General features: G+C 39.5%; 6 protein-coding genes and 2 pseudogenes across 9 annotated transcripts; 2 read left to right on the forward strand and 6 right to left on the reverse strand.

Annotated features, from left to right (window-relative positions):
• Positions 1-1934: 1934 nt before the first annotated feature.
• On the reverse strand, positions 1935-16539 carry LOC137287260 (uncharacterized). 2 transcript variants are annotated; one of them, XM_067819491.1, is made up of 5 exons: positions 16253-16438; positions 12357-12403; positions 11572-11667; positions 6070-6129; positions 1935-5739 (listed from the first exon to the last, which is right to left on the reverse strand). In XM_067819491.1, the coding sequence occupies exons 2-5, from the start codon at positions 12391-12393 to the stop codon at positions 2645-2647; spliced, it is 3288 nt and encodes a 1095-aa protein (XP_067675592.1). In that variant the 5' UTR covers positions 12394-12403; positions 16253-16438; the 3' UTR covers positions 1935-2644. The 2 variants fall into 2 exon arrangements, with proteins under 2 accessions (XP_067675592.1, XP_067675594.1); XM_067819493.1 differs by lacking the exons at positions 1935-5739; positions 6070-6129 and adding exons at positions 8002-10628; positions 11395-11454 and having other exon boundaries at positions 16253-16539.
• Positions 16540-21218: 4679 nt separating this feature from the next.
• Positions 21219-34486, reverse strand: LOC137287946 (uncharacterized). Its single transcript, XM_067820317.1, has 10 exons — positions 34406-34486; positions 29355-29615; positions 28973-28987; positions 28329-28564; positions 27241-27400; positions 26131-26238; positions 24610-24745; positions 23358-23473; positions 22433-22685; positions 21219-21402 (listed from the first exon to the last, which is right to left on the reverse strand). The coding sequence occupies exons 1-10, from the start codon at positions 34452-34454 to the stop codon at positions 21219-21221; spliced, it is 1518 nt and encodes a 505-aa protein (XP_067676418.1). The 5' UTR covers positions 34455-34486.
• Positions 34487-38324: 3838 nt separating this feature from the next.
• Positions 38325-48558, reverse strand: LOC137286235 (sialate O-acetylesterase-like). The gene is made up of 9 exons (XM_067817964.1): positions 48380-48558; positions 47858-48189; positions 47285-47429; positions 46960-47122; positions 46707-46792; positions 45795-45925; positions 45149-45306; positions 38880-39072; positions 38325-38596 (listed from the first exon to the last, which is right to left on the reverse strand). Exons 1-9 carry the CDS (start codon positions 48414-48416, stop codon positions 38345-38347), a joined length of 1497 nt encoding a protein of 498 aa, XP_067674065.1. The 5' UTR covers positions 48417-48558; the 3' UTR covers positions 38325-38344.
• A 4049-nt stretch (positions 48559-52607) lies between these two features.
• Positions 52608-58415, reverse strand: LOC137287006 (sialate O-acetylesterase-like). Of its 2 annotated transcripts, none has more exons than XM_067819085.1 (9): positions 58309-58415; positions 57768-58099; positions 57230-57374; positions 56908-57070; positions 56267-56352; positions 55321-55451; positions 54757-54914; positions 53236-53428; positions 52608-52879 (listed from the first exon to the last, which is right to left on the reverse strand). In XM_067819085.1, exons 1-9 carry the CDS (start codon positions 58343-58345, stop codon positions 52628-52630), a joined length of 1497 nt encoding a protein of 498 aa, XP_067675186.1. In that variant the 5' UTR covers positions 58346-58415; the 3' UTR covers positions 52608-52627. The 2 variants fall into 2 exon arrangements, with proteins under 2 accessions (XP_067675186.1, XP_067675184.1); XM_067819083.1 differs by having other exon boundaries at positions 57768-58102; positions 58309-58369.
• A 4992-nt stretch (positions 58416-63407) lies between these two features.
• On the reverse strand, positions 63408-68623 carry LOC137286234 (sialate O-acetylesterase-like). Its single transcript, XM_067817963.1, has 9 exons — positions 68545-68623; positions 67991-68322; positions 67392-67536; positions 67082-67244; positions 66837-66922; positions 65828-65958; positions 65205-65362; positions 64062-64254; positions 63408-63790 (listed from the first exon to the last, which is right to left on the reverse strand). Exons 1-9 carry the CDS (start codon positions 68594-68596, stop codon positions 63539-63541), a joined length of 1512 nt encoding a protein of 503 aa, XP_067674064.1. The 5' UTR covers positions 68597-68623; the 3' UTR covers positions 63408-63538.
• A 2519-nt stretch (positions 68624-71142) lies between these two features.
• Positions 71143-77314, reverse strand: LOC137287947 (uncharacterized; annotated as a pseudogene).
• A 2297-nt stretch (positions 77315-79611) lies between these two features.
• LOC137287948 (uncharacterized) lies at positions 79612-86226 on the forward strand (annotated as a pseudogene).
• An 8531-nt stretch (positions 86227-94757) lies between these two features.
• On the forward strand, positions 94758-118542 carry LOC137287127 (uncharacterized). Of its 2 annotated transcripts, none has more exons than XM_067819271.1 (11): positions 94758-94776; positions 99288-99440; positions 102752-103012; positions 106015-106029; positions 106740-106975; positions 112862-113021; positions 113582-113689; positions 114096-114231; positions 115563-115687; positions 117516-117777; positions 118360-118542. In XM_067819271.1, the coding sequence occupies exons 2-11, from the start codon at positions 99329-99331 to the stop codon at positions 118526-118528; spliced, it is 1584 nt and encodes a 527-aa protein (XP_067675372.1). In that variant the 5' UTR covers positions 94758-94776; positions 99288-99328; the 3' UTR covers positions 118529-118542. The 2 variants fall into 2 exon arrangements, with proteins under 2 accessions (XP_067675372.1, XP_067675373.1); XM_067819272.1 differs by lacking the exon at positions 94758-94776 and adding an exon at positions 98974-99062.
• The last annotated feature ends 13645 nt before the right edge of the window (positions 118543-132187 follow it).

Genomic DNA, 132187 nt, shown 5'->3' on the forward strand with positions numbered 1-132187 from the left:
CCACAAGCTCTACATTTTTATTGATCTTGTGTTTGTTTTCTGCAAAAAGCTGCAACATTGCTGAAGTAAGCAAACTCATCTTTTGCTTGAAGCACCTCTATTTGTTTATTACAGATTTTTGTGTTGGTAAAGTGATCTGAATGAATGAATGAATGAATGAATGAACGAGTTTATTTTCATTAAGCCATCGGCCCAGGTACAATCTAAAGTTTCATTTAGACAAGGCAGTATACAAGGTTATACAGTATTTACACACAACTGATCTGACCAGGAGGGCTTACTTAATAAACTGCACAGTTTTATGAAGAATAATGGTATCGTTACACTGCATTAGTATTTTAAAAATGTAATGGTATTTGGACTTTGATCAAACTTTGTTTAAAACAATACTTCTTAACACTACATATGCGTCACAAAAAAAATTAATTCATCCTCTGGGATGTTAATGTTACACATTTTACACATTGCTGCGGCATTATTGTCGTCATCTTTATGCCTTTCATTACAAAGAAGCCTTAGGCACAGGTGATGAAGTCAAAGTAAACATGAATATCGTCTACATTCTGTAAAATGTACATTAGAAAAATAAACTCTACATCTAATAGTGATTTAATGTACTTGTAGTGAGCGGAATGCAATGATTCATAATTCTACTCAGTATGTTTTGCCTCCTTACATCAATAAGCCTCTGTTTAAACATGGATATAGAATGATAAGTAATACCAACCACACAAAATCAAACTCGTTGGTGCTAAACAAACGTTTTACATATGATGCCCATGTATATCTACCAGCTGAGTCGAGAGTTTTCATCAAAATATAACATTGTTTTGGATACCTATCTTCTAAACCGGCATCTGACCATTCCTGTAAGTTGTCAACATCGGTATAAAATCTCAGTCCCATTTGAGGAACACTTATACAATATCTACCACAACCTGCTAATATCGCATTGCTAGAAACATGTTTACCCACACCAAGAACATATTTACAGAAATTAGTATGAAATTTGTTAATTAACTGTCGTTCTTGATAAGCCCACACTTAAGCACCATAAAGTAAAATTGGTTTGTTGTATCAAAGAGCTTAAAAAGAATATTAACCAGAATATTTGGATACATGTAGATTAACTTATTAATAGAAAATAATGCCTTGTTTGCTTTGGCCGATAGTGTCTGTACATTGAGTCCATGACATACGTGTAAGAGTATACCAAGATAGTTGTATGTAGAAGTCTTTAACTGTATTCCTTGAAGAAATCATTGTTCAGAGTGACGTAATTTACCTCACTAATTACTAATAATGCTCGTATCATCATTAGACATATATCCTACGTATAGCATTTAGGAAAGTGTGGTATAATTCAAAACAGAAAATTACATAGGACATCATTTTTGTCACTGATGCATGAACTTTCAGTGTCTTCCATAAAACCCCTTGAAAGCTTTACTGAGGCCTTGAATTTTGCAAACTCGATAAAACAACTTCTGAACAAGAGTGTTATGACGCTCTTTGAAATCGTGATAAAACGATTGAAAAGTTGAAATCATCCCTTTTGTCATACAGCCTCATGGAGAATTTTTTGTCACTCTGAATCTATATGCATGGGTCTAAAATATAAAACAACTGAGGCGATCTCAAAGGCCCAGATCTCCAAACAGGCAAATAATTGTATATAATGCATAGTTTATGGTACAAATGCAGGCAAATAGTATATGATACATAGTGTATGGTACAAACAAAGGCAGATATGAACAAATACATAGCCTATGGTACAAATAGTATATGATACATAGTGTATGGTACAAATACAGGCGAATAGTATATGATACATAGTTTATGGTACAAATACAGGTAAATAGTATATAAAACATAGTTTATGGTACAAATACAGGTAAATAGTATACAATACATAGTTTATGGTACAAATACAGGTAAATAGTATACAATACATAGTTTATGGTACAAATACAGGTAAATAGTATACAATACATAGTTTATGGTACAAATACAGGGAAATGGTATGTAATACATAGTTCCTGGTACAAATGCAGGCAAATATTATATGATACATAGTGTATGGTACAAATACAGGCGAATAGTATATGATACATAGTGTATGGTACAAATACAGACAAATAGTATGTGATACATAATGTTTGGTACAAATACAGGCAAATAGTATATGGTACATAGTGTATGGTACAAATACAGGAAAACAGTATATGATACATAGTGTATGGTACAAATACAGGAAAATAGTATATGATACACAGTGTATCGTACAAATACAGGAAAATAGTATATGATGCATGCTAACCATACATAACCTGGACCGTCGCCGGTCGTTTAAGTTCAAACACCTCAGTGTTGTTTGTGATATAGATTTTCAAACAAGTTACAAACTGAACATATTTTTGTGGCCAAGTAGAACTGAAGGACATCAAAAACAAACATTTTAAACAAGATGACATACTAGTAAAATATGCAGAAGTACATTGTGTTGCGTCTTGTAATGCTAATATCCTCAGAACACAAACTCAAGTTAAAATGAATATGAAAGGTGCAATATGGAAATTGTATAGGCTTCAATATCAGTGTTCAGAACACCAAGGGCACCAGAAATTCCAGAATCATTTAGCGGCTATGCATGCTGAGAATACATACCGCCAAGGTTTCGTTCAAAATGACCATGAAGTGCTGGTATGTTGTTCTTATCAAAGATGTTTGCATCGGCTCCACTTTTAATCAAAGCATTTACGAGCTCTGCCCTCAAAGTGTAATATCGTTCCTTGTACTCTGCATGGTCACCCAAAAAGAACGCAAGCTCTGGTGGATCACATGCTATATGAAGAGGCGTGCGTCCTGAATTGTCTTGCATGTTTATGTTGGCGTCATGTTGAAGAAGATACATAACCTTATGCAGTTGAGCATTGTGAAACACCCTGAGAAATTTTTGTGAATCTGGTATTTCTGCGAAATGATAGCCACTTTTACAGGCATAATGCAGAGGAGTCTGTCCATTTTTGTCTTGGGTATTTACACAGGTCCCAGTCTGAATCAAGATGAGGGTAATATCTTGTTTTCTCTTTGGGACAATTGTGTTGTGAACAGGATAACATGCTTCGTGCAACGGAGTCTCATTGTTTCTGTCACACTGTACAGTTGCTTTTCTTGATATAAATAATCTAGCTAAATCAACGTGTCCACTTTCGCAAGCAAGGTGCAAAGGTGTTTTGTCATGACGATTTCTTACATTTACATCCATACCGTGATTCAGAAGGATTTCTGCGACATCTCTATGACCACCATGTGCATGCAATGCAACCCTGTGAAGAAGGGTATTTAGATCTGAATCTAAAACTTTCATATTTGCATTTCTGTCAGCGAGGAACTCAAGAAGGCTTAACCGCCTTCCTTCACAAGCAATGACCAAAGGCGTTTTGCCCCTGTCTTTGTCTTCTATGTCCACTCCCGCATCAATAAGTGTGCGCACGACATCCACATGTCCATTATAGCAAGCTAAATGAAAAGGTGATGTGTTATAATTCCTGTGGTGAATGTCGACACCAAACTCTATAAATATTTGTACAATATCCCCATGTCCGTTTTCACAAGCAACATGAAATGCTGTTTTCTGGTCTTTGTTCAAAATATTCATATTTGCACCTCTTTGTAGCAGAATGAACACAATATCCTTGTAGCCAGATTTTGAGGCAAGGTGGAGAGCGGTATATCCATGCACATCCTGTTTATCTATATCTGCCTTTTTGTTCAGGAGGACTTCAACTATATCAAAGCTTCCACTGTGACAAGCGCTCATCAATGGGCTTGTCTTTGTGTTGTCTTCTGAATGAGGATAAGCCCCTGCTTCGAGAAGGTACTTTACTGTCTCACCGTTAGCTGCCTTAGCAGCTTCATGCATTGGCGTGGCACCAATGCTATTTTTCAGGTTAATTTCAGCGTTCCCCTCTATAAGCATCTGCACACAGGCGAGGCTACGATCTGACCGATGCTTGGCTGCTTCATGCAGTGCTGTGTTTTCATTATGTCCACCCACTTTGTTGATGTCCTGGATCTTTGTGATTATCATTTCTACTCCCTTCAAATGTCCTGCGGCGCAGAGATAATGAAGAGGCGTCAAATTTCGTCGATTGACAACATTAGGATTGGCACCATGCTTCATCAGGAGGTCCAAGATGATGATGTTTCCTTTAACAGAGGACACAATGAAAGGTGTATCTCCCTCTGCATCCACGAGGTTGACATTAACATTTGGAAAGGTAGTAAAAATGAAAGAAACGCAACTCGTTGCATTGTTCTGGCATGCTCCAAATAACAGATTCTCAACTGCAAATTTGGGAAGAGGAAATGCTTTATGGATTAGGCTCAGCAGATGCTTGGATGTACTACTGGTGCAGAGGAACAGGAAGGATCTTTTGTCAATCAGTGTTTCAGAACCCCCTCCCAAACGTGCTCTTTGAAGAGACGTTGCTGGACGGTTCTCTTCAAGGTGTGATGGCAGGTCTTTTCCATGGTGAGAGAATAATAGTTCTTTCCAGTTGTGGCGGTCTTTGATGAACTGAAAAATACGTTCAACAAAGTCATTATCATTGAATACATCATGCCTTAGTGTTTTTCCCAAGTTGCCTCGCATCAGTTCCTTTGCAACACGTTGTGTGATCTCTGAAATGTATTCTCTTCCGATCTGTATCAGGTGTTGCTGGCTATCGACGACATTTGTACCACAAGCAGGCTTTAATCGTACATGATGAATCCAAAATGCCATGCTACAACGCTCTATGACAAAGAGGGGGTCAATAGTCCCTATGACAAAGGAAACAGTTTCAAATATCGAGGGATGCTTAAAGACAACACTCTCATATTCTTCTTCAATGAAACTTCCCTTTAGGTTATTCACTGCCCTCTTCCTCTCTTCATCTGTCAAAAGTGTTTTTGTTTGACGAATTGTGTTAAGGTCCAGCACTCCGTCCATTTGGATAATTTCCATAAATAACTTCTTGTATGAATCGTTTTCAGCGATGAGTACTCTTGTAGATCCCTTCAACGCCCCAATTGGACTTTTGAAAAAACGTGTCGGGTCACACGACTTTTGATTTATACTGAAAAACATTGAGCAGCAGTTTGGAAATCCATGCAAGGATGATAACTTACATACTGTGTCCCTTGTATCCTCATCAACTAGCTGCTGTGTGTTGTAAACATCAAAGATCTGTACCTTTTCGTCAAATGACAACTTGTGCGATGGGGAATTTAGATCAAAAAGACAATCTTCTGCACTCACTTGGGCCTCAAATTTATGTAAGTAAGCTTTTGCCTCTTGGAGTACATTGATTCTGCTAACAAGAAGAAGTTTTATATGCCATAGTGACTTATCAAACATGACATCTTCCAAAACAGGTCTCCACTTGTCATAACTGTCCTTCTGAAACACACACATCCCGAACACATCATTTATCATGATGTAGGTATCTTTGGGACTTTTAACAGAGGTGATGGTGTAATATTCCTTGACAGATTTTATTGCAAAGACGTCATGGTCACAATTTTGCTGAAGTTCTCTCAGTGTCATGTAGGCCAAAGTTGTCTTGCCATCACCCGGGGCTCCAGTAATAGTCACGCATTTCTGTTGTCCTTGGCATTTTCTGAGAACTTTAGTCAGAGACCGTGTCGTTACGCAATGGCGTGTTTTGTTGGATATTTCATACAGCGTGCGGGCTAAAACAAGATTTTGAACTAATTTCTAAGTTGTTGAGTATAAAAAAAACAAAACAAAAAAAACCTCGTTGCACTAATATCGTATTTCAAGTACCATTTACTGTTCGTAGATATTGACAAATGAACTATTTCCATATAACGAATATAAATAGTGAATAAGGTATTCAAAAATAAATATTCATTCCCGTACGAATTGGCTTTGACAAATCTAATAAAGCACATTGTTTTGACGCGATTTGTTGTCTGACATGAACAGGACAGTAATGTTCTACTTGTCTGTCTGCCGTACACGCGATTCTCCACATTTCTTGATTAATTCGTTGGTCTTACCTTGAAGTGATTCTTTATCGCAGTCGTTGTTGGGGGTTTTTATACACACGATTTCATTTACTGAAAACAACAATACAGAAGAATATAGCCTGTCTTATGCACGCTGGCTTTGACATTTATATAATTTGCGCAATAAATGTAAGCAAAACAAGTTGAATGAATAAGAATGAAGATTTTTATGGATATCAACTTCTTTATGTGAGAACACAACGTTTCGGAGTTAATGCTTACTCCTTCATCAGGTGATGATGAAGGAGTAAGCATTAACTCCGAAACGTTGTGTTCTCACATAAAGAAGTTGATATCCATAAAAATCTTCATTCTTATGTATCTTCACTTCTAAATGACATTCAAAGACTTGAAGTTGAATGAAGTATTAGATAGTTTTATCCTCGTGAAACTAAAAATGCTTTATGATTCAACTTCTTTATTATACAACCATAACGCATTTTTAGTTTGATTCCTCCAACTTCTAAATGCCTTTGAAACAATTTATCCTCGTGGCTTAAAATGTACAAGTCATTCCCCTTTTGTCAGTAAAACGTGTCCATTGCAAATTGGTATATACTAAGTTTACCCTGAGGCATTCAGCAGTTCTTTTCGAATAAATTCGAGTATCTGTACCATTTATTCGAATAACCCTGAACTCGCTAACACATTACGTCAGTTAGCTATCAAAACGGAAGTGCTCGTGTACTGTTCAAAACATCTGTTGTTACCAAATGTAAGTTGGAAATATGTCACAGATAAAGCAGTTCCTTTTGTGTCAATCGGGTGACTGAAGAGAGTCTGGGATCTTTTAAAATAGTTATGGTTCAGGCGGGGAAATATAAATATTGTCTGCTACAAAAATTACACTTTTGCAAGGAATTATTTCGTCGAAAAAATAGCATCCACGTTCTCGTTAATGAATTATGAAGTCTCCATACAAGATCTGAGTCTGAGATAACGTCACGACGTTGATACCTCATGACCTGAAAACTGGTGAATTAATAAATACTACCTTTAGCTTATGTAGATAGTTATTGTGCTCGGCCATATACCTGGAATGGCATCTTGTCAGCCAGTGAGAATACAGAACAACTTCCACGGCACACACTACTGACAAGTAGAGCCTTATGCATGCCCGCGTAATTCCACAAAAGGGAAACCAAAACGAGACAGGTGGTTTATGATGTACCGGTGTATTTACAGAGAACCGTTTCTTCGGGTCGACTGTAGTATTTGGGGCTCCAACCGCACGAAAGTTATAGCGAAACATTTTCAAGCACATGTGGAATCTCTTACTGATTTTAGTGACATATATTTCGTCATAATTGGGCTTGATTCAGTTTTTAAAGAATATATGGGACATTGGGAAATGACCATGAATTATATTTGTACCAAATCGTCTTCCTACGGTAACGGTTATGTCGATCCAGAACTGCCGCCAAAACTATTTACCTCGTCCCAGCGGCCAATTTCCATTATCCCATCTTACCAATTAAAAAACGACCAAAAAAGGAAAACTATAAAAAAGCATGGTCTTACATGTTATGGGCGACCTGAATCATCTATAACGTCATGAGTGTTTTAAAGGATGACGTGAGTTCGCTGACTTCTTAGATAATGGCGTCATTCGTTTATATCTGGATCACCAGTGACGTCATTTGCAAGGGACATAAGCCATGGTGAGATTATTTGGGACATCACAATCTCGGTAAAAGCGCAAAATATGAAATGACAAAATGCAAAATGTAAATAAAGTACTTAAGATGTCTGTACTGTTTTGGTTATGAGACTGCTTGACAAACACTTTTTGTGCAGAAAAAGTGCAAGACAGAAATGTTAAATTTCGTGTAAACTTGCCCTTAAACATTTTCGTGCGTGACTTTATCTTTAATTCATTCAGTTATTGCAACTTTTCATTATTCTCCTATAGAAGTAAAGGCATTAATCCATGACACAAGAACTTTGAGGAAATTCCCAAGAAATAAATCTTTATACTTCAATGTGGAAACTTTGTACAGGCATTGGTATCAAGAAACATCACATCTTCAAATTCACTGCGAAACGTATATTTTTGAGATAAGAAATAGCTTTGTGACCGATTGACTAATTAGACTTGCAACCAGTACACCTTTGCATACTGGTGCTCATATGGAGTCTATGGAGTAATGGAAGTTATACCATGGAGTAATGGAAGTTATACCATGGAGTAATGGAAGTTATACCATGGAGTAATGAAAGTTATACCATGGAGTAATGGAAGTTATACCATGGAGTAATGGAAGTTATACCATGGAGTAATGAAAGTTATACCATGGAGTAATGGAAGTTATACCATGGAGTAATGGAAGTTATACCATGGAGTAATGAAAGTTATACCATGGAGTAATGGAAGTTATACCATGGAGTAATGAAAGTTATACCATGGAGTAATGGAAGTTATACCATGGAGTAATGAAAGTTATACCATGGAGTAATGGAAGTTATACCATGGAGTAATGAAAGTTATACCATGGAGTAATGAAAGTTATACCATGGAGTAATGAAAGTTATACCATGGAGTAATGAAAGTTATACCATGGAGTAATGGAAGTTATACCATGGAGTAATGGAAGTTATACCATGGAGTAATGGAAGTTATACCATGGAGTAATGGAAGTTATACCATGGAGTAATGAAAGTTATACCATGGAGTAATGGAAGTTATACCATGGAGTAATGGAAGTTATACCATGGAGTAATGAAAGTTATACCATGGAGTAATGGAAGTTATACCATGGAGTAATGAAAGTTATACCATGGAGTAATGAAAGTTATACCATGGAGTAATGGAAGTTATACCATGGAGTAATGGAAGTTATACCATGGAGTAATGGAAGTTATACCATGGAGTAATGGAAGTTATACCATGGAGTAATGGAAGTTATACCATGTGATGAATGTGAATGCATCTTGGAACACATGATGTTTCAACATTTTATAATCTAAAGGAACAGGTTACAGTTTTCTGAAATATATTATACAAAAGGGATGCTTTTACTCGTATCATATATAACAGACCCATGATCACCCGATCCCATTAGTCGCCTCTTACAATACGCATAGTGTACGGAAGACCAAATCTAACCCGGATCTTTATGGGTGTTAACCATAATATATTGGGATATATATTGTTTATGATATATTGGGAAATAGCAGGTTTTCGGACAGGTCAAACTGACGGCTTCACACTGACTTCTCAAGAGCAGACTTAGCTGCGGAATATGCCTTTAAAGTTCCCAAATTACCAATGTGATTCAGTAGCCAACAAAAAGTGACGTCACTGCCAGGGACGGGTAAATCTAAATGGCACTGCAATAATTCTATGGAAAAGATATGATCAGTTTGGTGATTGTTAGTTGCCTGCACACAGGACAAACTATCTGAAAGTATTATAGGTCTGCTTCACTGGAGCGTTCAATAAGTTGTAGTGCTAAGGATATCCTTAGCTTCTGTCGTGCAAACTGGAGCTTCAACATCTGCTCTATTAACATCTGCTTTGGGGTGCCTAGTATATGTCTGTAGACACTTCCTGTGCGTATATCATTACCAAGTGAAGTGTAACGTTCAGTGCTTCTTGAGTTTGTCTCTCATTCTCATCGTATCCAGCAGAGTGGTAACATGGGCCCGTATAGCTGGGTACTTGAATACTACAATGTTACGGTGTTCCTCAATGACACTTCCTTTTAGTTCACGGATTGCCTCCCTCCTCACTTCGTCTGTCAAAAGTGGCTTCTTCTGACGGATTGTGCTTAGGTCCAGCTCTCCATCCATTTGGATTATTTCCTCAAATAGAAGCCTGTATGAAACTTTTTCAGCAATGAGTGCTTTTGTAGATCTCATCAAAAAGCTAACTGGATCAGTAAAAAACTCTGTCGCTTTCAAATTAGGTTTATTCATTATGTTGAAAAACATTTCGCAGCAGTTCGGGAAACCATGTGAAGTGGACAAAGAGCAGACCCTGTCCCTTGTTTCTTCATCAATCCGTTTTTTACTGTAAACTTCAAAGATCTGTACTTTTTCTTCAAATGACAGTTTGTAAGACGGAGAACTTAGATCAATGAGGCTATCTTCACAATTCACCAGGGTCTCAAATTTATCTAAGTAGTTTAGGGCCTCGTTCATCACATTTTTCCTGCAAACGAGAAGAAGTTTGATGCATCTAAAATCCAAATAGACTCTGTCTGTTGTTCGATCAGTGAAGACATCTTCCAGAACGTCTCTCCAGTACCTAAGCCTGTTCTTGTCAAATACGGATAATCCGAAAATATTATCTATCAGGATGTATATAACCTGCGAGATTCCTGCACTCGTAATGGAGAAATAGTCACTTTTGGAATGCACTGCAAATACTTTGGCTTGTCTTGTAAGTGCTCCCAATGCCATGTAGGCTAAAGTTGTCTTTCCATCCCCCGGGAGGCCAGTGATAGTCACACATTTTCCGTTTCCTTGACATTTTTCCACGACTTTAGAGAGAGCATGCGTCTTGATGCAGTGATGTGTTTTGTTGATGATTTCTCGTTCTGTGCGTCCTGAAACGGAGTACAACGCACTTAAAGCATTTAACCAGTTAAAGGGGATATATATTCTGACTATTCAAAGCGTATACACATTATAAATCCAAATTATATATTAACTGTGTTTATATCCTATACTAAGGATTGGTACTATTTGTCACTGAGCGGAAGAAAGTGGATACATGTTCGACAATACTATGTGAGCGGCCAAAGCGATGAATGATATCTCAGGTGCGCGGTTCTGAAGGTATGTGGATTACAGCAATACTATATTTATACTGTGCATTTTGTACCAGTGAAAGTTGTCAGAAAAAGTAAGACTGTACATTGAGATTCGGTGGACAGGCAAGTTGACTTTTATGCATGTCATTGTATTCTATTTTCGATGATCAAGATGTCGATCACCTGATCAGTTATTTACAGCCCGCTGATATCAGTGAAATATTGCTGGGTGCGGCGTAAAACTAAACTCACTCACTCGATCATCTCATCAGTTATTTACAGCCCGCTGCCATATCACTGAAATATTGCTGAGTGCGGCGTAAAACTAAACTCACTCCCTCACTCGATCACATGATCAATTATTTACAGACCGCTGCCATATCGCTGAAATATTGCTGGGTGCGGCGTAAAACTAAACTCACTCACTCACTCACTCGATCACCTGATCAGTTATTTAAAGACCGCTGCCATATCACTGAAATATTGATGGGTGCGGCGTTATTGAACAACATTCAAACCACACTGATATTCAAATCATAAGGTTTACTTGTGTCATTACCTTGAAGTGAGTCCACTTTGAGGTCGTTCGGGTTCACCGTTGCATTTTCAATGCGATTTACTGAAATCATAGCAATACTAATATTGTGTGGTTTACATTTAGTTTATTTTTAATGGATGTGAATATATGTCAGTGATATCTGACCTATATAAATAAAGCGAAACATTTTCAACTGACCAGTAACGTTTGATCCAAATGTGCATCCCGCGACAGTAGAATGTACAACGGAGCCACCTTGAACTCCATATACCTGCATACGGATGTTAGGTCCACCTTATTTACAAAACAAAACAAACATCTCGGTGAAAAACATAACTGAAAGTGAATATTATGATGAACATATGAGAGTGAGTGAGATTAGTTTTACGCCAGGGGCGGTGGGGTAGCCTAGTGGTTAAATTGTTAATTGCTCGTCACGCCGAAGACCCGGGTTCAGTTCCCCCACATTGGTACAATGTGTGAAGCCCTTTTTCTGGTGTCCCCACCGCCGTGATATTTGCTGGAATATTTCTAAAAGCGGCGTAAAACTGAACTCACTCACTAGTTTTAGGCCAGCTATATATTCGATATGTCGGTAAATAAGAGAACTGATGACGGAGCATCTTTAGGATCCCTAAATCATCACATGTACGAAAGTAACCTTCATGACAACATAAAAATAACCTGTTATGCAAGCAACACTGCAGTGAAACCTTATAAACTAATAACAATTAGTATGAGGTAAATATGACCTCGGTCGCCGTTGGAACAAACAGTCGAGGGAGCGGTTGTAATACATTTGCGCACCAATATTGCAACGTCACAGTTAAGCATAGGGGCATGTCGTGAATTGCAACAATATTCTGAAACATGAAGATAAAAACATGCTTGATTTCACGTGTGCTTATTTGGTGAGGGATTCTAAAGACAAGCCTATGGGGTCATGGAAAGGACACCAAGGTTGTTGATAAATGATTACTTACTTTCTCGTGGACGCTCGTCCTCCTTTGAAGACATCATGTTTATTGAACTGAAATTTAATTTGTAAATTAAATCGAATGCAACAGAAGTTTGTGATAAAGTAATTTCCCAGCTATATGAAAGGAGGCCGGGTCTGCCTCAATCTGCCAAGTCAGTCAAGTCTGTGAGTCTGACCACACAATCCCGTGAGTCACCTGTTACGACAATCAAAGGTTGCTGAAGGCCAATTCTAACCCGTATCACCCAGTCGTTAATGTATATAACATCTTGCTTCATTCATATTATGGACGTTCACTTTATTCTGTGGATATGCAGATCTAATAGCCTGGTGAATCAGACATAGATATGACGTTTGGAATAGAAATGAGATAAAAAGTCGGCCAAAATTAAAACTAGACAGACCATATCAGCCACACAGGCAGTGCTGGGTGGATTGGAGGAAGTAACAACAGGTGGATCCCCGAATGGGATGTATTCTTAATCCTCGAAGCTTTAAAGAGAGGCCCCACCCTGTTGCACAGACCCTGAAGCACATATATTCAAGAAAGCCCATGCAAGTCTAGAAAATGTGGCCAGTCTAGGTTTCCATAACTTCAGTAAAATATGAACTAGTTGTTAGTCTAGCAAGCCCCGTGACGGCAAGCCAATAGAGACGGCAGAGTTACAAGCCTTTCTCACGGCTTTGGCTCACAGCTTGTCGCCCCAGTGAGTAGCTGTCGACTTCCAAAGTTTACATTGACAGGACGACTTGGCAAGCTTAGAAACTCCGCCAAAGTTCAGGGCTAAGACTCAGAAACCATATGAGTATTTAGCTCCTGTTACAATCCCTTCTCTTTCCAACACCGTTGAGAAAGAGGATTCGAACTGCTTGCTTTGTCCGGAGCGCGCCCTTAAGTGGTATATGGACAGGAATAAACCCCTATGGACTTGGTGCTTGGTGGAGAAGGTGGTTTGTTTCCTACTCAAGGACAGGTAGAGAAACTGCGACAGCCTCTTTCTCTAAGTGGATTACGAGCACTGTCAGCGTAGCCTGTGATCAGGCCGGTAAATCCAACTTACTGACCACTAGTGGTGTGAAATCACACGAATTACTGGCTATCTCGGCCTCACTAGCATTCGCCTCCTCGGTATCTTTAGAAAGTAAAATGAGGGCGGCTCACTGGACACAACTTTCCACTTTTGTGAGGTTTTATATCAGAAACGTTGCTACTCAGGGAAATGGGTGTAAACGACTTCCCCTCGCAGTAGCACAGAATTTGTCTCTCTGTTAATGACAAGGTCTATATTTCTGTGGTGAGTTTTAACTACTCGTGTCATTCCGCTAAGCCGGATGGCGTCTTGTACCCCTCGCGGGTCCATGCTTACGACTGGGTCCTGTGTAAGTGCAAACGGGCTTGGAGATGAAAATATTAATTCTAGCAATATTGTCAAGGAAACATAACTAAACAATTTTCAAACATGGCCCTTAGAATATCCTATATGCCGTGGGCAAAACAGCAATACGGTCATTCCATTTGCAGATATATTTCAGTGTTGGAAGTTCTTCATCCTATGTTTTAATTGTATTATACATTGTATACATTAGCGAAGCTTCAATGTTCAACGGTTCCGCCATTTTCATGGTTTGAAATGTGTTTTACTACGTACGATTTGATGGTTTGCCACGATTCTTGGCAATGATGGCGTGTGAGATGGGTACGAGTCTTCATGTAGGTCTCGGAAAGAGACGAGTGGTTAAGAATGTGTTGAGAGTAGTCGAGTCAGTGTGCTTATAGTAATGTTATGTAGGCTGCTCTTATGGGTACCACTATCATTGTGCTCCTTGGTGCCAGTAATGTCATTTTCCCTTACTTCTGTATTCCCTTAACAGGGTAGACGTCCTAGTAACGGCCAGACCGGCCATCTTGACGATTTATGAGTCAAAGGTGAGCAGATTTTCTTACTCTATATAATGTGCACCTAAGTTTCCTATGGTCAGGGGAGGCAACTCCTACCAGGTCGGGCCGACACGCCTCCGCGTAGGTGGCAATGTCAAGCCCGGGTCGATCGGATCTAGGTCGGTATGACTCTTGGGATTATATACATATACTATAAAAATTATAAAAAAATATACTTTTATTTTTAAGCTTTGCTCCGCCTATTCTCTATTGTTGAAAATAATGCCTCAACACAAGAAAAAAAATAAATAAAAATGACCTTCAAATGTATCAAATTTCATTGATACACGAAAACGAAAAACGAACCTTCAGCCTGAAACAACTCTTGCATCTTTACTCCCTGTCATAAGACTTAAGATTGCCATCCGCTATTATTTACGATCCGACATGGCGGTCACAATATCGTGTATCACTGGTAGGGAACGTGGTTACAGTGAGAGTTGAGCGTGTGTGATATTTGCGACAGAAACTTTATGAGTTGTTGCAAAGTCTCTGTGATTACATGTAGCACCTGCTAAGGTACAAGAAATGACCTGTTGAGGACGTCAGCTATAACGCTTACCTCAGTGGTATGTTCCTTCAGGATTGATTATAGCCATATTCACAATCCCAAAAATGGAATAGTGGGGAATCGTATTTAGACGTTTCTATTAACATATCTGTGGTTCTAAAATGAGTATATGAATGTTGGAAGCCATAATGTGACGTGATTTAAACTGAATGTAAAATTTTCATATTTTGTCTCTCAACTGTCAGCCTAAGTTAGCTATCAAATCTTTGTTACCAATGTAGATCTACCTAGTTTATCGAGGTAATACACCGTGAAATCGCTTGTGGTATTTTGTGGTAGTCATATATCCAACGTTTGCTTAATATTTTATGGCAATGTACATGAATGATACATGCCTAGAATGTCTTCGTAGCTCCCCAAGTATACAATAATATATACTCCATGAATACTAATATGAATTACCAATATATTTGTTTTAGTACGTTATATATGTCACTTTTGTTATCACTGCCTGCCGTAGAAAGTGTCTATTGTCATTATCGAATCCCAAAGTGGTGACAACTATTGGTCCTCCCCTTTATGGATTACCCAATATGTGGAGACGCATTCCCACTTCACTGTTGGCACATTGGCCATAATGGCTCGAAAATGTTGGTAATCAAATCCATGTGGACAGACATGACATCGAAAGGTGGTACATGTATTTATATGAGTGAGATGAGGATGTGTGTGTGCGTGTGCGGGTGCGCGCATGTGTGACAGTGAGTGTGTGCGTGCTTGTGTACATTTATACATTCATTGCTGTTTATTAAGTTATCAAAATGAAATGGCACTAGTTTAGCATACATATATTTGTGTGTGAGACGTACCTACCGATTTAATGATCTAGTAGTGAAATCTATGTCAATATAAATATACCATTTCTCCTGAGCAGTTAATCGTGTCCCACAGTGTGCGCATGCATATTCTGCGGTGTTGATACTGCTTTGTATCATATGAAGCGAAATATATCAAACAGGACTGAGACCGAGTTCAGTAATAATGAGTGAGTGAGCGAGTTTAGTTTTACGTCGCACTCAGCAATATTCCAGCCATATGGCGGCAGTCTGTAAATAATCGAGTCCGGACCAGACAATACAGTAATCAACAACATGAGCATCGATCTGTGCAATTGGGAACCGATGACATTTGTCAACCAAGTCAGCGAGCCTGACCACTCGATCCCGTTAGTCGCCTTTTAAGACAAGCATAGTCGCCTTTTATGGCAAGCATGGGTTCCTGAAGGCCTATTCTACCCCGGGCCTTCACGGGTCAGTTCAGCAATAACTAGCATGTGGCAGCCTAGTGTATTCACACTCACTTCGTGTGTCAACAACAAAACCATTTCGGATTTCAATGTAAAATTGAAAACATCCCCACATACATCTGATACCAGTGTCAGTATACTCACACAGTCTACTAGATCTTTCCAGATCAAATTTCCTTTGTCCTGTGCCTTGTCGCTTGTAGTGTTCACTCATAGCAATCGCCTTCGTGGTTTCCCAAGTTTCAGTTCACCTTTCAGGGCGACAGGATATCAACCATGTGCAAAATACATTGCTGCACCACAAATTGTCCTTATGGTCGAAATGTTACCAACACAATCAGTAGTATACATCCACCGAGATACTAACAGCCAGAACGACCTGTGCATAAGTCAGATCACGACATGATCTAGGTCACAGCAACATGTTGCATGAATTCCTCGGGAATGCACCAACGCATATAAAAGAAAGCAAGAAGACGGATAGAATATCTGTTCACTGATCCATGCTTCTCGTAAGAGGTGACTGATGTTCACTAGTAAGTTTATTAATGGATAAATATTTGCACAGCTTGCGGACCAAGTGTTCTATTGCACCAATGCAATTCATGATTAGACCCTTCATAAATGTAACAACAATGCCCAACAAATGAATATCGACATAACGTACTTGCTACTTGACAAGATACAAGTTTGATTGTGAGTCACGCGGAGTGGAATGTGGCAGTGTATCTGAGCTAGCGAACACACTTGAGCCCTGATAGGGCTATATAAACTACGATGGTAGAATTGATCTAAATTTGTTACTGATCAAGATGTATTACACACTGATGTATTACACACTGATGTATTACACATTGATGTATTACACATTGATGTATTACACATTGATGTATTACACATTGATGTATTACACACTGATGTATTACACATTGATGTATTACACATTGATGTATTACACACTGATGTATTACACATTGATGTATTACACACTGATGTATTACACACTGGTGTATTACACATTGATGTATTACACACTGATGTATTACACACTGATGTATTACACATTGATGTATTACACATTGATGTATTACACACTGATGTATTACACACTGATGTATTACACATTGATGTATTACACACTGATGTATTACACACTGATGTATTACACATTGATGTATTACACATTGATGTATTACACACTGATGTATTACACACTGATGTATTACACATTGATGTATTACATCATGATGTAAGGGAGCTGTTCCCTGGGAACGGGATGTTGTTTGGTCATCCGTTTCTACATAGAATGATCTTCCTGGATCATCTCTCACCGTCTCGAAGTGACTGGGTGAGTTTGGTTTTACTCCGCCTTGCAACATGCCAGCTATATCACGACGGGAGACATCAGAAATGGATTTCATACCTGGTGCCCATGTGTGGAATCGAATACAGGTCTTCGGTGAGCCGAGCGAGGTAGGTATAATAGGGTAATCCAGTGGGTTTTTTTTTTTTTGTAAATCGTCTAATTTTCTTGTTTGAATTACACAGTTTGTGACGTTTTCAATGCATTAGAGTGAGTGAGTATAGTTTAACGCCGCTTTTAACAATATTCCACCCATATCACGGCGGGGGACACCAGAAATGAGCTTCACATACTGTACCCATGTGGGGAATCGAACCCAGATTTTCGGCGTGACGAGCGAGCGCTTTAAGTTAACCACTAGGCTATCCCACCACCCCTTCAATGCCTTAGGACAAAAGCAGCAACGGCAAAATTTGAATCCTGTTCACTTGTGGACAACATACAACAACAAGAGAATTTATCGAATAAGATCGAAATCAGTTCCCGTGTTTGGCACCATCGTCGAAACATATCAACAACACCATTATGATGTGGATAGTACGGGAATCTCAAGACATCTCATGAAAGAATATGACACTGAACATTCTTTATTACAATATGGACATGTGATTGAATCACATATCTTTTAAAAAATGCACATCCAGTGTCTCTCTGTCTGTTTAACTGTTGCCATATTTTCCAAGGGTTAGACTTAAGCTGACTGAGACATGGGGAATTTAAAACCTATCTCGGATGTGACTTAAATACTTATGGTCAATGGTTTATATAGCACCTTCGCATGGATGAAGATAACTTGTGTTAAATGTGAAACAGAAGGCTCCCTTTCGCGTCCCAAGATCAGTCACTTCCTACTTACAATCGCCAAAATGTGTTTCTAAAAGAAAATATAAATATCAATGTAAAATGTCGACTTTACAGTGAGTGAGTGAGTGTGTGAGTTAAGATTTGACGTCACATAGCCATATAGTGACGAGAACATAATTATTTGACATTGAAATGGAGTATGTGTATACCATAAGAACCTGTCGACAAAAGAAAGTAAAGTTAGAATAGAATCTAGAATATACAAATTAGAATTAAAACTAGCGTGGAAGTCCATGGGGACTTACAGTACTTTTGCTACCTGCATGGGTCCTAGCTAGATTTACACCATCCCTTCAGCTGCTGCGAGTGTGTTCAATTTATGCCAATATTAAAATAACTGATATACTACGATATATATAATAGAACTATATTGACTTTGAATTATAAGGACTTACGTACCCTCTCAGGAAGACAATTTTACAATACTTCAACCCCCTTGAGGGTACAGCCACTAACAATCTAAATTACTAATCTAAACTACCACGCATTAAAATACATGTATATATACATATATACAGTATATAATAATCAGAATTCATTAATGAAATCAATTTCTTTATAAATAACACAATGATGAAATTATAACTAACAGTGGTAAACTTTGCAATGAATTTACGAAAACTGTCTAACACTTTGTCAGTGGATAGCTTCCTTGGCACAAACAGCATATCATAAACGACATATTGACATGGCTCATCGCTTTCACTGTCGTGTTCACCATGCCTGCGCATGTAGAGGGCGTCATTGAAAATGATGATCTAAAACTTCTTTGGATATGGCCCGTATTTAGGCTCAGATGAATTCCAGCTAGCAAACATGATCTTGCCCCCTTTGATAAAGCCAGTGACCATATTTATATCATTGAATTTTCTGTCCCTATTGACAGCAATGTGATTGGCGAGAGTCAGGAACAACATGGTAAATATGCGGACCTCGCCTTTGAAATGTGTCGCCTACATTCCTAGTACACTATTACACTGTCTTCAGCCCAACAACCCCCCAACAAACCCCCCCCACCCCACCCCCTTCATATTCTCGTCAAAGTTCTTGCTGTGTTCGACTAGGCAGCGTTTCCCGGGAGAAGTCCCATTCGTTCTCTGGGTTGCTGATGATGAGCCTTACCAGCCCGACTGTGCCAGGATCTGTATCTGCGCACTCGTGCATTCTCAAATCCCTGATGTATTATTACCTCGTATACACGAAGTTGCCAGTGAGGTGCTAGAAAGTTAACAGTCGTGACATATCCCACCAGGTACCCATTCACGGCTAGGTGAACAGAGGCAATTCAGGAACACACTTGTCACGAGTGCATCGTTTTACGGCAGGACTCAAGTCCAAGAAACTCAAACTGCATATCCAAGGAACATCCGCGACCAACGTTGCTTAACTTCAACTGTTTTGTGACCTGAACTTATATGCATCGGGCCACGCACCACTACTCACTGGTCTCATGTTCTCGTAGTTCCGAGACCTGTGAAGGTCCCGGGGTAGAATAGACCTTCAGCAACCCATGCTTGCCATAAAAGGTGACTCAGCTTGTCGCAAGAGGCGACTAACGGGATCGGGTGGTCAGGCTCGCTGACTTGGTTGACACATGTCATCAGTTCCCAATTGCGCAGATCGATGCTCATGTTGTTGATCACTGGATTGTCTGGTCCAGGCTCGATTATTTACAGACTATATAGTTGTAATATTGCTTAGTGTGGCGTAAAACTAAACTCACTCACTCACTCGTAGTTCCGAATGGACATAACCTAGAGTGTCGGACAAACCTGCGTTATACAGTGTTATCAACTGTATTGATGTTACAGATGCGATGTATAATCCTCAAGTTCATGTCGTGACTAAGAAAATGCAAGATCGTGATACTCATCACGCTTCACTAGTATACATAAAGCCAGTATATGTTTCACTGAAGCCCTTGGCAACTGTGAATGAAATGTTAAGAACCAACATTATACATTATAAAGCCATGGTTATTGACTGTACTGGATAGATACTGTAGACTGTGGTACATCTTCCGGCTAACTTGTTCGTCATCTTGGTGGTACCTCATATGCTGAGTGTGATGACTTTGGAAATGATTTCATCTTGGTCATCCTCAACTATTCAGTGTGTATATGTCTCCATTCCACCTCATGAGCAAATAACTAGTGACCGAAAGTAGAAACAGATTCAAAACGTGACTGTCAAAGAAGGATTACTCACACCACTTGAATATCCTTAATATATGTTTCAGTTTGAAATTCCCATTTTTGTTTGTTTTAATTTTTGTCATCGTCAAACCATGAAGTTACAGATTTTGTCAGACTATTTCCTGAAAGTCTATGACCTGAAACACTACACATTAAGGTATGATTCCATGACGAGACGTTTTAACTGTCTCTTGCAAGGTGTTGTGATCACATCACTTCGACAATTGCAGCACTTCAGCCAGTTTGAATGACAACTATCCTTGAGCTATGAACGCCTTGTTTGCTTGTTGTTTAACACCACCCATCAGCAATGCTCCAGCAATATGGAAATAATCGAGTCTGGAGCAGAACATTCTAGTGATCAACATCATGAGCATGTATGGTTTGGGGTGCGATGACACGTGTCAAGTAAGTCAATTAGTTTGACCACTTGATCCCGTTAGTCGCCTTTTACGACAGGCCAGTTAGACCAGTTACATCCCGGATCATCACGGATTAGAAAGTTTTGTAGGATTGTGCACTTCTTGTCTAGGTCATTCTGAGCCAATTTTCCGGGAAGTCGATGAGTTCGGAGTTTGGTGGCAAAGATAAATAAGACGAGTATACGGTAAAAAAGTCGTTTATGAAATACAGACCTACAGAGTTACACATGTCTTCATAAACTCACTGGTATCGTGATATAATGATCTCACGCCGTGGGGCACTTTTCTGCGGTCTCAGCGCGTCCCCAACAGGCTTCTTCCATGGTGCTGATCTTGGTCACGGCGTACGCCATGTACTGCTGGTAGGTGTCGGGCATGACTCTGAGATGTCGCAGACCCACAAGGGTGAGGTTGTTGTCACGGATGAAGTCGGCAGCTCGAAAGCTGCACCTGTACGTAAATGTTTGTGAAAAGTGTGAGGTACCGTGGGGTTTAAGAATTTCTGATCTTACTGAGGTTGAAGATGGTTCTGGAGTCAAACTGTAACATCATCCTAAAGGATTCAAGGAAACAATGAGGTTTTGCAAAATAAAAAAAAATAATGTTACTTGTACTCTCATTATGACCACTGTACCACTGAAGATAATGAAGGGGTGGCTGTAATACTACTTATTTTGTTAATATATTCAAGCTACATAACAGGGACTCCATGAATGGGGCTTCGCACATTTGGGAATCGAACCCGGGACGAGCAGCTACGTAGACGGTAATGTCCGAGTAACTCTTCATTCCTTGCAAATAATGGAGCCATGGCACAGTATTTTAAAGGACTGCCGTTACGAGGATATTACCCTACTTAAATTACATTCAAAGTGTGGAGAATATTTCTGTTTTATAAATGTCAAAATGACAAAATGATATCTAAAATTTGAAAGTGGTACACACTGCTCCATTCCCGAAAAGTAATTGAACGAGCAAACAATGGAATGACGTCACCAATGCAATTTAATTTAAGTGCTGGTTTCCCCACCGCTCCTCAAATTGATAGATAGGCACAGGCTATGGTCAACGTTTATCGTTTAGGAACAGAAGCGTTGCACCTAAAGTCCGGATAAGATTTAAGGGATGATTAAGACCTTTGGTTCCTAAGTCTAAATCAAGGTTTTAAACTTATTTAACACCTCGGTCGCCATGACTTTCGTACTCTCAAGAGAAGTTATGACACTATTAACGGCAATAGATGCTATGATAATCATAGTGAAGAATGAGTGAGTATGGTTTTATGCCGCTTGTAGGAATAGTCCATTAATATCACGACTGGGGACACCAGAAATGGGCTTCAGCAGACGCTTCAGCCATTAGACTACCCCATCACCTCTCCTGATGAGAAGGTGAGGAAACGTAATTTTGCGCTGTGAGCAACAACATTCAAAGTAAATCACAAGACAGTACATTGTATGTATTTCGTATTTCATCATACCCGGATTTGCCCAAAGATGGACAGTTGGATTCGCCGTAAGTCCTCGCCGATGCGGTGCTGATAGGATTTTTCTGCTCGAACAAAGCAAACAGGTAGAGCTGGTTCAAACTTGATGCCCTGGGCATTTGCCAGCTGTACACCTCTTCACGGGTAACGCCTTGGATGTTGACGATCATCCAATGGATGATGGGGTTCTGTTTGGTCTTTCCCAGTTCAGGGCTCATGTCGAGCATCATCAAGGTGTACTGCTTGTCTACAAGCAAAACCGTATCCTTTATCAAAGAGAAACAGTACACTCTACACTCAAAACATATCCATACATAAAAAATATATCCTGAATGTGTTTATCATAGTCATTCTGAGCGCTTCGTTTACGACAACGTCAACACAACGTCAAGACATCTTCTGATATATTCATGGTAATCAGATAGTGTGCATAAAGGCCATACTTATCAATATTGCGCTGATAAACAACAAACAAACATTGAGACTATAACTTTTTATAACCAGAATTCAACCCTGGCTGCCTCGCAAACTTTCATTGTTCTCATGTACCTTGCTACATGAAATCAAGTACGTATTTTTTCTGGACTTCATGTTTAAACTTTTCACTTTGATAAAAAAAGCCAAACACTCATATATGATGGTTACGAATGAAGGAACAAACAAGAAATGGTCATTCAATATGATATATTTTATATGGATATCATGGTAGTGTTCCTGACCCTGGAGTTTCCTGCATTTCAGAAACTACCGTGTACTTATTACCAGTTTAATAACTAGTGGAATTTGTAAGGCAAAACTAACTGTTGTGTATGATTGTTTATTCTGAATTTTGTTCGATTTCTTCAGTCAATTTGTTTGTGAGTGGAAAACCTGTCGTGAAAATTCAGACCCAAATCTCACAACCCACAAGCTGACTCACCTCTGAAGGAGGTATCCTCAAATACTTGTGTGACCAAATTGATTTGTGGGGAAATCCGAACCTCCACGGAACGCAACAGATCCATGTTCCGATAATCAAGAGTGACGTTTACAGGGCTGGAACAGAGAAATTCTTCATCATCACCGCAAGGCCAAGGACCTTTAATCCATTAAGACCATTATCAGCATATCATGAAAGCATTCATTTCTGATACTGATGTGTTTTCCGCCGTGTACACATGACCTCCCAACGATGAGTCGCTGTCAAAATGAAGGCCATCTTCTTTCACACCCTATTCCATTCGTTATATAACATGGCGTGACAAATGAAGACTTCCTTCTTTCACGCTCTATTCCACATGCTACATGATACGGAGTGACACAATGAAAGCCGCCTTCTTCCACACCTTTCCAAATGATATATGATATGGAGTGACAAAATGAAAATGAAGGTCATCTTCTTTCACGCACTATTCAACATGACATATGTTAAGGAGTGACATAATGAAAACCAACTTCTTTCACGCTCTATTCCACATGATGCATGTTAATGAGTGGCACAATGAAAGTCAGCTTCTTCCACACTTGATAAACGTTAAGGAGTGACAAAATGAAGGCTATCTTCTTTCACACACTATTCCACATGATGTACATAATTATAAAGAAGTGACAAAATGAAAGCCAGCTTCTTTCAGACACAATTCCACATGATATATGATACGGAGCGACAAGATGAAAGCCAGCTTCTTCCACACACTATTCCACATGGTATTTGTCTAGAAGGAAATGTGTGTACGTTATGGCCTTTTGTGATACACACTTCCACACGATGAGTAAGTCATATAGGAAATTTCACAATGCACTGTTTGACTTGAACGGAAATGAAAGTATAAACCTTGGTGATGACCCACTTAACCAATTGATATGTACGTTAGCGATGTTTTCGATGCTTTTAGGCAATATTACAGCAAGAAATGGGTTTCACACTCTGTATCCCTGAAGGAAATCGAACCCGGGTGCTCGGCGTGACAAGCGAATACTTTAACCACTAAGTTACCTCACCGCCCGTCAGCGATATATACGTTGCAGAGACAAGAGAATATCCACCTTTCGTGGAAAAGTAATCCGTACCTTATGTGCGTTAAAGTCAGATTCTTTGTGATGTGCTATTTTGACGAGTAAGGTATAACGGGGTTATTAAAGAACTCCTTTGTCAATATATTGTGTTATATAAAGAATATGGGGGTACAAACCTTCTGTCATACACTATCCCGCACGATTTGTACGTTATGGCGGGGGCCGTGAAGGTGACTTCGATGGAAACACTGAGGTCAAGGGGCTCGGGAAGTGACGAAATTCCACCTCTTTCCTGGATGTAGCTGGTCAACCCTGGATGATAAGTAGATGGTTCTGGTTTCATCATTTTTTGAGTGAATATATAAAGAAGTGAGTACATTCTTTTTGCCATAAAATCAGTAATATCAGGAATATTTAATCTGCATTAGTCACTCTTCAAAGACTGATGCTGTCTGTCTAGAGAATTGTCCAGTGTATTTTGTTTCTTCGGTGGGACACATCATTGCGTACTAAGGGCAAATGCTTCCCTCCAAATAGATATGGATACAACAATTAATTGGTGACCAGGAAACCTTCAAGTGCCCCATAAACAGCTTGGCTTGGAATCTGAGATCACTATCTAAGTGCACAGTGATCCACTAATACCAATAATGAACCACTTAGTGACTCGAATCTGACGCGTTATAAAATAATATATTCTTTTCTGTACTTGATGCTGGGAATGTGGGTTCGATTTGAAAAGTTAAAATCAAACTTGTTTTGAACAATATTTCTCCCGGTCAGTCTGTGAATACATTCACATCTAGATATTGCACGTTTATCTTTAAACCTTTTCAGAACTTTGAAGCATGCAGTTTTAAGTAAATGTTCAATGGTACTGCCAGTGGCAAACGGAATGAAAATGTTACTATTCTCACAGTGACTGGGCACTTGTCATGAAATCTATCTTCATGGAATTTTGTTCAAACAACTCATATATTGACACATAAGCATGAAGGAATACATATTTAGCAACATGTGTTTTAGAGATTGTGTGAAAGTATGAACAAGATTATAGCTTTTGGAATTTCCCAGCTGACAACGAAATCATTAAATAAATTAATCATAATTTGTAAATATTGATCCATGTATCTAAATATCATCGTTCTCTGAAATATGGCAGTACGGCTGTCGAAGCGCTTCATCTCTTGAAGGTCCGGGTAAGAACTGATCCTCAAAAGCCCATGATTTTCGTCAGAGGCGACTTACGGGATAGGGTGGTCAGATTTGGTTGATACATGTCATTGTATCCGATTGATGCTTATGATGTCGATCACTGGATTTACAGACCAGATAGCTGATTGCAGATTTCAGACATGCCATACACTGAATCTGCTATTTATTTAAAATGAGGACACTGTAAATTATACATTTAGTGAGGTGTAGCTAGAGGTTTGTCGGACAGACAAAGCTTACCTACAACTACAAACGTCAAACTGTTTAATATTTTGTCAGGCAACCTTTAACTATTTGGAATCATATTTACCACATTTAAATCAGGAAGCAGTTTTTTACAGAGTTTTCAAAAACACTTTTTCATTTTTTCATCCTTGGCACATATTCATAACAGGTGCATGTTTATTTTTCTCAAACCCATTGTTAGGGACTGGCCACAGTGCGGACAGTTTCTGGATGTTTGTGAGTCCAGAATTACTTACACTGCCCATAGTACACGGGACATCTGTTCAGAAAATTTACTGATCGGATGAAGACAGCGGCCCACTCATCCGTTGACGTCATGACCACGCTGAGGCCGTATGACTGGGCTGTAACAATGAACACAAAGTATGCAGCAATGATAAAACATAGATTCTGCTAAGACTCAGTAACGAAGTGAGGCAGTGGTAGTTTTGGTGTAAAGACTGACCTGGGCTTCCAGAATATCAAAATATTTCAATGCAGACTATAGACTATAGTTAGAGATTGTTCTGGAAGTTTTTCTTCAGATATTGATGCAGGATGCTCATGTGAGTGGGCGGGTGGGTATGGTTTTATGCCGTAGTTAGCAATATTCCAGCAATATCATGGCGTGGGACACAGAAATGGGCTTCACACATTGTACCCATGTGAATCCAAACCGACTCTTCAGCGTGAAGAGCTGACGCTTTACCCGTTAGGCTACTCCATCGTCCCTCTGAATATCAGACCCGTGAAGGTCCCGGGGTAGAATAGGCCTTCAGTAACCCATGCTTGCCATATAAGGCGACTATGCTTGTCGTAAGAGGTGACTAACGGGATCGGGTGGTCAGGCTCGCTGACCTGGTTGACACATGTCATCGGTTCACATCTGCGCAGATCGATGCTCGTGTTAGTGTCACTGGATTGTCTGGTCCAGACTCGATTATTTACAGACCGCCCCCATATAGCTGGAATATTGTGCGGCGTAAAAGTAAACTCAGCCACTCACTCTGAATATCAGACATGAACACGGGCTTGAATAATGTTAAAAATATTAGAAAATGTCTGAAATATTGAAGATGTTTTCAGGTAACATGTGCAAAATTCACATTTCGACTGCTGCTGATTTTGTTCGGAAAACAAGCAAAATAACAAATATGTTGTACTGAGGGAAAAAAATAAGAGATCACATGGTAGGACAAGCCTTCCTGTATTTCTTCGGGTTTCTTCACAGGCAGTGCGATACATTTGGGAAGAAACCGTGGAAAAAGGTAAAGGAACTTTCACGTGATCCTTTTATTTCTTCAGTATATATTTACCGCTTGGGTACTTAAAATGCTTCGTATATATACATAAATATTAGTTCCTACTTAAGAGTCCCAGCTGCCTTACGAGGTCTTCCACATAGACTGGGATTCGGTTGTTGGGCACCAATGACGGGTCTAATGATCTTGTTTGCCTAAACACAAGCCAAACGTACGGGTTGTTGCGGTCCACGGGGTTTCGAGGCCCAAAATAAGGAAGTATAGTCTGAAACGAAGGACATACAGTATAAATGTTATACCATTAAAGGTAGTCCATGGAGTTACTGGGCCCAGTGTAAACAAGTATAGTCAGGCACGAAGGACATGAAGTATAAAGGTTATATTATTGAAGGTAGTCCATGGGGTTTCAAGAACCAAAGTATGGTAGTATAATCTAGAACGAACGACATGCAGTATAAAGGTTATATTATTGAAGGTAGTCCACGGGGTTTCTAAGATCAAAGTAAGGAAGCATAGCCTAGAACGAAGGATATGCAGCATGAAGTTTGTACTATCGGTGCATTCCACGGGGTTTCTAGGACCACTGCAAAGACGTATAGTCTGAAACGAAGGACAAGCAGTATAAAGACTATACTATTGAATGTAGTCCACGGGCTTTCTAGACCCACGGTTCTTGTGTACATGCAGCTAGGCTTTATACAACACAAACGCGTGGTCGAAAGCACAGCTATTGGAACCAGCATGTGCTCGATCTTTAAACATTTTTATTAGTTCTTCTTTAATGCGTAGATGAGCATCAATTTGGCATCACACCAAAGCAAGGAGAGTTTCAAGTGAAATATCCAAGCAGGCTGTCATAACCAAACATATTGACATGCACAATAGATTTTTAGCATTCACCTTAGTTTGGCCAAAAGGCCATTTGTTGGCAGTGTATTGATGCGGGAATCATAGTTGTGTTTTCGACCTTACGTTTTCATTGCCTTTAATTGTTTATAACATTTGCAATTTCCATATCAATTTCAATATCGCCCTGTTCGGTTTTCAGGTGAAATCGTCGTATTCTGTCGCTTGCAGTGTATTTATTCGTCACCACTCGCCCTTTTCCGTAACCTCCACACTCGACTTTACCGGAATAACATGAGTGGACCACGAATGGATGAGGCACTGATGTAGAAAGGAAAGACACCCACGTCTCCATCCTTTAGTCTGCCACCAGGGACGTTGACGTATAACGCATGCATGTAGAAGGGGGCGGGGTCAAACATCATGACGGTGTAGAGGGCGCTCTCCTCCGCTGGCCACGTTACTTCCGGTTCCTCGCTCAGGTCATACGGGGTATAAATGGAATTGCCGAGAGGATCCACACCAAACTTTTGTGATCTGTCCAGTGGCACTTCCGCTATCCTCCCGCAGCCGTTGAACGTGCCTGGTATAATTAACAAAGACACGTTCGTTCTTATGAATGTCTAACACTAGCATGCACAAAACGTAAGTTTTGGTGGATAAAGGTCAAAGTGTAACATCATCCAATCTCACCAAGCCTTGTGACATTTATGAAAGGTTTATCTCATATTACCATAATCTAGCAGATGATGAAATTTAGGATAGCATAAAAAGATTTAGTGGCTTCACGCATCGAATATATTTACTTATAACAGACATTTGGTACATTATTTTGAAAATTTCTTTCACGTAAAATTTATTAAAACACATTCATAGTTATTGCGAAATGATTCACATTACAATTTAATACTCCTTGATATCATGTATCAAATTTGTCATACTTATATAGAGAGTTGTGAGGGGAGAGGGTTGTGAAGGAGTGTGTACTCACGGACAGATCCATCAGCTGAAATTATGACAAATCACAAACATGTAAAATGTGAAAGGCAACACGTTAAACTCACACTATCTAACCAAAGTTTAGAATTGAGATCCCTGTATCCCCCATGGCCATATCACTACTAAAACACACACTGTCCTACCCCACCTCATATACTTGATTGTTTATCTCTTTACAACAGTCATACAGTAGTTATTTCCCTTTAACAAAGGTCAAGCAAAATCAGAATCGGAGTCCATCTTGAATACCGTTAACTGAACCACTATCCAGAAACTTATCACTTCAGGTAAAACACACCATTTTCTCAAAATCGAATCTATTTCATTTGTGAAATGAAAGGAGAAAACATCGTCATAGTGAAGGTTGTCCTCACCTGGAAGAGTAATATGGTACGTGACGTTGGGGACGAATCCTAGACCGCTGGTGTCGGTGGCATTCTCACCCATAATTCGAGAGAGGAGGGATTTCCGGGATGGTGTGGTGTTTCTACACAAGGGGCTCACTTTGCCTGGTGGGCAGTCAGTCTGGTACCTCGTCCCAAACCAGAAGGCTGAGGAACTGGCGTAGAGCGATCTCATTTCAATGAGACACGCTCCGTCAAAGCTGTTGCTGCAGGCATTCTGGCAGTTAACATCTGCAGGCGTTTGAATGCAAAGGAAAATATGAGAAATGACATTTCATATATGCAAATCAGGTAGTAAATAGAGGATACTGCACGACCTTCCGTGTAATGCCAGTTTATTAAACAAGTCAACTATTTGAATCAAATCTTTCACCAGTTCATAAAAATGGTATTTCGCAGAAGCAACTTTAGTATTCTGTTTATACTCTCCAACATGAACTGACACAAACTGCCTACAGTGTGATGGCTCTCAGCTTTCTGGGAGGCATGAAATGTGTAAAGCGGCCAACACAAGGCAAAGTAAAGTTTGACAACACCAGTTGAACTCTCGTTTCCACACGTCAAACACGTTGTCTAATTCTCACTTGAGCGCCATGCGTCTATCGGTGTGGTTACGTGAAAATTTCATTGATTGCGACTCGTTTCTGAACAACATGAGTTTGACAACAGGAAGTTTGGTGGTTTGATGGAAAGGTTGGTGAGAGTAGAGGCCGATCCTATTTGTCCACAATAACGTGACAACTCTGAAACTGATTTTGGTGGCGACGTGTTGGAACGTTCACACTCTCAAATCTCAAACTCTTCTTTGACAATATGTCTTGGCAAACTCTCTCTCAAAACAAGATTTCAATGGGTACTGATTGAAAAAAAAAGCATGAAAATATTTGCACACTCTCTTTAAACGTTTTCGTTGAATGTGTGAATGTATTGTAAAGGTTTTACACACGTGCGTATTCGGTGACACACGTGCGAAACAGCTCACCTGTGCATGTCAACAGGTATGACATATTTCGTGAAGCATATATATTTACTTATGACATGTACGTTTACACAGTAGTTTCAGTGTCTATTTACTGCTTGGATAAACATGTCTCGCTCACGTTACCGAGTCAAAACAGAGCTCCCATCAGCATGCACTGTGATCAGATTACATGAGTAAATATCATTGCCCTAATACTTGCAGTGAGGTTTTAGTCTACCACAAACCCATCGCGCGGGAAAGATTATTTTTGATGTATATGAACGTATATACAAATAGATGAGTCACGATGACTCATGTATTTCATTAGGAAGACGTTTCTGTTGCTTCAACAATTGTCACATAGGATCGTATTATGTAACAGGTCAAGTTTCGGGTTTAAGTTTGATTTTCAGAAACAGCTTGCTAAATAACCACTGGCCCGCCAGCCCGTGGCTGTTAAAAATCCAGCCAGGCCAGTAAATCTCCACAAAGACAGACCCAACCCTAGTGAATTTCATGGGGTCATTTTGTGAATACATGTATATCACTCTCTCCGTGTTGTTAAGTTATTACGCAGTACTGATGCTAGATTATGGCCTGATAAACATGTTCATCACATCAACAGCAAAAAGATGAAACCTGTGTCATGCCTTCAATATATTTTTTCTCATCTCTGTTTTTAGTAAATCCTTTGCTTAGTTTCTAAGTTAGTAGTGAATCAATTTGTGTACTAGCAACTTTCAGGACAAGGCATGATAGAGGCCTTTACTATTTGTACCACGTTATTGGTTATCATGCATACATGTTGTAAACCTGACCCCAGGATTACATTTGCAAAGAATTTTGTGAATAATGAATTTGGGGAAACAAATGGCGAGTAATTGAATTAACAACTTTTGGAACCCTAATTGGGCCACTTCAAATTAAAACATTGTGCTTGATATTGACATGTTTTTCAGCATGAATACCTGTTGTAGAACTGAAGTTGTAGAGAAGTCATTATGGCACACTGATATTTCAGACTTATTATTGTTCATGGGAACTGATAAAACCCATTTTGGGCCCCTCATCAGTGACATTACCCCTCAGGTCATATAAAAATAACGTTTTTATGAAAAGCTAACTTGTCTCTAAATAAATAACACGTTTTTAGCCAATTCTGTCAGTGGTCCCAAAACCAGCCTTATCATACCTTGTTCTTTGGAAACCATTCCCCACACAATTCAGTAACCCATGCTTGTTGCTAGAGGCGACTAACATGATCGGATGGTCAGACTCGCTGACTTGCTTGACGCATGTCATCGTATCCAAATTGCTTAGATCGATGTTCATGCTATTGATCACTGGACTGTTTGGTCAAGATCCGATTATATACAGACCGTCAGCATACAGCGGGAATGTTTCAGACCGGGGTTTAAACCTAAACCCACTCACTCACTCACTCACTTAGTTATTATGAAACGATGTACGGTTGCTCTGAAACCATCGTCGTATGTACAATCCAATTCTGAAACGAGCTTTAACACATACACCTTCCACAACATATCGGTGTACGTAGCACCTGATTTCGATACACATTACAATAGTAACATCCGTATGATGTTAAGTGAGTATAAGACCCTTTATTAATGACGCCGATTATATACATACACCTGTGTGACAATAATCCCGGGATGAATTGACACTTTAATTCTCACGACATCGACACATATCTCGACACACAACTTCGCACAACAAATATATACGGATTCCAGAGTATTAAGTTCTGTTGAACTCTATTAATATGCACTAAACTGAACCCAGTTATCCAAGTTCACAAAATCAGATATAAAACATACCAACTCAATTACTCACTAACTCCCCAGTGCCAGATACAGCAAATTTAATAAACCACTTTAGCATAAAATATTCTGAACTGTAGTCTTAATTTTTATCAGGGGTTGGTGCAGGAATGCCATTCTTGGTTGGTTGTCGTACGTTCGAGTATCACCATTGTTCTTAAGCAGATTGGAACAGAGGTATCTGCAAACGTTTGTGGTAAAGAACAATCGGTTTTGTGGGCGGTGTGTGTGAAGTCAACAAGTGCAGATTGTTTTGTTCCCTGCGTGGAGGGGTAACGGCCATTTGCCCCTGCCTGAAGAGGAGTGAGTGAATGAGTTTAGGTTCACGCCACACTCAGCAATATCCCAGCTATATGGAGGCCGTCTGTAAACAATCGACAAGACAATCCAGTGATCAACAGCATGAACATCGATCTGCGCAAATGGGAACTGATGACTTGGTGTCAACCAAGTCAGCGAGCCGGACCACCCGGTCCCGTTAGTCGCCTCTAACGACATGCACAGTCGCGTTTTGTGACAAGCATGGGCTGCTTGAGACCTATCCTACCATCGGATCTTCCCGGATCACCTGTACAAGAACTAGGTACATGGATAACCATTCTCCGGTTACCAGTCAGAAGATCTCCGATTCTGGACATAAGAAGATTCAGGAGCGGGACTTGCCAATCTACAGGAAGTTGGACTACCATGAGACGTCCTTCCAAAGCCTCAAGGAGGGTTGAGGTAGTCACCCGAGTAAGGGGTCACTGTCCCCGTTACAGGGACATCAGCAATATAACAGACCATGACTTCTTCGCCTTGGACAAGGCAGAGAGCGATTTCACCCTGAATAAGCAAGGATCTGAACTGTGGACGCTTCCCAGTCAGTAACACCCTGCCTGATATTTTTATGTTACTGTTGTAAAGAAACAAAGAGGATCAAACAGTATTATTTCATCAAGTGAGTGAGTGGGTGAGTTAAGATATAAAAGTCACATCGGCCGTATTTCGACCATTGTCAGTTAAGATGACAACAGATCATTATGCAAGATGATATAGAAATTGAATGTACACATTCATAGGTTGCCTCCAGCCATAATCGTATGTGATATTAATCTCTATATTGACAGAAAATCAGTATGTATGAAATATTACTGAGTAAGGGTCATGTGGTGTTCATTCCATCCACACCTCTGGAAAATGTTATCTAACCTGTATTACATGTATGTAAGGTTCGTATTGTTTTGTTATTTTCAGTTAATCGTAACCTAATCTATAAAGGGACGTTAGCCGAGTCATCTAACAAATACATTCTGACTCGTCAAAGTTGATGTTAACACTATTTCAGGATATTTATAAGGTTTATCACTGGAGCCACCCATCCAAAAAAGCCATCCTCATCTGAACCCTTGTGGGATCTGTGGGATCGTCGTGGGGGAGCCGTGGACTTACAAACGCTGTTGGCACTGACTCAGTCTGTGTGACACGTATATGACAATGCATTCCTGAAACGTATTTGTGGTTCTTAGCTCCATTATATTGCTAACATATTGGGATAAATCACTCGAACCAAATCACCATTTTTCTGATCCGAGAGATCCGGTCTTCAGCAACTCATGTTTGTCGTAGGATTAATTAAATATATATAATTTACGATTAAAAAGTGGCAAGTTTAAATTTATTTCAAATGTGTTGGGACTTACGTACCCTCTCAAGAGGAGAAAACGGGAAATCAAAGGATATTGTTTCATCTTAAGTTAGCTCGATCATTCGCATATTTTCACAGAGGTTACCCAATAAAACTTGCTGTGACATTAAAATAGAAAACACAATGTTAATATAATACCTCCTATCTAAACATGAATGATAAATGCGATGGCTTACAGTGCCTTTTGAAGAACATTTTGATATACATGGTGAAATGCTATTGAAACTCTCTTGTCACGGGCGCACAGTTGTCTATGAGCTTCTTCCATACAGCTGCAATTGAAGGGCTCTTTGGACTTTTTTTTATCTCTATATTTCTTTTTGAAAGGATTATATAGCCGAGGGTTCTCAGATCCTTACAGAGAATGACCACAGTGGATTAAAAGCATACCAATCTTTAAACTTTAGCCAGAGAAAAAAAAATATGTCAGCTAGGTCTTGATATGAATGTAAAATATGTGCAACCAAACTCATCACAAGACTCGTCATTACGATACGGTTAATCATACTTGTAGAATAACCGAAATACTTACATGGCGTGACCGTCAACAGCAGCGCCAGCACGGCGAGTACATACATCATCGCCGCAGCTTGGTGTGAGACAAAAATGGCGAAGTCAACGGCCTACTGTGGATAAATATAACCGACATACCACACGAGTAAACTTGAGCTACCCCGTCAGTCTGAATTGAGAATCACTACGCAAGAGTAACACGACTATAGCCCTTCGACAGTCGCTGAGCAGTGCTGTGTTTGCTCAATGTATTCTGACATTCAATTATAGGTGACGCACTGTGATCATGACTGTGCACAAATTTTTGTTATTTACTGCACGTTTTTATTTATATGTGCGAATATATTTCATAAAGATTTGTCATATATTTATAGGCATTCATTCCATATATTTACTTATGTTGAAATATCGGTTTAAATTAAACAATCATTAGGCCACAGGTCATGCTGAAAGCTCACCTTGTAAAGCTAGTGAGCATCAACCAATATTGCAGGTAATTAATTCGTCATGGTTGCAACACTGAAATGTTTATTTACCCATCATGTCAAAACCGTCAAGTTCCAGGTAAGAGTTGATCGTCAGCAACCCATTCGTTAACTTGGTTGACACATGCCATCATTTGCCAGTTGCGTACATCGGTTGATCACTGTGTTCTCTTGTACAGACTCGACTATTTACTGACTCCTGCCGTGCATATAGTTGAATACAGTGTAAAACAACACACAAACAAATAAACAAACAAGATCACGCTGGCAATAGCCCTCCGATTCATTTGCACAGAGGGTATATTTTTGTCGTACGTACAGACATGAAAGAGCAGAGTTGCTTGTATAAGGCCGTTTGGCCAAAATACAATTAAAATATTTAAACAGTGTGGTATATGCATAAATTGTAATGCTATGTTTGGATGTGGATACATGCATTTCCATATCTTTCTAAGGAATATTTACATGACTATGCCAGCGACACATAGCTGGATTAAGACGAAAGTACTTGAATGTCACTGGAGTATTCACACTGAAAACAATACTCACAAATTGTTTCACATATAGAGCCCAGATGTAAAGATACATCAGTGCAATATACCTTTAAGAAAGCGTTCCGATGTAATATACGTTTACTGAGCTAATGCAATCACAGATATAGCATATATATATATATATATATATATATATATATATATATATATATATATATATATATATATATATATATATATGTGTGTGTGTGTGTGTGTGTGTGTGTGTGTGTGCATGCGTTCGTAACATGGCTTGTGTGCAATGCCAGAGATTACTTTAAATTTGCACTTTTAAAGACAATGTATTGCAAGTAACGTGTCTAATCATTACTGTTGCACATAGGTGATCTCACATCGATCCTTAGTCATGAAGTGTTACAAAAAGAATCACAAGAAAAGTCAAAGGGTATAACGATTTGTCTATCTGCAAACACGACTAAAATGTCGCCTTCGCTCAATTAGAAAGTATATTAAGATAAACATTGTGTTGTTTAAAACAATGTATATATTTTTTAACCTGAATAATACGCACATTTTAAAGACTGTGTGATTTATGACTGTGTCAGTTATGGAATTGTCATAGATTCACAGTCAGAGGACACCCGCTGTAAAAACTATTTTTTCTCCAGATAGTTGGTATGGAAACAAAATGAAACAATATGATTAAATTTATGACAATAACATCGCATCAAGATTCTGTGATACCGCTTCAATTTTATTTCGGCATGTTTAATCGAATTCCTTTTCAGGACATCAACTGGTGTGACTAAATCAACCGAAACGTATTGTTTTGGCCAGTCTGTCTGTGGTATTTTAGACCAATACAAGATTTCATATAATTTCACGTGAACACATTAAACCACACACTAAGTGCTACAATGTGTTTTTGAAAAAGAAAGTGCAATGTAAGAAGCACTTAGACAAGAAGGATCTAAGAAGATTTCTCAAGCATTCATTTCCAAAGAAACAAAAGGACAACGCAGCCATTTCCTGAATGCAAAGTTCTGCATTGCAAGCTTCTTGCATCATCGGCCATATAGCTGTTTTCCTTGACAGTTTGTTTTGGGCAAATACTTTCTTTTTGGTGGGTAATCTCAGTCAAGTTTTGGCTAGCACCATGACAAAATATTGTTGTTCAATTAAATTGTTGTTATAAGGTGAAAATTGCAATCGTATACAAGAAACGATTTATACATCTATCATTGAGATTTGCGGTTAGTTCGGCATAGCACCAATGCTTTTACTATTGGGTAATAGATTAAGGGATGGAAAAAGGGAATAAATGTCAAACAACTGAACAGAACAGATTCGTCAAGTAGCAATTAAAGCTGAGTCACTGATTAGAATTAAGGGAGATTTCCAATCACGAGGTACGACATGAGACCAGGGAATGATGTAACTTCTAACGAATCAGAGAGATTGTAGATGGTCATGTGATAAGGGTGGAGCAGGCTCGAACACCTTAAAAAGATACCGCAGCACTAAAAAGGTGCGAGGTGCGGTGCGGGTTGAAGAGACAGCAGAACGTTCACATCCCGAGAGCTTGCCCTACCCTGTCCAGGCCCAGACCAATTGTTATGAAGAGAGGGATCGAGTAAACAGATGTGAGTATAGAAACTTGTGTTGAGCTATTCATTGTATGCCTCAGTGCCAGTACATGAATGCTATGTGTTAGTTAGGAATCCCGGTCGTCAGACCATTTATTCCTAGATGTAGCCCCCCGGACAGACGAAGCGAGTACGCCATCAGAGCTGGCAGCAACCCCAATAAGGCAGAACGGTCGTCGTAACAGGTACCTGGTAAGAGGGTTTACTAACACCCAAATCCCAGTTACGACATGGTGGAGATTGCGGGTTTCGTCTTGAACAAAATGTTTAAGACGTTCCCCTTCATTTGTTTACACACGACCGTTAGTGCCTTTTCATTCGCTTGTACTGACGTTTGACGACTGTAGAATTCTTTTCGCCGTTTGAATATGGTATCTGTAGTATGTTTTCCACCCCTCTTGACTTGTAATGTCTCAACCAAATGATTCTGTCTTATCGACGTCCTATGACAGTCCAATCTTTCACCCCATCACTTCTAACATTTTTACTAATCCGGCCCAGAAGAACGTTCACATCCCGAGAGCTTGCCCTACCCTGATTGCACGATGCCATTTAGAAAGTGGTCAAATGCAACATATGTCATATTTGGGATTTCACTTTCTTAGTAAAGTACAAATTCTAGTACTTTTTTCGGTTGAGTCCCATCCGGGATTCGAACCCGCACCCTCAGAGTCAGGCACCTAATCGCCAGCACACAAAGTCAGCCGCCTAGCCCGCGGGAAATAGAGTCGCGGTGGCTGAGCGGGCTAGGCGGCTGACTTTGTGTGCTGGCGATTAGGTGCCTGACTCTGAGGGTGCGGGTTCGAATCCCGGATGGGACTCAACCGAAAAAAGTACTAGAATTTGTACTTTACTAAGAAAGTGAAATCCCAAATATGACATATGTTGCATTTGCCCTACCCTGTCCAGGCCCAGACCAATTGTTATGAAGAGAGGGATCGAGTAAACCAATGTGAGTATAGAAACTTGTGTTGAGTTAGTCAGACCACTTATTCCTAGATGTGGCCCCCCGGACAGACCAAGCGAGTATGCCACCAGAGCTGGCAGCACTCCCAATAAGGCAGAACGGTCATCGTAACAGGTAACTGGTAAGAGGGTTTACTAACACCCAAATCCCAGTTACGACATTGTCTTCACGCAAATGGCTTTGGATTTTTAAAAATATTCACTAGAAGTGTTAGAGATATGAAGACTCTATCTAAAACCCATTTCTACACTCGTTGGGCTGAAAATAACTTTAATTATTCTATATGTGTCAACTATTCCGCACTTGGACTGTCCCTATTCTCCATATATATATTAACGAAAGAAAATTTAATTGTTAATAGATTTATTAACCAACAATTACTCCAGCTTCGAAATGATAAGTATGCATAAATGGGGGAGCCGGAAGTGACGTGTCCTTCCCATATATGGCACACTTCTTGTAATCACAGGGGCTTTCTCTCCAGGCATATCGCAAACCAACGACGTTGTGAGTGCATGCTGTGGTAGAGAGGACAACTTCATTGTCCTGGTGGGATTGGATCGGTGCAGCCACCCAGGTGTCGTGACCACCACACGTTGTAGCAGTTGAGCAACACGCCTATGTGGAATGATAAATAACAGTCCATCATGGATAGGTCATCATTACAAGAGTACCCATAAGCATGACCAGACTTTGTTCACGTTTTGAATCTGTTTGTAGGAACAATATTTGAACACTTTTTTCCATAGAGCTTTCATCGAAAATGTTAAAACCTCGAGTTCTTGTTGTTGTGTTCAGTAATTGAAGAATGATGTTACAAAATTACAGTTTAGAAATTCTTGTTAAGCCTTGTTCGTCTGACAGTGTTATTGATTGCAATAACATTAAAAGTGCAGCCTACCTCAAACCCATTGTTGGATTGGACCATTATGGGTCCATAGTTGTAGATGAGGCTGATTGTGTGGTGAGCTTTATTGTTTGTCACAGTCTTGGGAAAGGGACCCTGGTACTTCACTCCTGGTTCCTTGTACGCTACTGCTCGTGCGGCCAGAACCAGTCGCCTGGCAACGTCCTGTTTGTACCGTGGATGGATGCTGAAATGAAAAACGCTTAAAACTACTATAAGGTTCTCCAAAAAGAAATAATACGTAACTAAAACGTTCAAATGAGTGAGTGAGTGAGTTAATATTTAACGTCACATCGGCAATATCGCAGCCATATCGTGACGAGAACATACATGACAAAAAAGAATACATATGAATATTATGAACAACCTGTCTACGAAGGACAGTAAAACCACTAGATTATCACAGTTAGTATTAAAACTAGCGTGGAAACTTAGAAAAATGATCCTATCACTATTTGGACAGTACAATATAAAAACAGGCTATAGATCGCCAACAACAAAGGGTAGATCACCATACCAGGGACCATGGGGATTCAAGACGATGTCGTATTGGCCAGTCGCAAGATAGTTATAAAGTTCAATAATTTCTATTAAAAGTGGATGTTTACATGCTAGGTGTTTAACAGCCTGAAGGCAAGAAAGAGAGTCTGAATAGATTATGTACTGTTTACGTTTAGGATGTCTTTGAATATATTTAACAGCTGTTAATATGGCGTTAGCTTCTGCTGTAAAAATAGAACTATCATCTGGTAATCTGGAAGATATTGTTCTTGATCCAATGACAGTGGCACAAGTCACTGCGCCACCGTCCTTGGACCCATCTGTAAATAAGGATTTATAATTGCTATATTCATGTTTCAATTAATGATATTCTTGTTTGTATTGTAATTCATTAGTTTCTGACTTTTTAAATGTAGTTAATGTTAGGTCGACTTGTGGCCTAACCATCTGCCAAGGAGGAGAAGAAAGAAGACGGGAAGGAGCTATGCTTTCCAGCTCAATGACAGCCGAAGAAAGAAAAGGTTTAATTCTGTGCCCGAGAGGTGGAACAAGAGAAGACTTTTTGTTGTACAAGTCCTCGTAGAGAGGATTGAAAACACAGTTATATGCAGGGTTAGATTCGTTAGAGTTTAGCTTTGTTATATATTGTAAAGATAATTTTATACGGCGTTGTGTAAGAGATGGTTCATCGGCTTCAACATACAGACTGTCAACAGGAGAGGTTCTAAAGGACCCAAGACAAAGTCTTAGACCTTGATGATGAACAGAATCTAATAATTTTAAGTTGCTGTTGCAGACTCCACCATATACGATGGAGCCATAATCAAGTTTAGAACGGACAAGTGATCGATATAGATGGAGGAGGGTAGCTTGATCACCTCCCCATTTAGAATTTGATACCACTTTCAACAAATCAAGTGCTTTCAGGCATTTAGTTTTCAGAGATTTAATATGAGGCAGAAACGTCAGGTGTGAGTCAAAAATTAATCCCAAGAACTTGGCCTCCTAGACAACTTTAATGGGAGTGCCATCTAGAGATAGTTCAGGGTCTTTATGTGGTTTATATTTACAACAAAAATGTATGCAATTAGTTTTCGATTTAGAAAATTTAAAGCCGTTTTCAAGACACCATTTATTTATTTTGTTTAAGCACAACTGCAACTTCCGCTCTATGGTATTCATATTTTTACCACGACAAGAAATATTAAAATCATCCACAAATAACGAACCATCAATAGAATCATTTAAAACTTTCGATAAACTATTTATCTTTATACTAAAACGTGTGACAGATAAAATACTGCCTTGTGGAACACCCTGATCCTGATTGTAATGATCAGACAGGGTAGAACCCACGCGGACATGAAATTGTCTATCATTTAAAAAGTTGGCTATGAATTGCGGCAAACGACCTCGCAAACCGAAGTCATGTAAGTCTCTTAAAATACCATGTTTCCAGGTTGTGTCATATGCTTTTTCTAAATCAAAAAAGATAGACACAGCGTGTTGTTTTTTAATTAGTGCGTTTTTAACAAATGATTCCAAACGCACTAGGTGATCGACAGTACTTCTATTTTTACGGAAACCACATTGTATATCAGTGATAAGGTTATTAGTTTCCAAGTACCAAACAAGTCGGTTATTTATCATGCGTTCCATGGTCTTGCAAACACAGCTAGTCAGTGAAATAGGTCGATAATTAGACGGATCAGTATGATCACGTCCAGGTTTAGGTATTCGTACTACTATAGCGTCACGCCATGAAGACGGAAATTTACCTGAAGTCCAAATATCGTCAAAAATAGATAAGAGTGCCTCTAAACAGGACTCTGGTAAGTGCTTCAGGAGCTGATAATGGATGTTATCAGCTCCAGTAGCAGTGTCATGAGCTTGATCAAGAGCAGAATGGAGTTCATGAATAGAAAATGTTTCATTATAGTCTTCCCCATTATCTGAGTTGAAATTAATACTTTTTTTCTTGTTGTCTTTGATACGTTTAGAATTTAGGTACATAATTTGAAGAGGAAGAGTGTTTAGCAAGGGTTTCACCCAGTTTATTAGCAATATCTGATTTATCAGTAAGCAATTGGTTTCCATGTCTAAGATGATGGACACTAGATTTTGTACCTTTACCCTTAATTTTCTGGACCATGTTCCATACCTTGGACATGGGTGTCCGAGAATTTATTTTGGATACATAATTTTGCCAAGATTGGCGTTTGTTCTGTTTAAAAGTACGCCGTGCTTTAGCATTTAAAATTTTAAATTTATTTAAATTATGAACCACAGGATGGCGACGGAAATAATGTTCTGCTTTTTTCCTTGCCTTCCTAGCTTGTTTGCATTCATCACTGAACAATGGTTTCCGTATATGTGGAACTGCAGAGGACTTTGGTACACATTCATCAGCTATGGAGTTCAGTTCATCAGAAAAGCATTTAATCGCATCTGGAACGTCAATAAAAAGTTCAGGTTTAAGTTTTTCAGCACACAGTGTTTCACATAAAGCCCAGTTAGCCTTTTTAAAATTCCGCCTTGATGATGGAGGAACATCAGATGGAGTTACAGATTTTAGTATAGTAGGAAAATGGTCACTTCCACAGAGGTCATCGTGGACTGACCATTCGAATTCATTTAGTAGTTCTGAATTTGTGACTGACAAGTCGAGAGCAGAATACGTTCCTGTACCAGGATGTAAATATGTATTGGAGCCATCCTTATAAATACATAAATCATTATCTGAACAAAATTCCTCCAGTACTTTACCGTTACCATTTATTGTTGCACTACCCCAGAGTGGGTTGTGTCCATTTAAATCTCCCATAGTAATGCAGGTCTTTGGGAGTTGATCATATAGAGCTTGAAGGTCGAGTTTGTGAAACGTTGAAGACGGAGAAACATACAGAGAACATAATGTAAACGCAACGTGCAAAGTTAGTCGCACTGCAACAGCCTGAAGATTAGTAGTAAGTGTAACTGGGCTATGGATAACGTTCTGTTTAACTAGAATGGAAGACCCTCCAGTGGCCCTGTCACCCTTAGGCGAAAAACAACGGTATGCACTGAACGAACGTAGGTTAAGAACATCTGTCTCTTTCAAATATGTCTCCTGCAGACAAAACGCTGAGGGTGATAAATCTTGGATTAAAAGTTGTAATTCATGGAAATTATTCCTTATTTCCCTACAGTTCCATTGTATAATAGGATTATGATAATCTATCGTTTGGGAGGATTTATTGGGGATCTTCCCCCGTACCTTTTTGGCGGGCGACAAGCTGTGTGCCCTGGAGCGGACGTTTTCAGTCACGTCCATGTCCTCAAGGGATCCATATTTGTTGTATAAATTGATTTTATTGTCTGACCCTTTGGGTGCTCTACCACTAAGTTCTTTCAAAGAATCTGGCTTTGTACCTTTGCCTTTAGAGAGTTGTTTAGACTTTGTAGGCTGAGATGATGCGTTAAGATCAGAGGATGTTTCACATTGGCTTTGAGATGTACTAGGAACTGATTCTGTTGTTTGGGTCGATATTGCAGGTGAGAATATCAGAGGAGATTCCGTTTTAACCCAGGTCAGGTTTGTCTGACAGCATGCAGATGACGTTGTTGTTTTAGCGGTTACTGTTTCTGACGATGTTCTGGTGACAGAAGCATAGCTCTCCTTATGTTCTGAGCTTTGAACTAGCTTTTTAGCTTCCGCAAAACTAACGTTTTGAGTGAATTTTATCCTATTTATCTCCATTTGATGTTTCCAAACAAGAAAACTTTTAGAGTAGGAGGAGTGGTCACCCGCACAGTTTGTACATTTTTTAACATTACTGTCACAATCTTCTGTTGTATGTGTCTTTTCGCCACAGTGAGCACATACAACAGACAATGTGCAAGTATTGACGCCATGACCGAACTTTTGACATTTAAAACACCGCAAAGGGTTTGGAATGTACATGTCCACATTGATGTTACAATAACCTGCTTTAAGAGATTTTGGAGCAGTTGGTGAGGAAAAGGAGAACAGGTAAGTATTGGTGTTAGTTACAACATCATTCTTCCGAATTGTGAAACGTTTTACATTGAGTACACCCTGATCTTTCATCTCAGAGATGATGTCAAGCTCTGTCATATCCGCAAACAATCGGTCACGATCTCTGATGATTCCCTTGCTCGTATTCAGTGTTTTATGAGCCGTAACCGTGACTGGAACACCGACAAACAATTCTGTGTTCATAAGGTTTGTGGCTTGTTGCCTTTTCCCACATTCAACCAACAAAGCACCGGAACGCAAACGTCTAATATTCTTGACATCACCTGCAAGGCCCTGTATACCCTTGGATATGGCAAAAGGGTTCAACTTTAATGGAGTCTTGTCAACAGTTTCAATTACAAGAAATCGTGGCCAGTATTCAATTGACGTGGGCAGTCTTTGATCAGTATCAATTGGATCAGTGTCTAGTTGCCGTTTGGTTTTTTTAGGAGGGTTTTCATAAGCCATGGTTAATTTCCAATAGTTCGTCATCCGAGCTCCCCACCCACCACGGAGTATCACAAGGACAATGCTAAAAACAAGTGGGTCTCCAACTTGCAGCACCAAGGATACTCGGATGATATACTCCAGCAGAAGAGTTATTAATAACACATCTACCAGACTGGCCCATGAGCCACCGCCTTCTGGCATAAGACTCTAGGCAAACTGCAAAACATCATACATCAAAATCATAAACATGTTTAGAGAACAATTCTGCCAAGACCAAAAGTAACACATTTTCCAAACAGATTAGTGTATTGACAAACAATTAAGTCCATACAAAGTGCTTGCCGTGACTAGCCGATTGATAGAATCGGGCCGATTCTACCACCCGTCTAGGTGAAGTAAGTGGTGTGTTGGGCAAATGGAACGCAGTTTAAAGCCCATCTGCCCTCAACCACCAGGATCCCGTCCTCCACTGACACGGGACGCAACCCACGGCAAACAGGTTGCCCAATTTAGTCGCCTCTTACGACAAGCAATGGGGTGCTGTCCCGGGTCCACACGGGAGAAGAGCACTTAGCGTTACCCAGCACCCACCACGAGGAGGTGGCTCTTCATGGGTGCCACGTTCAAATGACACGAAAAATAGTAAAGAAAGAAAGAAAAATCATGTATTTGTATTTATGTTGTCTCTCATCGGGATTGTCCACTATAATGTAAATCACGCATATAAATTTTTCATTTTAATCGATATAGGCTAAGGGAATAGTGTATCAACTGATAAAGTGCCACTGTGTTAACAAAAACAATATCGGACAGAATTGTAAATGATGACACGTAATCACTCAAACGTCATTTTAGCATATGAACATTATAAATTGATAATTGATATTTGTGAACCTTTTTCATCGATATTTGTGAACCGCATCACAGGTAATCTTCCAATTATTTGACAGCGAAAAGAAACCGTGCCATTCAAAATAGTTCTGCCACTTAACAGTTAAATTTGTGTTTGTTCGTTTTCACTGAAAGGGCTATCGTTTTCAAATCATCTTCCTTTCACAAAACCGCTAAGTGCGCTGATTCGGAGAGAATCCAACCTTAAACTGACAACGCATGCTATTTGGCCGTGCTACTTAGTCGCCTTTAACTGGTACGAGTAATGCGAAGATCTCGTATGCAACCAGATCGGAAATGAGAAGTTGGACCGTCGCTTACGTCATTTTAAAAGATAGCGTCCTTGGGAACACAAAGGATAGAAACAATACCAGACAACAGACGGTTATAAACTGTTGCTCACCTTCCGTATGGTGAATGATAGTCAGGAAGATCCATGGCTACCGCCATAAAGACGTTGTGCAAATCATGATTCGGAACTGTGCCATGTCTAGCAGTCTGAGCCCACCTTAATCCAGGGAAGCCTCCCACAGATGTAGCACTCTGATGATTACCAGCCAGCTGAAACACAACCGTTGCACGCAGTATACGTATTACAGTCATAAAAGTCTCTATATGCTTATCCTAATGTATATATCCAGTGAATGGAGGATGTCGGTACTGTCCTGGTACTGACTAGAAGTTTGATTTATGTGTTAAAAGGCATGTTTGTTTGCTCTTTCACGCCATACCCATTCGCCGTAACATTCCAGATATATGACGGCGATCTGTAAATAAAGTCTGGACCTGACTATCCAGTAATCACCTCCATGACCATCGATCTGTACAATCTGGATTTGATGACATGTGTCAACGAAGTCAGCGAGCCTGATCACCCGATCCCGTAAATCACATCTTTCGACACGCATGGGCTGGTGAAGACTTTTATATTACAATTTGCTTCACTCATTGCAAGGATAGACACAGGTAGCGTAATTCCATGCGTGTGACCCAAGAGGGGATAGATATAACACTTAAAGATGCAATATCATTTCTACTTTCTATTTCACCTGTACAAAACCAAATGGGAAAGAAGCGCTAGTTTCGCCCAGTGAAGCCTGGTGAAACCTCTGTCGCCAGTCGCTGATCATTGCCTGGAACTGACACGAATACTTAGAAAAATGACCAGCGTTAGCCTCACCTGGAACAAAGCGTACGATCAATTTATTTGTCAGCATGGCCAGAATTATCACACCACACAACAAGCATGTTTAAATTCTAAAAACTTTGAAAAGTGATGACATGTTACCATAATGGGAACCTTGGAAAATCCAGTTAAGAAAATGTGAGTGAATGAATTTAGCTTTACGTTGATTTAGCAATATTTAAGTGATATCAAGGTGGACAACACCAGAAATGGACCTCACACTTTGAATCGAACCCAGGTCTTCAGAGAACACTTTAACCGCTAAGCTACCCTATCACCCACTACTCCAAGAAAATTTAGAAGTGACCTGTCGTCTGGTTCATGATGGTTAAGTCAAGAATGTTTCTTGGTGAGTAAACAATCCACCAAGTAAAATACATTTATTCAGGGGTCGTATTATTCAGACTGAATTTGAAGTGATTCAGCTGCATCATCTTGCATAATGAAACCACTAATAGCAGTGTAGTACTCCTCGTAAACTTCCAGAAACATTCAGCCAAAGTGCAGCTACGACCAAACAACCCAGTTTGGGAGATATTTAAACGGCATTGGCGTCATAGAATATCGCATTTCTTTTGCCTAGATATGAAGGCTAGAGGAGACCAGACATGACGTATGTCCTTACCGCTGCCATGCTGTAGCTGAGGGAGATGCTCATATAACAGCATAGCATGTTAGACAACGTGTCTTTGATCTCGCCCCCAGACAGATGGTATAAGATGCATAAATCGAATTGTATTGAATTTATAAATGTGAAGTTTGTGTTGTTGCAGACCTTGATACCAGATGGTCCCATAAATGGTGAGGTCAAGGAGAGGGTTGATCATTGCGTTCCATAGCACAGAGGCTGCGTGTGGGCCTCTGTCAAAGAAATTACAAAACTGGTTATTTTGACCATATACATGTACAAAACGTCCACAGATTGCATAACCTTTTGTAAATAAATGTGAGTATTCATGACGTAAAGATTGGTGAGCAACACAATTTAAAGTTAACATCAGTAAAACATCGCAGCAATACATTTTTACCGTTTTGCAACATGAGAGCAAGTTGCCAGGGCATCTGGAGAGGACCAGGCTTCGATAGGCGTTCCTCCCCAGCAGGACTCAATCAAACCTATGGGATACTTTCTGTCATTGTAGAGATACTCGCCGTACAACCAGCACACAGCAGAAAAAGTGTTGACAGCAACTGTGAAAGATAGGTGATGCTATTATTATTCATATCATGCAGAGTGTACATATATCATGTACTGATATGATAATATATAACACAATGGATGATGCATGTCATCAGTTCCTGAAATATATCCAGACTCTGCGTACTATATAAGTGGCTACACTGGTCGTATACCTTTTGTTGGCTGTGTCCATTTTGTATATATTCCATTTCCTGGCAATTCTGTGAGGGGTGATGTTGACTGCATGTCTCGTACGCGCATGATCCTGATGTCTGTATACTTCAGTGATGCTTCCAATTCAGCTGTTGCATTTAGTACCTATGATGAAAAGAGTTTTACATCGCTTTCCAGCAATATCACAACAGGAGACAGGAGAAATGGGCTTCACTCATTGTCCTCGGCGTGACGAGTAAATGCAAGAACCACTGGTCTACCTCACCACTACCCCAATATCAAACATTCGTGACACTTCCTTTGGTACTAATTTTCAGGTCGAGGCCCAACTTCTTCCCAGGTAACAGATTTTTGTTTCTTTATTGGCCCAGTGAAAGGAACTGAGACTATGGTGTTTTGGACAATCATAACTATCAGTCACTAAACATGTAACACCGTGACCCTGAATTGTTGCTATTGTTAGCTTCACGCAACAAAGGAGGTTCGGGTGAGGACTTGTTAGAGAATTTCAAACTACAGATGAGTCCATTTGCTTCATCCAAACCTAACGTGTAGGGTTATTAACGACTTACATGTCCAGCTGTAAAACCCATGTTACTTTGTCCCCCACACAGCCATACATCCCCGAAAAGGACGTCCTTGATCGTCACTGTTCCCTCACTTGACTTGGCAGATACGGTGAAAGGGCCCTTGTCTGTCATAGCCGGAAGTTTCACCTTCCACATGCCGTGTCCTGCAGCATCTTTGGTGACTACACCTGTGACCGAGCCGTGTCCAGCGATGGCCACTGTGACAGTGTCTCCAAGTTTTGTGGCGTGTCCCCAGATGACAGCCTGTTGAGGGCCTCTCTGTAGAACCATATGGTCCTGGTAGTAGGAGGCAAACTTCAGGGCGCCATCGGACCCTACAAGTACAAATAAGGCATACCACAATTGCTTTAGAATATTCCTTTGGATACGATGCAGTAATATCATAAATAAGCATGCATGAAACATTCTTTTCCCGATTGACATATATATTTGGTGTGATAAAATGAAATAACCTTAATGTGTGAAAAACAAACATCACATGTACAATGCTAAATATGTCATTACCAGCCACGATGAGGATTACCAGAGCAACCTGCAACATATTTAACGAAGGCGTTGCTTCACAATATCTGTGGCAGGCTGTTATACGAGGTCACCTTTGTGAAAAGTCAGCTGTAGATTTTGCTGATTAGACAACTACGTGTGATAGATAGACGTCCTGAGTACAATGCGAAGCCTGTTTTGAAGATTGTATTCGATTTAGATAAAAATATGTAACATGTTATGCTGATCACACGGTTGATGACCTCTGGTTGAGACAAGTTCAAAGGTTAGCTACCATATCTTTCTGGAATAATGGAAAGAGCAACTTACGTTATGTTATAGTACTCGTGGTGGACAGTACTAATTACTGCAATGGATCCATCTTAAATGCGATATTAATGATACATTAATGCAAGTCAATCGACCGTTTCACACATGCAAGAAATGCATGAATACAACACTAGGCTTGTTGTGGAGCGGAAGGCTCATGACGAGAACATGCCAACGTTGATTTTAGTGATGGATGTGTAATGCTGGGCAAGAACACAGCCATATCGACACACACTCCGTTTTACAAAGGAATGGTCTCTGGAAACGACTGCCTGGAGGTTGTTTGCAGTATATAGTGAAAGAAACGGTGTGAAGAATCTTTCGACAGCAGTTACAATACTCACGTAACATTCTTCTAGTCATCCAGTTTCCCAACCCCAGTTCACATCTGGATTTCCCCAAATTTCCAAAATTTGATACTCATTAGGCGTAGGAATGAGTCTGTGTGAAGGAATAGATACCACGCAGATGCCAGGTTATAGGCGTGTAGGACGTGTGAGTTACATATCTTAGGTAAACTTTGTAATTCATTACGCATGTAACTATGAAACGCTTCCGTGACCTAACTCAATTGAATAACCAAATCCATATGTAAGAAGGAATATTGGTTTGCGTTTGTTGGATATGACTTTAGAGTTTTAACACTGTTGTTCTCCCTCCGAGTCCAACTTAAAGCAGTACATCATTTGAGTAAATTTTCAGGCATATTTCATAATTAAACGACTGGTCAAAATGATCAGAAAGAAAACATCTGGTTTACAAATTTGCAAGGGTTGAGGTAAACTGGCCAGAAACATGTCATGGTGCATACATGATTTATCATCAACTTTCTTGAGCCGTCGTCTGATACAAAAACCCATGGTGAGTAGCTATTGGAAGACTGGCCATTTATTGCATTTCATTTTCATTTTCCTCATGCCAGGTAAGGAATACCCATGACGATCTTATTTACAATCGGGCTTCAGAAACCCATGCTTGTCGTAGGGGTGACTAACGGGACTTTCCGCCACTTCCGAACCCATCAGCTAGAACACATACATTCATGGGAGCGTAACTAACAACACGTGACGTCTAATAAGGCTTCAAGGCATGTGATACTTCTAAGCATAGAAACAATGTTGTTTTAACCATTCGAGATGTAAAGATGAATATTTGTGTTCTTATTTTCATTCATGTCAGTATTGATGTAGTTGATCTCAAGGTAAACAATGTATATGTCTCAGGAACAAATTACAATGCTAATATGTTTTTAATATTATGTCTTTAAGACTATTCTTAGAGAAAAGACAAAAGCACACACAAACACACTCTCACACTTATATATATAGGCCTCTCAATCCATATTCTGTTCATCACTTGCTTGATAACGGTGCTAACGCTCTGGCTGAAATACAGAGGTTGTTCATCTATGTATTGTTATCCTGTAGAACTACATTAAATTGATACTGATTTGTAAATGATAATTATTTAGTAGAATGAAACAGTAACAAAGCTTGTCAGTGCCTGCATCGTTCAAGACGATTGAAGTGACGTAAAATTATTGCACTCAGACGGGGAAAGTAAGTTGATCACCTTTCAAATCATGTTCGCCCTCCAAGGTCGTATTCGTAGCATTTTAATATAGCTGTTTGGCTAGGCTTAACAAAAGCAGGAAGGATGTACAGTAAGTCATAACGGCCACAGTATGGTATCCTTACTTTGATTCCTGATGACCTATAGTTATTGTGTGTTATTATTAACAGTCATGTTCATGCAAATTTGTTACAACATCATAAACATCATATTCCTTTTCGGCATGATTTTGTACAGTGTTGTTTTTCAGTTGCCCATGATAATTTGATAAGCGACAAAACTTACTGATTGTGGCTGGACAGATCCTGAAGGTTATCATTAATCTTCTAAGTCAACACTATCGAAGCGTATCACTACTCTCTGAGACTAGCAGTTAAACTCCTCTTTTGTCTTACTTGTGTGGAGTATGCTTATACAACCGGCACAGCGAGCATACTGACATTTCCACCCCTGCACCTGAAATACAATGAACATCTTTGACTTTGAGACACTAATCTTACCTAGAAATTAAATTAATATAAACAGTAAGCTACTTAAACCAATGCCTGCATATCGACATGACCAATGTAGTGTCATAAAAAATCTGTAGTTAACACAATCATCATAGCTTCACAGTCACAAGACACATGGTGTTATAAATACAAACTAATCTGTTACTATTGATGACATGGCCATCCCATCGTGATTCAGGCACAGTGTAACAATCTCATTTCAGTTCAATGAAATTCCTACTGTCTGATTGAATTGTAATTCATTAATATGTTATTTAGGCCAACTAGACACTTGTTTCCGGATATTGCAAACCTAACACAACATGGTGATTTTATGTTATTTCATTTGAACACATTATGTCAGAACGGATGTCACAATGTCTCTTCGAAAAGGAAAGTACAAAGTTATATAGCAGTTTCAACAAAAGGCTTAAAAATAGTTTCTGATGTATTCATTCCGTTAGAAGCAAAACGACAGACAGCCATTTCCTGAACGCAAATGACAATGTTGTACATTGCATGCTTCTGGGATCGTTGTCCGTTTCTACCTAGACATCTAAGTTCCCATCAGGAACAAATCATGTCGTAACCGACAGGCTTCATAACGATCAACCTCTCAGATCACACCTACACAAACGAAACGAGCTGCAGGAGCATTGTGCAAATTTATAATATCATTGTATAGTTTTAAAATTACCTCGTTCCGTCAGAGATAATGCAATGAACTTAGAGATGCTGTTTGCACAAATTGTATTTCAGGTGATTTGGAAGATGAGTTACACATATTATTTAAGTGTGTTAAATATGCACAGTTAAGGCTGAAATATCTTCCAGAATTAAAAACTATTACCTGTTGTAAGCAGTCGATGGCAAATACTTTAAGCTCACAAAATATGCATAGTGTGCGTTCTCTTGCTTTGTATTTGAAACATGTATTTAAAATCCATGAAAGCTGTTCAAAGTATAGTAACACGTGACTGTTTATGTGACAATCAACCGCAACTGTACTATAGGTCATGTGGCCAGTATTACTTAATAAACTGTCTATCTGTCTGTCTGTCTGTCTGTATATAAATGGAACGAGCTGCAGTTTTGCCCACTCATACTTGGCATCTCTTCAGGAAGTCTGCAATCCTGTTGAATTGAAGAGAGCAAGGCACAGTCTGACACTGACAGGGAGCATGAAATAATAACGACGCTTGCAGGATGTGTTCGTATCACGTCTATAACATCTATAACAAGGTATCGACTTCAATTTCTGGACAAAGAATTTGTTCCTGTGAGTTTCAGTTTTCAATAGATACATTGGTTTTGACGGGTAATGAGACACATTATCGGCCACATGTTGTTTGTTTGCTTTGTAAGGCATATGGCCTTAAATATAAAATATCTTCAGATGTCCATGGTTATTTCAATAGATGCAATTTGACGAATTAACGGCGATTCTTGGCAGACTTTGAGAAAAATAGACTGGAGTGGTAGTTCACCTTCACTCTTGTTGGAAATGCCTTCATTATTCCGACTCTGTCAACTATTCCGTACTCGACTTCTGGTTATTGTTCATAACACACGTCAGTGAGCTTAATTTTACCAGCAGTATTCTAGCTATATGTCGGAGGCCTGTAAATAATCGAGTCTGGGCCAGACAATCCAGTGATCATCAGAAAGAGCATCCATCTGCACAACTGCGAACTGATGACATGTGTCAACGAAGTCGGCAAGCTTGACCACTCGGCCCGGTTAGTCGCCTCTTACGACAAGTATACTCGCCTTTCATGGCAAGCACGGGTTACTGAAGACCTATTCCATCCCAGATCTTCACGGGTCTCATAACAGATGTACGTACAACAGCAAAATCCGATTCTCATTAGATTTATTAACCAACAATTACTCCAGCTTCGAAATTGTCAGTATGAATAAATGGGGGAGCCGGAAGTGACGTGTCCTTCCCATATATGGCACACTTCTTGTAATCACAGGGGCTTTCTCTCCAGGCATATCGCAAACCAACGACGTTGTGAGTGCATGCTGTGGTAGAGAGGACAACTTCATTGTCCTGGTGGGATTGGATCGGTGCAGCCACCCAGGTGTCGTGACCACCACACGTTGTAGCAGTTGAGCAGCACACCTATTTGGAATAATAGATCAAACTCGTTCAGCGACAGCTCGTCATTGTAATTCACATCTTGGAACAGGATAAGGAGTTCCTATTCACGTAGTCTTCTTAACCATGACAAAACTTTATTCACAATCAGAATTTGATTGCTTTGCTTGAACACATCATACCTTAAGGTTCTGACTGAAAATATTTAACCTCAAATTTGTGTTAAGGAATTGAATAATAGTTGTTTACAAAAACTATTAGTTTTACCGAAAATGTTTATCCTCTAGCTCTGGTCTTGGTACTGAATACAGATGCAAATGTGACACATTTGAAAATCTGACAATGTTGATGATTGTATAATTGTTTAATGTGTTACGTACATCAAACCCATTGTTTGACTGGACCATTATGGGTCCATAGTTGTAGATGAGGTTGATTGTGTGGTGAGCTTTGTTGTTTGTCACAGTCTTGGGAAACGGACCCTGGTACTTTACTCCTGGTTCTTTGTACGCTACTGCTCGTGCGGCCAGAACCAGTCGCCTGGCAACGTCCTGTTTGTACCGTGGATGGACGCTGAATGAATAAAGCTTAAAACTATTTCATCAAATAGAAATAATAATGAACACGTTAATTCTCAATAAAGCTTTGAAAAATAATTTTAAAATGTGATCATGTATTACCCTACATTGTTAGGAATACGCATTATCCACTACAAGTAAATTACGCATGTTTATTTTATTCTTTGCGATATATGCCATCTAAATAAAGTATAAAAGTGGCGCTGTTTTAGAATGTAAGTAAAGAAACCATCTCTGAAAGTTCTGCAAATATATCAATAGATCAATCTCGTTTAATCGTAGTCAACCAAAAGATGCTTTGCATATTACCATCGTAATACTTATTTGATACTTGTCGGGGTCGGTGGGGTAGCCTAGTGGTTAAAGCGTTCGCTCGTCACGCCGAAGACCCGGGTTCGATTCCCCACATGGGTACAATGTGTGAGGCCCATTTTCTGGTGTCCCCCGCCGTGATATTGCTGGAATATTGCTAAAAGCGGCGTAAAACCAAACTCACTCGCTCACTCATTTGATACTTGTCAGCGTAACAAGATATTCCAAAACACAGAGGGCAAGACCAAGTGAAACCGTCACATTAACATTGTTTCCGTAACAGTGAAAGTTAATTTCGCTTCTTATGCCAAATCACTGGGCGATCTTTTTCAATTTATCTTCCCTTTGCTAACCCGTTAGCTGTGCTGGGTGGGTCCAACCGTACACTAACATATACGCGATGTTAAATAATCTGTAAAGTCACGGATATATATAATTTAGAAATCCTCGTAAGGGCCTGACAAAGGATGCCCGTATGCTTCAGGTGATATTACATTGAGTTTGTAACAGTATTGGAACAGTTTGTCAGATTTGAATGTGGAAATAGTTAAGGAAATGTCGCTGGAAATGAGATAAGTGTTGAAAAATAAAGTTTTCATCGTTTTGTCAATGCTGTGAGAAATTTATACTGCCTCGTATTCTGAGGAGACGCCCTAACAATGCATTGCTTTCATCGCATTTATTTCCCCATTGTGTATTGATAAAAGAGATTACACATATGTCGCCTGCTATATAATACCTGTTTATAATAGTAAAGTCAAGAATTGTTTATGTTGAAACAATCCCAATTCACTACAAGGCATTCGTTTCAGTGAACATTCACAAGGCAATGCGTGAATTTGGTTTTCTCTTCAAGTAAGTTGTAACAGCGCACATTAAGTACGGAAGCAGACGGGATGCGACAAACAGGATCGTCGATTACATCAATTTCAAAAAGAGAGTTATCACCCCTCAGAACCTAGAGGTCGCCCCGATACAAAGAATACCAGATAATCAAAGACTATTGCAAACCTTCCATATGGCGAATTGTAGTCTGGAAGATCCATTGCTACCGCCATGAAGACGTTCTTCAAATCCTGATTTGGAACGATGCCATGTCTAGCTGTCTGAGCCCACCTTAGTCCAGGGAAGCTGGCCACAGTTGTAGCGTTATCACGGTAAGCAGCCAGCTGAAAAGCAACCCTACCACTCACTAAACGCATTACAGTCATTGAACTTACTCTGTATACCTTCACCCTCATATTTGAGCTATATGGTGGCGGTCTAAAAATAGTCGAGTCTGAACCTGACCATCCAGTGATCAGCATCATATGCATCGATTTACGTACTTCTGACACGATGACGTGTGCCAGTCCAGCCAGCTATACTGACCACCCGCTCCCGTAGGATGTTACAATCAGCACGGGTTGCTGAAGACCAGTGTTAACCCAGAACCTCAAGGGTAGGGTTTATATTATGTATGGTTATTACTCATCGTAAATGATAACCACGGTAGCCTAGTGGCATACGCATGACGTGTTGTGTGAAATATAGAAAACATTAAGAAGATTCAACGTTGTTTCTAATTTGTTTCACCTGGACAAACCCAAATGGGAAGGAAGCACTTGTTTCGCCCAGTGAGGCCTGGTGAAACTTCTGTCGCCAGTCGCTGATCATTGCCTGGAACTGACACGAATACTGACGATAATGACCAGCGTTGGACTCACCTGAAACAAAACGTACAACCAATTCACTTGTTATTACAATTTTACAACAGACATTTTGCAATTTTATGTGTCTGGACGTCAGTCAAGTACAAATGATGACATCGACACAAAATGCGGACCATCATAAAGTCCAACTACCATTGGTGAAACGATTTGGAGAGAGTGAATGTTTGAGCAAGTGTTACGCTTCTTTTAACAATATTCCAGCGATATCATGGTGCGGAACTGGGCAGAAATAGGCTTCACACATTGTACTGATATGCTGAATCAAACATGGGTCTTCAGCGAAAGCTTTAACAACTGTGGTTCCCCACCACCAGAAGAAGATTTAGAGATGACCTGTTGTCTCTTATATATTGGTTAAATCAACAATGTTTGTGTTAAGAACAAGGTTAATCTTGTTCAATGGTCATTTTAAAGATTGAAATTAAAGTAATTAAAGTAGTTGCATCATTTTTGCACCATGAAGCCTCAAACCAGGAGTGTAGGACTCCTTAGCAACTTCCCAAAACATCCAACCAAAATGCACAAACAACTGCACTGTGTTTGGAGAGATGTGTATACGGCACTGGCGTCATATATTATAACCAGATGGCTCCTTTGGATAGATATGAATGTTAGTCATCTATAGTTATAATACCAGACATAAGACAAGAATGACATGTACGTAGATGACTTTACCAATACCTTGCTGTTACTGATGAAGATGTTCATGCAACATCATAGTCTGTTATGTGAATAGCTTTTGAAAATCAATAAATCCAGTTTTATTGGCTCCACACGTGACTCTTTGGGTAGTTGTTGACTGTATGTACCTTGATACCAGATGGTCCCATAGATGGTAAGGTCGAGGATAGGGTTGATCTTTGCGTTCCAAAGAACAGAGGCTGTTTGTGGACCTCTGTAAAACACATTACAAAAACATTTAGGATACGTCCACAGGTTTACATTTTAAGTTATCACATCGTATCTAGGGAAATACGCTCGCTCGCCTCGGGGAATACAACCTCACTCGGGACTGATAAAACCCCGTATTTCCCTAGACACGATGTGGTGACGCATTTATCTACCTGAATGTTTTCACTAAATCAAAACAAAACAACACGCATCGAATCGGCTTGTGTTTATATATGTGAGATGAAACTGTTTGACCTAAATGCACCGCTCGTTACTAAAGGCTTGTCAACGCACGCTTTTCTCACTTCGCGTCGTCACCGAGGCGTAGCGGAGTGATATGACTTTCGTAGCGGGATTACACGACTTTTATACTTCCGTTCGCGGATAGTGATGGATGTACATGGTATTTTATCAGAGTCACTTGGATCAATCAAAACTCGACATTCTTACATGAGGCTAGATAATACCATTTAATATGTGCATATTCGATACATAAAGATTGATGAGCAACACAAATTAAGGTTACAATCAGTAAATCATCGCAGCAATACAATTTTACCGTCTTGTAACATGGGAGCAAGTTGCCACGGCATCAGGAGAGGACCAGGCTTCGATAGGCGTTCCTCCCCAGCAGGACTCAATCAAACCTATGGGATACTTTCTGTCTTTGTAGAGATACTCGCCGTAGAACCAGCACACGGCAGAAAAAGTGTTGACAGCAACTGTGAGAGATAATTGATGCTATTATAATTCATATCTTTCAGAGTGAACTCATAGAATAATGATAATGATATCCTGACACATAGAGTAATGGGAGATACATGTCATCAGCTGCTGAATTATATTTAACTTCGTTCAAAGTATTTGAACTGATCGAGTACCTTTGGTTGGCTGTGTCCATTTTGTATATATGCCATTTCCTGGTAATTCTGTGAGGGGTGAGGTCGACTGAACGTCTCGTACGCGCATGATCCTGATGTCTGTATACTTCAGTGATGCTTCTAACTCAGCTGTTGCATTCATTACCTAGGTTCGATAGAGTTAGTTTAGTTTAACGCTGCAGAAATGGGGGGGGGGGGGGGGTATACGCATTGACCACTAAGCTACCTGACCAACCGATAGATTGAAGATAAATAGAAGAGCAATAAATAACATAAATAAACTCTAATAGAAAACGTATTGAAGGAAGAAGTAACACAACATGAACTGAATCCTACTTAGAGGAAAATTTCTGCTTTCTTGTCAGATGGAAGTAAGTGTGACTATACTGGTTCGTACAATCATAATAAATATCAACTACGACCCGACTTGTTGATGTTGCTAGACAGGCACAGCAAAGAGGCTTCGTCTGAGAATTGGCAAGAGAAATTAAGGATGTATAAGGTTTGTTTGATTTATCAAAACTCATTAACGACTTACATGTCCAGCTGGAAAACCCATGTTACTTTGTCCCCCACACAGCCATACATCCCCGAAAAGGACGTCCTTGATCGTCACTGTTCCCTCACTTGACTTGGCAGATACGGTGAAAGGGCCCTTGTCTGTCATAGCCGGAAGTTTCACCTTCCACATGCCGTGTCCTGCAGCATCTTTGGTGACTACACCTGTGACCGAGCCGTGTCCAGCGATGGCCACTGTGACAGTGTCTCCAAGTTTTGTGGCATGTCCCCAGATGACAGCCTGTTGAGGGCCTCTCTGTAGAACCATATGGTCCTGGTAGTAGGAGGCAAACTTCAGGGCGCCATCGGACCCTACTTGTACAAATATGGGATATCACAACTGCATTAGAATACTCCTTTGGATACGAAGCAGTAATATCATAAATGCACATGCCTGAAACATTCTTTTCCCGATTGACATATATAATTGATGTGATATGGTGAATAAAATAACCTTAATGCATTTACAAGGCATGCACGGGATGGGTGATAAACATGTACAATGCTAAATCTGTCATTACCAGCCAAGAGCAGAGTTACCAGGACAACCTGCAACATATTTAACGAAGGAGTTGCTTCACAATGTCTGTTACAAGCCTCTTACTAGAGGTCACTGGTGTGAAAAGCCAGCTGTAGAATTTGCAGATTAGACAACTTGGAAAGCCGAGATTAGGTGTCTTGGAAACGTGTGATAGATACGAGTACAATGTGAAGCCTGTTTTTAAAATAGTTTTCAGTTTAGATAAACAGGGTTGGTTTACTCTGGTTGAGACAACACGTTCAAAGGTTACCTACCATAACTTTCTGGAATAATGGGTTTCTGAGGAAAGAGAAACTTACCTTCTGTTACAGTACTTGTGATGAAAAGTACTGACGACGTCCATGATAAATTATTGCAAGTGCCAGAACATCTACCGCTTTTCTCGCTAGACGGAATGTGCATGGCGAAAACATGTCAAAGTTGATTTTGGTAATGGTTCTGTACTGCTGGACAAACACAATGCCAAAACACATCGACGCATAGGCTCCATGTACAAGGAACTGGTCTCTGGAATACCACTACATAGATGTTGTGAGCAGTATGTAGTGAAAAATACCCGCACCTCTTTCGAAAGTTGCTGCAAAACTCAGGGTAAAACTCCACCAGTCATCCAGTTTTCCAACTCAAATTTACATGTGGAATATCCCAAATATCCCAGATTCGATACTCATGCGGCGTAGGAATAAGTTGGTATGCAGGATTCACAATTGTGAATGGGAAGAATTTCATGCCTTTCCTTTTGCACGCACATTCCATGCATTATTTCAGCTATTGCGACAGTTGACAATCTTAAATTTAGTGTTAAAGCCATGCCTAGACTTACTGAGGCTCAGCGCAAAAATGCGATTGGTCATTTGGAGGCTGGGGAGTCTCAGTCTGCGACTGCAAGACAACTGAATGTGTCTCAGAGTACCATCGCAAGACTTTGACATCGCTACCAGCAGCAAGGGTCAACACGTGATTGCGCCAGGTCAGGTCCACCCCGTGTGGCCACGCCCGCTCAGGACAGGTTTATTGACATCTTTGACATGTGCGGAACAAGTTCACGGCACAGCAGCCTCCACCACATGAGCAGTTCCAGGAATCAGAACAATTTCTGATCAGACTGTGAGGAACCGCTTACGTGAGGTTGGTATTCGTTCCAGAAAACCTTTACGAGGACCTGTCCTTACACGTTAACGTCGGCAACAACACAGACAGTGGTGTCGCGAACATCTCCCATCCATTGCAGCTGTTATCTTCAGTGATGAGTCACGTTACATGGTGCGACGTCCCGGCGGAAGAGCACGTGTATATCGACGTCGTAACGAACGCTAAGCTGCAAATTGTGCACAGAAAGTGGACAGATTTGGTGGTGGTACTGTCATGGTTTGGGCTATCATCTCATACAGTGACAGGACATATCTCATTCAGGTCCAGGGCAATTTGACAGCTCGACGTTACGGTGATGAAATCATCAGGCCTCATGTCCTTCCTTTTATCAACTGCCAGAAAGTCATTTCCAGCATGATAACGCTCAATCGCATACAGCACGAATGACCAGGGATTTGATTTCCTTGCCCGGAACAACGTCCAGGTTCTTGATTGGCCCTCACGAGCACCGGATCCTAACTTTTTTGAATATTTGAGCGTGACCCTCAGCCACAGACGTTGCCTGCTGTCTGTGGCCTTTTGTGAAGAGTACCAACTCATTCCCAGGCCCTTCATCCGGAATCTGGTCTAGTCTGTGGGACGCCGATGCCAAGCAACCACTGATGCCAATGGTGGCTACACAAGTTACTAACTGCTCTGCGACCTTGACCTTGGAACACTTGTCATCTGTGACGCACAGTTTTTGTAGCATTGGTCCGTTAAATTTCATTCAGGTTTTCTTCAGGACTGCCCTGTATTACTGAACATTAAGTGTATAAATTGATAACAATTTTCAGCTATGCGTTTCCTTCTTCTTCTTTTTTTTTGAGTAGTTTATATGACTGATCAAACTGGTCAGGTAAACTGATGGTGCTGTTTCATGTGTCCTATAAAAGAAAAGAAAATATTATCATCTCTTTCACAGATTTGCAAGGGTTGTGGTAAAATGGCCAGGAACAAGTCATGATCCATTCATGATGATCACCACCATGCTTTGGACAGTCGAAGATGTAGAAACTCCTGGTGGCTAGCTCTTGGGATACTGGCCATTTTCGGGTGCATTGAAATTTCTACAACTTACAGTGCTAACTTGTCCTAATTGCCGCGTGTTTTAAGTTGTTATAAAGTCGGTCAAATAGAACAGACCGTTTTTAAAGAAAAGAGAAATGCACACGTAAAACACGTCCGCACACTATATATGTGCCTCTCAAACCATATCCTGTTCATTACTTTCTTGATAACGGTGCTAAATCATACACTGGATCGTCGCTCTGGCTGTAAAAAAAAGTTCTTCATCTATGTATTGTAACCGATCCTCGCTGCTCAAACTTCTACATGATTCTGAAAAGACGTTAACACCTTTACTAACTGTGGATGTATAATTATTTTTAGCGTTCCTTTTTTCAATTATTTTACAATTGGATTAGTTTCATCGAAGTATCGTTCAGCTGAACATTGATTTTATTCCCAGAACTTATAACTAACCTCCATGCCATTCAGGTTTTGTCTTTTTGAAATTAGAGAAAGGTGTCATAGAATCAAGAGAGGTTTTTTAGCTATACTATAGGTATTTTTGGGTATCATAACCATATTGTAATGGTGAAGTTTATTAATCATTAAGATGTAAACTGCAATGGTGTTATTATCAGTTTATTACCCATTTTATATGTCAAAGAATTTTTTTCAGTGACTTATCCAGTTGATCATGTATCTTTCTAAACACAGCAAATACAGATGCTTTGGAAACTGTTTGGTTGATTGTGTCTCATACAACAACATTCATCAATTTTCCAAATACGTAACAACGCATTGTAAATACGCAAGCATAGGGCAGATAATGCTGCATGAGCACCGTTCTACGGAATGGGATACGATTGCATTGCATGTGTCAGCCAGTCTGACCATCCGATTTCGTTATAGTAAGTCGCCTCTTACGACAAGCAAGGGTTGTTGAAGACGAGTTCTAACCCATCCGGATCTTTCCTGGTGTTTGGATACAAATGAAAATCCTCCTTGAATGCGTTGATAATGCCAACCTAAAGGTTAATTGTATGACTTTTCACTTAATTATCCTTGTTTTAAAAAATAATACAATTAATTGATGTTTTGTTAGAAGTATTTATTGTGATGTTTAACACAAGGTATGGCACAGTAATTTAGTGGAAGAAATCAGTAACAGTAATCTTTAGTGGTTGTGCCTTGAAAGGTGCTTGACGTGACGTACAAGAACTGCATAAGTGAGTTCCATACTATTTAAAACATTTTAGTCTCTGCTCTGTTGTATTTGGAGCCAAGTTGTTTGTCGGAAATGTTCAGCTAAATGTTCCAGGATATTGCCAGCAGCCCCAGTCATGGTGTAAATCATACTGGGATAGCAAGCCGGAAGGATGTTCCTTAAATCCCCATGGTAAGAGTATATTATCCTTACTGTCATTGTAGGTGACATATAGTTATGATGTTGTATTATGAATACCTGCATGTTGTGGTTCATACTAGATTTATATTAATGTAATCTATGCGAGCATAACAAACATTATTTGCCTGCTGTGATTGAAACATATTTTATACAGTGAAGAAAAGGATTGGCCACAATGAAACTTAATGAAAACATTTGATTTAAATCAAATATGCATGAACTAGGGAACATATATACACATGAGAGGTCTTAACTTTGAGAATATGAAGAACAGAAGGATCCTTTATTTAGATTGATGTAATCATGAACACATTTGAAGATAATCAGATTTTCTTCAGTTGAGAGGTATGCATTGCCATATGGAATAAGACATATATAAATATCCTTTTTGGAACATATTACCTTGTATGTAAACTATTTAGCTTAGGTACACGAGATGCAAATAATTTAATATTTCCTTGAAATGATGAAATGGAGTTTTTTTTCCAGCTGAAGGTGGATTGTTCCAGGCTTTTATAGTTAACAGACTGAATGAAGATGGTGAATATATTTTAGTCGTGCATTGGGCACAGTATAACTTTCAGCAATACGTAAGTTATATTCAGTCCTATTTGCATTATTTCCTTTTTCAGAATGATTTGTACAGCTTGATCTATCATCTGGCCATCATATATGATTGTGGCTGGACAGATTCTGTAGGTTATCAATCTATATAAATGGTAATAATAATAATAATATAGAGAGAGGTCTAGGCTAACTACTCCCTGGCACTCTGCCCCCCGGACAAACGCTACAATATCTCTTCCAAGTGGAAAGTACAAAGTAAAATAGTAGTTTGACAGGAAGGCTTGAATAGAATTTATGATGTATTCATTCCCAAAGATGACATTACTTGAATATGATTGTATATTGCATGCTTCCAGCATCGCCGTCTACTTCTACTCAGATGTTCAGTTTTCTTCAGAAGGATAATTGTATGTCCGAAGCCACAGCTTCAATTGCCGTACACCTCTCAGATCATGCCCACACAAGTGGCACGAGCTACAGATTGCATATTCAAACCGCCTGTCCCTTTGACAACTCTTCGGGAACTCGGCAATGCTCTTATGGAAGAGAGGGACAGTCTGACATTAATAGGGAGCATAAAATGGTAACGTCGGTAGCAGTATGCGATTGCATCACGTCAATAACGGCAAGTTATCGAGAATTCTTTTCATGGCAATCGCTTTGTTTCTGTCCGTTGCAGTTTTCGTCAGATACCTTCATTTTAATGGGTGATCTGACACATTATCGGTTACATGGTTGCTTGTTTGCATAGTTAGCAGCATGGGAAATACTGATATTCGTTAAATTATCTTCAAATGCCCATGTCTACGTTAATGTGTGCAATTTGACAAATTATAGACTTGAGTGATAGCCGATTGTTACACTTAGTAGAGGTGCCTTTAGCGTTCATTAGTTCATTTGTGTCAACTATTCTGTTTTCCACCTGATGTTATTGATCATAACACACGTAGCCACAAAAACAAAAATTCGAGTGTTATCAGATTTATTAACCAACAATTACTTTTAATGGCAAGCATGGGTTGTTGAAGACCTATTCTATCCCGGATCTCATAACACATGTACGTACTACAGCAAAAGCCGATTCTCATTAGATTTATTAACCAACAATTACTCCAGCTTCGAAATTGTCAGTATGAATAAATGGGGGAGCCGGAAGTGACGTGTACTTCCCATATATGGCACACTTCTTGTAATCACAGGGACTTTCTCTCCAGGCATATCGCAAACCAACGACGTTGTGAGTGCATGCTGTGGAAGAGAGGACAACTTCATTGTCCTGGTGGGATTGGATCGGTGCAGCCACCCAGTTATCGTGAGCACCACACGTTGTAGCAGTTGAGCAACACACCTATTTGGAAAAAATCAAAATCGGTCATGAATAGCTCGTTATTGTACGAGCAATTCACATCTAGGAACGAGATGTTGAGTATGTTTGTCGGAACAGCACTTTGTCTACCTTGAACACTTCTTACCTTACAGCTGTTATCGAAAATTATAAACCTCGAGCTCTGGTCTTGGTATTGCAGACAGATGTTACAATGCGACACATTTGAAAATCTTGACATGACTTGTTAGATCGAAAATGATGCTTATTGTAGTAATTTTTAAAATGCAGCTACCTCAAAACCATTGTTGGTCTCGACCATTATGGGTCCATAGTTGTAGATAAGGTTGATTGTGTGGTGAGCTTTGTTGTTTGTCACAGTCTTGGGAAACGGGCCCTGGTACTTCACTCCTGGTTCCTTGTAGGCTACTGCTCGTGCGGCCAGAACCAGTCGCCTGGCAACGTCCTGTTTATACCGTGGATGGATGCTGAATGCATAAAGCTTAAAACTACTATATGGTTAATCAGAAACAATGTATTCTAAAGTTTAAATCTCAACCCATGAAAAATGTAGTTATGGTACACCTCATTGCGTTAGGAATACGCATTATCCACAATACGTACATTACGCATGTTCATTTCATAATTTACCAACTAATTATTCTGTAAAAGTGGCATTGTTTTTTAGAACATACAATAATTACAAGTTCTGAAAGTATTGTAACTACACTATCCCCAAAATAGAAACGCATAGGCGATTTGTATTCTTAAAAGCTATTAATTGCCGATTGTGTAACAAACGATCATCAAAATATGTAACAAAAGCATGATAGCATGATTTTACACAATTGCGCAAGAAAACAAAAGTCGATTTTACCTGAATATGTTGATTTTGATGAGATTTCTAACAAGGATTAGAAAGGCATCTCCACAACGCAACGGAAATCACCTTCCAGTTGGAATTGTGCAGAAAAGAGCATTCACTGTCTGGCAATAAAAATCCAGATTACTTTCAGAAACTGGCATGCGTTTTGAAGGATTTTCAAAGTCATACCACAACGTCACGTCCTAAACATCGCCATTGAAAGAATGCATGCTGGAGATTTCTCGTCTGTGCGTTCCTTTCGGGGGATAGTATATATCAATCTTGATGACAAAAGTAATCCACCAAACGTTGTGTTATCAAAATTCCATTTCAGTAGTTAGCTGATATTTTTCGCATAACAGGATATCTTTCAAAACATTTGACACATGTAACATGGAGGGCAAGATCACTCGATCACTCTTCAAAATAGTCCTGCAACATTAACATTACATAGGTAATTTTGTTTTTGTTCCCCAAACACTGACAAATGACTAGGTGATCCAGTTCAAATTATTCTCCACTTGCTAACCCGTCAGGGACGCTAAATCGGACGTTCAAACCATTGTTGTCTACCTTCCGTATGGTGAATTGTAGTCAGGAAGGTCCATAGCTACCGCCATGAAAACGTTCTGCAAATCCTGATTTGGAACGGTGCCATGTCTACCTGTCTGGGCCCACCTTAATCCAGGCATGGCACCCACAGATGTATTACTCTTATGATAACCAGAGAGCTGGAAAAAAACAACAAAAAACCCGCAAGCCGTTTCATACATATTACAGTCATGGAATATTATATATTGTATATTGTATATTGTATATTGTATATTGTATATTGGTACACTTCCTCTATGTACGTTTCTCTTCATGTATCTGTCCAGTGAATGGAATATGTCGGTATTTTTCTGTTTACTTAACAGAGCATAAGCTTAAGTTGAGCTATGTTATATATTTTTTGTTTGATATTTAATGCCGCATCCATCGATTTTCCAGCTGTATTGCTGCGGTATCTAAGTAATCGAGTCTCGACATGAATTTCACGTGGCGAACATCATGAGAAACGATTAAGCATTTCATGATGAAACACTGATTGTACACGCGCGACGAATATAAACCCTTGTATCCTTGTACCATACGTGTGACTTATTGAGGGATATAGTCATAACACTGAAACGACATAGCATTATTTTTAATTTCACCTGGACAAACCCAAATGGGAAGGAAGCACTTGTCTGGTCCAGTGAGGCCTGATGAAACTTCTGTCGCCAGTCGCTGATCATTGCCTGCAAGTGACACGAATACTGACGATAATATCCAGCGTTGGACTCACCTGGAAGACAACGTACGGCCACTTCACTTGTCAACATGACCATCGTTATTACAACATGCAACACATATCTTTCAATCTTATATATCTAACATCTTCCCAAAATGCGTAACTGCGGAAAATCCAAACAACTATTATTTATAAGCTGCTTTAACAAAAAAAAAAAAAACTTCAGCGAAATCACGTTCGTTGTCCTGTTGTCTGTTATGTGGTGGTTAAATAAAAATGCCTTTTCTTCAGAAATTCACTCCAAGGATTAATATTGTTCATAATATTCAGAATGGAACTAAAATTGCACCATCTTCCATTATGATGCCTCGAAAATAGTGTGTCGTACTCCTTAGAAACGTCCAAAACCATTCAGCTAAGGTGAGTTATGAGCAAACAACTTCGATCACTGCTGTTTGGGAGATACTTGAATGGCACTGGCCCCATAAAATATTACCACATCACTCCTTTCGCCAGATATGAACTCTGATCAGACCACGCATGAGTGAGTGAGTGGGTTCAGGTTTACGCCACACTCAGCAATCAACAGCTCAGAGTGTCGATCTGCGCAATTGTGAACCTATGATATGTTTCAACCATGTCAGAGAGCCTGACCACCCGGTCCTGTTAGTCGCTTCTTACAAGCATAGTCACCCTTTATGGCAAGCATCGGTTGCTGAAGGCCTATTCTATCCCAGATCTTAACGGATCAGACCAGGCATGACATGCGCGTAGATTAGTTTGCCACTGCCATGCTCTTACTGGGAGAAATGTTCTTACAGCAACAAAGTCTGTTAGATAACGTGTGCACCTATGATGTCGCTTCCAGATAGATAGTATGAAAATTAATCAATCGAATGCAACGTTTATTGGTGGTTGTTGGGTCGGTGTACCTTGATACCAGATGGTCCCATAGATGGTAAGGCCAAGGAGAGGCTTGATCATTGCATTCCAGAGAATAGAAGATGCATTTGGATATCTGTATAACAAATTACCAAACAGGTTAATAGGAACATAAAAGAAACTCCCACAAAATTACATTACCTTTTCTAAATGTGCACATTCAGTACTTAAAGATTGATGAGCAGTACTTCTCAAAGTAAGTATTAGCAAAGCAATTGCAGCAATACAATTTTACCGTTTCGTAACATGGGAACAAGTTGCCAGGGCATCAGGAGAGGACCAGACTTCGATACGCGTTCCTCCCCAACAGGAATCGATCAAACCAATGGGATACTTTCTGTCATTATAGAGATACTCGCCGTAGAACCAGCACACAGCGGAGAAAGTGTTGACAGCAACTGTGTAGGATAATTGATTCTTCTGTTATTCGTATCTTGCAGAGAGTATTAATATAACAGTGTAACATATAAAGTGATGGAAGATACAGGCCCATAGTGTATGACGTACATTTGATATCTTTCAAAGCATTTGAACTGGTCGAATACCTTTTGTTGGTTGTGTCCAATTTGTTTCTGTTCCATTTTCCGGCAGTTCTGAAAGGGGTGAGGTCGACTGAACGTTTCGTACGCGCATGATCCTGATGTCTGTATACTTCAGTGATGCTTCTAATTCAGCTGTTGCATTCATTACCTATGATGGATAGAGTTAGTTTAGTTTTATGCCGCTTTTCGTATTACGTCTGAGGACAACGTTACAAGAACTGATTCCTCATAAAGGGCAATGTTTTCAGCATTTCTTTGTTTAGATGCATGTTAGTAAAACGGATAAGGCTACAACTTTTAACATCCCTGTCATTAAAATCAGGCATGAACTGATTCTTTCCCAGAGGACGATTTTGCCAGCCAGGTTTGGTAAGCTTTTCTAAAACTGTTTCATTTTTGGTCTGATGAAAGTAAGTGACTCTCATGCTTTGATCAGTCATAAAGGTCTGACTCAAAATGCGAAGCACTGCAACCCCTAACTGTCGACATTGCCAGATAAACTCGGTAAAAAAGGTTCGGGTGAGTAAGGATTAGAGACATTAAGGACATGAATGACTCTTTTTGATAATCGAAACTCTACGTGTCTGGTTACAAGGACTTACGTGCCCAGCTGGAAACTCCATATTACTTTGTCCTCCACACAGCCATACATCTCCGAAAAGGACGTCCTTGATCGTCACTGTTCCCTCACTTGACTTGGCAGATACGGTGAAAGGGCCCTTGTCTGTCATAGCCGGAAGTTTCACCTTCCACATGCCGTGTCCTGAAGCATCTTTTGTGACTACACCTGTGACCGAGCCGTGTCCAGCGATGGCTACTGTGACAGTGTCTCCAAGTTTTGTGGCATGTCCCCAGATGACAGCCTGTTGAGGGCCTCTCTGTAGAACCATATGGTCCTGGTAGTAGGAGGCAAACTTCAGGGCGCCATCGGACCCTACTTGTACAAATATGGGACATCGCAACTGCATTAGAACAGTCCTTTGGATACGAAACATTAATATCATATATAACGTGTGTGCTTTGAATTGTTTTGCCGATTGCCAAACATATTTCCTGTGATAGGGTGAATAAAATAACCTTACTGCATTTACAAGGCATTAAAAAGGATGTTAGGAAAAAAAAAACATCACATGAACAAAACTAAATGTGTCATTACCAGCCACGAGGAGAATTACAAGGACAACCTGCAGCATATTTAACGAAGGCATTGTTTCATAATGTCTGTGACAAGCCTGTTATACGAGGTCACTCGTGTGAAAAGCCAGCTGTAGATTTTGCTGATTGGACAAATTTGAAATCCGAGATTACGTATCGAGGTACATGCGTCCTGAATACAATGCGAAGCCTATTTTAAAGAGTTTTTCGACTTAGATAAAGATATATGTAACATGGTATGACCTTATCACAGGATTGGTGTGTTCTAGTTAAGACAACAACTTCAAAGCCTACCATAGCTTTCTGCAATGTTGTTTTTGTGAGGAAAGAGTACCTTAGCTTATGTTTTCTTACTTGTGGTGATAAGTACTGATCACTTTAACGGAGCTACCTTAAATACGACTTTTGGGATAAAATATTAAAGCAAGTACCAGTAATTCTACTGCTTTGTTCATACTAGTGAGACCAGTATAGGTCCGGGGTAGAATATTCCTTCAGCAACCCATGCTTTCCATGAAAAGCGAGTATGCCTGTCGTAAGAGGCGACTAACGGGATCGGGTGGTCAGGCTAGCTGACTTGGCATCACCAATGCTTTGGGGTGAATGGTGCAATTTTCAGGGCAGTTTCTTCAAAGGCAATCTTGTATATTTCTGTCAGTAGTGGTGATAGAGGAGATCCCATTGGTAATCCATGGATCTGTTGGTAGAGCTGGCCATTCCAGTTGAAATATGAAGTCTCGAAGCATTTACTTACGAGATCGACGATGATCATTCGAAGCCTGTACATCAATTAATAGAAACCTGTATATCTTGTTACCCATTGTTATCTGTCTACTGTTATGTGTATATATATATTGCACCCCTTTAGTTTTACCCTCACTTCACCTGAAGAAGAGACTAGGAACTGTCTCGAAACGTTGTGACCTTGTATAATAAAGAAGTTGAATCATAAAGCATTTTAGTCTCATCATAAGAGTTGCACGTGTCAGGTAAAAATTTAAATTCTATAAAATCAGCCATCACCTAACTCAGTTTAATAACCAAATACATAACTATGAAGGAATGTTAGTCTGCCTTCATTGGATATGACATTTAATCTTTCAGCGATAACTTGGTCTCATTCTGAGAGCCACTTAGCGTCATTTGAGTCATTTTAAGAATTAAGAAACATATTTAGTACATCGTATAATTAAACGACTGGTCAAAATGAATAAACATAATTGATGGCGTTGTGTCATGTTTCCTACAAAATTAAACTACAAAATTATCATCACTTTCACAGGTCTGCAAGGTTTAAGGCAAATGGCCAGGATCATGTCATGATGCAACCGTGTTGAGCATAACCTTGCATGAGCATCGATCAACGCAACTGGGATACGGTGACATGTGTAAACGGAAGGATGTTTTCAACATATCTTCACACTTGCAGAAAATGCTTCGAAGTGACAATGGTGTAAATAATTGGCAAACAATTTTGGCAGCACAAAGAGCAGAAATTGCACTTTTTGAGGACAGTCATCTAACGAAAGCATATTTTTCACAAGCTCTTATGTCAAAAAGACTAAAGCTGAGAGTTCTTACAAGAGTGGGCTTGGACTTTTTTTTTAATTTCAACCCATGCAGGGTATAAGCTTAAAAATCGGATGTAACCCCGAAATATGGAGACGGTATGTAACGTGACTAGCTATTCGGTGCAAACAGTCACTGTAACACGTTAAAATAAGGAAGAAAAAACAAAACAAAACAAACTAAAAAACAAACAAAAAAACTTCACAAAAAACAAACAAATAAAAACAAAAACGTACTCCAACATCCAATCCATGTTTTCCACATGCCCTACCAAAGTCAATGAGAAGAGTGTGATTTACAACGTGCCCAGTGCAAAGATTAACTTGGAAGTGGAAGTCCAGGTAACTCTGAGGCAACGGGTCATGAAGAAAACATAAGGCAGTTATTCACGAAGTTCGTTTATTAAACACTCAAAGTTGGAGCCATATAATGTCCTCACTTATATCTACGGTTCAGATACAGTTGCACTGAGCGGTATCAGTGTCTCCCCTGCATACTTTGGACGTGGTGTCGACCTTGGCGACGGCGTACGACATGTACTGTTGGTAGGCGTCGGGGATGATGTAAACTCACACTGGAATAGAAGTGTTGCCGGAAACATATCTGAAAACTACATATGTACAGGTTGTTCAGCTTGACCTGAGCTACTCTACAAATGCATGACGCGGAAGGTCATATGGTAGAAACGGCTGGTCGAGGTAACTTCATCAAATAGGGGAGCAGATAATGTTGTTATTGTTGGTTCGTGCATACATGAAGTCGTTACAGAGCTTGTCCCGCAAAACTACTCTTCTGAAAAAAGAACCAATCATTTCATGTTTTAACTGAATAGTTTTTACAGTAAAAAGCTATCTAGTTTGGTTTACTAACAACGTAAAGTCAGTTACTTTCAGAATCCGACTCACTGATGCTCGCTGCCTAAAATACGAAACATCTATAGCTAATTGTTTAAAGGAAGTTTAACTAAACATTTTTCAGCCCAGCCAGTTGTGACACGGTCGCACAATGCATTAGCATTCACATGATCAGGTCAAGCTGAACAACCTGTGGGGATCAATAAGATCCGAATTTCCACGGAGCTTAAGAGATCCATGTTCCGATAATCTACAGTGACATTTACTGGCCTGGAAAAGTAAAGAGACAACACTGAATGGATTCACAAGGATGTTCTTCGAAGAAATAACCCCTCCAATAATCTCTGTCCACCATGTTAAGTTTCTTTTACACAGTATTTCTATGATATATATTGGAACGGGAACATGAGTGAAATCTATTCTTAACGTAGGCTATATTATAGGCAATATATGAGTACCCACCTTTTGTGATAGACTCTATTGCATGATCTTATCGAGGAAACCTCAAATGATGTGAACATTTCCTAGCATATGAGAGTGGCAACATTTTGTGTCCCACTGCTGCATTTTGTGTGCATGTAATATGGGTGATATTGGATTATTCATCATCTGAGACACACTATTTCGCAGAAACGTGTTTTTGAGAGGTCATGGTCGTATCCACCTTGTTTGATACCCTGTAGTATTATAGAGAGCAGATATAGATACCAACCTTGTGGCATACAGCATTCCGCACGATGTGTACGTTATAGCAGAAGATGTGAAAGTGACGTCAACGGACACACTGAGATCAAAAGGCTCCGGAAATGACGGGAGTCCACCCTTTTTTTGAACGTAGCTACTCAACCCTAGATCGCAAACATGTTGTTACATTTAAATGATATAAATTCAGCACATTTGTAATATGCGTGTCCTACTTCCCTGTAATCACGCTAAGGCATACCAAGTGTGATAGAATGAGAGCTCGGAAGAACTTATATTGGTAATATCGCATCCACATATAAGGGGTCTGTCGAAGGTATAATTTGTCTATTCGCAGTCGACAGATCCAGACTGTCATGCATGTGGGTAAGAATAATACTTTGGTACTGATCATGAGGAATGTGTGTAAGGATAACACGTTGGTACTGATCATGAGGGATGTATGTAAGAATAACGCTTTGGTACTGATCATGAGGGATGTATGTAAGAAAAACACTTTGGTACTGATCATGAGGGATGTATGTAAGAATAACACTTTGGTACTGATCATGAGGAATGTATGTAAGAAAAACACTTTGGTACTGATCATGAGGGATGTATGTAAGAATAACACTTTGGTACTGATCATGAGGAATGTATGTAAGAAAAACACTTTGGTACTGATCATGAGGAATGTGTGTAAGGATAACACGTTGGTACTGATCATGAGGGATGTATGTAAGAATAACACTTTGGTACTGATCATGAGGAATGTGTGTAAGGATAACACGTTGGTACTGATCATGAGGGATGTGTGTAAGAAAAACACTTTGGTACTGATCATGAGGGATGTATGTAAGAATAACACTTTGGTACTGATCATGAGGGATGTGTGTAAGAAGAACACTTTGGTACTGATCATGAGGGCAGGCACTCTGCTGTTGGAGAGATATGGCTACGGCAATGTTATGATTGCATCAGTTATTGGGGGAATATATTAAGAAATGTGTTTCTGTCATACCACGTATGATTAAACGCTTGCTGCAGCTAATGCCAGTAATGTTGACCCACTTTATGAAAAAATATCTCATTAGCTCGTCAGTACGACATCTCGATGTAGAATATATCTCCATTATGGAACATAAAATGCTGGCCATTTCCTGCTTCACATTGATATAAGAATGTGTATCGAAACGTCACAGTCACGAAATGAAGAAGCTGTTATCCATAAACCCCGTCAGAATAGAACGTCCCATCTTCTGAAATGCCACTTAAAGACTTAACATCAGTAATATCACTCATCCAAAACAATTTAACAAACAGCAAATATTTAGGTAATACTTTTAACGCTTTGCACTGATTATGACCAGGCTCTTCACTATTTACAGATATATGCTTGCACAACTTACACTGCCCATAATAGACTGGACATCTGTTCAGAAAATTGACAGACCGGATGAAGGCGGCAGTGTATTCATCTGTAGAAGTCAGAACCACGCTCATGCCATAAGACCTGGCTGCAACGACGAACAAGATGTTTAGCCTAATAGCTTTTAAATTAAGAAACGCAAGGCTTTTGCACAATGGACTTGGCATGTTTCTGTCTCGTAGAATTGTCCAAAACAGCGCATTGTCAGTTTTTCAATGGTAATTACCATTTAAATTAGGTGTAAATCTGATCTGAGGCTTCTAGATCATCCGTAATATTCCGGAGTATTCTGACACAATGAGTGAGAGAATGTAATTGAACAGAAATATCTGGAAGCTTTTCATATATTCATAAAGGAAGCGCACCCTTAGCATGGTCACCGCACAGTCCAGCAGTTGAGTGAAAAATAACTTTTCACCTAATTAATATAACCTGGGAGAAGCATGCACGCTTTTAAAGCCATCTGGATTTCACCATATCTATCTATTTCTATAATCACTGTTTTATATTTCACGTATTTATACAGTGGCACTGTATTTGTACAGTTCAACTAATTGTACAACAATTGCAATTCTCTAAAAGAAATTTAGCCAAGCCTAATACACAACAGTTGTAAAAACATTCACTGCAGACAACTTTTCGCAGAAATATGTTGACATGATTCCACTGTAAAAGACGTGAATCAAAAGACGTGAAACCGCTCAGGTCGGTAAATAATTATATATTATTTTACTTCAAACAAAACGTTAGCATGTGTTCTCACTGGAGAGTGCCAGCTGTGACACAAGATCCTGAACATGGATTGGGCGTCGGTTATTGGGAACCTGAGATGTGTCCAATGATTTCTTTTGCTTAAACACGACACAAACGTAGGGGTTGTTCCGGTCCAAGGGGTTTCCAGGCCCAGAGTAAGGAAGCATAGTGTGAAACGGAGAACAGAAAGGTTAAATTTGGGTCGTTGATAGTAATCATCGACCTCAGCATTCGACAAGAGGGAATTTGGTGATGTACTCTGGCTTTTCTACATGCGTATTCAAATTATTAGAAGGTTGAAACATTTAGGTACGTTTGAAGTGATGTCATCCCCTTTCAGCATTACGCATGATTTCAAATGAACATTCGATGGATACCTTTCATACCATTTATTATATCTTTCAGGGTCTCGATCAGATCGTAATTTGTGCAGTTGTTAGTGGCTACAAACATTTTGGGCAAGAAGGGAATTTTACTGCGACATATTCGGGTTTCTCTACACATGCAGGCCAAATATTAGAAGTTATGTTTTGTAAAGCGATTTAACGGTTAAAAGGATACGATGGTATTATCATCTTTGAGGGATAAAGCATCGCTTGAGAACGCTTGACGGCTGTCTTTGTCTTCTAGTGCCCCTATCAGGCATTGTGGAGGGACGTCTTTGCAATGTGGGGGCCCGAATCGTTTTAGACAGTGTTAATACATTTTTACAAAGTTAACGTTTGGTCCAATTCACTTGTCAAGACGAGTCATACTGATACCTGTGTTCGGCACTCATACAGTTCATAATGTATGCAGGAAGGTCACTCACATCTCCATTCTGTAGTCTGCCGCCGGGGACGTTGACGTATAACGCATGCATGTAGAACGGGTTGGGGTCAAACATCATAACAGTATAGAGGGCGTTCTCCTCTGTTGGCCACGTCACATCCGACTCCTCGCGGAGGTCATAAGGGGGACAGGAGGTATTTGCGAGAGGATCGATGACGAAATCTTGTGGTCTGTCTAAAGGCACTTGTACTATCATCCCACAACCCTTGTATTTCCCTGGCGTATCAAAGACACTAGTGTACATATGACGATATGCCAAACACTTCCAAAACAAAATGTAAGTTTTGTCAAAGTTTTGTGGCGAGTAATTTATTAAATTAACGATCAATTATGAATCTTTATCTCAGAGGAATAATGTATGGCATCCTGGTTTGCTACATTTTAAAAGAGTATTCTTATAGTTACACATTTAGCACAAGATCAATTATTAGATGTCACAAAACGGTATTTTGGACAAAACCTTCTGTGTTATTTACTAAAACTAGAAGTTAGTTTGGTAATCCAACGTGAATAGAAGACCTCATGGGATATCACAATTCTTTTCCAAAATAATAATTGTTTTTAACTGATAGCATAAATCGAATCAAAATGTCAAAATAAAATAATTAATGAAATTTAAACGAGTGAAATGTATATTACTCAAATCCTAGGCCGCTGGAGTCAGTGGCACCCTCTCCCATGATTCGAGAGATGAGGGATTTTAGGGATGGTGTGGTGTTTCTATACAAGGGGCTCACTTTGCCAGGTGGGCAGTCAGTCTCGTACCTCGTCTAAAACCAGAAGGCTGAGGTACTGGTGTAGAAAGATCTCATTTCGGTCAGACACGGTCCGCCAAGACTGTCGCTGCAGGCATTCTGGGCGTGAACATCTGCAGGTGTACCCACAAATATTATTACTAGTTCAAAGACTTCTGAAACCTCTGAATCTTTCATGTTGTATGCATGAAATATTACTCATTATGAGTGAGAGTTTAAGACAGGTGTTTAATTGAAATATATGAACACTTTATGAGCATTATGTGGTGTTCATTTGCATCCACACGTGATTAAAATCAGTCTAGCTTACATATTGCATTTCCAACTATATGAAGATTATACAGAGGATTATGAATGAACGTTTTGGTTCAGCATACCGTTAGTCAACTGCCAAAGTTAATGATACAGAAAATAGAGTACCACATGTGGGTTAGATGGGTGACTGTGCGCTAGAAATGTGATGCCTGACTCTTCAGTCAGGGATGGGACTAAATCTAACAAAAGTACACGAATTAGTACTTTACTATGAAAGTGAAAACATTATCCAAACGATGCTGATAATGTCACTTGTGTAAACATTATCCTACCGATAATAATGCCACAAGAAGTTGTATTAATTTACCTATCGTGGTAGTAAGTATCATTAATAACGATGGTTACAACGTATTATATCAGTCAAGAGTGTTGAACCCATAAGGTTCCGAGGTAGAATAGGCCTTCAGCAACCCATGTTTGCTACAAAAAGCGACTCAGCTTGTCGTAAGAGGCGACTAACGTGATCGGGGGGTCGGGCTCGTTGACATCACTGACACATGTCATCGGTTCCCAAATGCGCAGAAGGATGCTCATGCTGTTGATCACTGGATTGTCTGGTCCCGATTCGATTATTGTCGATTATTTACAGACCGCCGTCATATACCTGGAATATTGTTGAGTGTGGCGTAAGGCTAAACTCACTGGTGACAACCGCACCCACGATTACAATTGTCATCGAATGGAAAATCTATACTCTTATATCTTCCTCTTGCAATGAAAATAGTAACCGTAGCATTCCAACTCCGGCATTACCAGGCCTAGAAACGTGTCTTTACAATAAGATAAATCACACTTGGACAACAGCTAACGAGACTAGTCTTACATGTCGTGGTCGTCAAAATCAGAACCAGCAAGGTGGATAGAGATGCTATGGTCGTCTCTTGCGTCTCAACGGTCTTTATAGCCTGCCAACCGCCTGATATACAACAGATGTCCCGTCAGTCTAAATAAACAATGATTATGCAAGAGAGCACGCCCATGACAGTCACGACAATTGCTGAAAAAGCTGTGTTTGTTACCTGCACTCCGAGTCTTTGTAGCCTTTTGTTTCTCCCTTGAAACCACCACAGGTGGTTTAAGACCAAATGATGAAATGGAACAGAATTTTGAATTTACATGACATAAAAGAAAACGATTTCTGTCTCTCATGATATGTTAATATGATGAGAATTGTTATCTTAAATGTGAATTCTTTGATTGGCATTCCAGAAGTTGGGTAGATGTACGATGAGGGCTCTTTTTATGGATATAGAGCTTCTTCAGTCTGTATAGGCGACGTTTTGGACATAGATTCTAGTGTCGTTGTCAGGCAAGTGATACATGAGAAGTAATTCTGGGTGATATACATACAAGAGATGTTTGGACAATGGATTAGGGGTGAGACAAATGAGTTATTTATACAGTGGAAGAGATTGACAACACAGATGGTATACAGGATTAAGTACGTGTTGAGGTGATGAAGGATGCAAAACGTAATTGCAGCTTTGTGAACAGAATATATATTGGTTTTGTATTTAGAATAGTTCGGTCCTTACAGATACCATGACACTCGAGACTGTCAATAAGACGAAAGGATAGTTGCATCTTTTTATGATGCCATTGAATACATGATAAAATCATACAAATGTGATCATTGACAAATGAAGACAAAATAAGAACCTCACACATGGATATGTGTGACATCGAAAGACACTGTTCTGTGCTCTAGATTCTTACGTGTACATGTACATCATGACACCACTCGAGAAGGTCCGGGTTAGAATATTGGCCTTCAGTAACCCATGATTCTCGTAAAACTGAAGTCGCTCACTCACATAACGAAACACATGATGGGATTGAAACTATGATGAAAAGTTCAAATAAATATCGTGAAAAAGCATTAGTTATTAAGACGGTCACCGCGATAATGCAAAATGATTTCTGCATAAGGAGTGGTGTCTTATAAATGTTAACTGAATTAGTTTCTTGGATGCAGACTCTTTGCATTCGGTGGCTATTCTGGCAGTGGTTGCGTAATTCAGGGTGATAGGACCGGCAAGAAGTTATCTCTAGAACGTCCAAATTTAGGAACTCCAGAATCAAAATCTTAATCCCTGTCGCGCTTAGTTATGATGCTTTATAATTAATGTTGGAATGTTAACTAAGGAAAGAGGTTAAACATGCTATATATGGCTACATCAAAGACTGTTGAGTCAGACTGAACACATTCACCGATATAATGCGAAAATTCTATGTTGAGATTAATTCGTTTTCACACCAGAAAAACAAAAACAAATATGACTAAGCCCTTGGAAATGGTGATACATAGAGATACGGGGAAAGTTTCAATGCATACATATATTGACGTCCTACTTCATGAGAGCGTTTGCTGAAACATTCAATGGAAGATGTGGAAACCAGCTAAGGTGTATAAACAAAGTATGTAAATGGCTGGGGACATATTTCTTTCTACAATGGTAACGAAAGACACTTCTTTGGCACATATGTTGCTATTTGCTTGTACTCATTTGTTTATTCTAAAACGATAAAGGGTGACAAATTCGACCCCGTTGTCACCAGTGACCACAAGTATTAAGTCTTCCAAGTATGATATCGATAGTGTTATCCCCTTCGTTTCACGGATATATAATGGCACCTCTCTTTAGCAGATTCGAATAATTGCCTCTGGAAAGTGATTTATTTTCTTTAAAGATACGTTACCCTGTATTGGTTCTAATTCTGTTTGATTCCATTTTTAATTGCCCATATATATAGGGAAATAACATCACCTAGATCGTTGTCCACTAATGAAATATTTGAGGTGACACTGATGTATGGTTCCGGTGTATAGATTCAAGTTTCAGTGAGGTTGGAGTGGAGTTGCATAAAACATATAGTTTATAAATCACTCATGTTCGAGAATAAGTAAGAGCTTGGTGTTACTGTACCACCTACACGGATATACGAAGATGTATGGGGTTTCCAAAATCTGTATATAAAAAAGCTTGCAGGAGTTAATAAAGACACGTTTTACCAATACCCCTGAGTATTGTCAAAGTCAAAACCTCCCAAATGAAACAGGCCACTGGACTGATATCGTCAGACAAAATAATTTTTCGGTGCACGAGACTGCTGTGTGTGCCATGAAAATATTTGTCACTTTCATATATTTCAATTAAACACCTGTCTTAAACTCTCAAAGAACTAAAATGTTCAGTAACGAAACAGTCAATGTTACAAAAAACACGAATTATGTAAACCATTCATACGTCATGTTACTAAATAGTCACGTTTTTGTTACTTTGCGCTTGCAACAGCTGTGTTGGATTTCATGGGGATACAAAAGACTATAAAGATTGAACATCAGAATGCATTCTACAAACACAGAAGTTTTTAGCTGGGACGCCTCCAGTCTATCGATCAGTAAGTGGACAATAATTGGCCCGTGACGACCGTCACACCAAGAGACGACAAAGATACCTGCACCCGCCTTCCTGGTTCTGTTGTTGGCGGTAACGTCGTGTAAGTAATATCAGCTATTCTACAAGTCTGATCTGAATTCCATGAATGAGTTGGTTGGGTTTTGATTAACTGAACCCGGGGCGATTCGGGTTAGAAATGGTCTTCAGTAAAACACGTTTGACGTAAGAGGCGGCTAACATGATCGGGTGGTCATGCTCGCCGACTTGGTTGACATATGCCATCGTATCCAGTTGCATAGATCGATGCTCATGGTGTTGATCACTGGGTTGTCTGGTCCAGACTCAATTGCCTATAAACCGCCTTAAGATAAACAACAAACGTACTGAACCAAAAGAATGATGGGACGTCGATGGGAGTTCTGTCTCTCATCGAATATATAACAAATAACAATAAACGTACCTTATGATATAATTTCATGAATGTTGCCTTTCATTACAACGAGTACAGACGCCCACGCTCAAAATGCCTGCAGCGACAGTCTTGACGGAGCGTGTCTGACTGAAATGAGATCTACGCCAGTACCTCAGCCTTCTGGTTTGAGACGAGGTACGAGACTGACTGCCCGCCTGGCAAAGTCAGCTCCTTGTGTAGAAACACCACACCATCACTGAAATCCCTCCTCTCTCGAATTATGGGTGAAAATGCCACCGACACCAGCGGCCTAAGATTCGTCCCCAACGTCACGTACCATATTACTCTTCCAGGTAAGGAGAACCTTCACAATGGCGATGTTTCCCCATTATATTCTACGAATTTATTTAGAAATAGTTCCGAATAACGTCTTTAGGAGAATACAGAAAGAATTCATATGTCAGAATCCGAATCATTTGTTTCAGAAAAGGCTTTGTTAATGCATATTGATATACCTCCTGGTATTCTAGAAGGTATTCCGATGGATTCCGGTTCCATTTGATTCCAAGATTAACTTGACTTAAGATTAAGAGAGGTAACCACAATAAACTAGGAATGTTTGATAGAGGCGGCCGTGTGCCAATATTTGGGGACACAGAGGTCTCAATGATATACTGTCCTTCACACATACATATTTGTGATTTGTCATGATTTCAGCTGATGGATCTGACCGTGAGTTTATATACCTTCTGCCCAATCCCAGCATACACTCATTTGTTTGTGAATCTTCCGAACTGTGATTATTTATCACATAATATATAATGACACGATATATAGACAAGTGATATTTTATTTCTGACTTTTTTACGGTATTTTAGAAAGTGTTTTAAAACATTTTTTCATACATACTGAACGTTTTGACATATCACACTAATTTCGTTTACTAAATAAAATCAATTGGTATCACATGATGATGTGATCATGACAATACCCTTTCAGAGACGTCGCAAATCATTTATTATTGGCAGGCGACACTCACTACTCATCAACTCAGACATGATGTTTCACTTTAACCTTTTTAAAATAAAAATAAATTAATAAACAATCGTTTCGCATATCATCATATATACACAATTGTCTTTGTTAAACACCAGGGAAATACAAGGGTTGTGGGAGGATAGTACAAGTGCCTTTGGACAGACCACAAGATTTCGTCATCGATCCTCTCGCAAATACTGTCTATCCCCCTTATGACCTCCGCGAGGAGCCGGATGTGACGTGGCCAACAGAGGAGAACGCCCTCTATACTGTTATGATGTTTGATCCCAACCCGTTCTACATTCATGCGTCCCAGTCCCAGTCAATGGGCAGACTACAGAATGGAGATGTGAGTGACCTTCCTGCATACATTATGAACTCTATGAGTGCCAAGAAGCGATGCAAATTTTAGTTTGTTGTAAAGTGTCGCGGACAAAACGCCAAACATAAGGTCCAAATCATTACTTTGGTACCAGTATAAAAAAACAAAACATAGGTACCAAATGTCCTTTTTGTAACGGCGACACATTATAGGTAATGAAAGACAAAGGTATATAAGTTTTCCAGCAAGGCAGTAACTGAAACGTACTGAATATATCATGAGAATTAGCACAAGCCGAATAATTCTTCTGGGTTATAAACCTGTACGTATAAATCCCTAGAATGCTCCAGATGAGTTTGAGAAACTCACCTCTGAATTTCACTGAGATTCCCTTGATACACACAGCGATTCCAAAAACCGCTGAAAACGGAAATTTGACATGATCTGTCATCGCATAGTGACAGTAGTATGACTCGATTGAATTCATACAAGATTTGCAGTACTGCTGAAAGAAATACATACTCAAGAAATACAAATGTACAATCGATTCTGCTTTTAGCAGGGATTTCTTGCATATGTTGAAAGGGTTTTCTCGACTATTTCGGTCTGATGGCTAACTTTAAATCTATGACCTGTACCATTTATATTCCTCGTTCTATACTTAGTCTATAATTAATTCCTTTGGACTTGGAAACATCGATGACTACCTATAATGATCTAACCCTTAACGTATACATCGTTCCAGACTATAATTCCTTAGTTTGGTTCTAGAGACCTCGTGAACTGCCTTCAATAGTATAACATTTATGCTTCATGTCCTTCGTTCCAGACTTTACTTCCTTAGTTTGGTCCTAGAGATCCCGTGGACTGCCTTCAATAGTATAACATTTATACTTCATGTCCTTCCAGACTATACTACCTTACGCTGGGCCTGGAAATCCCATGGACCGCAACAACCCTTACCTTTGGCTCGTATTTAAGCAACAGACATCACTTGACCCATCACGGGTACCCAACAGTCGACGTCCAGTCTACGTGCTTGTATCTATATTTAATATACCAGTTGCCTTGAATACACGATACAAACTCATGACACCAACCACACTATCTAGTTCTGTAGTATGTGAATGGGTAAATCTATCCTTTGATGATTTCTAATGTAAAATAGATACAGATATAAGCTGTTGTAGCACACACGTCTCGATATACACTGAAAATCAAATAAACCATCGTGGAATTAAGTATGAGAGGAGTATTTGAACCTATGTTTTTATGATATACGCCACTGAAACGCATCACCGACTTTCATTAGAGATAACTCCTCTCCAATGTATCCCAAGCAAGTTTTGCCGCTGCTGTGCCCACTGGACACTTTCACTGGCGTGATGTTAGGTGAATATGGGTTGCCTGGCAGGACATCGACTAAACAGATTCCTGGTTTGGTGACGTCGCCGAGCGTTTCGGTCACTGACTGATGGTTTGTTGTCAGTGTGGTCACCCAAGCTGTTTGTGTGGCCCTTGCGAATTTGTGTCTTGCAGGAGTTGATGAACAATATCACGGTTGTTGTTATACGGGATCAGCCACTAGGTGGACGGACATCATTGCTGTTGATGGCGCTGTATCGCTGTCTAAGACGTTTTATCAGTCTTACGGTGCAACTGAACCCGTTAGCAATACTTTCCGCACGTTGACCAGCGTATAGACGTCCAGTGGTTGGTCGTTGATCTCTCAGGAACCTAGTCACAGCTGCTGCCATTGTCGTCGGCAATGTATGCCTGAATGCATGCATGAAGCATCTCGATTTCACTGTTGTGTTTATGCGGAACCTTTCCACAAACAAACACATTTCTTAACTCGGTCTTAAACAATACTTTATTGGGCAAAACAAACTATACGATCATGATTCATTGTTTCTTTGATCCGTACTTTTGGTGTATATTAAAATTGATTCAAACATTCCACTACTACTTAAATATCATTTGTAATATTATCATGTTTCCTTTGCCTGTCAGTATAGTTCCTGACGAAGATAATGCTCAGATCATAACAATGTATTTTACATCCAGGGTTGAAAGGTGGGATTTCGTCACTTCCGGGGCCTCTTGATCTCAGTGTATCCGTAGACGCCACCTTCTTGGCTCCTGTCGTAACCTATAAGTCGTGCGGGATGCTATATGATCAAAGGTTGGTACCATGGAACCCTTCAATAACCCAGAAGTGATTCACAAAAGGTGGACACTCTCATGACCTCATATACACAATCGTATGTCACAAAAGGTGGACACTCTCATGACGTCACTCTGACACATTTAGCCCAGTAATACCGTAACTATATACACAATCGTATTTCACAAAAGGTGGACACTCTCATGACCTCACTCTGACATATTTAGTCCAGTAATACCGTAACTATATACACAATCGTATGCCTTTTCTCACTCTGACACATTTAGTCCAGTAATACCGTAACTATATACACAATCGTATATATGTTAGGGAGATATGCAAATTTTGACATTTTAAATAGTGATGTATGTATTCATTGACACTTTGATAAAGTATCAATCATAAAAATTCCAATATTCCTAAGTTATTCTGTCAGGTATATGTACACAATCGTAAGTCACGAAAGGTGGGTATGGCCGTGTCCCTAAAATGTTTAAATGCAAGTTTATATTCATGTCTCCGCTACAATATATTTTATGGCAAATAGTGCATCAGAAAATGTTGGTACTTTCAAGGCCTCGCCATAACGTCAACCTCGTGCTGAATATTCTATTGCCAAAATGGGTACTCTTCAATTTGCTTTTACTGACAAAAGATACATTACAGGATCTAACTGGAGGTTGATCGCCTCATGTCCCCGCTATATCCTGAAAAAATATTTCATCACAGCAGAAGGGTTCTCTCAGTTCCCGCCCTTAACATATGTCATGCAGTATTGTATTTATAAGGTGGTATTTTAGAGGCATTATGTTTTTAATGACGTATTCTTGAGGTCATGTGTGTTCAGGGACGGGCGTTCTGATAAATCAGAATCCATGCTGAATATGACATGTTCTTCTGGATAAGAGGTATACCTCGGTATATCTTAATGAAGTGAGAGAGTGAGTTAATATCTATTGTCGGCAATATTATAGTCATGTCGTGACGGGAACATATTTGACGTTGAAATGGAATATATGTATATTATAAAAACCTACTGTCTACTAAGGACAGTAAAACAACTAGAATATCACAAGTCGAATTGAAACAGGCGTGGAAAATTAAAAATAATAGCACTATTTGGACAAACCAGTATAACAACAGACTACAGATCCCCAACAACAGAATGTAGATCACCATACTAGGGACCAAGGGGACATACGGTACCTTTGTTACCTGCATGGACCCAAAAATTGGATTTACACCATCCCTTCAGCTACTGGCGATTGTAAGATATATTAGCCAAAGTTAAAATAGCAAGAATGCTACGTTTCAAGCCCCCTTGAGAGTACAGCGACTATTGTATGCTACCATGTTTAAAATACAATTTATATGTACAAAACATATTCAGGATTTATCTAAAAATTCTATATTCTTTAAAAAATAAATCAGTTATTAAATGATGATGAACATTATAAAAATGATCTTTGACAGTTTTCACATTGAAATATATCTCCCTTGTGCAATCGTAAAGGAACGGAGGTTGCCGAAAATGAATTACTGTGTTCCAGTCCAGTGAACGTCACTGTAGATTATAGGAATATGGATCTGCTGAGCTCCGTGGAGACTCGAAACTCCCCGCAAGTCAAACTGGTCCCCTTGCAGATTGGAGATCAGCTCCCTTCAGGTGAGTAAACTACCCCGACTACCAATTCGTGGATGGTGAGAGCATGTTCTTAAACTTTCTAAAGGCGATGTCCGAAAAAATCTGACAAACATCGGTGCAAAGAAATTACACCCAAACTCCTGGACTTGAGAAATAGTTCTAAAACGAAATGAAAACATTAAAAGATAAAACAGCTTCTGAAACAGGGGAAACTCGAGGTTAAGAAAATCAACTAAAATATTCGTATCACCATTGAATTAATCATTTCCTCCAGAACTTGTTCTAAGTAAAACCTTTTGGATGATTGTTCTAAATAAAGTCAGAATAAAATAGTTTAAGGTAGTGCTTTTGTTGTTGTTAGACAAGAAGTACACCCTGATGATGCTGGACCTGACCCCTGAACTGGGGAAGAACAAACAAAACTCCATTATCCACTGGATGGTCGTCAACATTCGGGGAGCTGACATCACTTCCGGTGACGAGGTCTATGACTGGCAAATGCCCATGACAACAAGGTTAAATCAGCTCTTCCTGTTCGCTTGGTTCGAGCAGACGAAACGTGTCAGCTCCAACAGGGCGAGGACTTACGTTGGATCCAACTATCCTTCTTTTCAACTGTCTTTCTTTTCTCAAATCCAGGTACGATAAAATATACAATGCGTGTTATTTAGTGCATATTCCATAAAACGTGTTCCATGTGTGTCCTCTAAACAATATATTCATGCTTGAAATATTCAGTATTGGAATATTGTTGTCTATGGCTTTAAACATCAGTCACTAAATTCCTCATCTGAGTTACCCTACCCTACTGCCATTAGTATCACTCAATTTCCAATTTCCGATGAGCGGAAGAATCACGTATATGCTGTTGCGATTAAGAAAGTTATGAGGAACCAACGGCCATGATGTATTTCAAGTACATCACTTTTGTTACTCTCCACTGAAACTCGTTAAAAATGGTATTATCTTTCCGTTTTAAGAGCGTTTAGGTAGTCAAACCTTAAGGCCATTACTCGGAGGGTCCAGTTCTATTCCCCGTGTGAAGCCAATTTTGGTAAAGGGCGAATGTTTCAAATGAATTCCAGTATTCCAGAATTCACTAACAATTTACAAAGGTATAGTGGTGATTAGTATTACAACAAAACAGGTCTTATTTCGAGAAATCTTCGAGACTAGTTACATGAATTGAAACGATAGTCTGAAGTCTACAGAATTACTAATATTTGTCCTACGCTGAAGAGGCATCTTACTGTGAAGATACGAATGATGTTCGTTGAACCTTATTTCCCCTTATACCACGCAATGGCATTAGCATCTGCTGTATGAACAGGTGCAAGTTTCGGGCTGGCGACTTCATCAGTGACAACAGACTCTCCCTCCTTGGTCTAAGACATCTCAAAGTCATCACCGACGCCTATCAACAGTACATGTCGTACGCTGTCGCCAAGGTCAACACCAAGTTTCAAGTGTGCAGGGGAGGCAGTGATACTGCTCGGAGGTGTCGCGGTTAAATGCTGCTCACGTTCTGTGAAGTTATAGTTGAACAATGGATATACTTGTGGGCCTGTGTATCTTAACTTTGAGTGTATCATAAACGAAATTCCTGAGTCCTTATGTTATGTTTTCAAACGACTTTCTCACCCACCAGGTATCCCTGACCCATTGGCTCAGAGTGACTTAGACGTCCATTATCCATATTCCCCGCTGAAGTGAGGGATCATTGCACTGGAATTGGTGTAGTTCAGATAATTTTAAATTAACTGACGAATGTCGTCGTGCTAAGATCGCTCTCATGTACGGGCACGTGGAGGACTAGTTCACCATGATCCAGTGCTCAGATGGCCAAATCGATAAGTGAAGTTTCCGCTGCATGTGGATCTGATAAATGTCATGTTACTTTGACTAAACTGACGGGGTATATTCCTTACACGTTCATGTTTTGATTTTCTTTTGGATTACAAAACAAAACATGGTTAATCTGTAAATGAATAATTTCTTAGGGTATCGGAATAGTGTTTTTATTTTATGGAAATTGTGAAGTGGTTTGACGACTGTTTGTTAAATATGAACAGACAGTCTTACATTTTGCAAACTGTATGCTTTGTGAGACCTGTGCGGAAAACGGGTTGGTATGTAGTTTTGGCATGCGATAATGGATTCATGTACATATCAAGTTGGCAGTATAGCAGGCACATAGTGAATACAACTCTGGACATTCTTAATATGTAAACTAAACTCCATATGTTGAGAAAGGAAACATAAGCGCCTCAAACTTAAATAGACTTAAATTTGAAACAATAGACCGATCCAGTCTGTCAATCAAAGCTGGCGCATGCGTCGATTTCGGCCAATCAGCAGCCCGGGCGCGCATTGTGGATTTGTCAGACTTATTTCCGGGGTCAAACGAAGCCTCCGAAGCGATGTGCTTCGAATTAAACCACCCACACTCGCAATATCTATTACACATTGCTGCGATTTGATGAGTACATTCAACAGAACCATTTTGGTGATTACAAAAAAATTGAGGTGGATCAAGCCATGCGATAGGCCTCACGATCAGTTAATTGTCGGCACCATCGTCCTCGAAACCTATATCTGTTCGAAATTGAGAATTTGCATGAATTTCCACACTTTCGCACATGTGTAAAACCATTACCAATTAGGTAATTAGAGGACAACAACTAACAGTTTAAGGCGTCGCGCAAGAATTTTAAACACGGACGCTTTTTGTAACTACAACACTGTTTTTGCTTAACGGTTTAGTCAATACTGGACATTGATTTGGTAGACAATAAAGCTGAAACGAGACAGGCGAGAAGGCCGTGACACAATGTAAACAAATCTGACAGCGACCAAAATTGCAAAACATGTTACATTAAAGTACAATGTGATGGATATGGCTGCCTTCGATCTTACATATTCTTAAATTTGTCACAAATTTTATGATGCTGTCAAGTTTCAAAAACACAATCTGAAGGGCTACTGCGCAGTACACTATCTGTTAATAGCGCAAAATATTTGAGGAGTAATATTTTTTCCTGTATATAGACTGTTACACCTTGTCCTCCCATATGCTTGAAAACGGTATAAGAATCCATACCGAAACGTCGCTATTGTGAAAATATAGAAGTTGACCATCCATAAAATTTGTTCCGTCACCTTCAGCTCAGCCTCTAAAACATTTTAAAGATTACTATCATCATTGTTCATGATGTACAATTTTGAAGAGGGAAATTTGTGGTGGGAGATTTGCTGAAGATTAGCTGCTGAATATTATTATGCTTCTGGGTATGTTCAGATACATGGAAATACTTTCTCTGCTTTGTTAGTCAAAGGTATAAACTCATGATTTCACATAAATGATTGAACTAAATTTGAACATCGGATAAAAGATCAAACTGAAGGCTCCTCGCGCAGTGTTGACAATCTATTTATAGATACAGAAACGATCTGCAGCTGGAACCAGTGGTTGTGTTCACGATTATTATAAAATAACGATAGGAATCTAGGAATAAAAAGACAAACAACATATTTCAGTTTCACTCCCTGCTAGTATCTTAGACGGACGTGAAATTCCAGATAGATTAATCATTTCGAAAGCAAATACGCTTCCTACATGCAGCCACTGACCGAGACGATTTTTCATCGGGCATGTAACTCATTTTCACTCGCTAATTAGTCTGTCAAATAAGATATATTAAATAATATATGCAAAACTTTCCTCTTTGAATATCATTCATAAACCTAGGATACCAAAGTACCACAAACAGATTTCATCAACACCGTTCTCAATGTACATACGTTTCGCCGGCGGTGACGCCATTGTCAGAGGTTGTCCCCCTAAAAGTGAAAAAAACGGCGTGGGCGGGGCTTATCGGCCCGGACTGGATCGGTCAATTACGACCCACAAAATACGTTCCTATTCATAACAGAATATGGGCCATAGGTCATGAATAGTCAAAGTAAGGCCACCGTGCTATGATCATGGGATATTTACATGTATTGTCTACGGGACAATACTAATTATTTTGCGTTACTTAAATTGTCTTCCATGGTACAGGTACGAACACTCTTTGTTCACATTTCAGTCTACTATTTTTATCATTTTTTCACAATTCCTGCTTTTAGAAAACAGTATCAATAAAGAGTAATAATAACACTAACAACACTTAACCAAGCAGTTATAGCAACCTTTGTAGTTTTATCCTTCATGATATTATGATCAAACCTGTTTGAACGTCACTTTCTCATCACAAAGTGGATGATCCCTCACATTGTACAAACGAAAGATTCCGACAAGAAATTAGTTAGAGATAGAGTGAATTTTGTTAGCATCTTTTAGCAGTATTCTAGTGGAGTTCCTTTCAACAGTTTGTTTTCCACTTCGCCGCAACCTCCAAGAAATATACAGGTGTTATTTTAGGATAAAAATTAGATTTGTTTTGTAGAAGTTCTTGTCCAGGAATGACACTGTAGTTAGTCTTCTGAGGTGTTACATAATTAGGGTTGGTGGCATTTCCATATTGCGGACCTCTCTGTTGACACCGTCGTTGATTCATGATGGGTTCATTTCACAGACAGAAAGACACACTCTTGCAATACTGTCAAAGGAAGGCATGCAAGGTTCCAGCTCTTCTCTGCAAAGAGGGGGCATGGGTACCTTCCTGTTTTCCGACGGTGTGTCTGTTAAATTATCTTCCCAGTGGTTAAACTGTTGGAACACTTATCTCTTTTTATAGAGCATCAGTGCCATTTTGCAATTCTCTTCTTGACCCTTATGAAGGCTTGAAACTTTGTAGAGAAAGAAGAGCTCCAGCAGAACAGCGTACCTTGCTATTTTGGCACTTTTAAGGATAATGCTCCGGATATTCTACAAAGAGTGTGAAACACCGTTTTGAAATGGCACTTTCTGTCAAGATTCGAACTTTCAGTGAGTAGCCGTCGATGTCATCATTCATTCAAAATCACAGTTTGCACCTGCTCCATCCATGCTTACATATATCACTCTACATATCAAATTGCAGCGTTGTCAACAGCTCCAGGAACCATGCACCAAATCTTACATGCACTTGCTAGAACGTGCGCGCATTGGAATCGGGAACTGAAAATCTCACATTCAAAGGGAAAGCCTGTGAAAAACACAAGTTCCCAAACGTTTTGTCCCCCACTCAAGATTGTTTCTGTGTTTAGCATCTGGAAGACTTTCAGCGAAGCTATCGAACTCGATGCCTGAGTACCATATGAATATCTGACAGTACTAACTTCTCTTCAGCCAAAATTCTCCAGTTCTTCCCGACTCGGGTAACTTCTTCACTGTGCATCCACAGAAACACTTCATCGTTTTTGTACAGAACAATGAATGATTCTGTTTCAAAAGTCATCAGTATCCGATTTCTGTCAAATTCTTATACACTGCATTATTCCGTGACAGGTTTTGTGAAACATTCCTTCCGTTCGCGAGGTACAATTCTGCAAGTATATCACATGAAGTAGGTTCAAGCTGATACCATTCAAAATAGATACACATATGAATACCCTCATATGAAAAACAACGCTCACATTACTGAAGTATTACCTTATTACTTTTTATTCAACATAAGGTAGTAACATGAATGCGTCACAACTATCAAATGAGTTTGCTGTTAAGTGTACTTTTATGAATTTTACTTTTACAAGTACATATACAATATATGCGTATACATATACATTATTTACGAATCTAGTGGCAGTATCAATGCATCTCAAACAGACGTACATCATTTTCTCCCCCACTACGATTCACTCTTTATTCTCACGCCGTACTGAATACTTTCTTGCCTCCCCTTTTCAAAACTATGCCTTTCAACTGCATACCGCTGAGAAACGAAAGGCAACAATGTTAGCGTATCAGGACTATGAACACTGCGAAAAAAATACCTGCTCATATTGTGACATTGACAGAACTGAATAACTACCAATATGGTGAGGCGTTTCTACTTTCTACTACCTAAACTTAGTAGGTTTCTATGGAAACATTGTAAATAATTCAGTCCGCACTAGGAAATCCAGTGATTAACATCATGAGTATCAATCTTACTATTTGGATACGATGCCATGTGCCCATCAAGTCAGCAAGCCTGACTATCCGATCCCGTTAGTCGCATCTTACAAGCATGGTGACTTTTTCTCATTTACACTGACTCCGTAACTCGTCCATCATGATATCCGATGCATCTGGTATTAACTTCCGTAAGTCCCTTTAAGCTCTACCTCCAGACATGTTTGACTCTTCACCCTTGTTCATACTGTCTCATCAGTTTGCTGTTCCATTTTTCCAACATTGTAATATGAGGGTGACGTGAGACACATCAGGCTGGAGTTTCTATTCCCATTCTTTGACTAATGCACATTTACTTGACTGGATATGTTTTGGCCTTGCTGACACGTAAACAATGCTCCACAGTTTGACAGTCATCACAATAAGCGAGTGCATTCAAATGTTGTGCATAGGCTTTGTAGTTCCTTCTTTATGGTCTCAGTTTTGGACACTGTTCATGTCAGTCCTATCCAGAAACTGTATGACGGGTGAAACTCACAATCTTCATTGTGTAGACCTTGTTTCTTAACTGATGGATATTATTGTGGATCTTTACTATTTACATATAAATTAGTTGATAGGTTAAAATTAGTACAATCTACACGACAGTTTGAATTAAATACAATTTGTTTGTGTAAACGTACTCGACGTAGTAAACCATGGAATTTGGTAAGTTAGCAGTATCAATTCTTAGCAGGGATTTTGGCTCCGAATCGTGAAATCACGAGTTTTTAAGAAGACCCTAGCTTCCAAAGCAGTACTTCATTTTTTTATGATCTATGTCTCATTTATCATAACTATGTTTTCTGCCACATGTCTATGTAGACATATCTTCTGTCTATTTGTGATTCCTCTGATTAAGGGCTTAGGGTGAACCCCGATGTCTCATTTAACAGAAGTTCACATTCATAAATCTTAAATAAATCTCAAAGACCCCCAAAACCTTGTGTGGATTCACTTCTAAATGGCAGCAGTCAAAGCCTCAGGGGAACACTCTTCTTTATTAATTTCCAGTTTACATCAGAAAATATGTGAACACACAAGTGATTAGCTTAACGTGCAAACCACAAACAGTGGCACAAACACAAACATACCGAATCACTTTCTTGGGTCTCGGTCTCCTGTAACTAGTAACGCAAAGACGCGCTCATAAAATCTCAATCTCTTACTCAACATAAGTTTACATCCTAACATGACAATTGAGAGTACCCTTTTTATCATACCACATACCACCACATATTTTTTTATCAAGGTTAACATTTTTGAGGCCTCAATACAGTATTCAAGAGGTTTTATGACAAGTAGCGGAGATTTCGAAATTTGATGCGTCAGTGACAAAAATTATGTCCGATGCAATTTCCTTTTTTGAATTAATGATCATACCATACGTTCCCGAATGATTTCAAGCGAACAAGTGACTAGAATTAGCATATGTTTATGGCGGGTTGCACCTTCTCGCGAACACCTGGTAACATCACTTATTTCCCTTTTTATGCCAGCGGTATGTAATGATATAGTCGATGCCTCGTCTGCCCGTCCGTCCGTAATCATTTTGTTTCCGGAGCATAACTCAGAAACCGTTCAATATTTCTAAACCAAACTTGATATATATAATAACCTCAACCTATAGTTGTGCCTTTTGCTATTGCAGAGTTTTGGCATATTTATGTATTTATTGTTTATTTTTTATTTCTTGTTTTTCCATGGAACATGTTGGTGTCAGTCTAATGGTGAGGTGGGCTTCGTTTCTGGAGCAGAACTCAAAAACCGTTGAATATTTTTTCTGCAAAACTTGGTACTGATACATCAGTCAGAATCTGAAGTGATGCCTTTTACTATTTACAGGTTTTTGTGATTTATTATTTTCTCGGTATCCATGGAAACGTTTCGAACATAGTCTCAAAAGTGGGAGGTGTGTTTCGTTTCCAGAACAGAACTCAAAATCCGTTCTATATTTTGCTGCAAAACTTGGTAGATATATCATTCAGAACCTGGAGTGGTGCCGTTTGCTATTTACAGGTTTTTGTGATTAATTTGTTTCTCGGTTTCCATGTAAACATCTCTGACATAGTCTCAAAAGTCAGAGGTGTGTTTCGTTTTCGGAGCAGATCTCAAAAACTTTGTAATATCTGTGAGCAAAAGTTGCTAGATATGTGTGGCAGATCCCAAAGTGGTGCCTTTTGCTCTTTACAGGTTTTTGTGGTTTATTATTTTCTTCGTTTCCATGGAAATGTTCCGGACTTAGTCTCAAAATGGAGAGATGAACTTAGTTTCCGAAGCAGAACTCAAAAGCCGTTCAATATTTTTCTGCAAAAGTTCGCAGATATGTAGGGGAGACCCTAATATGGCTCCTTTTGCTATTTACAGATTTTTGTGATTTATCATTTTCCCAGTTTCAATGGAAACGATTCTGACTTAGTCTCAAACTGGAGGGATGGGCTTTGTTTCCGGAGCACAACTCGAAAACTATTCAGTATTTTACAGCAAAACTTAGCAGATATTTGAAGCAGACCACAAAGTGGTGCCTTCTGTTATTTACAATGTTTTGGCATTTTTGTTGTTCCTGGTTTCCATGGAAACAGTTGTGACTTAGTCTCAAAATGGAGGGATAGGTTTCGTTTCCAGAGCACAACTGGAAAACCATTTGATATCTTTCAACAGATCTTGGCAGATATATGAGACAGATATTGAAGTGGTGCCTTTTGCTGTTTACAGATATATGGCATTTATATTTTTCATGACTTCCATGGAAACGATTCAAACTTAATCTAAGAAAACATCAAGTAAGTGTCAGATGATTTGTCCTTTCAAATATGTAGGGGCCGTGGGAATATGTCATCTGATGACTTTTGTTTTCATATAAATACTGGACAAAATAGGTTAGGGATGTTGGTATGTTTATGATAGATATTTCATCAGTATATCAATTAATAAATTACATCATTATTCATAATTTCAAACTTTACATATATCCCTAACTATTTTTGTCCAGTATACATGCTGTGTCGTCCTATCGCATGGTGACAATCAATGGATTGTCTGGTCCACACGCGATTTGCTTGCAACCAACATCATACAGCGCCATGCCGAAACAAATATATGCTCCCGAAATAGCCATAACGGTGTACATTCCACTGTGCTTTTATCACATATATTTTATGAATGTGGAAAGAATTGCTACTACTGCTGTGGATTGTCACTCATCTGTCTGCTAACATCGACGTTTAACCAATCAAGAGACCTACCACTCGTCTACATTGAACGTTCCACGGCTATCAACAATCTTCAGTCTGCACATCCGTTATTACTGGACGTATCATTACTTAGACAGTTGATATTTAAGACATGTGATCCAGTAGTTTTACATTAGAAATCTGAACTGGCATTCATTGTTTCTTCAGTATATAACTGAACATCACAGACTCGTCTATGTTCTATTTTCCTGGTTTAAAGGGGACCCAAAACACTTATCACGGTAATTTCTAAGCGGTATCACAACACCAATACTGTATTGTATCTATTATCTCTATGTATACACTGGCCTATTCTGTGTTTCCTCGTTCAGACATAATAACCCCAGGCCTTTACGTTTCAGATATTTGAACCGCTCTGCTCTTGGAACCCGATATCGGAGAGCTAATCATCCTGATTCCCAAACAGTGAAACGGAAGGGACAACTAATCCTATTTGCCCCCTTGTTGGAAATGTGTAAGAATGGCAAGTTCCGCTACTAATAGATTGAGAGTGTCGTTTCACGAGAACAGCATATGCTTTATGTAATATAGATACACCACGCACACACATAAACACAACATAAAGTATTTAAAACAAAATTACCAAGTGGCAATCTGGCGTAATGGATGAGGTCAGTCGGGCGTTACGTGGGTCATACATAGAACCAAAATACCGATGACTGCGCCACAGTTCTCACATCAATAGACTGTCATGGCGTTAGTACCTGCACTGCTTTCGAATGGCACGTCCTGTAAGTATTGTCAATATTTTTCAAGGACAACATGTCTGATTATAATGATAGCTGTTCCCTACTTTTTCATAAATAACGCTTTTTAAAGATGTTCCATTCTTGTTCCAAGGCATAAATATTGTGTTCGTAACCAACCAGCGTACAACCTTCCATTGCTCTTACATTACCTCATTACTTTGCACCAGTGCAAATCTGCTTATAACCAAATGATAGTAACCAAGTCAATGGGTTAGGTTTGTGCGAAAGTCTTGCATTAATCAACTCCTGCGAGGAAAGTCTTACAGGAGTTATGGTGATCAAGAAGTTAGATTAAAATTCAATGTAACTGGGATTTGATATCGATTGAGGGTGTGTTTCAGCCCTCCGATCAAATAACATATGCATGCGAGAGAAATCGAGGCATTGGGTTGACATAGCCTTGATAACAGATTCTACCTATTATTGTCAAGCAGGATAGCGTATCCATGTCAGTTATTGGTGTAATGTTTAAAATGTGTTTAAAACGTTACACGCATGAAACAGGCAAGGAGAAAAAGAAACATTATCATTGAATATACGAATCTTTTACCTGTACCAAATCATCACCGTGGCACAACAATTTAAAGTTTCTTATATTTATATATGTGTATCAAGCATCGGTGTCACTGTTGACCACAGTGTATAGCGTGGCCCATCCAGGTGTGGAGATATGTATGTCTGCATTTATACACTGCTGATATGTCAGAGTGACCCCCTAAGTATCTGTGTAGTGTTTACGTAGTCCGTATAGGTGTAGATACGACGTGCTTTGTGGTCATTTTTTCCTCGTATGTGATATTGAAATTCCCAACTCACTGGATGCTAGACACATACACTCTAGTTGAAAGATTGACCATTTGAAAACTCCTGTAGGTGGGTTACGTAATCTAAACAAATATGAAGGAATTGTACAAGTATTATCAGTACAAGGAAACCGTTGCCGAAACGCCGAAAGCGCTAGTTTCAACAACACTCCTGCGATACCCATTTCAAATTCATCACCGTCGAATGACGATTTCCTTGATACTTCTTTAGGCACCATAAATAAAGCATTGGCGTCTGCTTTCGTTAAGTACCCGTAAGTCTTGGAAGTTTGCATGAAATGAAATTGAAGCGAATAATTGAGGGACGTGATTGCTGGTATGTGAGGCAGTCAGTGCTGAAACGCAGATATTGAATCTGAACTAGACAACCCAGGGATCAACAGCCTGACCATCTGATCGCTGTAGTGGCCTCTTGCGACAAGCATGGGTTGCTGAAGATCAGTTTTAACCCGGATCTTCAAGGATATGTTAAGATATTATGGAATGTAATTAATGTCATACCAAAGGAAATAATTACAGTTTGTCTTAACAACCGCAGACTGAATTCTCTTTATTACCTCTGCATTGTTTTCTTGACAGACAAGCAGTAGATCTTGTTGGCGCTGGTAAAAATTAAACAGAACTCCCATCATTTATTGGATGGTCGTCAACATCCGGGGTGCTGACTTCACTTCCGGTGACAACGTCTATGACTGGCTGATGCGCATAGCATCAAGTTTGAATCTACCTGATGGCTATGGCAGACGAAACCTGTCAGCCCTGCAAATGCGAGGACATACGGTGGGGGCAACTGTTCCCCTTTCATCGAATTCAGATACGATACAATATGTCACCATTAGTAGCCAGTGTGTGCATGAGAGAGTCTTTGTGAAGCGTACGTTTCGCCACACTGAGGAATATTTAAACTATCTGTTATATGTGATATATCCCCATTTTTTGGCAGCTATAGCGTACAACATTCAATTCAATGACTAGATCATCACGATTATGATAAACATGAATTGGTCACAGTGTGACTTTCCGTTTGTACTATAACAACAACAACAACAGAAAACAACCCAAAAAAAACAAAGACAAAAACAAAAAAAAGACAAACATCCGTAGATAAGACAGAGTAAGAGGTTGCGGAACCAGGACATTACCGAAGCGTATAGGTGTGGTTTCCACAGGTGCAATAGTATTTAGCCAGGTAAGTGGAGCAGCATGTAGAGTATATAAACTGGCGTGTCATTGCAATCAAAAAAACTGTAGAGGTTAATCATCCTTAAAAGATGCATTTCTACTGGCCCAGAATGTCTGTGATATCACGTGAGTTCCACTGCAGTGAAAAGCGATGACAGTTGGTAATAATAGATCTCTTTTAAGGGGCGGTAGGGTAGTTGGCGGAAAAAATGCTGGCTCTCCGTCTAACTGTACATAGTCATATAAGGGCAGCACCTTGCATATGTATGCTTATGGGGTATTTGATTTTAGTTCTTCTTGGAGACACAGAATCAGACATGTCGATTGTTTTTCACATTCGTATTTGATAAGTAATTGGCCACTTAGAAATCGACGTGAGGTCACCGAGCAAAAGAGCTAAAATGTATCGGAGAAATAAGACTGACCCTCACAACACATGGATGCCCTCTTACAATACCCCTTCTAGACATAAGTGCAATTTTCGACTTCTTTTTCTTCGTTGGTCTGCGACATCTCAGAATCATTCCTGACACCTACCAACAGTACATGTCGTACGTTGTGCCCAGGATCAGCGCAATGGAACAAGCCTCTCGGTGACACAGTGAGAGCGCTCAAAGGTAGCAAGCCACTTAGAGTTGGGTGACAAAATACCTCAACAGTGTATCGAGTACCTGTGCTTCTCCATTACTCTTTGTATTCCAAGGTCCCGGGGTAGAACAGGCCTTCAGCAACCCATGCTTGCCATAAAAGGCGACTATGCTTGTCGTAAGAGGCGACTAACGGGATCGGGTGGTCAGGCTCGATGACTTGGTTGACACATGTCATCGGTTCCCAAATGGGCAGATCGATGCTCATGTTGTTGGTCACTGGGTTGTCTGGTGCAGACTCGATTAATTTACAGACCGCCGCCATATAGATTGAATATTGCTGAGTGCGGCGTGAAACTAAACTCACTCACTCACTCACTCACTTTGTATTTCAAGTCAGTGTGAAGAATTCCATTAATCGTTGCTTCTGAATCCTCCTGGAGTTTTGTCTCTAAAGTGAGGTGGGATTCAGTGTCATAACTGACAAGGGTGTCACGAGACCCACTTTAGCATCTTTACCGTCTTATTGCGACGGGACCACGTTTACACAGATACACAATTTCATTCAAAACGACCCGAGAAGATCCGGAATAGAATTGATCTTCAGTAACGCATGCGTCGTGAGATCGGGATCCCCAGTGCAAACTGAACCATCTGACAGTAAGTTTGACAAATTAATTTCAAATTAAAACGGATCATATTTTGCAATAATTAGTGCTACCATGACAGTTAGTGCTGTGATCATGACGTTTGGTGCGAAACTGGGGCTGGTCTGTTTAGTTTCCTGGGCATCGTTTCACGAAACACTCGTTTGCCTAAGATCTCGTACATTTTCTCGTAGCATACATGGTACAGAATAAGAGGTACGATTTTTTGCGAGTGTTTTATGACACGGGTCCCTGTACTACAGGAAAAGGAATTGGTTGAGGTATTTTCATGTTTGCTTTATGACTTTAACGGACACGTGTAATTTGGTGACGAATTACGTTTTTGAAATACAAAATTATTTAGAAGTCAAGGGGAAAATATTTGGCTATGTATCCCTTAGCGTTACCACACAAGCCGCAGTGGTGCCTGTCAACCAGGATAGGGTCATTTGCTCTTATAAGCCTGGTGTCGAGCAGACAACACGATGGCGTGTTTTGGGGTTATTACCCTTAGGTCTTTCACCCATGATTTAGATGGTCGTTGAAACGTGAGCGAGTGAGTTTAGTTTTCAGCTGCACTCAGCAATATTCCCGCTATATGTCGGCGGCCTGTAAATATTCATGAGCATCGATCTACACAATTGAGATACTATGGCATGTATCATCATGACGAACCTGGCCGTCCGTTTCCGTTCCACCCCACAGATTCGGAACTGCGAGCGAACGTGTGAGTTTAGATTTACACAACTTTTGCAATATTCCATGAATATCGCGGCGGTGGTCACAAAACATAGGCTTCATACATCGATTCGAAAAGGATGTTCGGTGTCACGAGCCAGCGCTTTAACCGCTAGGCTACCCCGACGCATCTTGTCTCGAACGAACCCAGTCTATCATACGTGTATGCTGACTACCAATAACACCTCATTTGCAATCAAATGACAAATTGGTAAGTATGGTGTCATCACGATGACTCGTCAGTTTGCTTGCTGACAGAAGGTACAGCTATTACCACAATCGATGTCAAAGTAGGTGTTTTTTTCGTGTCAAGTACCTGATTTATCAGATGAATTCCTTTCATACAGAGCTTTTGTTTGAGAAAATAAAGACACGCTGTGTCATGGACCACCATTCCTTATTGACATAATATATAACCTACATTATGTTACGTCAATCACTCACAAAAACAACTCTCCTTCACAGAGATATCCTTATTTTATCCTTGACTCTAATATGTGTGGATTCCTCTGTAGCGATACCTGTCCACGTTGGGTGAATATACATCACAAGGTCAATGGAGCAGTATGTAGGGTATATAAACCGACTTTCCATTACAATCCGGCATCAACAAACCACCATGGCGTCTGTACCCGCCCTGCTGGTTCTGCTGCTGACGGTTACGTCATGTAAGTATTGACAGATATCCTGTGAAAATTGTAATTTAGGGGATATTGAAAATGAATTTCACGTAATGTTTGTGTGTACAATGCACTCCGATTTGAGAATTAAATATCTGCCATATATCTCACTGCCTGTTACAGACAAACATACATTGTCCAATCTTATAAATTCTAGAAATATTAATGTTTAAGAATGAAGATTTTTATGGATATCAACTTCTTTATGTGAGAACACAACGTTTCGGAGTTAATGCTTACTCCTTCATCACCTGATGAAGGAGTAAGCATTAACTCCGAACCTGATGAAGGAGTAAGCATTAACTCCGAAACGTTGTGTTCTCACATAAAGAAGTTGATATCCATAAAAATCTTCATTCTTATGTATTTTCACTTCTAAATGACATTCAAAGAATTAATATTAATGTTATTAAATGAACCGCAAAGTATTTAAAACATGTTTTTAAATCAGAAATGTCAGAAATGTAAACCATACCACGTGAGATAAAATGCATCCCGTATTTGTACTATAGGCCTCAAGGCCCTAAATACTTAATAAACTGAATCTGAATCTGACAGATATCCTGTAATATATCCTGCTATGATATTTATCCTATTATGATATCAGATGTTTCTTGATTCCATGATTGAGTTGAACTCCAACGGTTCTTGGACAACTTTATGGATATAGTTACTTCTTTATTCCGTGTGTGTGACTTTTCGGCATAGATGCTCATGTCGTCGTCAAGCACTGTCATTCCTTCTTTAAACTAAACCGAATTAAACTGGACTGAACTGTTATGTTGACCTTGCCTAGAATGTATTTCCGTGTACCAATGTTTTCAGTTAAGATTTTGTGATCGGCGATACAAATAATTTGTCTAAACGTTGACGTGCTTACCTCAAGAGTATATTGCCATGACATGTTCTTAAACAGAGGAAGCAACCTCTGCCCAACTTTCCAGAAACCCAGCTTATTTAACAAAAAAATATGCCGACTCTTTCTCCTCTGCTCATCCATCCAGGATAGTAACGAAATGCACATTGCCATTGTGATTTAAAACTGTTATGCCGTATAAATTTGCTTTGTAAAAAGAATTTTTTTAAATAATGAATAGAATGCACGCCCCATATTGACTGCTTTGCATAAAATTGTTTGAATTGTGGAAAAAAGCGTTCTGATGATAGGATCTCAAAACCTTCCCGACATTTGTTCGTGCTGCACTTCTAACGGCATTCCAAAATATACACTTCAAAAGTGAAACGTACACAGGTGACATTGACATTTGCAAATTGAAATCTTTTCCAAACTTACTGCCTGATTATTATATTTTCGATTTATAATGCAGGTTTATGTACATGGAATAAATGCCCAACGAAAAAACGCATCTTTGGAAATGATGCTTTCGGAAGTACAAATTTGCATGAACGCGTCATTGAAAGACTGGTTCACAATACAATTCACTAGACCGAAATTTGAATATAAAAGCTAATCAAAATATTACATGAAGGTAAAATATCATGATATGAGAGGCCAGAATCTTGCCTGATTTAAAGGTGTATTATAACTCAACAGACCGGAGAGAGTGATACATTTAAAAAATGAAACCATGAACATTCACTAGACTGTCGAGCCAGTGACTATGAAGATTTACTGGTCCGATTGGACTTTTACAAGCGGGACAGTGTCTGTTTCGCGTACTGGTTGTCAAGCTGACATGGCTGATGCATGGCGTCGCATCCCAATGTCAATCACTGGATTGTCTGTTCCAGACGAGAGCGGAAGGTCGCGGTTTCCATCCCCGGTCGCGCGTTACCAAAAGATGTTAAAATATGGTACTTGTTGTTCCCTGTCTGTGTAATGTGTGAAAAATGCATCGTTCGGCTTGGATATAATGTGTCTGGATGGGGAAAACAAGCTTAACTGCGGCATGTTATCTCTGTCAGCTGGCACTATGAAACAAACTTAAGTCTGGGCGAGTACAAGTAGCCACACGTACATATGCATGCACGTCGCCATATGCGTGAACTATTCTCAAGTACGACATTAACCCCATTTCAACTCAACCTCACCTCACCTGTTCGGGACTCAATAACTTACATACCACTGGTAAAGTGCTGATTGCGGCGTTAAACAACCAATAGGAGTAGTCCAGCGATTATGACAATGCTTTGCTCAGTGAGTTCTAACACACCAAACAAATGTATAGTCTCTAGCGATTTCTATACAATCAAAATAACTATCAATGGATGTCGTTAGGCTATTTGTCTTACTATCGTGTTTCTGTTTAACGTATATTGCTTGAAAAGTCGCAACCATTCAGTCCTGTCCACTATGATTTTCAGAGACTTCTCGCTGTTTTCTGAAATGTCGATGTCCCCTGTAACCAGACGTTCATACACATCAACACTGGTTCGATCTGGTTGTCTTCGTTTTCTTATCTTTTCCCCTTCCTTTGAAGGTCCTTTTCGAAATTGCCTATCTATACCCTTTAAGGGAACACATAGAGGACCTCTGTATCCTTTGAATACTCATTTCACCGGGTTCACCAGAATATTTCCTACACATGATTCAACGCGGATATTTGAAATTGTTTCTGTCAAGAACTCTGCTGATATCGGCTTATCTTCCCAAACCGCAAGCTCAAATGCTACTGAACTGTACTACTATACTGTAATCAACGATAACACAAATATGTATACTTTATTATTAGTATCACGAGAAGAGAACAGCTGAGTTGGAATCGTTGATGTTATAACGTCCTTTCTGTCACAAAGTTATTCGACATATTGGTAGATCGTGCACAAATAAGCTCTTACTTGAGAAAAACATAACAAGTCATCGCTCACAGAGATCTTCCACTGAATAAGACAAGGGTGTTTATCCAACCTTAGGATTCTGTCCTCTGAATTCCAAAACTCCTGCAGGTCCTGAAATATCCAAATACGGCAGTGCCAAAGCACAAAGAGTGAGTAAGTCAAAATCTCTAGTCATACTGGCAATATTTCAAGCACATCGTGATTTTCTGAATTAAAACAACAAAAACAACACCCAAAACAGCAACCAGAAAGAAATTGTTAAAAAAAAACAGTCAACACAACCATATTATCACAGATATAATTTTGGAACTGGTAAATAAATCTAAAACTGTTAACTAAGAGAGACAATACAAAATAAAAACGTGATGTAGATCGCCAACACAGAAGGTAGATCACCATACCAGGGACCATGGCGGCTTACACTACCTTAGCTACTACTGGTATTCGTGTTAAATGTCGGCATACTATCACTTCTAATGTCGCTCCATTCTTTCCTGCAGATGTTAACGCCCAGGATGCCTGCAGTGTCCGGTTCAACGCTGCCTGTCTGGCGGAAGTGAGGTCTCTCTACACCAATACCTCAGCCTTCTGGTTTGGGACAAGGTATGCTACTGACTGCCCACCTGGTAAAGTGAGCTCCTTGTGTAGGAATACTGAGCGATCCGAAAAGTCCCTCTTCACTCGAATTTTGGGTACAGGCGCCACCCACAGCAATGGTCTAAGCTTCATCGTCAACGTCACGTACCCTATTACTGTTCCAGGTAAGCCCGACGTCTATCAGTTTAGAAAGTAATAAACTCATTTGTTGAGAGTCGGATCACAAACTTTAGGAAAATGATTTTTAGCAGACAAACGTTAAAATAAGAGTTACAGATTGTTCTGAGCACGTGTTCTTGTTGGAAATCTGGCACTGGCAGTGTAAGGAAGCCAGTCTAGCTATGCCTGAAAGGTACTATCCCACAAATAATTCTGTAGCTCGAAATTTGAATGCAGAAACGAAGAAAAATGTTACAGAATGGTGAAAAAACACAATCATTTATCCAGCTATAATCTTGCTTAATTTGCAAAATGCATTATAACTTAACAAGACTTAAACTGAACCCATGAAGATTCAGTAGCAAGTCGGGCCAGTGACTGTGGAGATTTCCTGGCCCGGCAGGAGTTACACTAGCCACGGGCTAGCGGGCCAGTAGCTATTTTGCACACTGGTTACGTGTTATTAATGATTTGGTATACTCAGAATCACTGGATTACTTGGTCCAGACACTATTTATTATAGGCGGCATGAGGCTGGAATATTACTGAGCATAGCAGCAAATAATAATAAACGTAATATACATGGAAATGAGAGAATGTCTGTGAATAAACGTCAAGAAATAAGCTTTTATGTGCCGTAAACCCAGATAAGTGTGAAAAGACCGGGTTAGTAATGGTCTTCAGCAAACCATGTTTGTCGTAAGAGGCGACTAACGGATCGGACTGTCAGACTCGCTTACTTCGTTGACACATGTCATCGTATCCCAGTTGATGTCTGGTAAGGACGCAATTTACAGACCGCCACCTTATAACCAGAGTATTACTGAGTGCGGCGTAAAACTAAACTCAGTCACTCATGTAAACTGTGGTGTTGCATTAAGCTTTAATTTTAATGAATGTCTCTTGCTGGGGGCTTTAGATAGAGAGTCATGTTTGCACACAAAGAAGCAAAACGGTCAATTTTAGTGAAAAACATGTCTTTGCATCTGGTGCGTACAACAATCACTACCAGTATTTCTAGTCAATACTGCTTTCCTTTTTCAGTCTTGACAGGCCGTAGAATTTAGATATGTCATTCGCGTCAATGATATTGAAAGGATATCTTTAACATGTATTGAGCTGCGCAGTTCTTGACAAAGAGTAGCAACTGGCTATTCTCGACACAAATGCGCAAGATCAATAAAAGAAGTTACAGTGCCACATGTTGCCCTGCACATGTTTTTCTTTAAGTCGATTTCAAGCTTAGAGTACAGCGACAACTTTCCCGCGAGAATATTACTTTTCTATATAGCTTCACAAAGGCGTGATTGTAATCGGAACCTTAATTCTCTTCTTTTAATCTACATGTAATCAATATAGTGATGGGTGCTTTCACAACGCGTCTCTATGACAATCAGATCTCTAGAACGTCATTTAGAAAAATGACATTGACATACAGACTAGCCTGTCAGTTGTAAGAATGATTTATGTCATAAATACATACACCTCCTGCGTCCGTTTAAGGGATTCAATTATCATAAGTTTTAAGAGTAATTTATCTGACATGTGCTTGATTTCAACACACTGTCATTAAATCCCCCGTGTTAATATTTGATATAACGATTAATACAACAGATATGCTTGAAATGAACGTGTCACTTTATTGACGCTCGATGGTAGGTGGTAGCTAAGAAATGTCGGTTTTGACAATATGCCACATTGTACAAAACTGTTTTTGTTTAAATCATTCACAGACTTTCGGATGTTAATATAATACTGAGAAGTGGGTGAGTTAATTTTTATAGTCGTAGTGGCAGTATTTCAGCCATCGTGATTTAAAATAGTTATAATATATATTTATGATAAATGCACAAACTTTAAAAAACGGTTGACGAAGGGCAGTAGCATACCAGAGTATCAAAAAATAAAACTGTCTTACGCCTCTAAAGTAAGATTCCAGTTAAGGACAATACAAATAAAAAGGCTGAGGATCGCCAATAACTGAATTTCCACGTGTTGTTTCTGGAATGAAATCGAGTTTCATAGGCAGACAAATCTCTCTTCACGCAGGAAAATATATTTCTCGATAATATGTTTCACTCTTCATTTTCCTCTGTTGTGAAACTCGTGAATTTACCCTTAATCAACATGGCCACATTCGTGATGTAGATGATTGAAGAAAATATTCCGGAAACGCCACGTGTCTTACATGGCCTCACCATTCTTAATGTATTCTTACTTATACGAGTCACTTTTCTATTCCCGTTGTTTTTTGTTATATTTTGCCTACTCTTTCCTGAACTTAGGTAGACTCTTCTCATTGTGGCCAATCAGTGTTTGGAATGATTTCCGTAGTTTGCTAGCCAGTCGGGGTACCTATATCTGAAAGCTACTAGCTCACAAAATAATTCAGTATCTAATGTAGGAACTACTGCTTGACACATATTAGTTGACCCTGCGCAGTAAACGCATTTGTTACAAGTAGGCGGGGCAGGTAACGTAGACAAATACACTGGTTGATACAGGTACATGAGGTAGATCGGGGATTAATCACGTGCAATACGCAGCTGACCGTGGCGTGAAATCAACGGCGCTTTTGTTTAACACGTGTCCAGTAATATGATATAACAATCAAAACATGATTCCCACGGGGAAATTGAACTTTTCAATATGTTGACGACAACCCGTTTCCCTCTTATCTCAAATGGATTGTTGAGGAGGGCGTTCCATATATGCAGATTGGGGTCATTTACAGGTCGTGGCTCATCTAATACTTGTCAAGTAGTAAGCGAAATATTACAAGAAGGTGAAATATCGTCATTTTATATATTTAAAAATGAACCTATGGAAATTCACGATACGTTCGGGACAGAGACTCGGGAGATTTACTAGCCGGACTGTTTCGGACACTGAGCCCTCAGATTACAGGGGTCGCGGTTTATTAACACGTCAGTACTGGCCACGAAAAATGCGTTGCGTCAGTATTATACTATGATTCTCAGATATGTCTGATGTTTTGTATTTTCAGCTGATGGATCTGACCGTGAGTACACTTCTGTTGCACATCTCCCCCATTCATTTACATGTTAAACGCCAATTTATTAATCACATCAATGGTTCCTTTATCAGTAAGAATGATTCTGTTTAACATTTGCATTGTCAATAATATATATCACGCTTGCCTATTCAGTTTGTGCAAGATCATTTGATGTAAGATCTCCCTCTCGTAAATATTAAGCATGTCGATATGGACCCAACTCCCGTTTCGTTATATCCCTCGTTTCAATTTTTGATCGTAGGGGGGACTTTTGTTTTACGCCGCACTCAGCAATATTCAATCTATATGGCGGCGGTCTGTAAATAATCAAGTTTTCACCAGACAATCCAGTGATCAACAACATGAGCATCGATCTGCGCAATTGGGAACCGATGACATGTGTCAACCAAGTCAGCGAGCCAGACCACCCGATCCCGTTAGTCGCCTCTTACGACAAGAATAGTCGTCTTTTATGGCAAGCATGGGTTCCTGAAGGCCTGTTCTACCCCGGGACCTTCACGGGTCGATTATTAAGTGCCACATGTCAGCGTTTCCTAATAGCGCAGAACGATGCTCGCGTTATTGACCACTGGATTGTCTGGTCCAGACACGTTTATTTTCAGACCGCGGCCATATAGCTGGCTTATTGCGGCGTCAAACAACATCACATTTTGAAACAAAAACGTTGTAAATAATCTGCCTTTTTTAAACACCAGGTAAATACAACGGGTGTGGGAGAATAGTTGACGCACCTTTAAAAAGACCACAACATTTTGTCATCGACCCCCTCGGCAAAACCGTATATCCCCCTTACGACTTGCGAGAAGAACCGGAAGTGACGTGGCCAGCCGAAAAGAACGCCCTCTACGCTGTTATTATGTATGACCCTGCCCCCTTTTACATGCATGCGTTCTACGTCAATGTCCCCGGCGGCAGACTGAAGAATGGAGACGTAGGGAACAGTTTTATATATAGAAATAATTGTTGGACGCGGGACAGATCTCTATAAAGATAATATTTTGGGCGCCGGGACAGTTTTCTATATTAAACTGTTGGGTGCGCTGAACAGTTTACTATGTAGATAGATTGTTGGATGAGGGGACAGTTCTCTATATAGGTAAACTGTTGGGTGTGGTAAACAGTTTTCTATATAGATAAATTGTTAGGGACGTGGGCAGTTATCCATATAGGTAAATTGTTGGACGTGGGAAACAATTTGTGCAAAACAAGTACAAATTATGCACCATACTAGAACTTCACAATCATGCATAGAATTATATATATAGGAAAGGCCACAAGAATATGGTACAGAGGTTATCATTTATTTGTTAAGGCCAATAGGAGGAAATGAGAATAATCACAATGACCAACATCAGCTCCATGTGGTTACAGAATTCAACGATATAAAGTAACAAAGTGTCAAGTCACAAGAAAATAAATCTCATGTGTCACACGTCCAGTATTGTGTATGCCCACTCCATGCTTTCACAACTGGCAAGCAACGCCTCCTAATGGACTGTCTCATGCGAGTAAACACGTTATTTAGGAGTCAGCGCCATTGTTCACGCAAAGCAAACCCAATATCCTGCAAATTCTGGGGCTGTTTCCTGAGAGTACGAAGACGTCTACCAAAAGCATCCCAAGATGTGTTGGTTGAGATTGAGATCAGGTGACCTTGCTGACCAGTCAAGAACGTTGATTCCTACGTTCAGCAGATAATTCCTGGTCAAGATGAGTTCGGAGGCTAGTGCTAAGTTGCACAAAAAGCAGCACGGACAACCAAGCAAGTCACGAACGGGCAATCCCACTGAAATCACCCGAAACCATGACACTTCCGCCCCCAAATCAAACTTCCTGTACGCAACACTGAGCATAACGTTCACGGCGTCGCCTCCACTCTCTCGTCCTACCATCCACAAATCTGAGGGTAAAAATCTTGACTGATCGCTGAAAACAACTCGATTCCACTCTTTCTAAGTCCATTGGAGGTATTGTCAGGCCCACAAGGAAACGCTTACATCGATATAATGGCTTCAGAATTGTTCCGCGAAATGGTCGTCGATCATGAACGTGAGCAGCTCGCAGCCGGTTTTGGGTGGTATGTGCCGTCAGTCGACCCTTTAACAGATCATCTGTGGTTCCTCACAAAAAACTGGTTACCTAACAGAATCTGACGGCCTTCCGCCTGTGACGTCAGACGTTGTCGAACTGGCCTGAAGCGATCAGCTGTGGTACCAGTTTGTCCAACGGCACCACTTCATTGTCCTTGCGACTTAACTTACTGACGTTCCCGCATGACAACGTTCACGCTGCATATTTAAGAGGCGCGGCGTAAGAAGTCGCTAATCTGAATAGTGCTTTAAAACGTTTTTTTCACTTTGTACTGTTGATGTGCGATCGAATGCACGTTTAACGGTAAGGTCAGGCGACCAGTGACCAAATTTTAGCACTATTTTAGGGTGCAAGATGTTTAGATTGACTTAAATTTAAACGTGCTGTAGTGAGTGTTTCCTTGAGTCCTTGGGGATCAATATGATGATATGAAAACTGTCTGCTGTAACAGTTCATAATTCATTTTTATTTACAAATACGAATTGTGAAGTTTCTATTTTAACTCAGTATATATGTTTCCACCAGTGAGGACTGGTGTGGGTACTGGTTTGCACTTACATAATTAACTGAAAAGAATACAATGATATTTTACCCAGATATAACATGCATGTTGATCTGAACGCGTTTTAATTACTTCTACCCCTTACAATGAATGAAAAACTATATTCTCTAATCGATGAAGAAATATACGTGGCCCAACCCTCTAAATAACAGCAATGTTTAGTCTCTCCCGGGCCATGTGCAGGATCCTTTGATGCATGGCTCGAGTACTACATTCGACATGGTTTGTCCCCGCTGTACCCTTCTCGTAGGTTTACAATGTTGTACAATGACCGCCCGTACTATGTTTATCGGGCATTGTGTTCGCAATCTCGTCTTGTCGCTTTATGCGGCAGACATGTGTTCACACGTTTGTTTCATATTTTACACAGAACAGTTCAAACTATATAGTGGTCCACGTCCTACATGCCCCGTAAAACAAGATTATATGTACATTTAAAACGGCTTGCAAACTTCGATTGCAACCAAACCTGATATGGGCTTGAAGACGCATGATTCATAGCCCAGTATTCTCCCACTTCAAAGTGGGGACATCTCAAACAGATTTTTAGGTTCTTGACCCATGGTTACAATGTACATCCCTAAAAATGGGTCCTTTGAACTGCCAGTTTTGCAAATTCTGCAAGCAAAGTGTTAGAAGAGACTGAAAGTTAAAGTCTAGTGTTGTCTTCACTTTGTTTCTCATATCGCTAAAAGTTGCACAGGAACAGTATACAGAAAGTGCGTCTATTGTGTCGAGGTTGGGGGTCCGGTGTGTACGGCTCAGGTCACTGATCAGTTGGAGTTGAGCTTGGTTTACTCGGGAAATTAAGTATCATGCAGTGAAAACAATGTCCGGTAGTGCGCCAGTCAGATGGATACTAGGTGCTATATAAATGGTCTGTTATCATTATTATCACTATACGGGACAGAATATGTCAATCTTTGCTTGTCTTTAGAACAAATAAACACTTACACGGGGATAACGATACATGATCTGGACATACTGCCACTACGTGCTGTATGTGACAATAACTTTTAACTCACTCACAACTGTTAAACTTTGATGTAGATGTGACTGCACCTGTAGATAGCGGTGGTGGTAAGGATAATGAAGGTTCAACTCAATATATATGGAACGCAGAAAATGAACAAACGTTTCTAGACGTTTCGTGTGAACGCCTACCGGCTCTTGATGATTTAGCAGATTTAGTTAATGTTGATGTTAATAACGCACTTGATCTATTTGTCAAACACGTTTTGAAATCGGCAGATGTGTTTAAAAATACACCCTATAAGCAATCTAAAGGTGGATTCTATACTAGCAGATGTCAGTATGCTAAGCGAGAGGCTAAAAGAGAACCTAGGCGTTATAGAAACACTAAATCAGCCATCAGTAGACGTAAATACTGTGAACTGAGGAATAATTATAAATATGAATGTAGAAAAGCTAAGGTCTCATTTCAGCAAAAGAAAAGTTCTAAGTTAAAATCTTCCATCCATAACACTTCTGCGTTCTGGAAAGAGCTGAGAAGTCTGAATGCTACAAAGAGCCCACGTTGTCCACTAGACAAATCTTTATTGTATAATCATTTTAAAGGGTTGTTCACACCTAGAAATCTAGCTGACGATACCACTGAGAATAATGTTTTCTGTCCTGATGTGAATATTCCTTTAAATGATATTGATAGCTATATTCTTGAGTCTTCTATCACTGATGAGGAAATATGTTCATGTCTTTCCCATCTGAAAAATGGCAAGTCAGCGGGTAGTGATAGTGTAATTACTGAGCTGTTGAAATCATCTAAGCATGTTATTATGCCCTTTTTAAAGGTATTGTTTAATAAGATTTTTGATACAGGCGTTTTTCCCATGGCTTGGACGAAAGCAATAGTTATTCCTTTACATAAAAAGGGCGATCGCAAAAACCCAGATAATTACAGAGGGATTTCAATACTGTGCACATATTAAGTAAATTATATACGTCCATTTTAAATGTCCGCATCAGAACCTGGGCAAATATAAGGAGTAAAATTCCCGAAACACAAGCTGGTTTTAGACAAGGGTACTCTACGATTGATCATATTTTTACTTTACATGGTGCTATAGAAAAATGTCTAATTAAGAAAAGGAAAAAGTTATATGTTGCTTTTATTGATTTTAGAAAAGCCTTTGACTCAATTGACCGTCCTAAGTTATACAAGTGCTTATTCAAATCTGGTCTTCAGGGGAAAATGCTATCTGCTATCATGAGTATATATAGTTCAGTAACAGCTTGTGTTAGAGGTTATAATGGGTATACTGAATATTTTGATTGTCCAATTGGTTTAAAGCAAGGTTGTGTTCTTAGCCCCGTATTGTTTTCCTTTTTCATTAATGGATTATCAGATGACATATCTAGATATGGCAAATATGGAGTGCAGTTATTTCCCGACCTATTAGGAATAATGTTACTTATGTTTGCAGATGATGTTGTTCTTATATCTGATACAATTACAGGCTTACAGAATCAACTTAATATACTGCACAATTACTATGAATATTCAAGTCTAGAGGTAAATTTAGACAAGACAAATATAGTTGTTTTTAGAAGGGGAGGGCGCTTAGCAAGGAATGAAAAGTGGTTTTTAAATGGCCAGCCAATAACAACATTAAGTACTTATAAATATCTGGGAGTTGTATTTTCGTCAACATTCAAGATGAGAAATTGCATCACTGATTTAGCATTGAGGGACAAGCGGGCCTTAATGGAAGTAATAAGTAATCTAAATGGAATTGGAATAATAGACCCCAGTGTGTACTTCAAAATTTTTGATGCCCAGATACAGCCGATATTACTGTACGGAGCAGAAATGAAATATGAAATAGAAAAGGTCCATTTAATAGCCTGCAAACGTTTCTTGAATGTCAGTCCTCAAACACCTACTGCTATTGTATATGGCGAATGTGGAAGATATCCTCTCTATATAAACGCATTGTGTAAAACTTTGAAATATTGGGTAAAGGTTATTCATATGCATGAAGATAGAATCCCCTTGAAAGTGTACAAAATGCAAGTGTATTACGATAACTGTGGCTACAAGACATATGCTTCTTATATAAGAGAAATACTTTTTGCACATGGGTTTGGTTACGTCTGGATGTCCCAGACAGTTGGTGACGCAGCTTTATTTCTAAGTAGATTCAAGACTGTTGCAATCAATATATTTTTTCAGTCATGGAACAGTACATTGAATAACAGTTCACGATACCATATGTACCGTGAGTTTAAAAGTCTGTTAACTCCACAAAAATATTTATCATGTATATTGGACAAAAAGTTTCGAAATATTTTGACCAAATTCCGATGTGGATTATTAAGGCTAAAGTATAATGAAGGTAGATGGTTGAATGCTGAGGTTGCTGAACGTAGTTGCCCTCTGTGTAATCTAGGTGTAGAAGACGAGTACCATTTCATCTTTATATGTACTGAATATAACGCACTAAGATTAAAATACTTGCCATATATATATCAGAAACATCCAAACTACTATAAATTTAAGTCTCTGTTATCAACGAACAATGAAACAATTTTAAGAAATTTATGTAAATATATCTATCATGCTTATAAAACAATCAAACTCCAATACTTTTTCTTCAAACCACAGGTTCGTACATTATAACCATATATTTACATTTGTGTGTATATATGTTTATACCACAATGTTATATTTATAGTGACAAGAATCTGTTAATACAATCCACATGTACCATTAATATATATACCCTGTAACAATTAACTTATATTTGTAACAATTGCGTGTATATTGTATATGGGCCTGTGGCCTACGTACGGAATAAAAATACTTGACTAACGATACATGATCTGGACATAATGCCACTACGTGCTGTATGTGACAATAACTTTTAACTCACTCACTATGTGCCCGTAGCGTTGATTCATGCTCATGACATCGACCACCGGCCATAACTGACAGCATGCGGCATAATACAATATGCCCTCGGTCCAAATTTATCTCTATGCGTTTCACTATTATTAGGTCAGTATAAACATTACACTGATACTATATATAGTTCTCTTTGCTTAATTCCCATTGCCTCGTGTTCTGTCACGTGGTACTTTAGGTGTTTCGCTTTCGGTATCACACGATGACCACCTTTGATACTGACCAAATCATCCTTGCAGACGATATTCCCACACAATGGGCCTGGAAACCCCGTTGACCGCGTAAACCCCTACGTCTGGCTAGTATTTAAGCAGCAGAAAACAGTGGACGGTTCAAAGATTGCCCGCAACCGCCGTGGAGTGCACATCCAGGACTTAGTATCGCAGCTTGGACTGTCAAGTAAGAATTACATTTAACAAGTCGTTTATTCAGATTGTAGATTTGTTACTATTTAATGCCATTGTATTGTGACGAAGCAGTCTGAAACTGTCATCTAGTGTCACAGATGTATGAATCAAGATGATATACGAACATACGCTGACAGCGAAAGAAAATAGAAGACACAAACATGAACGTTTACGTTTATGAGATTTCATTTTTTTCGAAATTTCGTTTCTTGCTGCTCAGTATAGCTGATTATGCGACTAACTTGGTTGTACACCAACATCCACTGTAGTGAGTGAGTGAGTGAGTTTAGTTTTACGTCGCACTCAGCAATATTCCAGCTATATGGCGACGGTCTGTAAATAATCGAGTCTGGACCAGACAATCCAGTGATCAACAACATGAGCATCGATCTGCGCAATTGGGAACCGATGACATGTGTCAACCAAGTCAGCTAGTCTGACCACCCGATCCCGTTAGTCGCCTCTTACGACAAGCATAGTCACCTTTTATGGCAAGCATGAACATCCACTGTAAAGCCTTGGAGGCTACATTAACCTTTTCCATGGTTCCAGCACAGTCTTATGGCATGAACATCGTCATGACGGCAACGGATGAGTTTACCGCTGTCTTCATCCGGTCAGTCAATTTTCTGAACAGATGTCCAGTGTACTATGGGCAGTGTAAGTTACATAAATCTCTGTCCGTAAGTAGCTAAGGTTATGATTTAAATTACTTGTCGTCTTGACGGTATATACTCTATCTTATGTAACTCTTTATCGTGAAGTCATTAAAAGTCTACTTTAATGGTTTTGGTGATTAAGCAAAGAGTAAGGGATTTAATATGTAACATCACATCGGCAATGTTTCATTCATATTGTGACGAGAAGAAATTTGACGTTTATGTACATATTATAAAACGTGACGTCAAAGGACAGTAAACTGACTAGACTATCACAGTTTGAATTTAAACTAGCATATGATAAGTAGATCACCAATAAGATAGGAAAGAAGGACACACATATCATTAGAAACGTACAGAACTTTCAATTAATATGATTTATTTTCAACAAGAAGTTTATGATCCAGGGTTGAGCAGCTACATTCGGAGAAAAGGTGGGCTCCCGTCACTTCCGGCGCATCTTGATCTCAGTGTGTCCGTTGATGTCACCTTCAAGGCCCCCGCCATAACATACACAGCGTGTGGAAAAACCTATCACAAAAGGTGGGTGTGCTCATGTCGTCTCTGAGACCCGTGAACGTCCGAGGTAGAATAGGTCTTCAGCAACCCATGCTTGCCACAAAGGGCGACTACGTCTCGTAATAGGCGACTGACGGGATCGGGTGGTCAGACTCACTGGCTTGGTTGACACGTCATCGGTTTCCAGTTGCGCAGACCGATGCTCATGCTGACGATAAATGATTGTCTGGTCCAGACTGGTTTATGTACAGACCGCCGATACATAGCTGTAATGTTGCTGAGTACGGCGTAAAACTAAACTAACTCGCTCACTGACTCACACATGTCCGTCTGGTAACCCATCGTGCCAAATGGTAGTCCAAGAAGGTGTATACAGTGGAATCTGTTTGATACGAGCTCATCGTAAACCGGTTTCCTCTATAATCCGGACTACTCTCTGAGTGCCGTCAAAACTTTTCTTAATTTGTCATTAAAGCTTGCTCCATGATCCGAACTCTTTTACTGACGGATTTCAGACGAAACAACAGTCCCGACAATCAACGTTTTGTGCCGGCAAAACTTTTCTTAAATTTCTTAATTTGTCATTGAAGCTTGCTCCATAATCCGAACTCTCTTAATTACGGATTACAGAGTAAACTAAAGTCCTGACAATCAACTTGCTATGATAACAACAACGGCTCACAATCCGTTCATTCCGCATCGAAGTCATCGTGCCGTATGCTTTTTTAAAGATAAGCTGTATCTGATATTCTATCTACACCTCTCGTGAGGAACATCCCCTGTATCGTGTGAATAGTCTTTCACAAAAGATGAAAACTTCGGTTTCCTCTTGTAGAGTGCTCATAGTACCGCATTGCATATAATAAAAATGGAAACTAACCTAGAAGATCATAGAGAGTCATTTCTCACATTATATTTCTTCAGTACTAAAACCGACATTTTTAGGAAATATGTTTAATGGTATTTTAATGGTATGTACCTGAAATACCTAACTGTTCATATCATGTTTGATGATAAAACAGGATGACCTTATCTGCGTGCAATCACATTTCTCTGCTTACATAATAGTACGAATTATGCCTTTGGAGAGCAACTATCAATAACGGTTAGACTTTCATCTTCTTAGAAATTGTAAAGAAAAACCAAGTTCTATGGATAGTCAAGTTCTTTATTTGTAAGGGTGCGACGTTTCGGTGTAGGTACTAACTTGATAACGGTGTTAGTAGTATCTAGAACCGAAACGTTGCAGCAAAGAAGGTGACACTTCATAGCTCTTGGTTTTCTATGACTTTCCTTTAGACTGTCTTGATTCCTTTAGAACTTCAGCATGATGTTGAGGAATTGTTCTGTTTCAGCCGAGTGAACGTCACGGCAGATTATCGGTACATGGGTCAGTTAGGATCCTTACAAATACGTCTCTCCCCACACGTCAGTTTGGTTCCCCAGGATATGAGCAATCCCCCCTCAGTCATACTGAAAAGTGAGTGATGTTAACGCACACACACGAACAAGACCAATGAAATGAGCACAGACTCGATGAATAGAATAAATAATATTTATGAGTAAAAAGAAAGTATACATTTGGAAATTGGAATTTGCCACAGGTTTTAAACGTTTTCAAAAAGTACGAGGTCGCTGAAAGGATATAATCTAAACTACCGAAACACAGTTACCTTACCGAGGATGTCACCACTGACCATTTTACTCATATTTCCTCTGTAGCATCAGGGCAGTACAGCAAACAGTTGTGTTGAATATTTATTTCTTTGGCTGAAAATATATGACTGTGTATTTGCTCAACAAACTCATCAAGAGTTATTTTGCCTTTCATTATCAACGCATTTGTTTCTAGAAAGAAAGTGTATCTCATTAAATAAAAGACAGGATGAAACACAAATGAGGTCTAGTGAGTGGGTACATGGGAAACACTAGAGTACGTGGGTCTGGGATGACAACCCAGCATCATGATATATTGTCAGATAAATTCCAATATATCGGAGGGCTTGCTGACAAAGATCCTGAATGTTAAACTTTTAGGATGATTACAAACAAATGCGATGGAGTGCATGTATCCACACATCTTTTTCTGACAGATTGGCATTTTAGAAGTTCGTGCATAATATGGAGGGCGTGATACTTTGTTAATGAGAGGTTCTTCATTATAGATTGATGGTACAGATTATTATACCGTTGTCTAGCAAGAATGACATTTCGGTAAATATCAAGGATATATATCTTTCTCAGGCCCCCCTAAGTAATTGAAGGAATTACAGCAAACTTGAAGGAATTGCATCTCAAATGTAAACAAACGCAGCCCACTCGCGAAACAATTGCAGCGATATCGGTAATTTAGCGGTAATAACAGAAATACATCGGCCCTATCGGAAGCAATGTCGGTAATACTGGAAACACGATCGGCCATCTTTCGGTCGCGAGCGGAAACTCACGCAGCAAAACATGGCGTCGTTGGAAGAAACACCCGTCTCGGTGAGATTTGTTTTTAGTTTCTACTATTACATTTTTATACTTATCCATCTTTGACCACCCGTGTTGAATGCGTTTAGGTATGAGGTGTTGTCGGGGCAATAGCTTATGTTTTTAGGAAAAGATAGTCACTCTAGGAGAGCGTCACAAGTCATGCCCCTGTAGTTTGTTTACATCTGAGCATCGAAGTCGTGCCGATGATTACGAACGTGCGCCAGATATAACATCATTTTTTTTGTAAAATGTGTTTAAATTTGTCAATTGCACTTCGTAGCAAGAAAAAATATGGCTCATAAACTTCTTCATGGCGCACGTTCATGATGTTCGTAATCATCGGCATGACTTCGATGTTCAGATGTAAACAATCTCCAGGGGCATGACTTGTGACACTCTTCTGCAGTGACAATCTTTTCCTAAAAACATAAGCTATTGTCCCGACAACACCTCATACCTAAACGCATTCAACACGGGTGGTCAAAGATGGATAAGTATGAAAATGTAATAGTAGGAACTAAAAACAAATCTCACCGAGACGGGTGCTTCTTCCAACGACGCCATGTTTTGCTGCGTGAGTTTCCGCTCGCGACCGAAAAATCTCCGAAGATGGCCGATCGTGTTTCCAGTATTACCGACATTGCTTCCGATAGGGCCGATGTGTTTCTGTTATTACCGCTAAACTACCGATATCGCTGCAATTGTTTCGCGAGTGGGCTGCGTTTGTTTACATTTGAGATGCAATTCCTTCAAATTTGCTGTAATTCCTTCAATTACTTAGGGGGGCCTGTTTCTTGTACAAGCATTTGAAGGTATGATTTTGTTTTCAGACAAGGAGTACACCCTGTTGATGCTCGACCTGACCGACGAGCTGGGAAAGACCAGTCAGAACTCCAACATCCACTGGATGGTCGTCAACATCCAGGGTACTGACATCACTTCCGGTGATGAGGTGTACAAGTGGCAACTACCAATGGCATCAACGTCTAATCATTTCTATCTGTTTACTTTGTTCGAGCAGACGAAACATGTCAGCGTCGCGACGGCGAAGACTTTCAGTGGAGCCAACTGTCCTGCTTTCATCAAATCCCGGTAAGATACAATACAGAATAGATACAACCATCACGTGCACCCTGCTCACAAATTGAGCAGCGGCCTATATGTTGTGTTGGTGAATCTTTGTGTGTATATATTAGTATGCGCACGTGTAGGAGTCTGGAAGTGTCTTGCCTGCGAAGATCCGGGTTGGAATTGATCTGCAGTAAACCATGCTTCACCTTAGAGGTGGCACCGGTGGTCAGGTTCGCTGACTTGGATTACTCATGCACTTGTATTCCGATTACGTAGATAGATGCTCATGCTGTTGATCGCTCGTTTGCCTGTCCAAACTCGACTATTTTACAGACCACCGCCACAAGGCTGGAATATTGCTGAATGTGTAGTAAACCTAAACTCGCTTAGTCGCTGTGTGTGTTTCCGTCTTTACTTGAGTGACATTCCGCAATATTCTCAACTTCAAGCGATACAACAATTAAGCAGTAATAACTGTCCACGTCCCCTCTAATGAGAAGCATGGGTTACTGAAGAATATAGTGCAACATTTGCACAATAGCGCACAATATTCCCACCTCCCTCATAACATTCACAATGACATTCTGAACTTTGCTCATATAGGTGCAAGTTTAGAGCTGGCGACTTCATCCGTGCCAACAAGCTCTCCCTCGTCGGTTTACGACGTCTCCGAATCGTCCCCGACACCTACCAACAGTACATGTCGTACGCCGTGGCGAAGACCGAAACCATGACCCAAGCATGCAACCGTGCGATACCTATAATTGGATAAAATAATGTCTGAACAAAGGGCTCTTGTTAACACATCTTTCTACAATTTGGTGTTTCAAAAACCTGTATGGATTTAGCTGTTGAATTAAAGAATATAAAATGAATTTCGTTTAGCCTTTTGTAAGAGTGTTCAAGCATGATGGAGGCAGTCTTATTAAGATCATATCGCTAGCTACTGCAGCTTCGAAGAGCTAAACACCTCCTATTTCTGGTCAACGCGAACATCGAAGGCCATAGTAATGAATAAAGTAACAGGAAGTCGACACTGACTAACAGTTACCGTTCTCTGAAACACCAATTGTTAATATTTTCGTCAATCATGCATAATCTTTGAAAAGACATTTGAAATTTGTCTTTCCCGATCATTTATCAAGCGCTGTAGTGGGCTGGATGGAAGGTCGCCATCTTTGTATGCACCAGCGCGTAATGGGCTAAAGCAGATGAAGCGGGTACTACAAACTGGCTGCACATAGTATGTCCACGTACCCGTGAAGACCTAGACTAGAATTGGCCTTTAGTAGCCCGTGCTTGTCGTAAGAGGCGACTAACGGGATCGGGTCGTCAGGCTGTCTGACTTGGTTGACACAGGGATCGAAATCATACACAATCTCAATGACAACCGAGATATCGAGCGCCAGCGTTTGACTCTGTAATATTTAGAAAATTGTATCAATGAAAGTGAGTGAGTTTAGTTTTACGCCGCACAATATGGCGGCGGTCTGTAAATAATCGGGTCTGCACCAAACAATCCAGTGATAAATAGCATCGATCTACATAATGAGATATGATGACATGAGTCAACCATGTCAGCGAGCCCGACCATCCGATCCCTTTAGTCGCCTCTTACGACAAGAAGCATAGGTTGCTGAAGACCAGCGGTAAGTCGGATCTTCACGGGTGTGTCAACGAAGTAATAATAAATACAGTCATGATAAGCGTACTTTATTCTCACATATTCCCTCAAGACACGAGGATTCTGGGGAAGAAATGGAAAACAATACCAAAGCTTGTTAGAGTTTGTAACAAGGAACCTAGTGGTTAAAATGATCGCAAGTAACGTCGTACTTTGACACTACTCAGTATTTTGACAAATCTAATGTAGAATTAATCGCAAAAACTCTAAACTTCAAATCCAACGTATCTTGCATAACATATTTTATTGGAGAAAAAACCCATGTTACCACGTGTACCGTTATTTAACTTGTCATATTAACGTTTACACCATTTAAATGCGTGTATCTTCCCTCTTAAAAAATGGATAAATGCTGTAAAACACTATCACCCTTATAACGTGCCCTAACGATGGATTACAATGCAGAAAGTTTACACAATTGACTATCGACGTGAACAAAGATAAGACACAGATATCACATTCAAACAATTCCAAATGAACATTTAGGCGTTCGGTAAGATAAATTGTTTATTGATCCCTCGGGGCCTTATGGGTTGATGTACCCTCGAAGGGTTCAGAGAACATAAACACACATCATCATCGTGACCAATGAACAACTTATAATATAACTTACACAGTATTGGCTCTAGCGACTTGGCAATGTCCTCTTACGTGTAGTGGTGTCTGATAAGTGTATAAGTGAATACACAGTCAGAATTCCCCCATCATTATGACACAGCTTATGATGTATTACTTAAACGGTCACCTTTTATCATTGTCAGTAAGTAAAAGTGACCAAGGGCATGTACATCGATCGACGCAATTTTAATGATACTTTTCTAGACAGACAGATCTTTATTAGTATATATGGCCATGAGACCAACAGTACAAGTGTACATTATAAGCAGTATTTGTAACCTGGAGATACATTTATAACATCAAAATAATAGATACGTTTTAACAATTTACATTTTCCTTAACTTGAAAATATGGTATATAGCGACGGCTAACTTAAACAGGAGATCACTATTTTCAGTACCAAGAAGTATGTAGAACTTCTGTCTTGACGGTTGGTGGGTATAGGTGTAGGGCAGATATTTTTGTCTTATTTCTGAGTATTTAGGGCATATAAAAAGTACGTGGTATTCATCTTCAGGAGAAAGATTACAAACGGGGCAAGAAACATCTTGTTGGGTTGGAGATTTGGTGAAACGTGCCGCTTGAATCTTGAAGTTATGTGCATTACATCTAAACTTAGTTAGTGCGCGCTTAAGTTGTATCGATTTAAGCTTCGAAAGATAAGTTTCTGTTTCAATACAATATTTAAATTCAGAATAAAAATTAACACTGTCTGACGATCGTACTTCATTATACCAATCTTGTTGATAAATGTCTTTACATCTTTGCTTAAATATATGCATAAAATAATTTGCGTCATTTACATTTTGCTCGAGCCAGACATGTCCAAAACCATGACTAAATAGGAGTGTTCTAACAAAGGAAACCCAATTTGTATCATGTGAACAGTCATCTAGTCTTTTGAGCATGTCATAGCTACTTCTGGAGTACCGTGTAGATGGTTGCCTCATCAGTCTGAGCCAGTAAGAAATTACTCGACAGCGCGTATTGATAAATAGTGGGAAACGTCCACATTCCGCCAAAATAATCTTATTCGCACTTCTATAGCCAACACGCAGCAAATATTTACAGAACTTTGAATGTACTTGTTCAATGTTTTTATTTATATTTATGCCCCATACTTCCGAGCCATATAATAAAATCGGTTGTATTTTCCCATCAAAAAGCTTATAAGATGCATTCAGTGGTAGATTTTTTAATCTATTTATAAAATGCTTTATAACATGGAGAGCTCGCTCAGCTTGCATTGCTAATGTTTCACATGCTTTAGAGAATATATTTCTACAAGAGAAAATGATACCTAAGTATTTGTAATATGACACAACGTCCAATTTTACGCCATTGAGGAACCATTTTTCATTACTGGAGATTTTACCTCCATTTTTAAAGACCATGACTTTTGTTTTACTAGTGTTTATCTTCAGCCCCCACTTCTGACAATATTCATGTAGCGTATCTATCTTGCGTTGTAACTGTACAATGGAATCCGCGAGGATCACAACATCATCGGCGAACAATAATAACGAAAGATCGGCAATGGTTTCGTTAATAAATATTCCTCTCGAGTCATTCGATAACATTTCCTTAACAAGTTCTTCAACGTATAGTAAAAACAATATAGGAGATAGAATGCAACCTTGTCTAACACCGGCATATGTGTCAAATACATCACTCATTTGAAATTTACTGACTTTTACGGATGCTCTCACATTACTATACATGTTACGTAAGAGACGTTGCAATTTCCCATGTACGCCCGACTGTAATAAAACATAAAGCAGTTTGGACCTATTGACAGAATCAAATGCTTTTTTGAAGTCTACGAATAGACAATAAAACTTTCCTCCTTTCTTTCGTAGATACTTATGGATTATACTATTAAGGGTAAATATGTGGTCAATAGTCGAATATTCTTCACGGAAACTCGCTTGGCACTCCGATATTAGTTCCCGTGTAGATATCCAACATTTGAGACGATTATCAATTATAGTAGTGAATATTTTGTTCAGACTATTCAATAATGCAATACCTCTATAATTACTGGGGTCGTCCATTGCACCCGATTTGTGAAGCGGTACAATTAATCCAACATTCCAGGATGATGGAAAATTGCCGCTCTCTAAAACTTTATTAAAAAGACTACTCATAACGGGGAGAAGGAATGAAATACATTCCATAAAAGCCTCCACGGGGATGCCATCTTCCCCTGGGGATTTACCACATTTCAAGCTTCCAATTTTAATGATACAATTGCAATCAAGTCCGCCTACCAATCGGGTTAGTCGTCCATTATGACAAGCATGGGATGCTAAAGCTAATCCGACCCTACACGGGTCCAAGAGCTTTTGAAAGTTTATACTTGCGTGTGCTTGAAAGGATAGAACTTTAGATATACTACTGTGAAACTTAACAATACTTTGAGTTGTTGTTTTCTTCCAACTGATGTACGCCATATTGTCGACACAATAATCCTGTCATGGAGTCGAACCCGAGCCAATTATAACCACTAACCTACCCCTCCACCCTATTAATAAGGAGCTCAACATACATCATACTGTTACAAGCACAGGTTGCCGTGGCCTTTTTCAAACTTGCATGAGATACACAAGAGTATTGAGGTGTTTCACTGTTCGCGATGGAACAAGAGTATCAGTCTTGAATGTTGTACAGTAAAACGTGATAGTTTTTCGTTTCTACAGGTGACTAAAGATTTTCGTTTCTAATGATTGCTATTGGTGACTCAACAATTGCAATCCATTGATAGTTCGATGCATCGTTACAGACCAATCAGTAACAATACCGCGAGCGCTGAGCGTACATGTTATGCCGTCTAAATAATCATTGTGTGAACCTCTGCTTCTAGACATTGGTCACTTGTAACGAGAGGAACATGGGTTAATGTACCCTCGATGTTTATTTATGGTCCCGTAACCCGGAGGGTACATCAACCAATGGGGCCCGAGGGGCTAGTGAACAACGTATGTATCTTACCGGACAACTCAATGTTTATTTTGAAGTGTTTCGGATTTAGAGTTAGCTCCGTTCCATCGATTTGCATTCGCAAAACATCGGTAATTTCCGTTAATCATACACCAATAGTCAATGTTATTCGAGACAAGGAATTACTACCACGAAGTGCCATTGAACGTAGTCAACGGAACTGAGCCGTCTAATATGAAGGATTTTTTTTAAATATAAGAATCATGCTACTGTCATGCCCAAATGACGTAGGCATATTAACCCATGATCATTCAGCTTATCAAACAATCAGATTTCATAAACATTTGCATTTACTACTTGAAAATATCGAAATCGTGATAAGTTAGGGACTCCACACTGGGATCAACTGTCTATTGAGGACATCTTTATGAAAAACATTTCAACATCATTAATAAAAATAGCAAACCAAATGGGTGATACACGGACGCGGTTGACACATGTCATCGTATCTCAGTTCCGTAGATCGATAATGAAGTTATTCGCCGTTGGTGTGTCTGATCCAGACGGAATTATTTACATGGCATATAGCTGGAACATTAAACAACAACCAACCAGTTACACAAAACGTTTCTTGTTTCTTTGTGAGCAATAATATTAAGCACAGATGCTCGAATCACTGTGAGGTCAATAACTTTTAAAAATAAAAATCTCGAATCATATAATATATCACATATAATTAACATATATTGCATATTTGACAAAAAAATCGGCGAGGAAATTAATATTTTTGAAAACTCTACCCCTACACTCATTGCATAAAATACACAAGGCGTGACACTAGCGATGCTAAAAACCTCATCAAAACCCGGACAGTACGTATTTTCACACACAAAAATTAATGAGCCTGTAGGTCATTCTTTTACCTTCTGCTCGTGGTATTCATGTTGTCATTTCATATTTGGCTATTAGCACTACCCTCTGCCTTGAACATATGTCTGGCCTCTCTTCGGTAAACAGCGACGGTTTCCTTGAGTCTTTTTGTGTACGAAAACGTTATTTATGCAGTTTCGAGATACTAAAATCGTTATACATGGGCGTAATGTGTACAGTAGACCCCTTCATGAAACCACAGACATATATTTCGTATCAGCTCGCTATTATCACGATTCGGAATCGAACACATGAAACATGGAACTAAACGACTACATGGGATGAATATGGAACAAGCACCTTCATTATTACATAGCAAATGTAATGATTTGGTCCCATTTTCTCCAGTTGTATTCTGGAAATATACTGTACGAAGCAATAGTAATAGAATAGAAAATGGTTCTCTGCAACATAATGTAATTAATGACAGACACATTTGAAACTCATAACTGATTAATTCAACCATGTATAGTCTGGTTCATAATTATTGAGAATTTTTCTTCTTACTTTGAGCTATCCTAACACCTCAACTGATTCACTGATACTTAAAACTAAGTAACTATATAAGGGAGGTAACTCATCTTGGCCTACTGAGTATAGCACAATTAGAGTTACCTCCCCTGAATTTGTAGCAGACGTCATTTTCCTCAGCACTGTCAACAATGTCTGCTGAAGATAAAAGAAGGTTGAATTTTGAGTTGTGTAATCAAGGAATTGATGATGTAAATACATTGGCAGAGAGATCAGGAACTCCTCTTTCTACTGTGCATAGGATTAGGAAGAATTTTAAAGAGGGAAAGGATTTTGGGCACCAGAAAGGAGCAGGGAGACCCAGAAAATTGGACTTCTCAGATCGCGTCCGGCTGGGAATTTTAGCGTCTAAAAAGCAAAGGGCAAGCATCTCCAACATCAGGTATGAAATGATAGAAAGGGGATCAACAGTCGTATCAAAATCTACAGTTAGAAGAAATTTGATTGATCTTGGATGGGAGAAAAAGACTGGAATTCCTTCTCCTCTCATGAAACAAGAACATAAAGACAGGCGTGTTGAGTGGTGTTTGGCACATGAAAACTTTGACTGGGAAAATGTGATTTTTACTGATGAAAGCTCAATATGGGTATATCCCAATAATGTGAAAATATGGACAAAGTCTGCGTCAGCACTGTTGTATCGACGACCTAAATACAGCCCAAAGTTTCATGTATGGGGAGTGATATCCTTATTAGGAACGACCCCGCTGTGTGTGTTTGAGGGAAATCTGACAAGTCAACGCTACACTAACATATTAGATAATTTTCTCCTTCCAAGTGCACATGTGTTTTATGGAAATGACTGGATTTTGCAGCAAGATAATGATCCTAAACACACCGCAAAACATGCCAAGCAGTGGTTTCAGGAGAAAAATGTGACTGCATTACCATTTCCTGCATATAGTCCTGACTTAAATCCCATTGAGAACATTTGGGGGATGATGAAGGAATGTGTGAATCAAAAGGGGTTGACAAAAATTGAAGACATGAAGAGAGAAGTGGTCCGATACTGGGACAGCATAACTCACGAGACACTAACCTCTCTAATAGGAAGTATGCCTACCCGTCTTAGACTGTGCCGTGAAGCTCAAGGAGACTTGATAAAATATTAAATTGTTACCTACACAACATGAAAAGGTCAGTTCACTTTCACAATACATTCAAGTTTATCTGATTTGTTCTCGTTTAATAATATGAAATGCTTTAGCTATTCTCAATAATTTTGAACCATACTGTATAATGTACTTTCAACAATGTGCTTCAATAATTTAATGACGATAAAGAAGAATATATTTATCATTTTCATTAAGCTGGAGTACATCATTCCAATATAACATGGATATCTATTCTTTCATTTTGCATGAGACTGATCATGGTGATTTAATACAGGCATTGATCAAAAAAGGATACAATAGTGATGGCATGGCAACATCTGTGTAATGCTACCAAGAAAGTGATAACAGATCGGGTCATGCGCATGTTATCTACTATATATTGAAAATCACTGTGTGTGTGCGTGCATGCATGCATTTAATCTAACATCGAACATTCACTGTTCTCTGTCTGAATAACTGCTGATATCAAATTATTTGAAAATATTTAAAATGATAAATATTTAGCAAATCCATTCTCTGATACTGACTTAAAGACTATAGTACTCAGGACAGGTTTCACTGAGAGGCCAGACGTTTGGGACCCGTGAAGGTCCCCGGGTAGAATAGGCCTTCAGGAACTCATGCTTGCCATAAAAGGTGACTGTGCTTGTCGTAGGAGGCAACTAACGGGGTCGGGTGGTCAGAGCCGCTGACTTGGTTGACATATGTCATCGGTTCCCAATTGCGCAGATCGATGCTCATGTTGTTGATCACTGGATTGTCTGGTCCAGACTCGATTATTTACAGACCGCCTCCATATAGCTGGAATATTGCTGAGTGCGGCGTAAAACAAAACTCACTCACTCACCCAGACGTTTGCTTAATAAGAGGGCGCTACTGCGAGGACCAGTGGTCAAATATATAACGCAGTTAGAGATTTAAATACCACAAGCTGAAAGGTAAGAGATTGCCCTACAAGATCAATATTAATTTTCTTTTTGTGAAATATGTAAGGTTTGATTGAATTGCACGTTAATATATTCGGGGTGTCCGGTTTTCGATAAATTTTCCCTGTGGTGATAGTTATCGCTTTATTAGGTTGTTGGATATGCGGTTTCATTTAAACGCGATGCCAGGGGCAAAATTAAACATTTTTGAACGAGGGAGTCCGCCATATTGTTAGAATATTGCCAAGAGAAGCGTAAATGGTAACTCAGCAAGGGAGGTGTATTTACTCGGAGTTACTCGTTACCTAAGGAGCAACAAGTTGCGTGCCAGTCACAAATACCCCCTCAACACAGAGGAACCCGATATCGCACGGTAGACCATTGACCTACACGCACGTCATGTATTAATAGAGTAAAGGAGCAGCAGCTGCCATATTGGATTGTCGTGCAGACATTGAGAGGTACGTGTGCATAGTTTCGAATGTCAACGAATTCTTAGCGTACATTTCAGCTTGAAATCGAAACGAATCAATGTCTGCACGACAATCCAATATGGCAGCTGCTGCTCCTGCAGATCTATGGTCTATGTTGAACCAAAAGTGCGATATCGGGTTCCTGTGCCTCAACACATGGCCTTTTGAATCTTTCCTTCAGTGCTATAAAACACCACTGGTTACATCTGGAAATGTTTAGACGGCAAGAAATCTACACATTTCTGTCTTGTATGGAAAACCAATGCATTTTATGATCGGTTGATCAATAGTGTGCATTTGGTTCTTGAACCTGAAACACTTGAATGAAGATCCGCAAGCCTCGAGTCTTACTGAAGGATGCGGAGATCATAGTTGATTCCGGAGGGTTACACAACCCAAGATTTACAAAGTTGACTTAGTTCTAATAATTGTTACAAGGCAAGGGTAAAGGTGTGTTGTCATTGACATCAGATACAATTGTCCAGGGTTGTGGAGAAAAAACGAGAAATGAGAGACTTTATTATGTAAATGATGTGTGTATTTATGACGTGCTGGATTCCATGCAAAAATGTATGCTCAAAGCACAGCATACAAATATGACTTGACTGTACAAGAGACATAACACATAAAATGATTGAAAAACCTTTTAGGATATGTTTGAATAATCACTGTGGTATTCCTTTAAAAGAAATGTTTTACTGCACATTTGAAGGAATCAAGGCATGTTGTTATTCTGAGTTTGAGTAATTTCTCTCCTAATGTCGTCACGTAGCTTTTCTATTTTTGAAATAAACTCGCCACTGAAATTGGTTACAAGCTCACGTGATTCTTGTGATTTTAGAAGTATGTTATCCTTCTTCTTTGCCAGAAGAGAAGCGACAAATCTATGCATAGCACCGGATTTCTTTTCTATGCTTGTGACTTTGTTTACCAAAAAGTCTATTTAGATTTTCTTATCAGTTTTGTAACTTTATTTCTACAGGACTGACACATTTGCCAGTGAACTTCTAGCTCCCTCATCGGAAAATATTCAGGGTCGGTGGGATATGGAATACACAGAAAAGACGACGGGCAGATTATGTGAAATGTGATTATGTGAAGTGAAATATTTCTCCTCCTTTGTCCTGAACAAAACAAAATACTCACCCGTAACATATCGGGATACAATACGGTGCACAGGCGCCCACCGCGGGTCCGAAAAATCGATAAACTAAGCCCTGGTTTACTAACCAACCCCCTTACTATATAACCTATAAAGGTGCAACACCATGCAAATCACGGCGACGTGATCGAAAACAGAACAATTGTGACTATAGTCATTGACTATATGTTATTGTAAAAGTATCAGAAGCTTCTGTCCACATTTCTGATGTGTGTGGGAGGCATGTACACAGGCCTTTCGAGGGGATGAACTTGTTGTGTTTTATTAAATCGCCAAAGACCGAGTTGCTGTGCCGGAAGTATACAAAACTAGGTCGTCAACACTAGGTCCGGGGATCTGATTGGCTAACACTATGGTGTACAAAACACACCCACCCACGTGAAGTTGTAGTTTGCATTATTAACCAATCAGATCTCCGGACCTAGTGTTGGTACGGTGATACGGTGCACTCAGTGAGCATTTGGGCTTGTCAGTATGCAATTTCAATAATATCATTTCTCATTGCATTGCATTCTCATTTCTCAATGCATTGGAACCAGGGTCGGCGGGATAAGCAAATCACAGGCCAGTGATAAGAGGTATTTGAAAGCCGTGAAGACTGACTTTTTCTTGTCAAATCTACTTTAATTGTGTGATATATTTTACACCAAGACTGGATCGTTGTTCCTTTTACCCAAAGCTGATGTTGTTGTCCCTAATTCCATGGTTCCTAGTGTGGAGATCTACCTTTAGTTGGCAATCTATAGCCTGTCTTCTACTGTATTGTTATTTATATTGAATTGTTATAGGTTTAATTATTAGTTTTAATTTCGTCTCTGTGATGATCTTGGTACTTTACTGTCCTTTGCAGACAGTTTTTTTCTAATTATCATTAACTCACTAACTCTACTATTTTTATGTCCACCAACTGAATGCAGAACGCACAGCATCACTTCACATGTCAGCAATTGTTGGCAAATCTGGCCATAAGTGATGATAACATATAAAAGTAACAGCACACCACGTCTAAATACAGTGACCGTGATCTAAACGTATTTCCAATGATTCCGGATTTACTAACCTGATCATTACTTTAAAACCAGCGATTTCAGTAAACACCTATAGGGTAATCGCTATTACATACACATTATCCCAACACATATTATTCAGGGCATCGATCGCAAAGCGTATTCAAACACATAACACGCATGTAAACATAAACAAGACTCAGAATAGCATTACAAACATGCGTATGCCGGCTTGTTATTAGTCATGACCTCGTTTGATGAAAAAGGTTTCTCCGTGCGGGATGTGCTTGTGTTTGACAAGCATGATACATTGTGACATACATGCAAAACGTCCAAAGAGAACTAACAGTCGTCAGCTGTATATACCAAACCACAAAATGAAAACGACAAAGATAAAGCACTCGGTCATTCAACAAGACAACGGTGCGCCTTGTTACCATGCACCTTATCAAGTTCAGAAAGAACTTGACCACCCCATCCCCTCCACAACATGCCGCCTAGGGAATTCCGTGATGGGCCTGGCCATAAGAGGCCCACTGTTGTTGTCTTGCAGTAGTAAGGGTCAACCATTATTTCATTTAAAAGGGCCGCTGCTTACTGGTGTAATTATGCAATATGCCTCATACGAGATTGGTATTGGTAAAAAAAAGGCATGAGCTATTATGAGCGATAGTGTTTGAAAGTTTATGCCGGTGTTTATATACAAGATTGGCAAGACTGCCATGCAGTTCTCGATAGCAGCTCTAATGATTCCACATATATTTCATCATTATATATCAAAGAACTCACTATTGAAAAATTCCATACATGTGTTTTTTCACGGCTTCGAATTGAAAATGACAGATGGGTTACAAATGAAAATTTGATAAATTAGGCCTTGTATGCCTATGAGTATATTATGTATACTAGCATCTATGGTCTGTATGTCTGCCAAAGAAATACTAATTAAATCTTACTCTACATAAATTTCACTTGCCAATGTCAGAGGTAAATTCAGATGCTTTTACAGAATCTGTCACTGTATGTATATAATGCCTTGTGTCTTAGACAGTCATTTGTACATCGTTTAACATAACCGGACCACATGTTATTGTTGTATTGTATATTGTATAATACTCTTTCATGGCCCATTGTAAATGTAGGATGGGCCTTTGGCCTCCTCTACGAAAAGAAAAATATAAATTGATTGATTATATATATATATTGATTATATATATATATATATATATGTGTGTGTGTGTGTGTGTGTGTGTGTGTGTGTGTGTGTGTATGTATGTATGTATGTATGTATGTATGTGTGTGTGTGTGTATGTATATATATATATATATATATATATATATATATATGATTAATCATGTTTTTATATATAACCTCAGATATTATATAAATATAGCTTACCTAGCAAATAAATGTCGTTTCCTTGATTGTTTCCTGAGCGCTCTTCAACTTTTTTCACTGTACCCTACTTACAAGCTAGGAACATTTCATTGTACCTCGCTGCCAATGGCAACTTCGTGGTAGTACTTCTTTATCTCCTATAACATTGAATCACGCTTAATGCAAGGAAATTACCGATGCTTTGCAAATGCAAATCAGTGGAAGAGAGATAACTCTAAATCTGTTTTCATTGTGTTGTCTGCAAAATCTAGCGGAAAGATTTGCCTCGCATTCCAATAAACGGAACGTTCAAAATTAATCTACACCGCTGCGGGAAAACAGCAATATGAATGAACTCATTCACACAGGTTGGCTGAAGTGTACGATCCGATACCCATGCTTCAAACAGTTCAGAATTAACATTGTTGTGTTCTGTAAGATAAATAGCTTATTCACTGGCCCCACGGGCCACATGGGATGATGTACCCTCGATGTTTGTGTATGTTGAAAAAAAGAACATGAACAAACATGGGGGGTACATCAACCTATCCCCCATGCCCCCCTCTTGACCAGTGAACAAATTATAATATATACGACACAGATGTTCTCCAATATATTTCATTTTCGTCTTCAGAGAGAAGTGATTACAGTTAACTAGATAACGTTATGACGTCACTTTGTCATTTGTCATGACGTCACAATGCAACTATGTGCAATGTTGTGACACCGCGTTGCATTGACGTCACAATGGCGATTTTAAATTGACAGTAGTAGTAGCATGATGGAAATAAGTATTATTCAAACATATTGCGTTACATATTCAACGGTGGACACAGTGTTTTAATGAAAAGGTTTCCTTTAGCTTTACGCTTCATTGTATCAGCAGCATTCATTTTACAGAAAGGGTCTTTTTAAAGTTTCATTTCTTTCCAGCTGCGCATTTGTCAATGTAAGCTGATACGGAGATGCACGTTGTTTTGGGCTCCTTCAGCTGCTCTATGGATGCGCATTCTGTCCCGCACGCTCTCCGTTTGTCCATTGCATTCTTCATGGCATAGTGCATGAAACAGATAAGAATGAAGATTTTTATGGATATCAACTTCTTTATGTGAGAACACAACGTTTCGGAGTTAATGCTTACTCCTTCATCAGGTGATTGAGAAAGGGATACAGAGGTGTATTTATATGTACAGGTAAAACAATAACAAAGTAACAAGTGGAATGAGTTAACGAAAGCTAGTATAAACAAGCACTGATAGGAAGCCGATAGTTAAGATAACAATGATGGAAGCCAATGGTAATGCATTACAGTTGATTGGATATGTTTACATAACATGATTGGGGATAAGGATGGAAGCCAATGGTGATACATTACGCATGATAGGATGATGTACATAACACACGATAGGGGGGTGGGCATGTTTACATGAGGGTTGGTGATGTACAAACACAAGTATGTACTCGGGTAGATAGGCTATACATGAATTACATAGATAGAATGTACACAGGTAGATGAGATTAATTTATCAATAAGTCCCAGGCACTTGGTAGGTACACTCCTTGGTCGCGGTTGATGGCTGGTTTCTGTCTCCGGATCTCGATGGCCTCTTGCAGTTTCCTTTGGCGCCAGTTGTTGTTGTTGGTAGATAGTATCCTAGTGTCCTCCC

The sequence above is a fragment of the Haliotis asinina genome, chromosome 6, assembly GCF_037392515.1.
Source record: "Haliotis asinina isolate JCU_RB_2024 chromosome 6, JCU_Hal_asi_v2, whole genome shotgun sequence".
Taxonomy (NCBI): Eukaryota; Metazoa; Mollusca; class Gastropoda; order Lepetellida; family Haliotidae; genus Haliotis; species Haliotis asinina.

Excerpts from the sequence above, each read along its gene's own strand:
- LOC137287260 (XM_067819491.1), bottom strand. The coding sequence starts at position 12,393 with ATGATGTCTTCAAAGGAGGACGAGCGTCCACGAGAAA. Across the intron at positions 11,668-12,356 it reads GGACGAGCGTCCACGAGAAA|GTGGACCTAACATCCGTATG; the intron begins GTAAGTAATCAT and ends TTTGTAAATAAG. Across the intron at positions 6,130-11,571 it reads ATTTGGATCAAACGTTACTG|TAAATGAAATCGTGTGTATA; the intron begins GTCAGTTGAAAA and ends TGTTGTTTTCAG.
- LOC137287946 (XM_067820317.1), bottom strand. The coding sequence starts at position 34,454 with ATGATGTATGTACTCGCCGTGCTGGCGCTGCTGTTGACGGTCACGCCA. Across the intron at positions 29,616-34,405 it reads GCTGTTGACGGTCACGCCAT|ATGTTAACTGCCAGAATGCC; the intron begins GTAAGTATTTCG and ends AAACGCCTGCAG. Across the intron at positions 23,474-24,609 it reads GGGATAGTGTATGACAGAAG|CCCTGTAAACGTCACTCTTG; the intron begins GTTTGTACCCCC and ends TCTCTGTTCCAG.
- LOC137286235 (XM_067817964.1), bottom strand. The coding sequence starts at position 48,416 with ATGTTGCAGGTTGCTCTGGTAATCCTCATCGTGGCTG. Across the intron at positions 47,123-47,284 it reads ATGGACACAGCCAACAAAAG|TTGCTGTCAACACTTTTTCT; the intron begins GTATACGACCAG and ends TATCTTTCACAG. Across the intron at positions 46,793-46,959 it reads TGCTCTCATGTTGCAAAACG|AGGCCCACACGCAGCCTCTG; the intron begins GTAAAAATGTAT and ends TTTCTTTGACAG.
- LOC137287006 (XM_067819083.1), bottom strand. The coding sequence starts at position 58,345 with ATGTTGCAGGTTGTCCTGGTAACTCTGCTCTTGGCTG. Across the intron at positions 56,353-56,907 it reads TGCTCCCATGTTACAAGACG|AGGTCCACAAACAGCCTCTG; the intron begins GTAAAATTGTAT and ends TGTGTTTTACAG. Across the intron at positions 53,429-54,756 it reads TACAATTCGCCATATGGAAG|CGTCCATCCACGGTACAAAC; the intron begins GTTTGCAATAGT and ends TTATTCATTCAG.
- LOC137286234 (XM_067817963.1), bottom strand. The coding sequence starts at position 68,596 with ATGCCTTCGTTAAATATGCTGCAGGTTGTCCTTGTAATTCTCCTCGTG. Across the intron at positions 65,959-66,836 it reads TGGGACCATCTGGTATCAAG|GTGAGTCCAACGCTGGATAT; the intron begins GTACACCGACCC and ends GTTGTCTTCCAG. Across the intron at positions 63,791-64,061 it reads AGACCAACAATGGTTTTGAG|GTGTGTTGCTCAACTGCTAC; the intron begins GTAGCTGCATTT and ends TTTTCCAAATAG.
- LOC137287127 (XM_067819271.1), top strand. The coding sequence starts at position 99,329 with ATGGAGCAGTATGTAGGGTATATAAACCGACTTTCCATTACAATCCGG. Across the intron at positions 115,688-117,515 it reads CCCCTCAGTCATACTGAAAA|ACAAGGAGTACACCCTGTTG; the intron begins GTGAGTGATGTT and ends TTTTGTTTTCAG. Across the intron at positions 117,778-118,359 it reads CCTGCTTTCATCAAATCCCG|GTGCAAGTTTAGAGCTGGCG; the intron begins GTAAGATACAAT and ends TTGCTCATATAG.